The sequence below is a fragment of the Rhinichthys klamathensis genome, unplaced genomic scaffold (assembly GCF_029890125.1).
Source record: "Rhinichthys klamathensis goyatoka isolate OS25496 unplaced genomic scaffold, OSU_Roscu_1.1 h1tg000040l_1, whole genome shotgun sequence".
NCBI lineage: Eukaryota > Metazoa > Chordata > Actinopteri > Cypriniformes > Leuciscidae > Rhinichthys > Rhinichthys klamathensis.
The window spans coordinates 11,486,104-11,630,282 of NW_026606587.1; the positions used below are offsets into that span (position 1 = coordinate 11,486,104).

A 144,179-nucleotide genomic window follows, 5' to 3' on the forward strand; every position below is an offset into this window, starting at 1 on the left:
AAATCAAAATGGACATTCCTGGCCTTATTGAGCATGTTATACGAAGAGAAAACCAACACACTCGCATGGAAATTCAGAACTATTTCACGTAACTTCGTACGAGTTTGCACAATCTCATTCATACATTTTCATATGATATTCTTGCGCTCCTCTAATGGTTGTTTAGGGGTGGACCGTCATGCTTTTTTTTTTTTTTTTTTTTTTTGTACGAATTAAATTGTATGAATTCACCACCAATTCACTAAACTATAAAATAGCTGTTTTCTAATGAGATTGAGTTGGGGGAAAAAAAAGTTCCTTTCCTTCCAGTGTTATTTTACTATTATAATGTATTATAAAATAATTTGTATACTATTAGTGTCGTATAATAATGTATATATACACTATTATAGTATTTGTTAATATTTTGAATTATCTTTCAGTAATTTTGTTATGTGCAATTGGCATTTTAACTAATGCCAATTTTAATTTTGGCATTATTTTAGTTTTAGAAACTTTAGTACTTCAACATTTCTAACATTTCTTTCATTCAAGTTTTTTAAAGAAAAAGTTTTTCATCTAATATTTATATTTTATTTCAGCTTTATTTCAGTTAAGTAAAATCATTTTTAATTGTTTTAGTTTTAGTTAAAGGTGCATTGCGCAACTTTTAATGTTAAAAATACCTGTTTTTCTATCCTATACATGCTTAAAGAACTGCCTGATGGGCTGAATGAGCCCTTCTCTGCGCACTGAGATTGCCTCTATAATCCTGTACAGTGAAATATATAAGAGGGATTCGGGCTCGAATTTGAGACTGGGTGTGACGTCATGCACGTTCACGCTCACCAGGCTATGTCTCGCAGGTTTGTGTATTCGCCGGCACCGCCATTCTCCGCATCAGCGAAGACAACTCGTGCGTCAAAGGTAGAAGATGGATTCAAAGAGACCGGCTTGTAGTCCATTCCAAACCCCAACGCAAACTCCACGTAAAGTAAAGAAAAGAAACATTTTGTCTAATGCCACCAAAAGGTCCAAATTGGAGTGAGACAGGCGTCGAAGTAAGACGAGAGTCAACCTCGGGAAGGCATTCAACAAATGGAGAGATCTCCGGTCTGCTCATGGTCTCAAACGGGATCCTCAGTTGGCTTTTTTCTTGATAAAACGGTAAGATATAGCCCAGTCTCTAATGTCTGATACGGCCAATCTATGTATGACAACAAATGATGATGCGTAAAATGTGTAATGCTTTAGCGTAAGCTAGATACATGTACAATCAGAATTGGTTTTACTACCTTTGTTAGTGAACAGTTTCATAAACTAGGAATTGTGTTCGGAAGAATAGTACAACATGAAACATAAAACATATCCAATAAAAGATGCGTGTGGTCCATGAGTGTGCACAACTCTGGTTGCAGTTTCGCTTGTCGCCAGAGGGGGCGTAGTTCTGCAAAAACTCAGAGACTTGCGTTTTGCACCTTTAACAAAAACAAGTTTCTTTTCCTTTTCCTTTTCAGCCAGTTCGCTGGATCCTGGATCAACATTCCAATCAACCAATCAGATTTGAGGGACAAGTTTACAGTTTATGTCAAGTTGTTTAGGCTTACAGTTCGGGTTAGGTGCTCCTACATCATTGTTATTCACCTATCATTTTCCCTCTGTTTTTAGGGATAATTTATGTTTAGGGGTAGAGATATAGTTAGGACAAAATTTTCGAACAGAAATGTTGTTCCAGGATCAACAAAAATATGTTGACCCAGGAACGAGTCTCTGCAAACTCTCCAAAAAAACGTATGTTGCATTGCAAAAGTAAAACGGCTTGTGAATGTCATTTCTTGTTGACTTCAACCAAAATGTACAGTAGGACTTCGACATTTGGGGTTCAAATAATTAACTCTCAAGTTAAACACACCCACCCTGTTGCAACATCCCTCAAGGGCGGTGAAAAGTAGCTTGGTCTTAGACTTTCTCCTTCAGTGTTGTCCTGCTCCCGCACGTGAGAGGAATTCACAGAATTCATGTTCTTGTCCTCTGAGACTTCAGGCCTTCATCACTCTTGAACCAATGTAAGACATGTCCTCACATCCTCTAAATCTCTTCATTCCATGTTGTGAATAAAACAAAATATCGAGGAACAATCAACACTTTTGGTCATACATTAATGCAAGTCCCTGACAGATCTATTCACGATAGCAAAGACAGTGTCATTCGCCTAAATGTGTCCGACGTATTTCCCACGTCTGTCAGGGCTCACTACCTTCATGCAGACTGTTCACTATTCACGTACAGGGTTTCCTAATTTCTAACAGTGCGCCACATATGTTAAATACTTCATTTTCCCCAACTTGCTTCCCAATGAGTTCATGTTCACGTATGTTATGTCACAAACAAATCACAGATGCACACTTGAAATCCACCTGGAATGAGGTTCCTCGGCCTGAAACGGGTGCAGAAGGGATTCGCCGTGTGATTTAGATCAGTGTGTCAGGAGCAAACTGTGATCCGGTCCACCAAAGCAGACCTCCACAGACACCCATGATCAGGACCACCAGAGCGGCTTTGACCACGGCTCTGGGTGTCCGGGTGAAGTCGGCGGGTCCCATTGTCGCCAGGAGCGCGGTAGTGACCGTGAGAGTGAACGCGATGGAAATTGCCGTGTTGATGGCCACAATCTGACCAAACTTGGCGAAAGGCACGATGACGCAAAAGAAGAGTGGAATGGTTGAGATCACTGTAGTGACGGCACTAGAGACTATGGCAACACCGACGTGATTGGCTGCTTCAAGGGTCCGTAGCTGCCGTTTGATGGAGGACTCCTGTAAGCCCAAGGAGAAGAAATGACACTTGTGAAAACTCTTAACATTCACCTCACGTAAAATAACACTCTCACCTTGTCGTCTTCTTTCTGTTTCACGACTCTAACTTTGGTGTCATGTTTTCAAAATTGACTTCCTTGTCTCATAGACCTACTATCGTTTAAATCAAATGTAAATGGCACATCATGTTTAGCTGTTTCGTAACTGTGTAAGCAATTAAATTCACAATACTGGAGAGACATAGGGCTTGAGGAAAGGAATGGTAGGAGCAGCAGAATATAGGATCAGACGTGTTTATCTCATCAGTATGCTGACATTACTCCAAGTCACTGGGTTTGTTCTCAGTAACAGCAGGTTTTCTCCCCGACACTGCAGTCAGAATGGATCAGTGTTCGTGTTTACACAGTTTTTAGGTAGCACTTTGTTTTACAGTCCTGTTTCACGTGAACATACTATACTTATTGTAGTAATGACCCTAACCCTGGTACTAAGGTACTAACCCTGAACTTAACCCATGTAGTTACCTTACAGTACTCAGTAAGTGCACATATTGTGAAATAAAGTTTTTATTTTCAGCCACAGTTGTTGTCTCGAGTAAAACAGATGTGAAAGATGTGAGTAAAACATCCAGGTAGTCATATAGTAATCATGGCACGAACACACCTAAAGTCCTAAAATTATTACTGTTATAATATCAATAATCAATCAATAATCAAGAATAATCCATTATTTATACAGGGCTTCGTTAAGTTCTCTGTATGCTATTATGTATAAAATGGCACCTGATGTATACGACTGCGAACACGAACTGTATTATCCAGGGTAGCTTATCCTACACCAATATAAATGACTCCCCTGAAGCGCGCCAGGGTTCGGTGCCTTGCTCTAGGGCACAATGGTGGGAGGAAATCCCAGAGTCTTAACTGTTCAAGTGATGTCCCAAACCGGGATCCAACTAAGCTTTGGTGGTACGTGTCCAGATCACTACCTATGAAACAGTCAGGGATGTGAATATATCATGAAAACAGTTCCATTTCACCATCACAGGAGATGTATTTTGAAACATTTGTTGAGTAATGGATAATTGTAAATCATACCGAACTGTGATTGGCCAGTCCTGAAGTTTCAGGGTCCCCCGCCAGTAGATAGCCTTCCACTAGATGCAGGCAATAGTCCACCGAAGAGCCCACCAATATAGAGAGAGAGATGGCTTCAACAGCACCCATCTCCCACCCGAGCCAATACATCACCGCCACCACCAGACACACCATACCTGTAAGTGCCAAAACACACACACGCGTTATGAAGTCATTTCAAGATTTAAGACTTATTTTAAAGAGGCACTATTATAAGAGGCCTATTATAAGTCTTGATTTTGTTTTGGGGCTCTACTAGAATGGGTTTTCATGCTTGGATGTTCAAAAAACAACTTGTTTTTCAAGACCAACTATGGTCGCAAGTTACCAATATAGTTCAATGAAGCTCTATGAAGCCCCTCCTTCTGGAAAGCACAATGTGCTCTGATTGGTCAGCTGGACCAGTGAGTTGGGATTTGTCAACTGCTTTGAGCGTGTTACAGAAATGTCACGCCACTTACCATATAACCGTGAGTTTTAACACACTGGATAGCTCAAAAATAATTTTGCCTTGGGCGGGAATTAGTTAAATAACGAATATTGTGACGTGCATGTTCGTTCCCAGAAGAAAACTCAAGACTACTATGGAGGACTGGAGTTCAGAAACAGTGACTCTAATATAAAGAAGAACTCCCTTTGAAGTGATACTGTGCTTTCTTTGCAACAGAACTTTTTCATAAAAAGCATAATAGGTCTTTTTTAAGCTGCTCATAAACACCCTGGTTCTGTTTTTGTCCTTTTCACTGATTTTATCCATTCCTCTACTTGAATTCAAGCATCATTGCTCATTTTCTAAATCTATTTCCTTGTTTAGCTGGACATAAAAGTGGGATGATTTTCAGAGTCTCTTTTCATTTCACATAATTTGTATATTCGTTCAGTCTGAGTAATCACTGGTGATAATATTCCTGGTTGAAAGCCAGTTAAATTATGGTCATGTCTGGCATATTGTATTAACATATAAATGAGAGGGGAATAAAGCTGCACATTTCAAAGGCAATGATTTTCACCATACATATTACATGAGTCAATTAAATTCAACAGAATGAAAGAAAAAGGCATTTGATGACTCCATCATTTAAGTATCCTCAGTGAAAATTAGTTGGCCGTAAAAAAATGGTGGTAAACTATTTCAAGGGGGATAATGTAAATCATTTCATGTAACAATAAAATTAAATTATTTTTAGACCTCTTTAGATTTTTATTAAAATTGTGAGCACATCTGCAGTAATGCATCTTAGTTTTGTAATTCTCATTATTCTCAATGACTCTCATGTACTGTAATCGGTGTTATTTTACAAGCATGTGTACATTATTACAATGTTAGTAAAATGTAGGCTTAATTTTCTTCCTGTGATTTTTGGGTTGAAATGATATACTAACAAACTAATATTAATATTTTGTGCAGTGACTCAATATTTGCAAAGGTATGACATACCCAGAATGCTCAGCAGGATTGGCAGCAGCAGAAGTGGATGTGCAGTAAACACAGCTACTGCTGCGATGCAGATGGCAAGTGACAGCAGGAGACTGTAGAGGGCGCTCTCTACACCTACAGTTAGTGCATAAAGAGCAGTTCAGGGAGGAAGTCGATCCATGTTAAATGTCATATAAATAGAGAATCTGAATGCAGATTCATTATTGTCATTTGTTGAGAGTGAGGTTATTGAGCACTCATGTTAATGATGTCTGCGACTCAGACTAATCGCTCTTAAATTGCTAATTTGTTCAAGCAGAGCCTTTTTTATCGAAGCTGGTTTCTGTCTTTGCCACGTTCTATTTTTGCTCTCTTGCCTATAATTTCCATGAAGATCTGTTTCCAGTGTTGGCAGGTCTGGAAGCCTCGTCTCAAGGCAGACGACGCTGGAAGTGAGGCGAGCTGCTTCTGCAGGAAACTCTCCCATTGCAGGAAATCAGAGTGAGTCTGAAACGAAGACTTTCCCTTGTAGGTGGTCTGAATCATAGAGACAATGAAAATTAAGAAAGAGTTGCATTAAAATTCTTGCAAGTATTGAAAATGATGCTGTCACCAAGTGTTGCAGTGGTATTCTGAAATGAAGAGGCAAAGTCCTCACAGTTTTTTTCTTTTGTTTAGTTTTTTTTTTTAATTAAATGTAAATTCATGTCCCATTTACACTTAATGTTGTCACATTTTCCAGGTTAAATAAAAATTACATTAGGCCTAAACAATACATATACAATACACAATACATAACAATACACAATACATAAACAAATAAAATAAAAAGTACAATCGGTCTTTGTCAGGTGACGTCACACTCGTGATACACGAAGTGCATTATGGGGCGTAGCCGCCATTTGTAAGGTATCGATGCAGGGGTATTCTGTTGTTGGAGAATTGTGTTTTTCATTATTTTTTTAAAACTAAACCATCCTTAAAGAGATTTTAAGAGATTTAACATCCTTTTAAGAGATTTATAGTTTTTAAATTGTTCACTGGTATGCGCTTATACCATAAACAAGATAGTTGACAATGTCCCAGTATGAGGATGAGAAAGCAATGCGGGATCAGCACTCCAATTTCCTGCAGTCAGCTCATATATGGATCTATGTTCTGAATGGATGACAATTTCTCCAAATAACGGTACCTGCCATATTTATCGAGTTTATTGTGGTAGGGCATTTCCTCGGTTTTCTTGTGCTTCTCCAGTTTTGCGAGTTATTTACTTGTTATACTCTTGTAATCTCTTCAATGCTCACAGTCAGTAGCGATACCTCAAAAATGGCGCCTGCGGTGACGTCACACACAACAAACCCACGTGTCTGACAAAGACCGATTCTAATACAGTTCTATTTTATATGTTTACGTTAAAGTATAAATCTCATCAATTTAGTTTTTTTAAGCATTTTTACATCTATTCCAAAATAATAACGAAACAGTTTAAACAATATATTTTATTAGTGAAGGCATGATGTTCAGCTGTTCTTTTTAATAGTCAACTTATTTTCAGTCATCAAGCTCGATAAACAACTGATCACAGACACGAAGATGATTGCTTACTAAAAAAAACACAGTCGTCATGTTTTTAGGACATTTCAAGTTTGATTTTGACGTGACATAATGCGGTCATATGGCGTTCACACCGACCGAATGCGAATTAAATTATTTGCGCGAGTAGATTACATACAAAGTCAATGCAAAGACGCGAAAAGACGCATCATTCGCGCTGGGCGTCGCGAATGACACGAATTGGGCGACGCGTTTGCCGCGAACGTCTTCCGCGCAAGTTGAAAAATTTGAACTCGAGCGGAAGATTCAAGCGTCTAACTAGACGCGATAGACGCGTATTTTACGCTCTATTCGCGTTCGGTGTGAACACACCATAAGTGTGTGAGTTGTTTACTTACTTTTTAATCAGTCTTCCATTAACGCCATGATGTTGTTCATTCAGAATGATTCGTGAACGGGCATGAAAACAAGAGGCGGGATTTATCGCACAAACCAATCATATCCAATCATAGTGCGATTAAGGCATTGCCTTCTCTTACGTGACATTCCCCCATTCAATCTCAATAACCCTCTGCCAAACCCCATGCACGTTTAAGATGGTCTGTTAAAACTCAATGCTACTTAAGTGTTACTTTAGAAAAAACAGTGATTTAATACACTTTTTAATGTCACGTTTCGTAATATTTGCATTGTTTTATTTTTATAATATGGATTATCTTCTCATCTAATTTTTTGAGGAGGCACTGCCTCCCTTGCCTCCTCAGAGGAAACGCCCCTGGCACTTCTTTATTTTAAGTGCCCTCACTTTTTCTTGCGTATTAGCAGTGGTGGAGGAAGTACTGAATCTCAGTACTTAAGTAAAAGTACAAATAACCAGAGACATATTTACTTTAGTAAAAGTAGAAGTACCACAATGACAACCCTACTTAAGTAAAAAGTAAAAAGTACCTGATTTTAAATTTACTTTAAAGCTGCTGTCCGTAGCTTTTTTTGGGTTAAAAATTATCCAAAATACATATTTGATAAAATACATAACCAGCCAGTGTTCAAAACAATCTGCTTGCCTTAGCTCGATGCAAAACGGTAAGCTTGTAGGCTAATAATGTTTTTAATTTTAGTGGTACTGGTGGATTTCCGCGGGAGATTCGAGCATGTCTTTGCGTCATTACGTCACATCTGTACACATAAAGGAGTCTCGGCTATAAGCTATATTGCGTGTGAGGATGTTGGAGGTAGAGATTTATAGCCTTTTCTCACAGCACTTGATATAATTAAACTTATCAATTTGATGGCGGATCCAGAAAGGTTCAAACGACGATCATCATCAGTGACAACTAGAGACTCACCCGCTGTAACATGCAAAAGACTTCGTTCGGACTTCGGAGTGGCTACAGAAAAAAAGAGACTGCAACCGGACCCATGCGAAAACAAGGATAATATCGGAAGGACATTACATGATGTAGTCACGCAATGCTTGCTGACGTTGTTAACATTAACAATTTGAGAACATAGTATAGCTACTTTGCACGGTTTTGCGTGAAATGATAATTTATAAGCAATTGTTAGATTTAATCAGCGCGATTTACTGCAATGTCAGAACCAGAACAAAAGTGAATGTTTCTTACTAGTTCAGATGACATTTCCCGGTGAAAATTGTTATGTTGGTCATACTTCCAAAAAGAATAATCTGTGATTCTGAATGACAATATCCACATCGGCGCGGTGACTGACAGCTGCACACTCTCCTCAAACACTGTGTTCATCCGCGCTGTGCCGTGTCGAGGGTGTTGAACTACAACCCACGTAAAGTTGATAATTCCGCGAATGACTGCAATTGCAGATTTCGAACAGAGATGGCGACAAAGAGGAAAAATGCCGGACTGCAGCTTTAAGTATTAAAAGTAAAAGTACTTGCATAACAATTTATTCTCTTAATGTCTATATTCTAATGATTAATAAAACAATTAATTCTAACTCATTCAACCTAATACTCATATAATGATGTTCAATATGATGGAAAAGCAGTTATATTTTAAGTTTTTGTCACCATTTCTGAACAAGCTTGCAATTAGGCAATATACACATCAAGCTTACTATATAGCCTACCCTTACTATATACGGTATATATATATATATATATATATATATATATACACTCACCGGCCACTTTATTAGGTACCCCATGCTAGTAACGGGTTGGACCCCCTTTTGCCTTCAGAACTGCCTCAATTCTTCGTGGCATAGATTCAACAAGGTGCTGGAAGCATTCCTCAGGGAGTTTGGTCCATATTGACATGATGGCATCACACAGTTGCCGCAGATTTGTCGGCTGCACATCCATGATGCGAATCTCCCGTTCCACCACATCCCAAAGATGCTCTATTGGGTTGAGATCTGGTGACTGTGGAGGCCATTTTAGTACAGTGAACTCATTGTCATGTTCAAGAAACCAATTTGAAATGATTAGAGCTTTGTGACATGGTGGAAGTAGCCATCAGAGGATGGGTACATGGTGGCCATAAAGGGATGGACATGGTCAGAAACAATGCTCAGGTAGGCCGTGGCATTTAAACGATGCCCAATTGGCACTAAGGGGCCTAAAGTGTGCTAGGAAAACATCCCCCACACCATTACACCACCACCACCAGCCTGCACAGTGGTAACAAGGCATGATGGTTCCATGTTCTCATTCTGTTTACGCCAAATTCTGACTCTAACATCTGAATGTCTCAACAGAAATCGAGACTCATCAGACCAGGCAACATTTTTCCAGTCTTCAACTGTTCAATTTTGGTGAGCTCTTGCAAATTGTAGCCTCTTTTTCCTATTTGTAGTGGAGATGAGTGGTACCCGGTGCAGTCTTCTGCTGTTGTAGCCCATCCGCCTCAAGGTTGTGCGTGTTGTGGCTTCACAAATGCTTTGCTGCATACCTCGGTTGTAACGAGTGGTTATTTCAGTCACTGTTGCCCTTCTATCAGCTCGAACCAGTCTGGCCATTCTCCTCTGACCTCTGGCATCAACAAGGCATTTCCGCCCACAGAACTGCCGCTCACTGGATGTTTTTTCTTTTTCGGACCATTCTCTGTAAACCCTAGAGATGGTTGTGCGTGAAAATCCCAGTAGATTAGCAGTTTCTGAAATACTCAGACCAGCCCTTCTGGCACCAACAATCATGCCACGTTCAAAGTCACTCAAATCAACTTTCTTCCCCATACTGATGCTCGGTTTGAACTGCAGGAGATTGTCTTGACCATGTCTACATGCCTAGTTGCCGCCATGTGATTGGCTGCTTAGAAATTAAGTGTTAACGAGCAGTTGGACAGGTGTACCTAATAAAGTGGCCGGTGAGTGTATATATATATATATATATATAAACACATATTATGTTAAAACGCCGTATGACGGCGTTTGGCTGTAAACGCGATTCATTTATGGCGTAATTCTGAACCTCTTGGCTTGCCATACTAATCCTAACCAAACGTATAATACACACGCACCCCACATCACTACTAAACCTACCAATGCGTTTCCTATGCATGTAAAAACTAATTTTTGCGTATAAATTGCACGATAAACACACTGCGTGCTATAGAGACGCATTTAGTGTGACCGGGACCGGGACTCGGGGTTGATATATCTATGGCAACCAAACTTTACTGGTGGTGAGACAGAAACATGCGATGAACGGACAGTCAGGATGACGTTTTGGCAGGGGAAAACCGATTAGAAAATTTAACGAAAATGTAACAGAACGTTGTAGAAATGTAGTGGAGTAGAAAGTATAATAATTGCTGCAAAATGTAACGAAGTAAAAGTAAAAAGTATGCACTATTAATTCTACTTAAGTAAAGTACAGATACGTGAAAAAATTACTTAAGTAAAGTAACAAAGTATTTGTACTTCGTTACATTCCACCACTGCGTATTAGCACTTCTCACATGTTGCCAGTACTCTGACCAATTAATTGTATACAGCGTTACTTCTGAGCTTTTATAAGCCGAACTGAATGGACCAATTCTCTGCGCAATATGACTGAAGCCCAACCTTTTCATTTTGCATGAGTGGAGTACGAATCAGTGAATCGCTCCAAAATTGTAAAAGATTTGCGCGAGCCGTTTCTATAGCGGCTCTGATGACCAAATATGCGACCCATTTGAATTCTATTGAGAATGTACCACTTTGAAACGCTATAGAGAAAGTCAAGCGAGATCTAAAACGGCCAATAACTAAAAAGTGATGAAAAAACTGATGAAAAGAAGAAAACATTGTCCTGCACCAACATAAATTAGAAAGCTTTTTAGACTAGGCTACTCATGACCACCTTTCCTAGAATGTATCACGTTCTATTGTAGCCTGGGAAAACCCAGACTACTTCCGGCAAATTTAGATTTGCTCTGAAAGTTAGTCTGGCAAAGAGCTCATTCAAGGAGATGGTTCTCAATGCAGTACATGAAATCCACCTTACATATACCTAAGCCAACCCATCTCCGCCCCCTGATCCCTAAACCCACCCCTAATCCTACCCATCTCCACCCCTTGGATCTTGATCCGACTCCTCCCCGTGGATCTCATGTACTGCATCAAAAATCAATCAAATCAAATCCTTTTATTGTCACACAACCATATACACAAGTACAACAGTGTGTGAAATTCTTAGGTGCAGTTCCGAGCAACATAGCAGTCATGACACGATGTGACGTAAACAATTTACAGCAAACAGCAAACATCAGATTTACATAGAATACACATCTAATGTGTGCACAAATTACTCACAGTACCATATACACTAACAAAACAATAAATAATATACAATATACAATATACAACAATGTACAGTATACTACAATATACAAAATATAAAAATAAATATTTATACATACAATAGATACACATAAGGTGGAAATATATATATACATATACATATACATATATATATATATATATATATATGTGTATATATATATATGCACATCATGTAATATGCAGTAGGTTATGTTGTGCTGTGTTGCCAGTTAGACTGTTTATGGAATTGATCATGAGGGATCAAGAGTTTAGAAATCTAATTGCTTGGAGGAAGAAGCTGTCATGGAGTCGGCTGGTGTGTGTCCTGATGCTGCGGTACCGCCTGCCTGATGGTAGCAGTGAGAGCAGCCCATGGCTTGGGTGGCTAGAGTCTCTGATGATCCTCCGAGCTTTCTTCACACCGCCTGGCATATATTTCCTGGAGGGAGGGAAGCTCACCTCCGACGATACGGCTGGCAGTGCGCACCACCCTTTGCAGGGCTTTGCGGTTATGGCTGGTAGTATTGCCATACCAGGCAGTGATGCAGCCAGTCAGGATGCTCTCGACGGTGCTGGTGTAGAACTGTGTGAGGATGTGGCGGTTCATTCCAAACTTCCTCAGCCGTCTCAGGAAGAAGAGGCGCTGATGAGCCTTCTTCACGAGGGCATCAGTGTGGACGGACCATGTGAGTTCCTCTGTGATGTGGACACCGAGGAACTTGAAGCTGCTGAGTCTCTCCACCGGAGCTCCATTGATGGTGATGATGGGGCTGTGTTCTCTGTCGTTCTTCCTGAAGTCGACCACTAGCTCCTTGGTTTTGCTGATGTTGAGGGAGAGGTTGTTCTCCTGACACCAGTGTGTCAGAGTGAGCACCTCCTCTCTGTAGGCCGTTTCATCGTTGTCGGTGATCAGACCTACGACCGTCGTATCATCAGCAAACTTGATGATGGTATTGGAGCTGTGAGTTGCCACGCAGTCATTTGTGTACAAGGAGTACAAGAGTGGGCTAAGAACACAGCCCTGTGGGGCTCCAGTGTTGAGGGTCAGTGATGAGGAGATGTTGCTGCCCATTCTAACCATCTGACGTCTGTTTGACAGGAAGTCCAGGATCCAGCTGCACAGCAAGCTGTTTAAGCCCAGAGCCCGGAGTTTCACATCAAGCAAGGAGGGCACTATGGTGTTGAATGCTGAGCTGTAGTCTACAAACCGCATTCTCATATATGTGTTCCTCTTTTCCAGGTGGGAGAGAGCAGTGTGTATTGTAGATGCAATAGCATCATCAGTGGAGCGGTTATTGCGGTATGCAAACTGCAGTGGGTCCAGTGAGTGAGGTAGAACAGTGCAGATGTAATCTCTGACTTGTCTCTCAAAGCATTTGCTGATGATGGGGGTCAGAGCAACAGGACGCCAGTCATTTAAGCTGGTGATATTGGTTTGCTTCGGTACAGGTACAATGATGGACGTTTTGAAGCATGTGGGGACTACAGACAAGGAGAGGGACCGATTGAAAATGTCCGTAAAAACATCAGCTAGTTGGTTCGCGCACTCTCTGACGACGCGGCCCAGGATACCGTCTGGACCCGCAGCTTTACGGATGTTCACCCGTCGGAAGGATCGGGTTACATCCGCTACAGAGACGGAGAGTTTACTAGCCTCTGTAGCTTCCGCCGTGAGAACTCTCTCTGCGAGGGGGGTGTTAGTTCCCTCAAAACAAGCATAAAAAGTGTTTAGCTCATCTGGGAGAGAGGAGGTGTTGTTCATTGTGGAGTTTATGTTTCCTTTGTAGTCCGTAATGATATTAATTCCCTTCCACATACTTCTAGAGTCGGTGGTGTTGAACTGTCCTTCAATCTTGTCCCTGTATTGGCGTTTTGCTGCTCTGAAAGTTTTTTGGAGGTCTGCGCATTGAGTGCTGCACGAACATCGCTATTAATCCATGGTTTCTGGTTCGGGTAAATCCGTATTGTTTTGGTCGGAACAACGTCTTCTACGCACTTCCTGATGAAACATGTTACGCTATCAGCGTAAACCTCGATGTCGTCATCAGAGGCCGACCGGAACATCTCCTAGTCCGCGTGATCAAAACAGTCCTGTAGCATAGAGTCTGATTGGTCCGACCAGCACTGGATCGTTCTGAGGGTGGGTGTTTCCTGTTTCAGTTTCTGCATTGAGGTGCTACTGCATTCAAGCCCATTTCCAATCCATCAAAATCGCGGCACCAATCAGAAACGTTGGGGCGGGCTTTACACGATGACGACAGCGCTGGGATTTTGAAGCAGATTTTGTAGCCTACATTACAAAGATGGATGCCGCCGTCGAACATCACTCGTTCGAATCAGCTATCGCGTCTGTTTTAAGCGATTTGAACGTTTCCTTTTTGTTAAAAACCGAGCAAAGGACAACACTCGGAGATGTTTCTCCGCCGCTCTGCATACGTCATCTCCTTCATCGCTCTGATTGGGTTTAGGTCTATCCGCGACGTCCGTTGGTGACGCCCCTCTGGAAATGACTTGTCTATGACGCTTTGCCAGACCATAACTCAGTTACAACTGAGAATGGTCTGGTTTTAACCAGGCTAGTTCTATTGTATTTATTAAAAAGAACTGCACTTCGCCTGCTTCCATTCCCTCTATCTGGTCTCACAGATTAAGCACACGGAAGTCATCTTCTATACGTACACCGCAGAGCTTGCTTATCCTCTCTAAGGCCACTAGAAAAGATCAGAAATGACTCTGTGCTTAACAAGAGTCTCCAGCAGTGTGGGAATTTGCCCTACTCAACACTCGTTCATTAACTGGTTCTCCGGGACCTAATTTCTGATAATAACTGTGATATGCTGATGCTCACAGAAGAACATTAAATGACTTTGTTGAACTCAATTTGCGCTCTCCTCCCGGTATTTTGACTAAGACCCGAATTGGAGGCGGGGGAGGGGGTCTGGCGGTGGTCTATCGCCAGAGTCTTCATATTGAGCTGTCTGCTTTCCATGATGTGACAGCATTTCAAATCACGGGTCAGTCTCTCCTGCTTATAATACTGGTCTACCGTCTTCCTAAAATGATATATAATACTACACTGTAAAAAATTCACCCGTATATTTACAGTAAAGAACTGGCAGCTGTGGTTCCAGCCCTTTACCGTAATTTTACGGTTTCAACAATGCTGTAATTTTACAGTAAAGTACTGGCAGCTGTGGTTCCAGCCCTTTACCGTAATTTTACGGTTTCAACAATGCTGTAATTTTACAGTAAAGTACTGGCAGCTGTGGTTCCAGCCCTTTACCGTAATTTTACGGTTTCAACAATGCTGTAATTTTACAGTAAAGTACTGGCAGCTGTGGTTCCAGCCCTTTACCGTAATTTTACTGTTTCAACAATGCTGTAATTTCACAGTAAAGTACTGGCAGCTGTGGTTCCAGCCCTTTACCGTAATTTTACAGTTTTTAATTTTAAGGCTGTGCTGTAATTTCACAAAGTACTGGCAGCATAGAGTTAGAATATAAATACTGTTTTTTATTTACTCTATTGTCTGATATCTATTAACATCCCTATATGTAGCATAATGTATACAGACATTCCAAACAGACTTTTTACTCAATGGAAAAAATTAAGACAAAATAGATTATGTATTAGTACATTGTTTGCCATTTATTTAAAATAGGTAACAGGTTTTAACAATACAATAACAGTATTTAAGGAAAAAAAGTCACAGAAAATACATTTTAAAATTCAATGAGAGGAACCAGTAGGCAAACAGAAACATTAGGAAGGGGCAAAAAAAAAAAACTAAAACCAGCCAAAATGTCACATCAGCAACCAGGCCAGAGATTAAGTCTGGGTCTGAGAGGAAAACATTGAGAACCAATGGATGAAAAATCCTTGATAGAGGCAAAAAAAAAAAAAAAAAAAAAAAAAAAAAAAACACTGCCAAAATATCCCAAACCTGCTTTTGAAAGATCTGGCCTGAGAGGAATTCCAGATCTGAGAGGACATAATCACGAGAACCAATGGGTGAAGAAATGTAGGAAGAGGCAAAAAACAGCCAATACGTCCCACATCAGCTTTTGACAGATCTGGTCTGAGAGGAAATCCAGGTCTGAGAGTAAAGAAAATCAAGAAAATCTTAGTGCTAAAATAAAGCACATTGCAAAAAGTGATCACATACTCTGCAAACACTTTTAAAAGAAACATAAAATGATCATGTTAATGTACTTAACTAATCTTAATTCTTTTGTCACTTAAAAAACAACACCACGATCGTAACATTAATTCACAAGACCACCGTGGATGAATCAATGTCTTCTAAATCTGAAGCCAAACGATAGACGTGTGTAATAAAAATAATAATCGTTTTAACTCATTTTATTTTTGTGTAAGAAAAACAAAAATAAAAAAAATACTAAATGAACTATAAATCATTACTTACGATCTACTGTCATAAGATTGTTCACCAGGGACATAGTGACGTGACAGAGAATTGTGAAGCTCATGTGTCGGTCATCCTTGCTTCTGTGTTACTTCTGGAATATCAAATGCAAAAATGGTAACGTTACTGCATGATTGTGCACAAAAGTAAGTTTGCAAGTAAGTTATACATGGCGTGAAACTCACCAAAGATTAAGGCAAACTGTCTCAGTAAAACATTTACATCAAGTGAAGGATTCCTAGGAAAAAAGAAGAAAATAATTATTTCGAAATCTTTAACCAAGCAAAGAAAATCGACGTCAGAGTGCGGAGAACATTGAATAGTGAAATGCCTCAGCTGTTGATAACTGTCTGTCTGCAAAAACGTGTTTCGCGCCGCAAAGAATATTCGTCTTTGCCTCGTCTTTCAAACACAACCTCTTTGACTTAATACTATAACGTTAGGCCTAACTTACATGTGAATCTCACAAAAACGCATCACTAAATCGAACAAAGAAAAAATACATATCTAATTTGCTTTGGGAATTTTAATATTATTTGCATGGAAACTAAACAAATTGACCACTACATTTTAATTACAACATTGGATCTGGATATTTCGAGTTGTTTTGTAATTATTCTCCATCTTATGTGCATGATATTATGCGAATTGATGCAAGATTCGCACCGTGTAACGTTACTGAATCACAAATTCATATAAATCGAGTTAAGGGTTAGGTTACTACAAAAGAAAGCCCAACTAATTTCTAAATGGTAACAACTTTAGCCAAGCAAAGAATTCGCAGTAATAATCGCATAGATTTACGTTAGTAATCGGAGCTCAGAGAGCATTCATTAGCAGCTAGGCGAAATGTCTCAACCGTCGAGCTCTGTCTGCAAAACGCGATTCGCGCTCAGTAAGCAGTTAAAAAAAAAAAACCTCATAAAAAAAGGCGATTTTACAGGTTGGGACTCTGGAGCAACATAATAGAATAACAGCAAAGAAATAAACTTACCTTGAACAGTGGCCTTCTTTAAGACAGCAGGAGTGTTGCGAAACCATTTTGTTCTTTGACTGCTTTCTGTTCGAAAAGAGACCGCGTTGAAGATGCCCCGCCCACACGTGCTATTTTTTACAGTCCAATACTGTTTTTTCCAGGAACAAATAGGTTTACACATAAATGCTGTAAATTTACAGCAAGCAATTAATTTATGGAACATAGACTGTAAATTTACAGGATAAAACTGTTTATTGAAATAACAGTATTTTACTGTTGGAAATTGGCTGTATTTTTACAGCAATTTTTAACAGTGTATATACTTACTTTCTGCCTGTTTCAGTCTTCCCAGTGCAGAAGACATTCTTAATGTCTATGAAGAAAGTATTTCTACTACTTTGAATCAGTATGCTCCCTTAAAATCTAGATACGTTCCATCTTCTTGCACTTCTCCGCAGTTCAACACTGAGCTTAGGGAAATGAAAACCAAGGGCTGCCATCTAGAAAGGTTTTATAAGAAAACTGGCCTTATTGTTCACTCCTTGGCATATACTGAACACATTCAGCAGTATAGGGAAGCTCTTAATGCAGTTCGATCAGCAATTGGAATAACTGGCACAGCCTTTGACTGCATGGTTTTCCTCCTATTTGACAGGGAGGCAACAATTTGTTACCAGAAGCACAAATCAAGGTTAACTCAAGGTTCTGTCTTGGGCCCTCTTCTTTTCACTATTTATATGTTACCAGTTGGACAAATAATCAAACGCTATGGGTTTATCTTCCACTGCTGATGACATTCAGATTTATTTTAGCACACCTCCCACCTCAGTGTTTCCTCCGCCTACATTAACTTCAACAAGGAACTCAAGCTTTGGCTGGAGGCAAATTACCTTAAATTTAACTCAGGTAAAACTGAGGTAATACTGAATCTATCAACAGTTGAAAAACTATCTGGTCAACTGATAGATTTGGATGGTGACTTGATAATGCCCTCTACGACAGATCTTGGAGTTCTCATTGATTCCACTCTTTCATTTAATAATCACATTGGTAAAGTGGTAAAGACAGCTTTTTTCCACCTACATAATACCGTATCTCTCGTCTTCGATCCTCTCTTAGTCAGCAGGATGCTGAAACTGTTGTACATGGCTTTGTCACATCTCAACTAGATTACTGTAACTCACTTCATTATGGCCTTTCAGCTAAAAATATCAGACGATTACAATATGTTCAAAACTCTACAGCCCGCTTGATCCCTCACACAAGAAAGAATAAGCACATCACTCCAATCCTCTGCCAATCATCTCTTCTCTCCTTCAAAAACCTCTTAAAAACATTTTCTTCTCTCTGAATATTACTCATCAGCTCTCGGTCTGTTATGGATATGCTATTTGTTTGAATCCCAAACACAGCATGACATTCAATTGTTGCACAGTAGGTATTCGGTTGTTAAGTCTGACGTCACGCGTGATGTTTAGCCTCTTCCGGGCCCAAGCGCTCCGCTCGTCCACTCCAGATCCTAGACTAAATAAACCCTTTTCTTAAGGGCTTTTTTCGCTTCAGTGCCAGTGGGTGTTACTAGGGATTAAGGGATAGCACCCACTGGCGCCAAAGTTTCTTCATTCGTTTAAGATTTGTAACTTACCTTATCAACTGCAGCCATTTTCTCTTATCTTTCTCGTCACAGGGAAAGCGGTAGAATGACAGTTGAATGTCACTTGTTTTTTAACTCCGATCTATTTAAACAACACGGGAACACGTTAAAACTCGGGCGAAAGCGGTAGGTAGGTAGGTAGAGAGGACCCGGCCTTTGGACCCGGAAACAGTATTATCGGAGAGTGGTTACGTCACGACTTAACAACCGGATAGGTAATATAACCCGTAATGTTAAAGTCCCCCTGTAGTCATTTATTTTATCCCTTAAAACTCATCTGTGATCACCACAATTACATATTTGTCATATTTCCTTGAAAAAAGTTATTCATGCTTAAAATAGCTTGAATGTAACTCTACACCCTTGCTTCATTTACAGTAGTATACGTGGAAACATGAATATGCTAATCAGCCCCGCCTCCACTCACTCACGCCAGATCACAGATCCACTCGGCCAACTTACTGAAGTAAACGCTGCACAATGGTATCGCTCTTTACAATGTCGGACACATAACGGTAATTAATATGATTAGCCTTTTGCTTGACTATGTTATCATACAGCTAATAATGTGTTGCTAATGTTACACAAACGATGTTCCCGTTCGCCATCTCACTCAGTCTGCCTTCTAACAATTATCAGAAACGCTTTAAACAACTCAGACCGTCAGTGGAGAAAGGCATATAGTTCATCATAACATCGGAATATACATCATACACCCGCAATATTGCTAAATCTACCTGATTTTTTCATATCAACAAAAAAATATAACGGGATAACCTGGCATCTCTCGAGACTTAATCGCTGTTCATGATATGCTACAGCCCGCTGGCTCGTTGACCTGATTGGTTACAAGGTAGTTTGTGACGTCAGAAACACCAGCGATTTCAAACCGTGTTTTGGAGACTGTCTTTGGTTCACTGCAGTTTTAAGGAGAAAATACTCAGCAATGCTGTTGACTTTGAATTTGCACATGGTTTGTCTTAAAGCATATTAAAAACACCACATAGACACATAAACAACATTAAACATTAGATTTTCACCCCAGGGGGATTTTAAGAGATATTTTGTATGGCGAAGCTGTAGTGGTCAGGAAATATTCGAAGTGGTCAGAATATAATAATATTGTAAATGTGTTTTTAAAAGAAAGTCAAGGTGTATGAGGCTATGTTGTTGAATACAATACTGTGCTAAAATACATTACCAATGCAAAGACCTGGAAGTGTAAGGCCGTCTAATTTGATCCAATGGCGGCATTCAAATCAGTGGTGAAGGTCTCAACGTGCGTTCCGTCTCTTCCCATGAGTAAAGGGATTTTTAATTAAATTCAATACATTTTATCTTATGTATTAACTCGTTTCATCTGACTCCATAAAATGAAAAAGTTTTTCAATGATATCTATGCATCATTAAATATATGTTAATGTTTGACTATTCCTTTTAACTCCAATGGAAATGAAGTCAAAGTCTGTTAGAATAAACCAATATAAAAATTTATTATGTCAGGTAAAAGTATTATGCCAATTTCATAATCAGTTCAAAGATCATCAATACAGAACATCAAATGCTTTAGGATAAGAGAAATAGATGCAAACCCAACATTTAAGAACTACATGAGCTAATCCTCACGGGCTATCTGAGATACAGAAAGAGCCCTGAGCTCTCGTTGCATTTTCCTTATATAGCCAGACCTCATTTGATATGTAAAACTAGAGTTTAGTGGAAATTTACTGTATTCCCCCACCGTTGCTGGGGGTAGAAGTTTGACCATCTGCAAAGAACAGTGGAAATTAGCATTCATGAATTTACACCTTTGGGAGTGCCTAGAGACCACATTCCTTTGTGTGCCAATTATTCCTAAACTCTTAAAAACCTTATTTCCTTTTGTTTTACTTATTTGGAATGAGACATCTGAACCAGCCACCCTGAGACCTTTAAAATGATATTAAACACAATAATCATTCACATTAAACCATATATATATTCTTATGTGAGTTTTAGCTGTTACTGGGTGAGAGAATGAAATGTAAATCAGGTGAGACTGCGTGAGGGGGAGGTCGAATGTTAATTATCAGCAAGTTCCTTTGTTTCAATAGACCATGTGGTCAGGACAGTTTCTCCAACCAGTTTTCCAGTCTTACAGAAGCGAGCGAGCGAGTCCAAGTGATAAAAAGTAACACACACAAAAAAAAAAAAAAAAAAAAAAAAAATTAAAAGTTACTTTCAATAAAAAAGTAATGTCATTTGTTGTACCTTTAAAAATAACTCTCCCCAACACTGGCTGTCACACTCTCTAAAATGCACCATATCAAAAGGGGAAAATGCACCATAAAATGACTCCACGACATTTTTGTGTGAACTATTGAAATGCAGTAGTGAACTCACTGATTCAAAAGCCATAGAGATCCAGTGCACTCTCCCGCCCTGCATGCCCACTGCACCATGGGACAGCTGGCCAGGCAAGAGGTTGGGCTCGGGGAGAGATTGACACTCCGGGTGAAGTAAGGGCAGAATGGATGTGAGGCTGTTTCCTGAAAGAGAGAAACGGGACGTGGTAAAACTGACCGACTGAAAGGGAATATGAGAAGAACTCGTGGATGATTCTCCCTCACCTGACGGCAAACACTGAGCTCCACCAGGCTTCACCAGCTTGGCATTGGCACTGATGGCTTTGCACAGCTTGCACAAGTGCCCGATCTCATTAAAAACATCAAAGTCTGGATCATAGACCACACTACCCTTTGAGGGGGAGGAACGTCAATAATCACTCAATTAATAATTCATAAATCAGCTTCAAAGGAAGTCAATCAATGTACAATGTAGAGACTGAGATTACATTAAAAATCAGGGTTTTTTCCATTCAAACCTGAAAATAATAATAAAAAATGAACCCTGTAAATCCTGGCATATGAAATAAAAGTCCTTTTTTTAAAATATAAAACCATTTAATGAACTTTTAGACAAAATATTATCTGATACATCAGGCTTTTATGGCTCATATAGTATGATATAGTGAGAATATGAAGCTCAGACTCGAGAAAAACAAAAAACAAGCAAACTAAGTCAAATATTCAGTTTGGTGCAGTTGCTGATATGGCCAAAAATGAAGATGAAATTCTGATAGCTTGTAATGTAAATCAATAATAACAGAATAGAGACTACTTTCAATTATTGGTATTCAAAGTAATGGGAGTTGAGGGAAATGTTTCAAAGCATGCACAGATTACATGATTTGGGACAAACTAATCCTGATATCTAACTATTTAGCAAGTGTAAATTGGGACCCAGCTACTATGATTCTCCCCTAAGTTACAAGCCATTTTTGATGTTGATTATGATTATTCTCAAGCATTTTCACAAATGGAGTTTACATTATAGTAATTTTTGTAATGTCTGCACTGTAAATAGTTTTATTCTGTCTTACCAGGTCTCCAATAACATGGTTGTCTGAGCGCTGAGTGCGGTTGACCCCCAGTATGCCGAACACCACAAACACCATGGCCCCGGTGTCCACTAGAGGGCGCACTGCTGGTTTCCCGCACTCTCCTCCACTGCAGGGGTTAAAGCCTGAAGTCCTGGAGATCTTCATCTGGGTGGGAGCTGATCACATATAGAAGATGCATCTGATACTTAGCAAAGAAAGAACAACTTTCAAATTGTCATAAAAGAAATGTATCCAGCATCTCCTGTAGAAGTTTGGGACATATCAAAGGAATATTGATTCAGTCACAGCCACATATGAATCTACTTCTTTTTTCGAGAACTCAATATTTTTTCAAGAAACACAGTGCATTTTAAATTATTTATCAACTACCCCGTTGCTCACATAAAACAGATCTCAGTTGTAGATATTTTTTTAAGTTACTGTACTTACAAGGTCACTCATGTGTAGACCCTTGTGAAAAAGAAGTACACTTTAGCACACTTTTAAGAATAGTTTTTTAATGCAGAAATAATATATATATACTATAATAAAAAAAAAATTCTTTACATGCATTGCAAACTGAATGTAATGCTTTCGGACACTTATTTGCAAGGTAATTCAAATGAAATTCAAATGTATTTTAGTTTAAAAAAATTATATTAAATGTAATTAGTTGAACTTTAGTGCTTTTTTGATCCACTCAAGTTGGCCTTAAGTACATCTTTACAAGAAATTGCATAATTACTTCTATTGTCTTTGAAATATGGATGTTGAATGCACTGATAAACATTTATGGTAAACTAAAATATACTTTAATATAATTTCTATTGAAACTTGGACATCATTTATTTAAATATATTTGTAATTACACATTTGTAATGATGAAGTTGCAATTTAGTACATTTATTAACTGTATGTCATATAATGTAATATCACTTAACCAGTGTGGAGGGTAATGCATTACAAGAAACGTGGGTTACGTGATTAGTGAAATAAAAGTAGCATTACTTTTAAATTTACTTGTTAAACACAAATATACTTTATTTATTTAATCTCCCTATATTAACCATTGCATGTGCTGCTGACATTCGATGATCCAATTCAACTATAATAATAAGTGAAAAATGACTTTAAATGTGTTTAAATGCGTTCATTTGAGCTGCGCCCTCAACTTTACAGGCATGAATTTGCATTCCCTTCAGCCTGAGGTTTATTCATTTCACTTTTGGTGTGAAAGGGCATTCACATTTGCCAAAAATATAACTTTTTTTGTTATTAAGAAACAAACAAGCAAACACGCAATGCATTATTTTCCATAAAAGTAACTAAGTAACACAATTAGTTACTTTTTAGTTATTAGTTACTCAAGTTCGTTATTTCAAATGTAGGCGCGCGGTATGCGCGCTCATAATGGAAGCGTTTTTTCCAAGCGCGTCCGCGCCGCATCGAGATAAAAACATCTAAACTTTTCAGAATGCCGCAAGCGCACCATAAGCGCACAGTAGGTCACATGACAAGAACCAACCGGAGCGCAATCGCCCTATGTGAATCCGGCCTAAAGCTGCAAAAGTTCAAAGTCAAGAGCAGTGAGTGAATTTCTCTTATTGTTTTGTTGTTTGATTAAGGACACAGACAGCATCAGTATATTAGGCTGCTGTCACTTTAAGAGGTAACACATGTACACTATATATTAGTACACATCAAATTCTCCCTTCTGTTTACCTTCACTCAATACATAAATCTAGTGTGTTTACGAGAATACATTTTTGTGTGTATTTGACCGCTTAGCTGTGCCCAGAAAGCTGCCTGTCAGTGAGTGTGCGAATACTGAATACAAGTTATTTTTTGCGGCATATTGCACTTTTGATAACTCTTTGTAACATCAAGCAGGTCCCACTCTTTATTACTCATTTGTCCCCCAGACAGCAACATGGTGTCGGCCCAGATCAGGGCCACATCTGGTACATGCACTGTAAAAAAAATCCCATTGTTTATACGGAAAAAAACGGGCAGCTGTGGTTACCAGAACTTTACCGTCAAAAATACGGTATCAACGTTTTTGGTTTTACAGACTTAACTTAAAATTTACAGTAATAAACCGTAATTCATTATCTGATATAATGATAATTTACCAACCTATTGAAGTATTAATATCTTTTTTGTACCATTGTAATACACTGACAACCAACAATCATCACAATCAAAGCTCATCACAAGTAATCTTCCACAAGACAGTTAATACTATTATATTGAAGCTGCACAGTGTTATTCGCACAAACATTAAACACCATCATGGTAACACACATGACATTTTAAAAATGCAATAAACATTAATTTAACAACATTAAATGTAACATAAAACCCTAATGTACATAACTGATTAGAAAAGAACTAAGAAAACTAAGAAGAAACATTGTTATTTCAACAAAAATAAATCAAATGTGAAGTGTCATGCAGGGAATTGTGGCAATGTCAATTTACGGTTTTTCACTGTAAATTATACAATGAGTTGTTCTTTTCACTTTCAAAAACTGTAAATTTAACGGTATTTTACAGTAAAATTACATTAAATGTCCCGTTAGATCTATCACAGTTATTTACCGTATATAGTAAGGAAACTTTCTGTTAACCAATTAACAGTTTTGCACTGTTTACAGTCTTTTACCGTAATTTTTTTTACAGTGTGTGGATTCAACACTCTAATGTGTCAATAACTCCTGCCCTCTAAAAGCTGCAGGTAAGACTTTAAATTTGACATTATTGCAAAGTGCACTTTTAAAAAAGTATACATAATTATGTTAAGAAAAAGAGTCCTGAAAGTGCACATTTCAATAGTTAAGCGCACTTCTTTTTCACAAGGGAATGTTCTACCACAACCTTAAATTATGCACAACTTCAAATACATTTTAAACCATGCATGTACCAGCAGGAAGTGGGGCGTAAAAGCTGCCCTGAGTGGGTCCGTCGGGCCCAGAGCTGAACACACACCCCGGAGGCCCCTCACACACACGACTGGGGTACGGGCTGTTGGTGTGTTGGGCAAAATACAGCTTCCTGTCAAAAAATACACAAACAGGAGATCAATTACTGGATTATTATAACCCAAGATCATTTTCAGGCATTTTGATTTTTTCAAATGGGGCACACTGAGGACTATACAGGGTTAAATGTTGCACAATTGAGAAGCAATAAAACCGATTTCAATCAGCCACGGCTCGTCTGTGAACGTCACACTCGCCTGCTGTGTTGCTGCTCAACCGAAGCCACGTAGAACTCAAACTCTGATCTCCAGCGACGGCTGCCGTCACATGACCGCAGTGTGAGCATCCAGCGAGGGCGGGGGTGATAGGCGTGAGACACACACACGGTCATCCGCGTGCTGAAGTTGCTATGGGGACTGCTGTAGGCCTGTTACCGTGACAACACATCGATCAGAGTTTGTCAGCTCAGATGGAATGGGGCTATAAGGGCAATTGAAGCGTGCTGAGGTGATGCAAACACACGCCAGGACTGATGGAATTCCCAAGGCGTCGCAATAGATTGTGTACATTGAAAGCTTTGGTTTTTCTCTGAGGCATTAGCAAACAGGCGGTAATGGTTTTTGTCTGTGTAGTGAAGTAATAAGCAATGTGAAAAACACATTTGCCAACCACAATTATGTTTTCAAGAAACATAGCTTATCACAGCTGTCTCTCGACACTACTGTTTGTGCTCGGGTAAACCACTGTTTCTTTTTCTTTGCTAGTAAATATACTGGCAATCATGCAAGCCTCTGTGTGTAAATGTAAATGTAAAATAATTAGCCTTTCCCCAATTCATTCGTTTGAATATAAATTGAATTGACCTCGGCTCACAGGATGTTGAACTGGAATGACAGGAAGAGGAATTTACTTGCACAACAGATACATTTCATTAGGGTTAAGGCATGTTCACACCAAGGACGATAACGATAAAGTTATAGATCTAAAAATAAAAGAGCAGCAGTGTCCACACCAACTATAACAACACAAAGCAACGGTGTCGTTGGAATCACTTAGGTGTGGACACTAATATAGTTTTCATTATTGTTATCATTATTGTTATCGTTATTGGTGTGAACGGGCCTTTAAACACTAGCGTTATAGAAAATATTATTAATTATGCTAGAAAACATTATTAATTTCACTAATTATTTCCTAATTATAACCCACAAAACAGGTTTTGTTTTTGCTGCACAAAATGTTGCACCACATTTTTTTTTTCAGATTCAAATTTTTAATAAAAAATATTGACATCAAAATTTTAATCTGTTTTTATTACGTAAATTAGTCAAATGTCAGAGTTATAATTAAATATAAAATAAAATAAATAGGTATAAATACAAATTTAAATGGGTTTCACACACTGGTTATTAATAGCATTTAATGTTTCTGGTACATTTTTTAACAAAAGTCCTTATGTTAATTAAAACTAAAAATAATTAAAAAAAATATTTTCATTAATTGAAGTAAACCTGAAATTAAATAATAGATTAAAATCTTCAAAGAAAATCAGTAAAACTGAAATAAAAATAAATTAAAGCTAGATATAAATTTAAAACAAAAAAATATATCTTTGGCATCATGCCATCAACTTTGCTTTAGATGATAATGGTTTATTCGGGATATCAACACAAAATCCATTACTTTTTGCTGCCATTGATCTGACTCAAATTTGGTGAAAATCGGGCCAACAGTGTGGGAGGATTTCGCAAAAGTACGTTTTGAAGGAAATTCAAAATGGCAGACAGCAAATTCGACCAACTATGGCATTATGGGTATCATTGTTCTCGGTATGACTTAAGGAATCTATTTACACAAATAAGCAAAATAAATTAAGAGCAATTTCATTGTAATTTTTGACCACAAGGTGATGCTGCCCCAAAATGTTTTGAGTACCTTAAAGGTTCTCTAAGCGATCCTGGGTGACGTCACTTCTTGTTGACGTTCGAACTATTGTCAAACAAAACGGAGGCTAGCTAGACCCTCCCTCCTCCTCATCCGCACACTAACCCCCCAAACCACACCCCCAAACCCTTCTTGTCGGTCATTGGCTGGAACAGTTTGTTATGTTTTGGGGAGCGGGTCGCTGCAGTTTGTTTTTGGTGCTGTTTGTGAAGCATGGGCTGTCTACAGAGATCGCGTTTCTTTACAGTGTGTTCAGGGGACAGGCAGCCAGCGGATAGTGAGGAGATGTTTGCTGTATGTGACAAAAAATTTTTGGCCTAAAAAACACATGACATCGCTTAGAGCACCTTTAAAGGCATCATCCCGAATACACATACCATGTTTCGCAATGATACGCCACTGCGTTCGTGAAATATAGCATTTTACGACAAAATTCAAAATGGTCTATACCTAAAATGGCCGACATGGGAAAATTAGATATTGTTCGGCATGCTGCCCCAAATCTAAAGAGACTAGTCTTGATTTTTGGTCAAACTGTTCAGAAGTTCTAAGCAAAAATAGCCAATTTTCATATTTCCTGACCACTAGGTGGCACTGTGCCGAAACGGTGCAGGTAGCCTCAGGTTATGGTTGTCATCATAGATATCCATAATAAAGGCTAGAAGTCTGGTCTGCGCTGCTGGCCAATGGAGGTCGACGTCCGCACCTGGCGGCCATCTTGTCACAGGCAGCTCGCTCACTCGTAACATTGTGTTTTAATGGTGCATGTACTTTTTAAATAACCATAACTTGCTCAATTTTCTACCGATTTCCAAACGGTTTGGTTTGTTATAAACGTCAGAGATGTAGTTATGAAACTGCATACTTATGAATAATAAGTGTATAAATAAATAATCATCCAAAATTATAGCCACGTTAATAACGTTTGTAAGAAACCAAACCATTTGTAAATCCGTCAAGGTTTTCAGCGAGATAAGAGTATTTGTGTTCGTGCTGATCACTCATCTTCCATCAGGGACCACAGAGCCTTGCCTGTGACAAGATGGCCGCCGGTGATGACGATAGAGACTCTAGCCGTAAGACATCTAGCCTTTCTTATGGATATCTATGGTTATCATAACTCACATCAAGTTTGGTGTGAATATGCTAAAGCATTACAGACATATAGCCTCACATCCACTTTGATGTACTGTATTCAAAAACGGTTAGACTTGAATTCCATTACTTGTTGTTGGCATGGTCTGATCCAAATCTATTTTCGTTAAAATCATAGCAAGAGTCTAGGAGGAGTTCGAAAAGGTTTTTCATAAAATTCAAAATGGCGGAAAAAAATTCATGATGGAAAATTACGTTATAGGGTGCATTTGGTGCTTGGGCCCAAATAATAAGAACCCTAACAGATAGATAATGTGCCTACACACCTTCTGTGCTTGGCCCCTAATAACAATTACAAAAGCACTTAACAAAATTACCAAAACTTAAACTAAAATTAAAATGAAAGCCAAAAATATTCATAAAAAAGCTGATTAAAAAAAATATGAGTAAATAGTATTTCTAAATTTTAGATACTATTTTAGTAGCTATCATAGTATTTATTCATATTTTGAATTAGCTTTTAACGTAGAATTAAATTCACTCTCTATGAATTTAAACATACCGGTGTTTTTAGTAATATTTAGATTCTAAATAATCCTAAAATAACACTGGCATGTTTAAATTCTTAGTGAATTTAATTCTGCTTTCTTAAATCCAAAATACATTTGTGCATTATTTGCCTTAATTCAAATTGAACTCATATTCAGGAACAGAACGTCTCGGTTGCGTATGAAGGGGGGAGCGGAGACGTACGTCGAACGTGACCGACTGAAAGGGAACCGGAATTTAATCTCAGTTCTCTCCCGAACAGCACGCAGTCCTGGTGTTTATCTGTGTGTGTGTGTGTGTGTGGCCATACAGACCTGAAAGAATGGCACATCCCCGTGCCCGGCCGATGATGCTTGCCAGGGTGCAGGTCCACTGGCACTGAGTGAATAGCGATATAGAGGAACAGCAGAGCCCATCTCCAGTATAAACACATAGACAGTAAGGAGACCACCTGCAGAATTTTAAAAGAGACTTCTTTCAAAAACATAAAAACAATCGTGACAACCCTAAACTTTGAAAAAGTAGTGCTTGAGGTCTAAAATAATGTTTTTTTGCGAAAACTTATCAACTGACAGTTCAACCCTTGACCCTTTATTAGCCATTATGTTTTGCATATACTGCATAAAACAAAATTTTGCCAATGTTTATGAGTGCACTAGCATTTATGACCTCAAAACTAATAGACATGGACACAAAACGTTAATTTGGATTTAATAGATTATTTTATAAACCAATAAAACTTGCAACAGCATGTCGGTGGATGTAGATCAACAATGGGGAGCATTTGTTTGCATTTTATTTTGTGATTTCACAGGAGAAGAGTTAAATGTGAGAGAGCTGTGCGTGCCTCGTAAACGCGGTGATGTTTTATATGAATATGTTGCCCCTGACATGGTCCTCCCAAATTTTTTTTTACGACTGGTAAGGGGACGATTCAAAGTGAAATATCTTCAATTAGATACTGCAGCCACTGGTAAGGGAGGAAAGACTGCATAATAACAGACTTTTTGGATTTCAAAAATCCATTGCAGTTAAGAGAACATCCAAACTTTGGTTTTCACAGCACATTAAGTTAATTACTTGTGGGAATATAGACAAAAGAAGATATTTTTAAGAATATGGGTAACCAAACAGTTGATGGGCCCCATTGACTTCCATAGTATAAGGGGCCCATCAACTGTTTGGTTACCCATATTCTTACAAATATATTTTTGTGTTCAGGAGAATAAAGAAATTCACACAGATTTTACTTTTTGGTGAGTAAATGAAGACAGAATTTCTATACTATTCCTTTAAAGGGACTTTGTTAAAGGTAAGTTGCAGTATGGTAGATAGCTGATAGTTGATCTTGAGAACACCGGGGGCACTGGAAGCAATATTTAAAGTCCCCCTGTAGTTCAATTAATTTGATCCCTTAAAATTTGATCACCAAAATGACATATTTAAACGTTTTTATGCAAATGAGCCCTGCCTCCACTCACTCACTCACTCACTCAGCTCAGAGATCCACTCGTTGACAACCACACTATGACCTGATTGGTTACAAGGTAGTTTGTGACGTCAGAAACACCAGCGATTTCAAACCGTGTTTTTGAGACTTGTCTTTGGTTCACTGCAGTTTTAAGGAGAAAATACTCAGCATTGGTGTCGACTTATGAACATGGTTTGTCTTAAAGCATATTAAAAACACTTAGGACATATAAACAACATTAAAACTTGATTTTCACCACATGGAGATTTTAACTAAATATGAACTACTTGCAACTACTTGCAAAAAAATAAGGCCTGCAACATTTAAACATCTACTCTGGCATGGCACAGGACGTAAAACCACAGTGAAGAAGAAAAAGAACATATTTTATTTGATGGTTTTAGCCTGGATAATGGATAGGGGATGCTGGACACAAAAAAAATGTTGCAAACCACTGTCCATCTTGGCCAACCTGGTTAGAGCCAGTAAAACCCCTTAACTAAGCTGGTGGGGTGAGTAGATGAACCCATGTTCTGAACCCGGTTTACCAGCTTGACAACCTTTCGCTGGTACAGCATGACCTGGTTTTTACAGCAGGGAATGCTTCAAAGACTGATTAAGTTTTGATAAAACAGGTGTCAGTGTTTTTCCACCCATTCCTCCCAGAAGAGCAGAAAAACAAACCTGCGAGCGTCTGTGCGGTGCTGTTGGATGCTGGTTTGGACTGGTTTGAGGGAATTGTGGGATGGTTCCCTGAGGTAGAGCTTGTGAAATCAGCAGCACTGTGAAGATTATGAGGTCGCTCCATAAAAACACCTGAGAGACACAGAGAGGTCAGACATGTCAGTCTGCTTTTTTTTTTTTTGTTATGTCTCAAATATAGAGCTAGTCAGTGGAATTGTTTAGGCATGTACCATTGTAGTATTAGCATTAGTGTTAGTATTATTAATATTACTACTAGTATTATTAGTGTTGAATCTGGGTGTACAATATCACACAACTATGTTAATCGTAGCATTTTTCACAGCACCATGCTATTCTCATTTGATGGTATAATTGTACATGATCAGCATTAGCAGTATGCAACGTACACTACATGTACACTTCTGTTCAAAGGTTTGGGGTCGGTAAGGTTTAGGGGGGTTAATAAAGACCTTCTGAAGCAAAGCGATGGGTTTTTGTAAGAAAAATATCCATAATTATAACTTTATAAACTGTAATCACTAGCTTCTGGTAACGGCCGTATGCCAGTTCACAAGAGAAACGAGTTCTGGTCGAAGAGTGACCTCTGACCCGACCCATGACATAGGATGTAGGAGTACCGTAAGCTTAGGTGAGAGTTGACGCCTCTCGCAGTTCAACAAATAGGGCTGAGCAACAAACAAACTCAAGCTTGTCCCACATTTCTCTTTAAAAAAAATCTCCTTTTAGACTTCTACAGTGAACAAAATTATAAACGCAACACTTTTGTTTTTGCCCCCATTTTTCATGAGCTGAACTCAAAGATCTAAGACTTTTTCTATGTACACAAAAGGCCTATTTCTCTCAAATATTGTTCACAAACCTGTCTAAATCTGTGTTAGTGAGCACTTCTCCTTTGCCGAGATAATCCATCCACCTCACAGCTCACAGTGTGGCATATCAAGATGCTGATTAGACAGCATGATTATTGCACAGGTGTGCCTTAGGCTGCCCACAATAAAAGGCCACTCTAAAATGTGCAGTTTTATCTCACTTTATCAATGAATGAATGAATTTAGAACGCAGTATCATTACAGTTCCTGTTGGTGTAATGGTCAGGGGTCCAAATACTTTTGTCCATATAGTGTATACTTTTGGGCCTTTTTGCCACTTTAATTTGTCAGGATATAGAGAAACAGGATGGGAAATTATGTGGGGAACAAAAAAATCACATTTCATTTTTTACATATTTCAAAATCCATGTTCAAGATTTTGGATCTCAGATTTTCAATGTCGAAACTTACGTTTTCATATATTTATGACTGAATATAAAACAACTCCTAGTTTAAGCATTATAATGTTTTTGTTACATAGGATACTTGATTCTGGTCAATTGATGGCATTGTGCTTAAATATTTTTTGATCATTGTTATAAAAAAAACTATTTCTTCCAAAGCTAGTCTAGTTTCACGTCTCCTGTGTGATAAATAATGTACAGTCAACCAATCATAACAACAACAAAAAAATACGCCCTTGTAGGTGACACTAGACCCTGGTGCAAAGCAGATATTATTCCTTACGTAATGGCTTATTTATGAAAGCTATTTCCTGACACCCAAATATTGTCTCTACTCATGTTTCGGCTCATTGCCCGGTGCCTTCATCTACTGTACCTTGCCATGAGCAGATCTGTAGTCTAATTAAATAAGGCAGCGCAAATGAGTCAAGCGATCGTTTTCTATGTCCCACGAGAGTGCACTGCACTGTTTAGAAGGCCCACCCGAGCACATATGGCAGGCGATCCCCTGAGCGCTCAGGTTACTGCGCAGGTCCAGCAGTCTCTGCAGGTTGGTGTCTCTGTGGAACAGCACAGGCGCGTGACTGGCCGGCCGCAGGAGACAACAGCAACACACCGAGCCCAGCAGAACCAGAACATACACACCTGAAAAACCAGACAGGATTAGATGTGCTATGTGGACGGGGGAGGATGTTTATCACAACAAGCTAATGCTGGGTTTTAAATGCTTCCTGCTACATTATGCATGACTGTATTAAGTCTATAATTACACTGCCGTTGTTTCAACACTGCTCAGGCTGCTCACCTAATAAGAGGAAAGAGCAGTGGTGGACTGGGAGAAACCTGGCTCTAATTTTACAGCTGCATAAATATGCATAAAAACAATAGGCGTTTGTTGAAATTTCTTGGTACACTCCATCATGCTAATACAAGCTTAATTGCATTGTCGCATACACATACTGTACGTAAGAGATGCAGTTCATAGCTCTTTTGTTTAAACTGTGAATAGACTGACCTTGAGAATAAGAAACTAATTACAGGGAGTCTGAAGCAAAACAGCAAGGAAATCTGCACAAATTGTGTGTACATTAGCAGAAAAATCTGAATCTGAATTGCACGAGTTCACTACTGTAGCCTACTCTTTGTTCGTTTTTGGATAATCATTTATCAGACATTTATACCTGTGTAAGCATTCTTTAATCAATAATTCTTCTAGTTCCCATAAAGGTATATTCTTAAAATAAATTTAAATAGACAATCCTGATTTAGTTACAAAGTACTGTAATCATTGTTATTTTAGTATTATTTATATACTATTACAGTATTTGTTAATATTTAATAATTAAAGCTTAACTTTTAGTCATTTTGATTAATAATAAAAATAAATTTAATTTGCAATGCGCCTTGCTTATACTCAAAGCAGAAAACAAGCAAATTAATACATAATACATGAGTCAAAATAAATAATACATAATGCAGTTAGTTGCCAATATAGTTTTAGGTCTGATTTCAGTTTTAGTTAACAATAACAACACTTCTGGTAAGATATTTACAGCATACTAACATTATTTTTTGCATAGTAGGTTATGCATAGAATATCTAAATGATGTACTTAATATACACAGTATGCAACCAGAGAACACTTCATCAGCACTGCATCCCACAATGCACTTGACTTGATCATTTCATCAAACTGCCAAAAAAGACGTTTACACAAAATTGTATTAAAACTGCTATAAAAAAGAAAACTTACAATGTTTATTTCCAAGTTTATCTGTAAATGTTCTTGACTTGACTACTATTTTAAGAAAGAGTAGGCAGCATACAGTGTTATGCAGTATGCAGCAAGCAGAATGTTAATAGCCTACATTAAAACGGCACAGTATGTATTATATATTGCAAACTATTTTTTTTAAATAATAAGCAAATCAGTATAAGCATTAGTCCAAGCACTAGTATGCAAACATTGTAGTCACATGACCTCATTGCATTGCATGTGTAATTCAATAAACGGTGTCCAGTTATTACAGCCTATAAAAAATGTGTCCACATTTGGCAGTCTGGTCAAATAATGAGTCAAGAAAGAGATGTAGCTGATATTATCGGTTCATCCATCACACTGCACATTACACTGTGGTATAAGGTATCCCATGCTCTGTTGCACACTGCACATTTTGACAAGTGTAGTAAGTCATCCAATCATTTTATGCATACCCAAAATGTGCATACTATTCATACATACTATATATAGAGAGAGTATAGAGATTACATGTTGCAGGAAACAGAATAGTAAATTCCTAACAGTCTGGTTCACACTGCAGCTTATTTTGGCCAGGAACTGTCCATGTAGCCACTCGTGTGGAAAAATAAGTGCATTTAATTGCTAAAGTATTCTTCTTTTTCACAAGGGCAACGTAACAAAAGTTTGTTTTTATGTGATGTGAGTAAATCTGAAGTACTGTAGCACTCAAGGATATCTCTTTTTTACATGCTATCAAATGTCTCAAATTAAAATCGTATATGATATTTTACATGAAACTCACAAACGTAAGCAAATCAAGCAACTGGTTCTTCAGCTGAAGCCTTTATTGTACCCTAATTGTACAATACTTTGGGTTCAGACAGACTGATAAAAGCCTGTGCACCACAACTTACAGAAAGTACATATAAACCATCCAGAGTGGAAGGTTCCTGCAAGCTCTTGGCAGTTTTGTGCGTGACATACATCAGTACAGAACAGAACAGTCTGTGAAAGAACATCACGTCTTTTGAGATAACCACAAATATTCCTAATTATCACAAATGTTACTGACCTATGATAGTTTTACGTTTGTCGACGACAGGCTCTGCCACCCGGTGTCTCAGGAGCCTCTGAAGGTGTGCGCTGACAACTCCCACGCTGCCCTCAGAGGACGTGGACAAAGGAGCTTCTACAGAGAGCGACAGCAGGGCAGCATCCGATTCAGACTCATACACACCTGGACAGAAATCAAGACATCCTACAATTTGAGATCATGCACCAAGGTTTTCATCTTAAAGGGGTCATGTCATGAGAAATCAAATTTGCCTTGATCTTTACCATAAACAAAGCATCAAGCTCCAAAAACGCCTCGTTTTGATATTGCGGAATTGGTGCGATTTGCATATGACTGCCTCCGGAGCAAGACATCGACGAAGAGTTACAGATCACCGCATCATAGGCCCCGCCCACTGCCGTTTAGTGGCTTATTGGCTGACATTTCCCTACACTGGATGTGAGCGTCGCATCAAAAGCAAATAAACCCATTATAATCACTGACGCTGTCTACACTGGATACAGTATACAGATGTATACTGACATGCTCAACGCACTTGAGTCTACCGACAACAGGACAAATGGAAGAGTGAAAGAACGTTTGCTTTGACACATCCAGTTTCAACAGCGTCTCTGTACAGACTTCAGAAGGATCCCAGTGTCGGAAATAAGCGAATGGTGTATTTTAATGGCGTCCCAGATTGCATTGTAGGATTATATGTTTGTTCGGAGCATTTTGTTTTGTAAACGAGGAACAGTGTCGCAAAGAAACTTTTGTTGACAAATGAAGCAGCAACTGATCTGACAGCAGCTGCATCACAAACCATACGTAAATGATTAATGCTTTGTTTGTGAATTACGTTTTTGTTATGGATAATGTTTCTAAACACTAACTCACGTGCAATATTGAGTGGGCGTTGATGCTGTTTCCTATGCAGCGACGTTAGCCAATCCTAACAGTGGGCGTTTACTGACTTAAAGGAGCCGCCCCTTAAAAACGAACCATTTCAGACAGAGTGTCAGAATAAAGGCTGAAAATAATTGTTTTTCTGCATATATATTTGTTTTCTTTTTGTGCAAAAACGTTATCAATATTATAAGTGATAAAAAAGTGATAAAAAAATCCATGTCATGACCCCTTTAAAATGATTAGGCAATTAAAATAGACCCTATTTACCTCCTTACTTCACATTCCTGGTCTTATAGTAAATGATTCATTGGTGCACATTATTCCAAATAAGAAATTGTCTATATAATCTTTTATCAAAATAAAGTCATCCTTACCTGGTTCCAGTTCTACAGTTATTAGAGCAACATCATCATCATCTGAGAGGGGACTAGGGCTGGCGGACAGTTTAGTTAGTTTGGTCCACCTGTTAGGTTTAACAATCTCAGTGTTAAAGGGTTAATTCACTCAAAAATCCCATATATGTCATCATTTACTCACTCTCATGTCATTCCAAATCAGTATGCCTTTGTTTCGCTCTTTTCCATTCAGTTGCAATGAATGGGGACTGAAGTTTTCAGTCTTCAAAAACAATGTTAAAGGGTTAGTTCACCCAAAAATGAAAATTCTGTCAGTAATTTCTCACCCTCATGTTGTTCCAACCCCGTAAGACTTTCGTTCATCTTCGGAACACAAATTAAGATATTTTTGATTAAATCTGAGAGCTGGATCACTCCTCCATAGGCTTCTTAAGGGATCGAAACTGACCGGCCCAAAAGTTATGAAAGACATCGTTAAAATAGTCCAAGTGACTACAGTGGCTCAACCTTAAGTTTATCAAGCGACGAGAATACTTTTTGTGCGCAAAAAAACAAACAAAAATAACGACTTTATTCAACTAATAATTTCCTTCTCTGTACGGCCGGGATACCGTAATTCCTCAAATAAAGACCGGTATTCAAATAAACGCCGGGCCTCTGATAGTGGCCGGGGGCGTGGTCAACGCGGACAAATAAAGGCCGGTCTCAAATTAAGGCCGGGGAAAAAATAGTGTGAATAGGTACACTATAAATGAGTGTACACTCAAAGACGGACGCGCTCAGCGCTTGTCATATATCACAACTATTCAGTGTTTTTAACCACATGTTTATTTTAGGTTTCAGACATTTAAATAGATATGATTTATAGCAAAACAATAAATTTATAGTTTGTAAAATACACAATGGTGTCTATGGAAGCAGCAATAACAATCCATTCAAATATATTTGGCGACGTGTTTTATTCATATCAGATACACAGTGTAAGTAACTATAAAGTTTACTCTATTCTTCTCCCAGTTCACCGGCCACTCACTTTCATGTATTTCGGGAGAAACTGAAGAATTCACGCGCTGTAACTTAACAAATACAACAGGAATCTCCGAACTGCGGTGCCCATCTCACGTTACAGATCAAGATCATTTATAAAGGGTTTTAAACGACAAAACAAACTCACTTACACGGATTTGAGAGTCAGAATAGAAGATAGTTGATGACATGGTAAGCAAGTTTGTTAATATTTAGAAATAAAAGCGCTACATCTGTCATACAGCGCTATTTTGGCTGTGGTGAACACGTGCCAAGCATGACGCGTCACCATGGAAACTTGGCTGGTGGGGGGGCGGGGATCGCGAATTAGAAATAAAGGCCTGCCTCTAATAAAAGCCTGCTTCAAATAAAAGCCGGCTACCATCTGCAGTTCAGGTAAATAAAGGCCCCGGCCTTTATTTGAGGAATTACGGTATTTTACATAGTGATATTGCGTAAAGCTTCTAGGTTGCACGTCACACGCAGGCTCACTATTGGCCGACGCTGGTCATGTTTGTGATGCGTGACGTACAACCTAGAAGCGCTGCGTAGTTTCACTACGTGAAATCTCACAGCCCACAGAGAAGGAAATGATAGTTGAATAAAGTCGTTATTTTTGTATGTTTTTTTGCGCACAAAAAGTATTCTCGTCGCTTGATAAACTTAAGATTGAGCCACTGTAGTCACTCGGACTATTTTAACGATGTCTTTCATAACTTTTGGGCCGGCCAGTTTCGATCCCTTAAGAAGCCTATGGAGGAGTGATCCAGCTCTCAGATTTCATCAAAAATATCTGAATTTGTGTTCCGAAGATGAACGAAAGTCTTACGGGGTTGAACAACATGAGGGCGAGTAATTACTGACAGAATTTTCATATTTGGGTGAACTAACCCTTTAAAGAACCATAAAAGTGTCCATGAGATGATTTGTGCAAAAATGTTATTCGCCAATAATCTTTTCCTCCAGTAAGCTGTCAATGGATCACTCTGTCAGTGAATTTAACTTGAGAACTGGATCAGTCTGAATCATGAACAAATCATTCAGACCTGTTTTGTGAACTGGGTCAACTAATTATTTAAAAAGATTTAACAAAAAATAACGATTTGTTCATGAAAAAGACATTGATTCCAGTCTCACTTCTTGTTTCCTATACCTATTTAACAATGTAACAAATTTGCATAATGCCATTTGCACTTCATTGGGGGCCCGAAAACAGTCTAATTTGACCCGCCCTCAAACACTGTAATTGTAGCTGAGACGGGAAGAGTTTGGTTTGTGTTGTTCGTGTCGAGAAGATGCTGTTTTCTGCACTGCAAATCCACTTTGATACACTTCTAAAGGATGAGGTTACTGTGCGTATCACTGTGTATTAAGTGCTGAGGAAGATCCAGAGCTGAAATTCAGATATGGTTAATGAGCGATTGGTTTACGAAACACACTATAAGTGGTCGACCAATCACAACAGACTAGGACGTCTGACCAATCAGTGTAGAGCAGGCTCTCGGAAAGGAGGGGCTTAGAGAAACTGAATTCTCTTATCAAACCGTATCAGAAACTGTGACAAAAGATGTGATGCTACAATGTATATAATGAGAAAATGAATGTGTTTTTTGAACTTGGATGCATGTAAACCTAGGAGACCTCTGAAACAAAACGTTTATAATAGCCTAATGGAGGACTTAAATGTACTGAAATTGCATGGAAAAGAGTGACCAGCACATTCAAATTTTTAAAAAATGATGTTTCGCAGAAGAAAGAAAGTCATGGTTTGGAACAACATGATGTTAATAATGACAGAATTTGCATTTCTTGGTGAACTATGATTTTAAAAGCATAATTCATCCAAAAAAGGGAAATTGTATTCACCCTCATTTCATTCCAAACCTGAATGTCCTTCTATCTTCTGCGGAACATAAAATATATTTTGAAGAATTTTGGTAACCAAACTTTTTTGGTCACCATTGACTTCCATTGTATGGACATTTCTTAAAATCTCCTATTGTATTCCACAGACGAAGGAGAGTCAAGCAATTGTACCTTTAATGAATGATTAATGTGATAAAAGTCGTAAAATTAAAAGAAAAGAACGTGCACATTTCCTCAAAAGACATTTGGAAAGACATAAAAACTCTACCATTTGGGACAGGGGTTGCCATGGGCAGCTCCACACTGGGTCCAGATGCAAAGGGCAGCAGGCATGAGAATGGACACCCAAAGCCAGCAGCAGCTCACAATGAGAGACATGAACAGACCGAAGTCATGAACCGCTGGGATCTAACGACGCATGCAAAATAGATAAAGGTCACACGTCAGGTGTTGGCAGAATTTTTTTCACTTTGCATGTTTTAAAATAAATTAACCGGCGGGATTCTCATTACGTCAATACGCTACTGAATAAACATGAGATGGTGACAGAAACATAAAAGCCCCATGGGTACAAAAGCTACCGTGAATAAAATAAGACCTCTCTTTAAAGATAAAGAAAGGTTTGACTGTCTGCTCTACGTGTTCTTTCAGCTTATTACATCAGTTGTGTTTATTTTTTGATTGATGTTACGTAGATCCTAAACTTCAAAGTAGGAGGTCACGTACGAATCCGCAAGTTCACTCAGAACTTTGGCTCATTTAATCACACCACTTAAAGCTTAAACTTAATGGCAGAAAAAAGCCCTTGATACAGAATGTAAGGGCCACAGGTCATGATTAAAGCATTACTTTTTAATATATTGTGTTACTTTTCGTTGTAATTCATTGTATTACATTATTGTCTAAAATTGACGGTCCTAGTAAAAATCTTCTGGGTACTGATGTCACGGCCATGAGCACATCGACATATGCCTGTGTATTAAAGGCCCACTGAAGTGGCTTGGACCGCACAGCTTTGTATGATGCATTGACATAATTTCCACTGAAACAGGAAGCTAAGGCAGGACAAATTGAATGGCTCCTCCCCCTTTTTAAATAGCCAATAGCGTTTAGTTTACCTCACAGACTGCGAGTCATACCTGACAGCACCATGGAAGCGAATCCGAGCGCTGATGATACGTTTGATTCAATAATAGAGGTGTGAAAAAATTCTAGCCATTTCATTCTTAACCAACGCACAGTTGGAAACCGGAATAAAACTCGAGCGTTTGAGCAACCGAACACACACTCCAACCCATATTGCTCAGTGACGTATCAACGGCCGCTTTGGCCATGTGGTGTTTATAGCATAGGGGGCGGAGCTTTGGATTCTAGAGAGCATTTGATTGGACAGAAGATGTGATGAAAAGCTGATGTCATAAAAATCCATGGTCCACTTTAGCGGAAGTGAGAGACTGTAAATGTAGCGAATTTTGTCAATGAATTTGGAACACACCAGCTTATTCATAACCTTAAGGCTAACATATTCATACCAGAAGCTAAAAAACTTTTGATTTCAGGGACCTTTAAGCAACCAACTCTGATAAGCATGAATTACGTTAGTACGTTGAGGTTAGCCAATCATAACAGAGGTCATTTACATAGTAATTTTAAAGGTATAGCAGCAAAAATAGCCTGTTTAATTGCAACCACCAAAGAAGTGGAAAATGGTTTAGAAAAACTAAAATACAACTGTTTTGGCTGAAGGAAACCTTGACTAGCATTGTAAGTGAACTTAATAAAATCCTACGAAAGTGTAAATGTGGTCTTAATGGTCTAAATGTTAGCACATCTTTGTTTTGACAATTGATTTTCTGGCCGTGTTTATCCTGCTCCGCCGACTGCACCTGTGAGAAGGTGTTTGCAGCATATGCTGCTGCCGTCGTGAAGGACGTGAGGAACGTGGCTCTGCCGGCTGTCTTTACTGTGTAAATCATACGCTGCATTGAACAAGTCAGGTGGGCTGACTGTCTGAAGGTACTTATGAACACAAACACATCATCCACACCTAGAAGGAAAGACAGAGGAAGACAGTAAAGACAAAAGAATATGTTCATTTATAATGCGGAAAGCTCATGGGTTTTTATTATTCTCACCGATGCCGATGATGACGAAGGCTGCCACTCCGTTGAGAATGCCGAGGTATTTCACTCCAAACGCCACATGATACAAGAAGAGTGCCACGAGACAGCTCAGGCCAATACTGGCCAAGCCAAAGAACGTCAGAAACACTGCGGAGAAACAAAATGGATATGACGCATAATGCCAAATCAAAACACTTGAGACTTTCAGTGTTCAAGCACAGTGATCTTGTGTTAACACTACAAGCTACTACCAAAATGAGCTATTTACAAGCGCATTTTCTTTTAAAATACAGAGTATGTAATTTTGATAATTGCATGGGTAATATGAAGAGTATTTATTACAGCATTTATTACTTATAAATTTACACTATACGATTATATAAAACTAGAAAGTAGACAAATCTAAATTGATACACCCTAAATAGCCACCGCCTACACCGAAACTAAACTAAAATAAATGTAAACACTTAAGTTATATGCACTATAATTCCAAAGTTTTTTATGTTATCTCTGGATGGGTTTATTTGATCTAAAATACAGTAAAGTGGCAATATTGGAAATATTATTACAATTTAAAACAACTATTTTAATATATTTAAAAATTGTGATCAAATGTGATCAAAGCTGAATTTTCAGCGTCATTACTCCAGTCTTCAGTGTCACATGATCCTTCAGAAATCATTCTAATATGATGATTTGCTGCTCAAGAAACATTTCTGATTATGATCAATGTTGAAAACAGTTGTGCTGCAGTTTTTGTGGAAACCGAGATGCATTTTTTCAGGATTCTTTGATGAACAGATAAATGCTGTTCAATGTGGAAAGAGAAGAGCATTTATTTAAAACAGATATTTGATCAGATCAATTTAATGTTTCCTTCCTGAATGAAAGTATTTAAGGGATAGTTCGCCCAAAAATTTAAAAACTGTCAGTAATTACTCACCCTCATGTCGTTCCAAACCCGTAAGACTTTCGTTCATCTTCGGAACACAAATGAAGATAACACGAGAATGAACCTCATTGGTTCTTTCACGTCAAGCGAACATGCTTGAGGCTCCGTTTACCATAACTCATGTGTGAGTTGATGAATGTGTATATGTGAATAAAAGCCTAAATGAAATCTGTTCATCATATAAAGTGAAAATTTGGACTAAACACTCAAATCATATGGATTCGTTTTAAAATCTCTTTATTAACTTTATTAGAAGCGTCAAAGTGGTAGTTGCGTGAACTGTCAATTGAGGGACAGAAATCGCTCAGATTTCATTAAAATATTTTCATTTGTGTTTTGAAGATGAACGAAAGTCTTATTGGAACAACATGAGGGTGAAAAATTGGGTGAATATATGTAGAGGGAAAAAAAATATCTTACCCTGACACCAACCATTTCAACGGTGGAATTCAAAAACCAAAAAGTAATGAACAGCACATTTTACAAAATTGTGTTTAGCTACTGCACAATCTTGCTACAAATGCTGCACCGACTCAAAATAATCAGCTAACCTTTTCTTTTGGATCAGTTTATTTAAATCAACTATCCAAATTAGGCGTTTCACTAAAATGAAGAGCTGCATGCACAAATGTAACAGCAATGTAGCAACAGTAGCAACAATAGCTTTGTACTGTAAGAACTACGTAAACGTAGCATCACTTCAAGCTAATTTCTCCAACTCAGGCACCTCTTGATAGGTCTGTTTGAACCAAGACCTTACTGTCAAATTCAAAATATCTGACACTCTTACAAACCAAAGTTTTGAATTTACTATTAGCAATCGCAAAACTGAGATATTGAAATATCGGATATTTTTGGCCCACATTCTCTACCGCACTAGGAGATGTTTTCTGTGGTTTCAAGCTTTTATCCCTGAATTAACGGAAAGTGCTGTGGCATACAGAGAGTGTTAAAGGTTTTGTAACAAACAGTCTGAGCAAGCTGAGTGGAACGACAGCGTTCGAGAGCTCTCTATTGTTTCTCAAACAAGGTAGCGCATTGCAAGTGCAGCAGATACGTAAATACATTTGGAAGGTTTAGGGAAGGTTATATGATATACAGATAAAGCACAAAGGTCAAGTTACACAACGTGAAAAAGTGTCATTAAGGTTTTTATAAAAATCTCAAATGGAGAAGTGGTGTTCCATTTTCCATTATCCAGACGGTTGTTGGTGCAGCAGCTGTGAGAAAATAAGCCTCATTTTAGGAATGTCCTGACAAAAATAGTATAACGACCTGAATATACCAAGAAAACCAGCTATGGAGCTGTGAGACGGCCAAATCAATAAGATTTACTTGATTAACTGCCCAACAACTAAAGTCACAGATAGTACACCTTCAAGTCTGGATCCTTGTGTGCTTTTAATAGACTCATAGCTGAAATACTATGTTTACTGCTTATTAAGTCATACTGCAAAATGTGTGGGTAGTCTGTGTAGGTTCAAGGCATCAGTCAGATTTCATTTCAGAAATCATTTGCAGCTTATCTGTTGACACAAAGCATACTGAGGCCAAAGATGAGGAAATTCAATCCAGTTGCAAATCCGACAACACACAAGTCAGAAAAACAAGGCTAAATCAAGGCTTGCGTCATATCTTTAACAATATTTGAGCAAGACTGAAACACTGTCTAGATTAATTAGCACTTTACAATAAGACTCAATTTGTTACCATGATTAATACATTTGTCACCACAAACTAACAATTAACAATTTTTACAGCGTGTACTAATTTAAAGTAATGTTAAATCTGCAGTCAGCAGTTTTTCCTCTTTGTCGCCATCTCTGTTCGAAATCTGCAATTGCAGTCATTCGCAAAATTATCAACTTTACGTGAGTTGTACCTCGACACGGCACAGCGCGGATGAACACAGTGTTTGAGGAGAGTGTGCGGCTGTCAGTCGCCGCGCCGGTGTGGATACAGGCATTCAGAATCACATATTATACTTTTTGGAAGTATGACCATAAGAATTTTCACCGGAAAATGTCGTCTGAACAAGTAAGTAACATCGACTTTTGTTCTGGCCAACTAAGGGAAAAAACGCAGTAAATCGCGCTGATTAAATCTAACGATCGCTTATCATATCACGTCAACCCGTGCAAATTATACTTTGTTCTCAAATTGTTAATGTTAATAACATCAGCATTGCGTGACTACATTTACAGCCCTTTAGATATTTATCCATGTTTTCGCATGGGCCCGGTTGCAGTCTCTTTTTCCAAACTCTCGGGTGAATCTGTTGTCACTGGTGATTGTCGTTTGAACCTTTCTGGATCCGCCATCAAATTAATAAGTTTAATTATATCAAGTGCTGTGAGAAAAGGCTATAAATCTCCACCTCCAGTATCCTCACACGCAATATAGCCTATAGCCGAGACTCCTTCTTTATGTGTACAGATGTGACGTAATGACGCAAAGACATGCTCGAATCTCCCGCGGAAATCCACCAGTACCACTGGAATTAAAAACATTATTACAAGCTTACCGTTTTGAATCGAGCTAAGGCAAGCAGAGAGTTTTGAACACTGGCTGGTTATGTACTTGCTCAAACATTTATTTTGGATCATTTTTAACCCAAAAAAGTTATGGACTGGAGCTTTAAAGGAGCTGTATGTAAGAAATGTATTTCAATTAATCATAAAATGTCCCTGATATGTCACTAGACATTAAGAAATCATGTACATCTCAAATACTTATATCACTGACAACAGTAGTCCGGCCAGGATATTGTCATTTAAAAAGTGCAGTTGCAGCCCTCAACTGATGTTGATGTTGTCATGTTGTGTTTTGGTCTGATGCGTCACCCTCCACCTATCTACCAATCACAAAGTCAGTAGTGTTGCGGCATCCGGGTTGCCAGCTCTGCTCTAGTTACCACAGCTGCAGCTCGTCACGTTCCTGCTGGATCCTGCAGCCGATCTGGCAACCTCGAGTCAGGGGGGAGGGGGACGGGATACACCACTCTACAGTATTTTGAAAGTGATTGCAGTACTAGTTTTGGCCACAATCTTACATACAGCTCCTTTAATTTATAAATATGTTATTGATAATTTGTGTTTTTTTTATAAAACACAACTTAAAATGATATATATATATATATATATATATATATTGTATTTAAGAATTCAATCACATAAGCAATTCCAAGTCATGACGCAGTATTCAAACCAAACAGCACAATTGCGAGAGTGACGCTATTTATAATTTTAAACTGTTCAATATATATGTGGTTGTTTAACTTAACCCTTTAAGGTACTACTCAACCATTTGGTAGACCACACTTAAAGTCACTATATATTTTATTGAAAAATGCATCAAGCTTAACTAAACCTGAATGAGCCATCTCTACCGTTTGGTGTAGTTGTGCAATGCTAAAAAAATCCACTAGATGGCACTGTGTCTGTGAGCAGCATGCCATTTCAGTGTTCCTTCAAACAGCACATGACACAGCGAAAATTTGCTCCTCCTTTGATGACGCATATCGGCGGGACTTTTAAAGGTAAGACTATTTGGTTGACATATTATCGTTTCAGAGGAGTTGTTAAACATAATTATGTAATTTAATTAAACAAAAATAAGTCTTATAAGGGTCAAATAATTTTTTTTAAACGTGCTCTACCAAACGGTTGAGTTGTCCTTTTAAGGTAGTAAAAATTAGCTAATAAAATTAGCTAATGTTGGTAAAATTAGCTATTTACAATGAACAAAAGGGTTAGTGTTGTTAATGATTAATTTTAATATTATTCAATTACATATTTGATGAAAAATATTTGATCAATATCATTTTTTCTGCATTTCTGTACTGTATTATGGTAAATATCAAGAATACATTTGAAGAATTAATACCAATTCTGGTGTTACTATTAATTTCATAATTTAAAATTGACTATGTTTGTGTATTACTATATGACTTGTAAGAGCCATCAAGCAGCCATCAGATTTTTTTATTGGTCAAGAAAATGCACTTAATATGACTTGTTCTGAATGTTGTTCTTTTATTATGAACAGACGTCTCAACCGTTTGGTAGAGGATTGTATCTAAAATACTGTAAGGTCTAATTAAAATTTTTTTTTTGATTGTTGTTATTATCATAATTGAATAAAAAATGCAAAGAAATAAATTTTCCTTTGCTTTTTTCATGGTGCGTACCTTAAAGGGTTAAATTGATTTTAGACAGATGCTTTGTCTGTTTGCTCTGCCAAGGACAATAGTTCCACAGATGTCAAAAGCAACAGTTTCTCTCAGAGCAACACAAAGTGGTGTTTCCTTGCTGAATTAATCAGTCTGCTCGTACGAATTGTTAGGTGAATAATTCAATGACTCACTCACAAACGCATTGGGCTGCATCTGAAATCGCATACTCTCTGAGTTGCTGTGTCTATTGAAAATGTTGCTTATTTTGCGGAATGTATAAAAAAAATACTATGAATGTGTGTATGATTCATTACAGGTAAATAACTAGATTAATAACAAAGTGCAGTAAACAGTAAAACTATTTGCGCTACAAAAGAGTGTGTGTTTATGATTACAATAATAAATTAAATAAAAACAAGAAATGCCAGTTTGCAACATCAACGCAGCATTACAGACTGTTTTAGTACAGTTTATAACTGAAATCAGCTTACTGTTAACTGTTAACTAACTGTGAATTGATTAATTACTTGATAAAACTGTGTATTGAATTGTAAAATCAATTATATAATGAACATAGGCATCTCTAATCTGTGTTGCCTGAACAACAACTACCTTAACTGGGTTAAAATCACATGGTATCTTTAGGTTTATTTCATTAGAATGCATATTGAGTGTCTTACCAGAAAATGAGGTTAGAACATACACGAGGACAGTAATGCATCCTCCACTGAACAAAGCCAGCAACATGTCACTGTGGAAGGTCTTCCGCACCTCATCGTCAAATAACTCTGTACCCCCGTACAACACCTTCACTTTACTAGAGAGAGAGTAAAAAACAGAAAATTGGATGAGAGGGGAGGGTAGTCCAGATGAGAATGGGTTACAAGAGAAGGACCAGATGAGGGGGATGAGAGAGAAAATGGGGACACATTAGCAGATGGAAAAAGATTATCTTAATTACATCGAGGGGCTCTTAAAGGAGTTATTACTGTATCAGAGATACAATGAATGTCTATTTTGTGTCTGACCATTGGCTCATTTCTAGGCTTAGTTCCTACCATTGTCATCCCAGCAGTATTGATTGCCATTTGAAGAGCATCTGCATACATTCACTTGACAGCAGTGAGTATAATGGGGTTGTTTTGCAGATGTAATAAAGCTTCGGGTCATTGTCTGTGATTCATAACTGGTGTTGTTTGGTGATCATCCTTGCAAAAAAATGACTACAACCAAAATCGAAACGGCTGACTAACTGACTTCTGTCTTTGACACTAAGGAATACTTAGTGGCTTAATAGACTCCCATTTTGTGTTTAATCATTTATATATAACTCATTAGTTTTGCATTAGTAAAGCGAACAGTCTCTCCAGCTGCCACGCAGAAGAGCGGGAGGACTGAGCCATGATTCATCACCATCGTGCCACTGAGATCGTCCTTGTAAGTTGATGGCGCAGTTTTATGGACGTAAAATTTGTGAAAGCAAATTCTGCCATATTGCAATTTTCATGCACACTTACATTTTCATTTAATACAGTATATTACTTTTATAATAAAAATGCCCTCCTTATGTATGGAGTTGAGCACTGAAAGGAAGATAAAACACACATATATAATATATATTACATAACTTATTGCTTTTGTAAGACATTTCCCATGGCAGGGAGGGTGTGTTTGGAATTACAGAAATGTATTTAATAAACAACATTATGCAGAAAAATTATCAAACGAAAATGCAAAATGTATGTTTGGTTTATGCTTTAAACAAGTAAAATCCCTGTGGTGAGAGAAATTAAACTCAAGATATATTCTCTGAAAACACATCTAAATGCATATGGAAATTATATGCAGATGAGGCTATTAATAATAATTAAAAAAAAGATAAGCTCTGTATGGGAGAACACAGGGTGGGAAATAAAGCTTCTGCTAACTGGGATTTACAAAGTTAATTCTGCACGTTTACAATGACCATTTAATACCCAACAAGCCATTATGAATCTTTTGATGAATCCTCTGGTTTGCATGCTTGTTAAATTGTATTTGCCTTTAACCATACATGGTATTAGACTAGACAAATAAACAAAAAGCCTTCTTGTTTACGTAACTGTGCCAACACCAACTGCAATCTCAACACCCACCTGGTGGATTGTTGTGAAAGGATGTTCGCATACTGCACCACAAATTCTCTGAAGAGACGTCTCTGTTCTAAAGGTCTGTCTTGAAGAGAGTAGAAAGATTGAAGGGGAGCTCCAAAATGGATCTCACTGCGAAGAAGAGAGGACTGAAGCTTGTCTGGTGAGAGAGTCTCATCCACATACCAGTAAAACTGTGGATGGGTGATCGCCAAGCTCAGGGCACCTGAGAATAGAGGATACTACAATCAGGGAGTTTAATGAAAAACATTTCAGTTACTGGTTGGATTGCTAGTGAAAGAGGACTTGAACATCATACAGCCACCATTTGATACTTTTTACAATTAATGTCAGTTCTTCTCCTGGACATTTTTCCGAAAAGTTTAACTCCAACTCTAATTAAACACACCTATACTAGCTAATCAAGATCTTGAGGATCACTAGAAACTTCCAGGCAACCTCTACAAGACACTCACACTGGCAGTCCAGGAGCAGGATTGGACACCCCTGATATATGTTAACCAGGGAAAATCCAACTGGAAAACCAGGCCATTCCAGTTTAACCTGGTTAAACTGGTATATTTTGCTGGTCCAAGGTGGTCTATCAGCTCAGCCTGATCTTCACCAACTGGTCAACCATCTAAATCAGGGGTGCCCAATCCTGTTCCTGGAGATCTACCTTCCTGCAAAGTTGATAATTAGAGACAGGTGTGTTGGATCAGGGTTGGATCTGAACTCTGCAGGTAGCCTATAGGAATATACAGGAACAAGATTGGCCACCCCTGATCTAAACAAACTAGAACCAGCTAATGGCCAACATGGAGACCATGAGAACAGGCAATCAAATCAAATATACTGTTTTGGAGAGTTTAGCTGAGCTTATTAGCAACAAATGAGCTTAATTTTATTCTCTATATTGAACATTTTAAAAATTTAATTGACTGAGGATTACTGAATCATTAGTAGAGATTGGGATAGTTTGCCCCTCCAACTGACTCACCATGTATATCAGCTAGATCAGGTCCCATTCCATCATAGTAGATCTTCCCTGCACGCTCACTGGGAAAGAGGTAGGACAGGAGAGAGCTTGGAGGAGAGCAGAAGGAAGGTCCCAGGGGCAAGTCTCGCAACGCCTCCAGTGGCTTCCAGCAGAACTGTTGAAACTGAGGGTGCTGCATTAGAAGTCTCTCCACGTGGTGAATGGTGTGAAGGCGTTCAGGGGTGAAAATGTTGTTATCCTTGTCACCCTGGGCCACAAAAACTAGCTCTATCCTCCAGAGGGCCTGGGTCTGGAGGTAGGAGTAGCCTGAAAATCTTCGCTTCCTCATTAAGGGTAAGTCTGGTTTCCTGTGATCTTCAGCATCACTGGAATTGAGCGCCTCTATCTTAGGGTTTGTCGAGTCTGTCTTTTCCTCTTTCATCTTGTTGTTTTTCTCATTTCCAAACTGTCTGGTGTCATTGTGTACCCCTGTCTCAGTCTCAGCAGGTTCTGTGACATTCGTCATTGCAGAGACATCCTTCCCTTTTCTGTTTACCATGAGCAACAAAAGGTCCCTCAGAGCATTGGCTTCAAAGTCAAATCCATCTGCGTCACGCCTGTGCCTGTCCCAAGACCCCAACTGACTTTTCAGGGCAATGGCGAGAGCGTCAAAACGTTCTGCAGAGGCATGACTCCTGACCTCGAATGCGCTGTAGGAAAGGTCAATGTCTAATGGTTCACAGTGAAGGAACATATAAGCTGAGAGGGTGAAGGGTACCAGAAATCCCACAGCCAGAACCATCCCGCTGGCCCAGGGCTGCGTATACACCCAGCCCAAAGCCCACCACAACCCCTTACAGACCTGCTCGTCTCCATTTTCCCGTTCTGTTCCTTCTTCTCCCTCCTCCTCCTCCTCCTCATCTTCCTCTTGCTCTTCAAACTCGCTTAGGTTCCAGGTACCTTGGAGCAACAAGGGTTCATCTTCCGAATCCATGGCAGGCACTACAACAAAGACACAAAACACTAACATTAACGCCTTTGGGCCTTGTGTGTGCTCCCGCTTGCGCCTGGACAGGTGAATACTGCGATAAAGAGCACTTGATTTACGGAGCATCGATAAGAGAGTGGCAGGTTATTTTCAGATGGCCACTGCTAAGACAAGGACAAAGCCGTGAAATCTATCATTCTGTAAGTGTAGCAGTGGAAGGTTTTGGCCTCTGGGTAGTGAGTGGTGAAAGGAAATGAGGAAACAGTGAACCGAGTCTCACAGGCCAGCTATCAGGCTGGCAGATGGTTTGGCCTCTGGTATTTGATGCTGAACTCAGATGTGTGTGTGTGTGCGATAATATATTCTTCTCATCGAATTGTGAGGAGATTTCATAGTAGGGGAGCCTTAGCCTTGAAATCTCTGTGGGTGTATGTGCAGGAATGAATCTTTCAAAGTTGTTTTACATTGTGAGTTTATTTTCATCACAATTCGCATATTTAAACCTTCCTCCCTCAGTTGTCATTATACTGTGAAAAAAAACGAATTCCTGTAAAAATATGAAATTCATCTCCTAAGAATCACCTTGAAACAGTTATTGCAAATAGTGAAGTTAGTTTTGAGAAAAGATATAAGTACAGATGCCTTACTGAAATGTATTATCTACTGCAGTAAATTCGATAATAATCCTCCTCCACCATATTATATTATATTATATTTTTGGTATTTCTTCTGTAATTATGACAAAGCTTGTTCAAAAAATGTATTAACTGAAACTGTAGTATTGATATATAAAATTAATTAACCACAAAGTTTCAAGAACTGTATGTTCTTCAATGAATCCGCTCCTTTTTTATTTTTAGGTCAAACCGTTCTTGTCTGTCAGTCATATAATGCAGGTCTATGGTCACCACCTCAAAGAGCATGCACAGAGAAGTCCAAATTAAACATGATTTAATGACTCGTAAATGTAAGTACACATTGATGGCCTAAGACACGAAACGAGCGGTTTGTGTGAGAAAACGAACAGTATTTATATCGTTTTTACCTCTTGTAAACACAGCCACGTCCAAGTGATCTGAGGGCGCCGGCGCTTCGGTCTTTTCTGGAAAGCGCCGGAAGTGATATCTCGGGCGTGTATGTCACTCATAATTTTTTTTTTTTTTTTTTTTACGACGGTTTAAACATCCCGGATGAGCGCAAATTAGTACCATTTTAATTAGCCGTCTTACCTACAATCTCTGTTCTGTGTAAACAATGATTGATGTACTCGCGCGAGAGATCACTTCCAGCGCTTTCCGGAAAAGACCGAAGCGCCGGCGCCCTCAGATCACTTGGACGTGGCTGTGTTTACAAGAGGTAAAAACGATATAAATACTGTTCGTTTTCTCACACAAACCGCTCGTTTCGTGTCTTAGGCCATCAATGTGTACTTACATTTACGAGTCATTAAATCATGTTTAATTTGGACTTCTCTGTGCATGCTCTTTGAGGTGGTGACCATAGACCTGCATTATATGACTGACAGACAAGAACGGTTTGACCCTAAAAATATCAAAATTGAAACTACTGCGGAAACAAAGACACATACATCTTTGATGCACTTGAGGTAAGCTAAAACATACCAAAAATTAATTTCAAAGTGAACTATCCCTTTAAGCAAACACAACAACAGTAATCCAGGCAATATTACAGACATGGGCAGAAACAGAACTGAAACAAACGCACACATGGCATTCATAAAGGACAACACCAGACAAAGAACATGGGAAACACAAGGTAACAAGGGCTGGAACAAGAAACAGGTGAATGTGATTAGTAGCTACGGAGATAAATGAGAATTACTATGGAAACAAACCAGGAACTAAGAAAACACGGATAAACACAGGAAGTAAAACACAGGAACCATGAGAACAAAAAACTACATAAGATAAGAAGCCAAGACAGAGGAACATGGAACAGGAATCGTACAGTAAGTGACAACACAAACTGAATTTAGACTGTGATATGATAAGAATTTATGCTGATATCCCACTTTGCCTTACACACACACACACACAAAAAAAAGACAGAGTGAACTAGTGAGCGAGACAACAGGGACAAAGAGCCAGAGATAACATGCTATCAGCAACTGACACACAGTTGGCAGCGTCACTGAAAATTAAATCATTCAACTCGTCTGAGCCTGCCTAATTACTGACAGGGAGAGAGACAGGAGTCCAATGTAAGTCCTGCCTAATGTACAATACAGCCTGGGGCAGCGTGAAACTGAGCTTGTACCATTTCATTTTCAACACAGATTGCCCCCAGAGCCATGTGTGCAAGCGCAAGGCCAGGAAGTCATTGACTTTCACCACAGCGTAGAGCCCAGGGGCAGAGAGAGAGTGAGATAAAAAGGAGGGGAGGCCGACAGGTACGGATGCTCCATCTCTATATCTCTGCCCCACAGAGAATCTGAAGATTTTCCTCCTGGGATCAGATGGTCTGTGTTGGATCGATGCTTGATTTAGGCGCTAAATAAACCCTCCTGGAAAACTGATAAGCTGTTGAGGTAGTAATTAGCATTCTGAGATAGGAGACATTTAAAAGTCACCTTTCAATGCACAAACACCGTAGGCTGGGCTCAGGTGTGCGCTCTAGTGTAAGCTCAATGGGCTCTTATGAGATGGGTGCTTCATTTTGAAGTATTCGTTTGTCATCTTAAAAGATTTGTACAGCTTATTTTTAACAAAAAGTTAGTTCACCCCAACATGAAAATTCTGTCATTTACTACTCACTTTTGTTTTTGTTCCACAATATTATACGCATCAAAAAAAGTAATTTTTATCTATTATTTGTATTGTTAATGCTTGGTAGATGGTGGCAGTGCTAGAAAACAGGCAAAGGAATCTGTTTAAAATTATGCAAAGAGATTGAAAGAAAGGGCTACACTTTATTTTAAGTTGTCCATGTTACAGTGTAATTATGCATTTTAGTAATGTGTAATAATAATTAACTACATGTCCTTACTATAGAGGATTGGGGTTTGGTTTAGGGTTACTTGCATGTAATTATGCATAATTTATAGTTATTACTACAGTAACTACATGTAACGTGTAACAAAGACACTGAAATAAAGTGTTACTGAAGAAAGGCCTTCATTCCCGGTAACGCTTCCTTTTACAGTGCTGTTACCCATGTACTTACTATGTACTTATTATACTAATTATAATTACTGGGTAATAACTAGGTACTAACCCTGAACCTACCCCTAGCCCATGTACTTACCTTATATTAGCCAGTACTTTCTAGGTAAGTACACTGTAAGTACACGTAAGTACTGTACTGTAAAAGGAATTTTTGTAAAAAGAAGAACCTCATTCCCTTGGTCTATGATGCCTCAAATATTGAACTAAATGTAATATTCATCTGTGATTCACACTGAATCTCTGAATCGGCAAATAATCTTCTGCTGATTCAAAATTCTCACAATTTTCCATGTATGGACAAAAAAACTTCAATAAACAATAAATCCAATAACTATGATGACATGGTAAACATATTTATCAGTGATATGATTGCAATTGTGCTTTTACATTAATTAATGTATGAGTTTAAATAGATTTTTGTCTTTTGTTTTTCAGTTCAGTCATGACAGCATTTTGTGCTTCTCCACAGGAGAAGATGGTTATTTTGAGCAGGATATTTGGTTGGTGGCATCTCAAGAGGTTGGGAACCAACATCTGTCCTCACAGTAGGTTGAGAGCTCAACATCTGCCTCAGCAGAGGACAAATTCATTAGGCTGAGAATACATTTTCGGAAAGAGAGAAAGAGAAAGACAGATAACAAATAGGAGGAGCAGAGATACAGAGAATCTAAAGCTACATTCACAGTCAATGAACCTTGAAGATGTCATCATTATTAAAAAAAAAAGTTATAAAATATACCCTAACCGATAAACACACGATAGACACTTTATTTCCACTTTTCGAATATTTTCTTAATTTGTATTGAAAATAAATGCCTTTCCGATCTGCTAGGTTCGACAAAAGGCAAATTCAAAAATCTTGGGTCGATTTACGTCAAAACTGTTGCGCCCTATTACTACACTATTGCTCCTGTAAATAATCTAGGCCAGATTTTCAATTTAATCACTGTTCTATACTAATGTGCTGTAATCGCTATTTTGAAGTATCTCTGTGTCTGATTCAAAGCAGGCAGAACGCTGAATCTAACACGCCGTAACTGACAAAAATAACCGTCAATTTATTTAGCACTTCCGGTCAAATATTGTGCTTTGCGTTGGGTCGTCCTCTGCCTCCAAGTCATGCATAAAATGGTTTAATGCACAGCTAGCCATGGATTTTGCCTTTCATAAATATCATTAGGTTTTGGGAAGTCGCACCACATTTTACAACCTCAACTAACCCTGCCTTGGCGGTCTGCAGGGGCCCTCTTTATAAGGACTGTTTTGCCAGTTTTGTCAGTTAACTTAGTTATGCAGTTGTTGATCTCTTTCATAACCAAACCATGTGTATGCACAAAAAACACTACAAACTGGACTGACAATTGTATTATTTTGCTGCTGTCTGAACATATGCAAATATGTTTAGTAGCTATTTTCCTCAATTAAAAACGGCCACATGATATCAAGGCTTTTTCCAACATAAGTATAGGCTGTATAGGTGGTTTCACAAAGTAAAATCTTCCTCACAAGCTAATGATGGTCACTGTTCCTATTCTCACATTGTCAAACTACATGCTGATACAATACAGAGCACTGTGACTCTTTGCAACACAAAAATTGCAAAAACTGCAAATCTCAGAGCTTTATGTAAGTGCCACAAACCCTGTCCTGCTTTGAAAATCCCACTTCCTATTCCAGATCTGTCACAAAATGATTTGTGAATCTTTCTTTCCGTGTAAAATGTGGTTGCACCACTTTCTGAGATGTATAGCTTAAGGTTGTTGAGAAAATCCTAGAGAACGAGTAGTCATGATTAATTCAGTTGTACCATGTGACCTGCAAACCATTTGTTGTATCAGCCATGATACTAAACAGCTTATGAGACAATGTAAGATGTTGCATTCTGACACCTGGGTAATGAGGCCCATTATTTACAGCACAGCACCATTATGCATGCTTTGCACATTTGCTTTACCGCTTAAATAAACATTAGTTGTCCCCAGATCAGAGGGGAGTAATATCTCTTACGGTGTCAAATCAACCAATTTATCATTTACACCACAATACACATCCCTGGTGCTGACCATGGCAGCTTTGCGCAATCCTGGTTAATGTCCATTTTGACAGCTGAGAGCCAGGATGCTTCACTTGGGATTTATTTCGATGCTGAGCAGACACTCATTCTGCATAAAATATTCTGAAATATCAACATGTCAGTTCTAATTTGTTATAATTAGTGCTTTTATCTTTCAAAGTAATCTGCATGGTGCAATAACATAAGAGCAATTACAGCAAGTGAGGTCAAACAAGTTCTATTGCCATCCCTTAAAAATGCACTATTTCAATAACGTTTTACACCTTAAGAAATGAATAGGTACTTTTGTCAGTTATAAATGTACCAGTGGCTTAAAAAAAGCTGTTGAGATGGTGGTCCAAAAGTTTAGGGCGGCGAAGGTTAAGTTTGAGGCATTTAAGCGATATATCCCCCACTGTGGTCGAGGTCCTACATCGATGTGTGGAAAGGAGAATGGCCATTCTGTTTTGCGTCTCACTCCTTCATTTGTCACCTCTCCAGTCTATCACCTGGAGGTGATAGTGTGGACATAGTGGGGGACTATGTTAATGCATTTCCAAACAGTTCATGAGGAGTATCGGGACAGAGCATAAAAGTGGACTAGCCACCCACTCTCTGTCCTCCATTCCACAATTCACTACAACTTTGAGCAACCATTTACCGTAACCGTTTTATAACTACACTATATCAGTATAGTTTATATCAAATATACTTATATAAAATGATATACTGTTTATATCAGTATATCAGTTTATACTATAAACAGTAATATCAGTAAACAGATATTACTGTTTTAAATATTACATATTTAAAACAGTAATATCCTATAGGCCTACTAAACCTAAACTAATATTGACAAATTATATATCATTTGAAAGCTTACAATCTGTAGTTTCATATTGATATTCACACGTAGGTTCACTATTGGCCGACGCTGGTGTGATGCATGTGACGTACAACACAGAAGCGCTGCGCTGTTACACTGCGTGAACTCACTCGAGGGCCACAGAGAAGGAAAGGAATAGCTGAATAAAGTTGTTATTTTTGTTTGTTTTTGCGCACAAAAATATTCTCGTCGTTTGATACACTTAATATTGAGCCACTGTAGTCACGTGGACAATTTTAACGATGTCTTTAATAACTTTTCTGGGCCGGCAAGTTTCGATCCCTTAGAAGCCTATGGAGGTGTAAGACAGCTCTCAGATTTAATCAACAATATCTTAATTTGTGTTCCGAAGATGAACGAAAGTCTTACGTGGTTGAAACAACATGAGGGTGAGAAATTACTGACAGAATTAAAATTTTTGGGTGAACTAACCCTTTAAGTACTGGCTTGGTGACCTTTTCCAATCCCGTCCCCCTCTCTCTCCCACTTTGCTTCCTGTTAGTTCTACCAGAAAGACTCGGGGAGAATAATACTGTAACAATTAACCATTTATTAACAGCCCAGCAAGCAGTTTTATGATATAAAGTTCTTTGGCGTAGGCCCTGTCCATACAGTAGCTCCCAATCCGAGGGTCCGGACTCTGCATTTCCTGCCTGAAGACGAAGGCAGGGGCGCAGCTGACCCCCAAAAGAGGTGTGGGAAGGGACCATCCTGGTGGTGGTGGGGGAGGTTGGAGGGGAAAGAACCATCATGGTGGTGGTGGGGAGGATGGAGGGGAAGAACCATCATGGTGGTGGTGGGGAGGATGGAGGGGAAGAACCATCATGGTGGTGGTGGGGAGGATGGAGGGGAAGAACCATCATGGTGGTGGTGGGGAGGGTGGAGGGGAAGAACCATCATGGTGGTGGTGGGGAGGATGGAGGGGAAGAACCATCATGGTGGTGGAGGGGAAAGAACCATCATGGTGGTGGAGGGGAGGATGGAGGGGAAGAACCATCATGGTGGTGGTGGTGAGGAGGATGGAGGGGAAGAACCATCATGGTGGTGGTGGGGAGGATGGAGGGGAAGAACCATCGTGGTGGTGGAGGGGAAAGATGGAGGGGAAGAACCATCATGGTGGTGGTGGGGAGGATGGAGGGGAAGAACCATCATGGTGGTGGTGGGGAGGATGGAGGGGAAGAACCATCATGGTGGTGGAGGGGAAGAACCATCATGGTGGTGGTGGGGAGGATGGAGGGGAAGAACCATCATGGTGGTGGTGGGGGAGGATGGAGGGGAAGAACCATCATGGTGGTGGTGGGGGAGGATGGAGGGGAAGAACCATCATGGTGGTGGAGGGGAAGAACCATCATGGTGGTGTTGGGGAGGATGGATGGGAAGAACCATCATGGTGGTGGTGGTGGGGGAGGATGGAGGGGAAGAACCATCATGGTGGTGGTGGTGGGGGAGGATGGAGGGGAAGAACCATCATGGTGGTGTTGGGGAGGATGGAGGTGAATGGAAGCATCAGCATCTGCGATCTCAGACATGTGTAAGTACCTCTTTTATACCACAAGTATTAGGACATGATTGGATTGATGAGAAGTTAATAAGTGACGTAAAAATTGAGTCTTTTGAGTCAAAACTTATGCTAAATCTTTCATTTCTACAATCCAACTTCGGAGTGCCTCCAACCCTGATAAAAAAAACCTCACCTGCCTGCAGCCTTAGCTATCCTGAAGTAATCCTTGGTAATCCTGATTACATTGTTTATGTGTGTTTGATTAGGGTTGGAGCTAAACCCTGCAGGATAGCGGCACTTCAGGTCCGATGTTGCCCATTCCTGTACTATCACAATAAAGACAAAAAACACCAAAAATAAATCTTACAAAAAAAAATCTGGTATAGGCCACATTTGGTTAACAGGATATGAAACATTTTTGCCATTGCTACAGATACAAATATTGGCTTTGCACACCCCTAGTTAATGAATCTATTTTGATTTCATGTTGGTTTTAAAACTCCCTTGCTATGTTCTGCTGTAAGTGTGTCTGGTTAAAGGGTTAATAGCTTGATTCTACTTCCCTGAATCAGGTGGAAAACAGTCCCTAATAATCTCCCACTGAATGCCGCCTGAGACTTCATCCATTTACTGTAAGCATGCATGCTCTGAGAATTGAAACACTGGCAGATATAGCATATCACGAGCACATTAATTATGGTTGCTTCTTCTGCTGTTGCTGTGCTGTCATTGCCGGTCCCCATGCGTGAAAGACATTGGGACTGTAGTAGCAGCTGAGAAATGGGCCAGACCTGCTCATGTCTGTTTGGTTTATTTCTCTCTCCCTCCTGACTTGAGAAAATGAAAGACAGAGAAAATTTGAGAAATGACAATGTAGAAGGCTGTCTAAAGCAAGGTTTTTATAGTTTTGCTTTTCCAAATTTGTCTTTGAATGCTGTTTTAATTATATGTGCATCTTAAGACCAGTTTAATTAAAATTTCAGTTGAGTTAATCTTACTTTCAGCAAAGTTAATTTAAGTTGAATTTTTGGTTAATCCAGATCATAATCCCAGTCTGGAGTGCATTTCCCAAAAGCACAAGCTCCTTTGTTATCATCATAGTTTAGCGGTTCTTAGTTCCAATAAACATTCACAAACAGCTTTGCAAACTTGTGTGGTTGGAACTACAGCTCTCCACCTGTGGTTAGAAATGATAGCTTTAGCGTATAGGTTCTACCTGGAAGAATCATATGCCACGTCATTTATTCATAACTATTAGGTCTGGTCAATCACTGCTTGACACTTGGAGTATAATACAAGTACTGAACTTTCTCTTTTACATTTGCAGTTGACGCTGAGGTTCCCCTCCATCCTCCCCACCACCACCAGCTTGGTTGCCTTCATCCTCCCCACCACCACCAGCTTGGTTGCCTTCATCCTCCCCACCACCACCAGCTTGGTTGCCTTCATCTTCAGACAGGATCAGCCGAATCTGCTTCCCCTGGATTGGGACTAGGACGGGGCCTACGCCAAATAACCTTTCTATACAACTAGACATGAATCATTGTAGCACGCTACCATCTGTTAATCCTTCATGGAATAAATGCCATGTAAAATTTCACCTGCCATCTGAGTCTTTCTGGTAGAATCATAGTATGAAAGCTTGTTTCCGCCACTGAATAAAACATTTTAACAGATAATTGCGACTTTTTATCTCACAATTGCGAGTTTACATCTTGCAATTCGGAATATAAAGTCGAATTGTGAGATATAGGGCCCTATCTTGCACCCGGCGCAAATGACTTTGTACACTGACGCATGTATCATTCCTATTTTGCACCCGCGCAAAGCGGGCTTTTCCCTCCACAGACACACGTCGGTAAACTAGGGAATGAACTTGCGCTCCCGGGGCGGTTCAGCGCAAAAAGGAGGCGTGTTTCGGCGCAAACATTCCCTGGTGCTATTTTGCAGTTCCAGAAAACAATTGCGCCACTGACCAGAAAAAAACTAGTCTAAAGTCAGTGGCGCGTTGCGCGTACATTCAGATGCTATTTTAAGCACGCATGCTTGGCCATAATACAGAGTGTGAACAACGCGCATACACTGTAAATGATTCTCTCATCTACACAGATGCATTTTACTTTTTGCAAATTATATATTATTATAAGGAAAAATATTAAAACACGAGGGAAATCATTGTTGTGTCCATGACAATTTGAAAAATAGGCATAAAGCTTACACATTTACCCCGATTATTATATGCATGTTTAACCGAAGCTCATTTGGGTGGGTTTGTCCCGTCCCCAATGTCACTTCTCTTTCTTTTACGGCCCTGACGAGAACATCGATCTCCTTGGCTGTGAACCGATTCTGAAGCGCGCCTGGTAAATGCGCCGTTATAATAGTTTTGCGCCATGGAACAAGCGCACCTCGTTCATCATGCTCTTAAAGGGAATGTGATATGACGCTCTTATTGGTTTGTTTCCCGTTACGCCCAAACCACACCTATGAATAATGAAGCTACTTCAGACCAACCCCTTTTAGATTTGCGCCAGGCGCAAGAGGCATTTATCCCGCCGGGAAAATAGCAACAGCGCCGGGATCCGCCCAAAAAGTTACTTGCGCTTTGCGCTTTGACACTTGCGTTTCAGATTGTTAAAATAGGGCCCATAAAGTCAGAATTGCGAGATATAAACCCACAATTGCTAGAAATAAACTTGCAACTTTTTTCTCACAATTCTGACTTTATATCTCGCAATTCTGAGATATTTTCTCAGAATTGTGAGATATAAACTCGCAATTGTGAGTTATAAAGTCCAATTCTAAGGGGAAAAAAAATAAGTTTCCTCAGAATTGTAAGTTTATATCTCACAATTCTGACACGTAATTCGCCTTTGGCTAAGCCACACCCTAGAATGTAGATTGACCAATCACAGCGCAGCCAAGAACGAGCTCCCACAGAGGTCCGACGCTTTTTCACAGCGCTCCATTGACTTTAACACAGGCGTCTCATATTTTTGTTCTCGGCAGGCTATTACCGTCGTAGTTTTATCAAAAATATGGTTAAACGTTGTGCCTGGGGCATTTGTAACACAGATACGCGTTTCCCAGAGAGGTTGGAGGGGGGTGTCCGTTTTTTCCCCTTCCCAAAACCGAAGTCAAATCCTGACAAGTGTCGTCTAGCTAGCACACGCTGCTAATAATACAACGTTATACTCGCGTAGTCCGTTTGCTTTGTAATAACGATTATAGAAGTGAATAGAGACCTACCCAGCTTTGCATGAACAGTGTTGCTCCTTGATATTGTTAGTCCCAGCCTCCGTCTCGGTTAGTAGGATATGCGGTGGTTCATTTTTTGACTGTGACCTCTATTTGGATGCCTTGTTGTTCCTTGCGTTTCACCTGTATGCCGTGAATATAGCGTGAATATAGCCTTCGAACGTATATTGCAGCCCCTTTTGCCTACTTCTATCGGACACTTTATTTGCTGCTTTATAAAAGTTTGATAAAATTTTAGCAGGAAGAGCTGTCACAGCATAAGCCATGTTGATACCAGAGCCCAGATGAAGTTTGTTTGTCGGACGTAGCAACAGTAACTTAGGGGGGCGGGGCTTAGCCAAAGGCGAATTGGGACTTTATATCACACAGTCCTGACTTTATAACTCGCAATTGCGACTTTATATGAGATGTAACCTCGCAATTGTGAGAAAAATAGCCAGAATTGTGAGATAAAGTCGCAATTACCTTTTAAAACAGCCTGATAAAACATCTGATCTAACCTTTTTATATTTATATCCAGTTGGGAGAAATAATTACTTTTTTGGTATTGGTAACAAATCTTAGACATAGACCAACGCTACTTTTGCGTCATCGAAGGGTAATGCCCCCTTTCGGGGGAAAACAAACGGATTCCCCTGAGAACAGAACTCTCTCTAGATCTGCAAAGTTTCTTGATAGCAAAAATGGCACAAACTTAAAGAAGCTACTGCAGTACGGGGTTACAGAGGTGTCCCTTTGAAATGGTCGAAAACTGGATTAATGACCCCGCGCAGTGGCCAAATATGGACTATTCAGACATCTACCACTATCTCGTGGAATCACCAAGTAAGTAGCCTTTTTTTTGTCATCAACACACTCACACAGTATGACAAACTAGACGATGAGGCCATGTCACTTGGATCATATTTAACTTGATTTAAGCTATTGACATAGTTTTGTTGTCGACTAGCTACACTAGTTAGAAAGACGGAGCTGCTAGCAGCTAACATTACGTGATTAGCTCTCACTAGGCACGCTACCTTGGCTGTTTTTTACTGTTGAAATAGTGGCAGGCTAGGACTAAAGTGGACTTGGCTGGTTTCTGCTTGTGTCTAGAAAGTGCTTTAGCATAAGTGCTTTAGCCACTGCGTGGGCTCATTAATCCAGTTTTCGACCATTTCAAGGGACACCTCTGTAACCCCGTATCCAGTAGCTTCTTTAAATACCGCTCACGGTCCTCGGCCGGCAAAGAGAGTGTGTATGTTTGTTCCATTTTTGCTATCAAGAAACTTAGCAGATCTAGAGAGAGTTCTGTTCTCAGGGGAATCCGTTTGTTTTCCCCCAAAAAGGGGCGTTACTCTTCGATGACGCAAAAGTAGCGTTGGTCTATCTCTGCTTTGGCTCCCGGGGCCCAAGATTCTCATATTTGATGGCTATTTTGATTGTTTAAGATTTTTTCTTTTACAAAGTACTACAGATGCCCAATAGGAAATGTATAACTGTTCCAGACAAGCATTGTCCGGACCTCTGCTGGGAAGGAAATATAGAGAACAGACCTCTTGGAACTTTAATTGAATATTCCTCTACTTAGGTCTCAACAATCAGTCCCAGACAGCAACATAGTGTCGGCCCAGATCTGGTATGCGTGTTATCCACATGTACCAGACGTGGCCCGGATCTGGAACGACACTATGTTGCTGTCTGGGGTGCATGTGTATAAATACGTAAACACGTATGATGTAAGAGGGAACATGCAATGTATAAAACATCAAATAAAGCAAAATAATGGGGAACAGAAATAGTGAATTAGGAGATGTTCAGAACAGCAGTATCTTGGAGAGATTACATTGTGGAGAAAGCTGCTGACTGAATGAACTGAAGTGTACACCAATTATGTAAATGTGATAAAAAAATTAAATGGCTTTCTGTTGTTTGTGTAAATGAACTATAATAATATGACATTAATTGCATCCTCCAATCAGTTAATTAGCCAAGCAGAAATTATTACTCCACCATCTTCACGTGACGTCATTAACGACAGTCCTGTATTGTTGAACTGACGTGATTCAAACAACAGAGGTGTGACCATGTTACTACGGTTTCGGGAAACAGTTATTAGCTATAGTTTCTACAATGATGAATCATTCTACAGTGGTTTAGCAACGAGTTACATTTGTACGGGAAATGCAGCCCTTAATGATTTGTTCACAAATCAGACAGTGGTTCCTAATCCAACTAATTGACTCAATGATCCGGTCATAGTGGTCACAGCTCACACAATGCATTATGAATAAATAATGCTTTGAAGGTTGACATGGAGCAGTTACATTTTCAACCCCCAGAGAATCACCCGTTTAAAACAAACGCTGAACAGAGGAGAGTCTTCTGGAGAAAAAAGAACGAGACAGAGCTCGTAATAAAACAAGAATCAACATCAGCTTGGCTTTTCGGAGATGACGAGAACTGAGGGATTTGAAATGTTGTAAAAGCGACACAGAGATTTTTTTTTTTTTTACTCCACAGGTGAGTAAGGTATTATCATGTACATTCTCACATGTAATTCTCTAACAGAGTTTAGTGTAAAGCATTATCTATTGCACTGTAAAAAATAATTGCCATTTCAACTTTTTTTTTTTTGTAGACACAACTAAATTTGTAGAAATTGTCCAGACAACAAGAACATTTAAGTTTAATTGTCCTCAACTAAGCTAAAAGTTGAATTAACTAGTATAACTGTTGTTTCAACTAGAAAACGCATGTTGATACAATTGCACATACACCATATTGTCAAGTTGACAAAAAAATTTAAGGCAGCGGGGTAACAAAGTTTTTTAAGTTGACTCAACAAATTGTTTTTTACAGTGTGTGACGGCTCATTTCATTATGGTTGTTGTAGCGCTCTGCTGGAATTGAAGGCAGTATCGTGTATATTAATGGGTAAAGCTACAGTGACGTCTTCAGTCAGGCAACACTTTTACAATAACCTTCCATTAGTTAACATTTAATGAATTAACTAACATTAACACTAACCAATACATTTATTAAGTTAAGTTAATACACATACCTTTGTTTATTGTTTGTTCATATTAGCTCAGGTCCATTAAATAATATTAACAGATACAACTTTTAACTGTGTATTAGTAAATGATCAAATTAATATCAACTAAGATTAATAAATGCTATAAAAGTATTTTCTCATTATTAGTTTATGTGAACTAATATGCTGTAGTTAATTCATGTTAACAAATGATTATTTTATTTCAGTTTATTTTTCAACCACTGGAATTATAATAATTTAGTTTGTTAATGATGTCTTTGTCTATAATATAAGCTACAATATTAACCCTGGCCTGGTCTAAAGGAAACCTATTGCAAGTGGGCCATTTTCTAGCTTCAGTTCCGTGATTTGATACCAACAGCAAACCGAACTAAACATTCAAAATAACTGTTCAATTTTACGCTATTTGCCTTGATGCTGCACTCATGATCCACTTTATTCAGCTACGAAAATACTCAGTTGACCTAAATTGCCCCGAAAGCGCTGTTGCCAAACTGTTACGAGAAAGTATAGACTCTGTTATTTGCACAGTCCCTGGTTTCATCAATAACTGTTTTAATATCCTTCTCCATCAAAGAAATAATGAGAATGTAATATTTATGGTGCAGTAGCTTACAGCTGTAGTTCAATACAGTGATAAAAAGCCTTCATACTAAGTGAGGTGAGATTCTAGTTATTTCTTTTTCCCCGGCTACCGTGCAAGTGGTGATATCTAAATAGATTCTGCTGTTGATTGACAGCACAGGGATGAGCTGTTATCAGCTGGACCAGTGTTGTGTCTGGTGAGGTTGTGAGGTATAGTCTCCTGTGGCATTGTGTTTTTGCTACACTGTGCAAACCCAGCATGCTCTCTGTCTGTCACATTAGCATTCATGATTGACAGAAAAAAGGTTAGAGGCTTGGCAGATTTCGAGATGGTTTGGTAACGTAATGAAGATATTTAAGGTAACAGCTGCTTACTAAAAGTGTCTAGTGAGCAGTCTGACATTTATGTCATATTTTGTTGCATCTTTCAGTATGTTGTGTCGTATAAGGCAATGATTCTCAACGGGTGTATCATAAAATAAGTCACATGTCTGTTCTGACTGCAAAACAGTAGTAGGGAGGAAAACGCTAAATCCAATTAATAAAATGCCATAAAGCTTATCCTTTGCTGTTTTAGTCATTTTGTGAAACATGGATGCTGTTTTGTTTTAACAATGCTGCATAGCCAGACTATTCAGAGGTTCACTTTGCCTTTAAAAACGCGAGATGCCGCTGATTTGAAAAGTATTTTACCTTGACACGGCATCTTAAAAATGCAGTGCTTGAGTGCAAAATGCTGGGGGAAAAAGTACTGTATCCCGGTGAGGTATTTTTTGTCATTAGCGCAGTCTGTTGATCTCCGCACACGAATGCAGACTTGCGTGTGGACATCTGCGCATGTGCGATTGATTTGAGCACGATAAGAAAGGTCCACTAAATGTGTGCGCCAAACGTGTCCATCCGCGCTCAATCATGGTCAGATATACTTTGAAATTCTTGCACACTTAAGGCTAAGTTTGCCTTTCATATAAGCATAGCCTTTCAATTAGCCTTACTCCATTTAACTCTTTCCCCACCAGCATTTTTTTTTTTAAGTTGCCAGCAGCATTGATAATTTTTACAAAAAATCCCCATGGCCCCAAGAATATTTTTTTGGTTTGAATATCTGAACATGCAATACATCAAAAGAACAGGGCCTCTGCTATATATATATATAAAAAATAAAAAAATAAAAAAAACGTTTACTGTTATTCTAGCTTCATCCATTTGTATTTTTTTCAACACTTGAATGTGGGTAAGTTTCATATAAAAAGCAACATTTTGAGCAAAAAGCTATGAAAATCACATTTTTGTCAAAGTCTACGTCTGGATGGGATACAGAATGATGATCAAAACACAGATGGAGTAGATCAAGTCCATCAACACTCCTTACGTTTCACAGTCCTATAGCTCGTCCTGGGTCGACATTTCATTCAGTTTTGATTTATATGCTGTTTAATGTTGATGATCGCATTGTTTTATATGTGTATAGGATTACATCATATAATCCCTTTTTTCTGCATCTTCTTCACCTGTGTTTTGATCAGGAGATTTAGTACTCTTTCAGAAGATGTCTAATAGCGCCCCCTACCGTATAACAGTGAAAACACAGAAAGCCGGAAATTTCCGTTAATGGCAGGGAAAGAGTTAAAGGTCCCGTTCTTCGCGATTCCATTTTTCAAACTTTAATTAGTGTGTAATGTTGCTGTTAGAGCATAAATAATACCTGTAAAAATATAAAGCTCAAAGTTCAATGCCTAGCGAGATATTTCATTTAACAGAAGTCCCCTTTCAAAGCATTCAGCGAACGGCCGGTTTGGACTACATCCCTCTACTTCCTTTTTTAATGACGTAACTAGAACAGTTTTTTGACTAATCTCCGCCCACAGGAATACACAAAAAAGGGGGCGTGGTCTTGTTGCGCTCCCACGGAGAAGAAGCACTTCAGCTGCGCATGCTTCTCCAATTTATGGTAAGAGGCGTGACCTTTCCGGGCAACGTGCGATACGCTGCTGTCGAATCACAACACAGGAACCGCTGGCCCAATCAGAAATCGCTACGTTTTTCTGAAGGAGGGACTTCATAGAACAAGGAAGTCATCGGGCCGTTATTTGGACAGTGAAAACAGCGGTATACAGATAAGTAAATTGTGTGAAAAACACTGTGTTTTTTTACACGCGAAACACATGTTATATTGCACACTGTAAAATTCAGAAACCCTTGTTTTTAGCGACACCGGTGGCCGTTAAGTGAACTGCAGCCAGCAGCTTTGTGCTCACACTAGTGCACACGTAATGTACACTACAATAAACTTCATTCAAGGCCCTGAAATACATTAATTGCAGCAAAGATTATTTTCATTCTTTGCTTAGGGGTAAAAGTTGGAAATATCTTTGCAGTAATACACTGTTAGCCAGCATCCAAACGCCGTCTGCACTGCTGAGAGCGATGTTTAGATGAATATGTAAATATGTGCCGCATGCTTTCCTCTCAATAACAAAACAAACACACACCAGAAATGACAGCGGTGAGAAAGCAGCAGTTAAGAAAGCATGTGGATTCGCACCAGCTCTCCAATTCACTGCCATTATGTCGACAGATGAGGTAATTAAAATTACACTGTTATGATAATTTGATTATAAAGTGAGACTAGACACTAAATAGATCTGGCTCTGTGAGACTAGAGTTTGAGTGAATCCATTTTCTTTGCATGACACATTGATATTACAGTACGGAATGGCTCTTCCGGCATGTATAAGCATTCATTTCGTGTGTCATTGAACAGAAGAGTGGCTCTCGGGAGCGCACGTAAACATCACATTCTAATGATTTCCCAGCAAAAACGACGAGTCCTTCACATAAAAATCAGTCTACAGGCTTTCAGAGACAAACTAGGAAGTCGGCGAAGGTCTCGTTTTTTAAGTTTTATTACAAGCTGTTCAAACTTCGGCAATAAAAAAGCAATTAATATATGACAATTCTTACATACATGCGTGTATCTCATGAGCTGCTCATCAAAATGGATGTCTAGTTGTCTATGTCTATTCCTGATGTGTACAAAGACGAGTCAAAACAAGAATTAATTGCAGTGTGTATCCGGTATGTTCGCCGGGGAATGCTAAAGAAAAGAGCCATTGGTTTTGTGGCCACTGTAGACATGACTGCAGCTGGCATCTCAAAAAAGGTTCTGGAAGTGATTGAACCCCTACAGCTGGACCCTTGTCTTTGTGAAGGCTTCAGCTTCGATGGGGCCTCCATTATGTCTGAAAATAGAAGGAGGAGTGCATGTTCTTTTAAAGCAGACCTTTCCCCATGTAGTTTACGTGCACTGTAATTCCCATCGCCTATATCTGGTTCTGGCAGCAGCATCTAGAGTTTCCAGTCACGTCAGCACATTTTTTGATACACTGAATTCTTTACATACATTCATGAAAGGAAGCATGACTGAAATGATATTAGCCAGGTTTATGGAAATACAGAAACAACTTCATCCAAGTCGCCAGTGTCTTGAGTTTGAGCGATCCATTGACACTCGATGGAGCTGAAAAAATCAGGGTCTGTAAGCAAGGCTTATTTTATTGGATTGTATTTTAGAATTAAAGTAGTGGAAGTAGCCAGACAATAATCGAGACACAGGGTCTTCTACAACAGATCCAAACGAAGTGGTTCCTTTTTTTGTTAGTCACATTTGGGAAACTTTTTGAGTGCAGTGACTTCAGCCCGGCGCTGCGTGTTTTGGACTGTATCCACCTTGTTGATAGCTTAAAAGATGCATTTTCTCTCTGCAGAGATAATTCACAGTGTGACTTTGCGAAAGTTCTGAAACTCACCAATGAGTTAATGACAAAACTAATGACAAAACGTGAAATTACAAATGAGGTAACCATCTCCAGACAAAAAAAGTTGCCTGCCAGGCTCAGTGACTACGATGGTGACAGCGATGATGACCTACGACGCTTATGGAATGAGATACTGGACCGCCAGCAGACCGAGCTAAAGAGTCGCTTTCATGAGGATGAGAAGGGAATAATGAAAGCAGACGCAGCCTGTCAACCAGAGTCCGCGACATTTGCTGACAAAGACATGCTTGAATCACCAAGTCAACATTAAAGGGTAACTAAACCCCTGGTCAGAGCCTGACTCCACCCACTGGCAATATTTGAAAAATGCTGGAAAAGTGGGCGGAGCCCAGCGGAGATAGAGGGGATGAACGGATACTCTATCCTGATCGTTTTCAATACTCGCAATTCCAACTCCTGACTCGCTACAGTGGTTTTGACGAAACAATATGGTTTTTATACTGCCATGGACGTGGTAGCTCGTACCAAGGGCGTGGTGAGCTGAAACCTGCTTACGTCAGCTCTCACCGCTACCGTCACGAACTACCGCAAACATCCAATAGGAAAATTCAACTGCAGTAGCCACCGTTCAACCTGAAGAGGGCAGCACTCAGGCGTTTTTACACCATATATTGTAGAATTAAAACACTTTATACCCAAATGTCAAAAAAGTTACTCGAATCAATGGACAGCACTAATAAAGCCCCAGTCTTACAGATCATTAACTAAAAAAAGTTGGTTTAGTGTTTAGTTACCCTTTAAAGCATAAGGATCGAAGGATGCTGAGCTGACTGTGTTTACACATCAGATGCGTAGGAAAGCTGAGGGAGGACAGAATTATTTTTATCCCATATTGTAAATGATGTAATTTGAGAGTAGGCTTTGAGGTGCACTCTATTTCACCAAGAACTGGCCTCGCCAGTGATGTAGCGGCTTCTTAGCTTTTGTTTCTCGATGAACTGATAAACACCTGTGCATAACAACTCCCGGAAATTGCACACAGCCAGCCAATCAGATTAGAGCATTCCATTTTGAAACAACTGTTGCCACTTTTGAATATGCATCAGGCAGTATCCTGAGGCCGTGACTAACAATGCTCTCTGTTCATGATGGAGACTCTCAGAGGAGAGTATCCCACTGTATCAGATCTGAGAACTCTAGTCGTTTCTCCAAAAGGTTAAAATGAATCTTTCAGCATTAGAGAGAAACCTCTGGCCATAGCAGACTGATGGATGGTGTGGAATCAAATCTCTGTCAAGGTTGCGGCCCCGCAGAGAGCCTTACATTGACAGGCCGAGCATATTTTTTTCTTTCATATCACAGAAGTTATGCTTTTGAAGAGTGTTTTTTTTTTTCATGTGATATAAGGCTCTGAAATATCTAAGGTTATCTGGGTGTTCACTGTTCGCTACTGCTGTGTTTTAAATAATTAAAGCAAAGCAAAGATAACAGAGGCACAGCCAGAGTTGCTGAATCAAACATGGCGAGAGGGCAACATGATCGATGTTTGATGAAAGTGTAAGACTATATACTGCCTGCTATGTAAAAAAAAGTTTGCGCAACAGAATACATTATGTAACAATACACGTTTCAAAGTAAGATGCTACACATGACCTCGCTAGGTTTCTTGTTTAATTCAGTGTCCGACATAAAAACACATTTTGAATTTTTTTTTTTTTTTGTAAGAACATTTTAACTATTTGTAATCCGATCAATAATGAGGCATGAAAGAGGCCACGATTGCAGCCAAGGTCAAGTCAGCGGCATTGACTTTTGCAATAAGGACCCAATTCAATGTTTGCAAAGTGTGTACTATATATACGATTCTGCAGAAATAGTATGTTAATTTGCTATTCTGATAGAGAATATTTTGAATGAATGAATGACTCAATGAATAAATAAATGAGGCATTTATATAGCGCTTTCATATGCACTACTGTACACCCAAAGCGCTTTACAATCATATCAGGGAATCTCTCCTCAACCACCACCAGTAATGTGAAGACAGTAATGTCTATATACAGGTTTACAAATGAAGACATCCCTAAAGGGAGGTTTTTGGAGATTTTGTCACTTCTGGGTACAAATTTGTCCCCAAAATATAGTTAAGTATGTACACACACATACTTCCCCCCCCCCCCCTTTTTTTCTTGTGTTGTCTTTTTTTTTTAGACCTGTATAAGGGAAGCAGAATTCTGTCGTCTTCTGTTTTGTCTCTAATGTCCCTCAGGATGATCATCAATAACCAGCTAAACTAAACACCTGAAGCAGGATCATTTCACTTTAAATCGCTATCCGAGTTGGAGGCCAAGAACAGCTGAACCACCCATAGGAATTAAAATAACAAATATGCAGATATTTAGATTAGGTGTAACTATTATAGTCTGCAAACAAATATTAACCAGGGATTTTGTTGGCATTTTCGAAACAGAAGTGGGATTACTTAATGGAATTGCTGTTAGCTAAGAGTGTTGAAACGCTGTTGTTGTTTACTTTTAATTTAACACACTTATCCACATTAGCATAATCATTTTATTTAAACCTCTTTATATACCAGAATGTATTTCTAATTCAGTTCATGCAGAAACAGATTAATGTCTTCAGAATTCTCAAAGGGCCACACAAAGAGATTAAGATAGTCATCTTTTACTCATCATCATGTCGCTCCAAACCTGTATAACTTTTTTTCCATGGAACACACAAGGAGATATTTTGTAGAATGTTCAAGCTGCCCTTTACCATACTTTAAGAGTCAATGGTGAGATGAGCTCCAATGGCATTTAAAGTCTTCTGAAGAGGAACAGATTTCAATTTAAAGTGATAGTTCACCCCAAAATGAAAATCTGCCATCATTTACTGATCCTCATGTCATTTTTAAGAAATTCAAACATTAAATATCGAGCGGCAGCACGAAGTGCACGTGAACTGGTCAAAATAAACATGAATAAACATCAGAAGGTATGTTGAATACAGTACAGCTTACCAAAATCCGTATCATGTCTCATGTAATTGTTCAATCTGTTTCAAGACGTCAATAAAACAGCTTGTAGACAATATGTCACGTATTGTTAACCCCCTGGGGTCGGCTATCGCGCCGGCGCGATAGGCAGACTTTTTTTCTTATCAGTGCAAAAGAGACTCAAAATACTCTGTTGATTTTAATCTTACATGTAAGTGTTATACATCAGTCGATCCTGTTTAGTGTATATTATTTTTCTGTATACTCACAATAAAAACAAAGTGTTGTGCTTTTTGTCAAATGAAGAAAAATAAACATGATGCGAGTTTTGCCTTCTCTCTGTCAGTGCAGTCCATTCTGAAACGCGTCCGAAAAATTAACTCTAACTCTGCAAATACTTGTCACACAGGCACGAGAGATTTTTCTTTATGAAGCTTGAATTCTCTTCTTTTCAATGAAGTAATTTATATAAAAAACAAATATTCTCAGTTTATGTAATCTGTATGAAAAGAGAGTGCTGTCAGAATTTTTTTCCCCAGCTCATTACACTTCATTACGCGTTAATCTGACACGCCCACGGAGAACGCGCGCTATTCAAACGCAAATGTAGAGGAAAGCCATGACAACGCCCACATCAGCTGTTCCACCGCGGCGGTAAAATGTGGGGTGTATTTGCTACCTTTTACCGCTAAGAGGCGCTACAATCATAGACTCTGAAAAGTGTTCGTTTATTCTCTCTAATGCGTAATCTGCTGCTCATTCAGAGCGATTGAAAGCTGGTAGCAGATGAATTCAACAAGTGAAACGTAGTTAAAATAATTCATTACCACAATACTGAAATTAGGCTGAAATACTGAAATGAAATTGAATAAATAATGAAAACATAAAACATTGCAATAAAAACATTTAGGCTACATCAATGAAGCTTTACAAAAGCATAAGACTTTAACTCTAACAGCGTACAAACGGTGGCTCAGTGATCAACGCATCAACACGAGCTTCAGGGAGCTTCAATCGACCCGAGATCGAATCTCAATGTGGCATACATGTTGTTAACCGATGTTGGCCAACAGCGTTTATATTTTACCTTCTTGATGCTTAAATAGCTAACTGTTTATAACTGTTTACTTATTTAAAGTCAAGAGTTTTGTTTAATTATCATTACAACATAAATTTGCTACATTCCAGTAGAACCGCAGCCGCTGCACAAAGGACACAAACTGATGAAGGAAGATTGTCAGCCGATTGCATCAGAAAATGAAAATGAAGAAGCTCGTCTTTAGTCTGCTAAATTATTGTGTAATGTAAAAGAACACTAAAATTACTTAAGTTTGAAACCAAGTTCGAACATTTCAAGGTTTAAATAAAGTGTTTTTTTTTATTTAAAACAGGGTTGCATCGGGTTTAGAGTTTATTTCTTTTGCGATGCAAAATAAGAAACACTAGGCTAATATTATTCTTGCGACATTTTAAATTTGTATTGCCAAATAAATGACATTAAACAATTAAAACAGTAGGCCTACAAAACGAAAATTGTCCAAAGCAACATAATTAAATTAAAACATGCGTTTTTCTTTGCCTCTCTTGCGCTGAATCTCTTTTTAACAAGTTTATTTAGTCTCCCTCGCTCTCCATATGAAAGAGGAACATTAACACCTAGGCCTATTGTCCTGCGCGCACAGCACTGAACTGTCCCCCAACCCCCCACAGGCTATCGGAGTCTGAGGCTGATTTAACACAAAGAGAAGTCGTAATTCACACTTAAATCGCTATTCTAGACAGTGTTGATAATGAAGGAATTAAATGATTTAAGTTACATGTAGCCTAGTGAAATTTCTGTCATAAAAGTTTATTACTAAATATTTCATTATTTCAATAATTGATGAAATAAAACTGGTTTGGGCCAGCTTTTTCCAAGCAAAACTAAATATAATCTGAAAAAACGCATGTTCATTTGTTGTCATGAACAAAATGTTCAACTTAATATTAAATTCTACAGGGATCTTTGGATCCTTTCAACCAGGCATGCAATTTGTGAATTAAGTTTTTATTATTTTTTTTATTATTCAAATAAATATCGAACCACGGTGCTTCGTGGTAATGCTGCTAAATTAAATAACATGTAGGCCTATAGAATAATTATGAACTTAAATGAAACAATATCGCAACATTTCGACAAATACATTATTTGATCTGTTTTTACATTTTAATTCAGGGCGATTTAGCCTGCTACATTTCATTAGAGCGAGATTTTCACCCTTGTCATTTTCTCATTGGGAAGCGCTTACATAGGCTACATGTTTGAGTAGATCCTCTGTACCTCTCGTTTTCATATGGATTACATAATCAGATAACATTTATTAGCCTGAATATTTAGACATTTAAAGGCATTAGACATAGCCGATTTCTTATAGTGACTGAGCTGAAGTGGCTTTCGGTTCATTTTTGTGACGCGCAGTTCCCGGAGACAGAGACGACAGATAAACTTTTGTCGTTAGCAAAAGTTCGAATAAAACCCGATTTTAGAAAAATGCATAGGGCCACTCGGCGTGGTCTGCCAAAACACTTAATTATAAACTTCAATATTTCATTCAAAATAATCTCAAAACGCTTTGTGAAATTTTGAAAAGCCGTGCATGCATTAAGGCCACTTGAACTATGGACAACTGAAACGCTGGTTTTGATTTTATTGTTTATCGTTGTTTAAACGTGCTTGTTCTGTTGCATATCTCTATTTTATATTTGATATGGTCTATTGGTGAAGTAGCCTATAGCATTGATTACTGTGGAGGGAGGGGTGTGGGGATTCAAATAATTCAGCAGAAGCAGGGATGTTTAGACCAGAAGGAAATCCCCGTCCCCCTGGCAAATCACACTTTACTTAAAACCATGTTTTTAAAAACTCTAGGTTGTAGGGAATCAAAAAAAATAATAATAATAGGCCTAATAAAATATATATATATATATATTGGCTATATATATAAAATTACTTTTTTTACAGAACTGCTTTTGAAATTACGATTGGCCTCATACGATTGGTACAGATGCAAAGTCGTTCTGTTGGATACTATTGTTCCTTAGTGTAAAATGGAAATGCATGGTAATTTTATTTTATAAATATAAGCAAAAAACTGTATGGTGTACCAGAGTTTTAGAGCTACACAAATCTCTCTGCATTAATAAATATAAAATTTACAATAGACCATGTTTGTTCGGGATTTGAACCCGTGTCATCTTGATGATCGAACCGTAAGTTCTACCACTCGGCTATGAATTTTCTCACTGAGAAATGCCCAAACGTTTGTTTGTCATGAGCGAGAAAACGTTTTGTCGTTAGCCTGTGAGTGTAGGCCTACTTTAGCCTACATGAATAAAAGTAGACCTTTTACAGTTTTAAAAGATGATATCTTATCTGTATGACCAACAATTACGCAGTAAGTTCTTTTAGCTGTTATGAGAAAAATAAATTCAAATGAACGCGCCGCCGCGTTTGTCAAACTCTAATTCAACATGCCAGAATAAAGCCAGATTTTAGAATAATGCACAGCCACTCGGCGTGGTGTGCCAAAATACCCTAATTATAAACTTCAATATTTCATTCAAAACCATCTCAAAACGCTTTGTGACATTTTAAAAAGCCGTGAATGTATTAAGGCCACTGGAACCCGGATCGTAACTGCAACGCGCTGCATGTCTCAATACAGGAGCAGAAGCGCTGGTTCAGATTGTATTGTTTGTTGTTTAAACGTGCATGTTGCATATTTAAAAATATTTGTTTAAAAATAAATGTTTGTTGTAGGCTTATTTGCAAATTACCATAACTTGTAGAATTTCATCCTTACTGTTAATTGACATTAGCCCCACTTACGTTTTGATAAATGTCCCTTTGCGCCACCTGGCGGTCATTTCGCGAACGACTTTGAAATGCGACTGGTTTATTTTTATTGTATTGGTCTACTTTAAAAAATAATACTTTATAAGACATTTATGGAAAAAGACTATTTTCTTTTCAAGATTCTGTAGAATGGCCCATATAGCATTTGACTAGAATTTGTTTCCAGGTATGACTAAAAATGTGCTTTTGGCTTTCATTTATATTTTGATTGTTTGTATATATATATATATATATATATATATATATATATATATATATGTGTGTGTGTGTGTGTGTATATATATATATATATATATATATATTTAGGCTATATATATACAAGAAAGAATGCAATGACAATATATATATATATATATATATATTGTCCTTGCATTATTTCTTGTGTGACACCCCTGAATGAAAGGCTCATTATTATGTAGGGTCACTGTCTGAGAACCACTTAATATTCATGATAGGGGTTGGGCCGTTCCGCCCATCTGCATATTGCCTTGGCAAACAAAAAAATGTTTTTCACAATTTAAAACAATCTATTGGTTTATGTGAATGATTAGGAAGGATGATTTTCAGATCATTTTGAAGCCAGAACTCGAAGCGTCAACATCCATTTGTCAAAAGTCTTGTGGACACATATTTAGTATTTGTTTTGTGGTCTTATTTCAGCAGCTTTCATTTTAATTTTTTTCAATAACCACGCATAAACAATATTCTCTTAAAAATACAAACAATGTACATACAAGTTGCTCACAGATTATGGTAGCCCTGTTTGTGCTATATAGAGTGAATTTACACCTTTGCCATTAACATGTTTATAAATAACTGAAAAAAGCACAAATGTAAGGGCATCACAGAACATCCAAATGGCCCCAAAAACACCTCAGACCCCAGAGGGTTAAAGTTACCTCAGTAAAGCCATTCAATGACCAACTCATTAGTCAGCTAGAAAAATTAACTCTACACAGAACCATTTTGCTAAATATATTAACTATATTAGTCATTATATATATATATATTATTATTATAAAGTCCTTGTTGTGTTCGATATTATAGTAATGTAGTACCAACTGACTCCCTGAATCGTTTATAGCATTTGCGATTTTTTTTTATTTGTCATCTAATGTCATCCAAATGATTTGATATTGAATAGAATCAACCCCCAGCCCTAATTAGAATACTTTTATGCTGAATTTTGTAGCATGAAAACCCCTGGTTACAATCAATTATTTCATGTATGGAAAAGAGAAGTATGAACATTCTTCTAAACATTTTCTTTTGTGTTTCAGGAAACACTTGCAGCACAAACTAATTTAAATGTTCGTGTCTGATCTTCCCGGGGGAGATGAAACCATGCCACTGTGAACATTAATAACATTTCAGTCAAAATTTCAACTTTGCACATGATCAAATATACAGTCAATCCATCTGCCCATCCATAATGAATCAGAAATGACCCTCACTGCATATACATATCATATATATTCAGTGTAAAAAGAATCAGTTTGCACAACCACCTGAACATTTTCCACAGCGCTAGGCCACTAGAGTTTATGGATGCTGATGTTTTATACATTGATTTTTGCACAGTGAAGTCCCTTCATAAAGGAAATTCAATAAAGCAGCGGCAGAGATCAATATCAATATAATAAGACTCATGCAAAAACCTCATTGTTTTAAATTATTCTGAATGTTTTGTAATACTGTCCCAAGCATTTCCAAGGTGTTTATATGTGCACATAAACCTAATCTCACGTCTGTGGCAGACTGTATAACCTTCTCATCAGATGGAAGCTAAAAATAGTCGAGCCCCCCTCCCCTTCCTTGTTTCTTTCTTTCTTCACCTGCCTCTGCTCACCTTTTTCCTCACCACCTCATGTGTGAATCTCACTCTCCACACACACTGAAGTGTGAAGTGCGCAACACCACAGTTTAAACGGGCGTCTTTTATGACTTATGACTGAACAACAGTGACTCATTCGACCAGTCTCTCTCCAAAATCAGGAAAGTTCACAAGTATAAATAACCACCCGTCTGTTTCCAAAAGACAGAGACGTACTGGAGGCAAAGCTAGTCGGCGAAAAATCTGTCTCCTGTAGGTCTATTAAATGTTCTCAAATGCAGCGTGACAGTGTGAATGTGTGTGTGGCTGAGGGATGAGAGATAAACCGATTAAAGCACCGTGCCAGCGCTTGCTTACGGATGTGTCCACGTCTATTAGATCAAGCGCTCCCGGCTCGCACTGGATGAATGATTCTGCATCTCAGACAGAGAGTTGGCCGATCTGGAGGTGGAGATGTTGTGTTTTTAAAGAACTTTCTATTGACCCAATGTCTTCACAAACATGGTAAAACCAGAAATCGCCTGCATAATGAGGGACAGCCGATGGTTCCCATCAATAAGGCTTGATAAACATTCTAAATAAAGGGTTTATGAAAATATATAAATGCAAAAAGGTTTATAGGGTAAGGTTTTCGAAAATCATTAGCTTACTATAAAATAATAGAAGTCAATGAAAAGTGATACGGAAAGTGATGAGAAGCAGTTTTGGATGAGATGAAAACACACCTTGGTGATCCAGGTTTGAGAACATCTGAACAATGTCTTTACTCTGTTGACTTTTGAACTGAACAAAGCTGAAGTGACTTAAAAAGAGAAGTGTCTTACCTGAGTCACTCTGGATTGATGTGAAGGTTTGCACTTCCTCTATGTCAGCGAGTCAGCGCTGCAGTGAAGGCACTTGTCTTTTTTTCTTAATGTAAAGAACACCACAAACTACTTCATCAGATCTTAGTATAACACAAGACTCCTTATATTTCAGTCACTAAAGGTGTTTTGGATTGTCTTTGCGTTGTGTTGGCATCTGTTTGTTTGCACCTCTTCTTTTGTGTGTCTGTACTGTATGTTGTTGTCCTGGCGACAGCTTCACTGAGTTCACGCGCTCTTCCACTCTCCTCAGCACCACTCGTCCGCTCGCTCTCTCTCTCCCCGCTTTGTTCATTCCTCCATCCAAGCCGATTCATCAGCGCAACATAGAGAGGGGGAGACAGGAGACATGTTTGTGTACAATGGAGTGGTTGGGAGGGAAAACTAAATGACAAAAACATGGTTGATGTTACTAGTTTGAACATACATGAATGGTTTGGTAATTCTAAAGCAAAAGCTGTGGATAATGTGATTCTGTTGTATTAAGAAGACATGTGCACCCCTGTACAGACGAGGATGGTTTGGTCTTATCTAGAGAGAAAGAGAGAGAGAGGCAGACAGACTGGAGGAGATATATAACATACAGAAAAGTGTTATCAATGATAATGAGGTAATAATTTCACTGTAAAAAGTGATCAGTTGACTTAAAATAATTAAGTAAACTTTGTGTGTAATTGAATAGATTAAGCTATCTGAACTTGACAATTCCACATAACTTAATTTTTTCAATTACGCATGAAGTCGATTTACTTAATAATTCTGAGGGAACCGGTTTCCTCTCTTTTTTTAAGTTAAGTCAACTGATCACGTTTTACAATGAAACTAAATGTGAACACAGGATTATAGCAAAAGATTTAATATTACTCTCACGATTATGCTTAGTTTCACCCTTATGGACTCTTAGTTTGTTTTTCTTTAGTCACATGTCTCCTTTGTTCTCAGTTTTCTGCCATTTGTTTGTCTCCTAGGTTTCTCATTGCAATCTTGTTTGTTACTATGGTTACCCATTCCCTCGTTTGCAACACCTGTGTTCATTCAATCATCTTTGTTTGCCCTTAGTATTTATATCCCTGTGTTTTAGTTCTCATCTGTCGGTTCTCGATAACATTTACGCTGAGTTTGGTTATGTTTTCCTTCTGTTAATAAAGTCTGTTTACATTAATCGTCTTCATCGTGTTCACACTTTGCTTAAGCGTGACAATTACAAGGCATATTGGCAAGACTTTATATTGTAACATTATTTTCTTGACAATTAAATGTATAGTTCACCCAAAAATGTTTGAACTGCGTGACTTGCTTTCCTCTGTGGAACACAAAAGAATATATTTTGAAGAATTTAAAAGTGCAGTGTGTAAATTTTAGTGGTGAGGTTGCGAATTGCAACCAACAGAAGTTACGGTGGCCGACAGGAAAAGATCATCGTCTGAAACAGCAGAGAATGGCCAATAAGGTTTGTTTACAAAAATACATTTAGAAATTATGTTTACTTAATTATTCAGTAAAACTATATGTTATTGCGAATATTATTGTTACTTGTTCATCATTGTGTCCGTGTTTTGTTCGCTGACTTCAGCTAGCTTCTTTGCACGAAGAACAACATAGTGACGAAACGTGCTCTGTAGAGCAGTTTGTCCGGTTAGGGCCACCGTAGAAACATGTCGGCCCAGAATGGCTATTTCAATGTAAGGGGACCCGCAGTGTATGTAGATAGAAATGGCTCATTCTAAGGTTATAAAAACATAACGATTCATTATGTAAGATCTTTATACACCACTGAAAACATAGTTATGTATATGATTGGATTTCTGGATTTTTGGGGGTGAAAATTGGATTTCTGTTTACAGATCCTCCTAAATGTACACAATACACCTTTAAGCGAACAATTTTAGTGAGCATTGACAAAAATACACTGAGACATTTCTCAAAATTCCGTATCTTATTTTGATATCCGTATCACAAATGAAATAATGCCTCTAAACACGAAGAGACTCGAGCTTGGCGGGCTTGGCGGCCATGACATAAAGAGACTCAGGCGTGGAGGCCATCTTGGCTGAAGACTTAGGCGTGGTGGACATCTTGGCTGAAGGAACCCTCTGGTGTGGAGGGTACTGTGGGATTGTGGGAAAATGGATTTTTCCCCCCTGGCATCCGTGAACGAACGGGTCCATTCAAACCCATGCGAAAAATGTCCTTGAGTGCGACATAGTTAAAATCAACCTGGTAACAGAGTCTACAAAAGTCCAAAACAAAGTCCTCAATGGCCAAGTCGCCTTGACGAAGGCGAAGAAGGGCAACTGCTTGGTTCATGGTTAGCGTTCAACTTGATAGAACTTGGAAGGCAAGTTGATAGAACCCAAGAGCAGCTTTATTTCCAAAACATGAGTGATCATAAAACAAACAAAAGCTTGGCTTGACTTGGCTTGGCTTGGCTTGGCTAACATGGCTAGAGAAACATAGACTTAACAGTAATGGTTACAGGGACATCACTACTAGACCAGAGACTAATGAAACATGAGGGCTATATATATACACAAGACTAATGAGCAAACAAGGGACACCTGTGCATAATCAACTAATGAGAACATGATACATAAGACAAGGGAAGCACAAGACATGATCACATGACAAAGGGAAGCACATTAGAGGGCTGCATTGGGATTGAGTCCCGCCGGGTCCCGCGGGACCCAACGCAAATCTCGCGGGAGCGGGCGGTTTGAACTTTGCTGCGGGCGGGAATGGGCGAACAAATAAAACCCCTGCGGGATTGGGAGGTAGCCTAACGACATGATGGAGATGCCAATGATGTGGAAAATAACCTTAAACGAGGTATTTACAGCACAAAACCTGAACAAGGCAAGTCTGACATTTACTATTCATCTTCCTGATCAGTGCGTCAGAATACATGCAGGCCAGGGAAACGAAACCAACAACCCCATGAATCTCTTTAACAATAGCAATACAAATACGCGTTTTTTTCCTGCGGGACGGGAGAAGACACAAAGTCAGTGCATCTCTATTATTGTGCGGGAATAAATTATCCGAGTTTTGCGGGTGCGGGCGGGAGTGGACATACATATTGCGGGAGCGGGCGGGAGTGTAACACATACGTTGCGGGAGCGGGCGGTAATGGTCAAAAATTCGGCGGGCGCGGGCGGGAGTGGGATGAAGAAAACAGTCCCGCGCAGGACTCTAAAGCACATGACAAAACCAGGAACATGACAATAAGCATGAATACAAAATAAAAAAAACATTAACACACACAAAAAAAACCAACACAAACCATGATAAGAACGGAAGGCAAGGTAAAGAACCCACACAGGTAACTTAGCTTGGTACTCAGTCTTTATTTCTGTTTTTCGCAGGTCCCAGGACAGAAGAGTATCTCAAGGCTGCCGGACAGGGAAAGAGGACAAAGATAACTGGTAAGTCAGGTAGGCAGATAAGAAGTCAGGTGAGTCACTGTAGTTACGAGCGACAAGACCCGACAACAGTGTGAGTTTGAGAGTGGCTTATGTAGCAGTTCATAATTGATGACAGCAGGTGCATGTGGTTAATGTTCTGGGGAACGGGAACAAGTGGGGGTAGCTGAGGAGTCTAGCGTCTAGGGATCGGAAGGAATCGTGACAGTACCCCATCCCCACGGGCAGCTCTCGAGGAAAGGTGCGCACGACGATGTGGACGGCCTCTACCGATTTGGGTGTTGAGCGGGGAATTATTTTAGGAGGGCCGGGATTAGGATGTCGTGACACAGGACCCAAAATCTTTCCTCAGGTCTATAGTCTTTCCAGTCTATTAGGTATTCTAGGCAGCCGCCCCATCGTTGGGAGTCGAGGATGGTATGGACAGCATACACCGGTCCTTTATCTAACACCAATAGATGAGGAGGCTCATCTGCAACGCCAGACCTTGTGGGAATAGGGACAAGAGAAGGATGGTAAGGTTTAAAGAGGGAGACATGGAACGTAGGTGTACTGCGGTAGTAAGGTGATAAGTTTGGCTGGTAAGACACTTTGTTTATTTGGCATTGGATGGTGAATGGGCAGATGAATCAAGGACTCAGCTTGCGGCACGGCAGTCGGAGGCAGATGTCCCGGGTCGAGAGCAAGACCTTTTATCCCAGATGGTATACTGGGGTGTCAGATCTCCTGGTGTCGGCCTACCTCTTGTGCCTCAATGCAGGTGTACATGAGTTGAGTTCAAGACCCTCTCGCTCTCCTTAAACCACTCATGGAAACCTGATCATGGAAACAGGGGTGGTTGGAAGCCGAGTTCGCACTGGGAGTGAGACCAGTGGTGGGTTGTCGGAGGGAGTTATGTGCGTACTCTGGCCAGGTGATGTACCGGCTCCAGCTGTGTTGGTGACTGGCAGCATGACCCCAGGAAGCGGCCAATCTCCTGTAATATCATTTCGGTTTTCCCATTAGACTGGGAATGGTAATCAGATGATAGACACACCTAGGAGCTGGAAAAAGGCCTTCCATACCCTCAATATAAATTGAGGGCCTCGGTCAGACAAAATGTCTTCAGGTAGGCCAAAGTTTTGGAAGACAAGCTTAAACAGGGCTTCTGCGGCTTCCATGGCATTAGGGAGGCCCTCATCTGGATCAGGTGGGATGCTTTGGAGAACCGGTCGACAGCTACTATAACACAGGTGAGAGAATATGACTCGGGGAGGTTAGTAATGAAATCAACTTCTAGGTGAGACCAGGGTCGGTGTGGTATAGGCAGAGGGTTACCTTCAGGGAGGTGGTGTGGTGACTTGGAGATGGTGCAGGTGGGACGACCTTGTACGTAATGTTGCACTTCCTGGGTCATATGAGGCCACTAGTACCAGTTGCAGAGGAGCGAGAGAGTTTGCTGACTGCCTGGGTGCCCTGAGCCTGAGGAAGAATTAGTCCATGAGGGTCAGACATAGACACTCTTCAAAACATCTCTTCCCCCAGGACAGGATTTCCCCCGTACTCCATGAGATATGTGGAGAATGAATTTGAAACAACGGGCACCCCAAGATGATGTCAGCAGTCAATCCCTCCAGCACAGGCAGAAGTGATATCTCCTCATAGTGAGTGCAGCCACAAGAATTACATCAGCAACCAGAAGCTCATTCAGCAAGAACAGTAGTCCCATCTCTAAAAGGACATGCATTTTAAATTTCACAGCTAAAATAGAATTAATTAAATTAATTAAGAGTAATATAAGTGCCTTAACAAAAACACAAGCTGTACATAACTGCTTTTAAACCCTTGCATTGTCTTGTCTCAACACTTAAGTGGCATTTGCACAACATCTTTTTCAAATAAGAACAGAAAACTTTTTATGCGCTTTGGCCGTTAATTTACACGACAACAGTGTTTTGGGGGCCTGAAAATGCAAACTTTAGAAAACAGGTTTCAAATTGTTCTTTTGAAAACAATACCATTATCATCCCTGTGTAAACTACAAAAACATGGATTTTTGGAAATGGTGACGTCATGTGTGTTCAGTCAATAGGCATGCGCGAGTACTTGACTTGACTCCCAGTCCACGTTTTCCTGACATTTTGCAGTTTTATAGTCCAGGGTCACTTGTAGTAATAAACCAACCTCATCGTCCGTCCACAAAATCGCTTGAGGCTTTTGCCATCTTGATTGTTTGTATTCACCGCTCTGTAGAGGAATGTGCGCAGGTACGTAGTGTTTCTTTACTGACCTGGCATGTGTCGTGGAAAAATTATAATAGACAAAGTCAATCATGTCACTAACCATAAAGTTCTGATTTTATATTATAATCAGTAAAGTTAATCATATTACTAACGTTCTGATTTCGTATTTCTATCAGATATCATGATTTCAATATTTCTCTCATGTGATACAATCTATCATGCTTCCTACTTCTCTGTCTGAAAACGACTAAAACTTTCCATTTCTTATTCTAACAATAAAACATAATGAGACTTACTTCCTTTATTTCAGGTTGTAGCCATCAGGCGTTCTTTCCACATGATCTAACCACCTGACAAATATTTGACCCAAATGTTTGCTTGGTCAGGTTGAAGTTTGACAATGCACTAAACGTTCTGTTCCTTGAACATGCTGATGTCACTAACAAAGGAGGGGGGCTTGCTTTAACAAATGTGACAAATCATGTGGGTAGAGCGGGACAATGATTTTTTGCTTAGTGATGATGATTCTATTTTTGATGTGTCTGGCTTTTCCACTATAAAGCCTGTTGTATTCTTTGATTAATTTTGAGACTTCTCTGAGTACTGCTCGAGAGGACTCCCAGCTGAAATAAAGAGCATCTAAAGGACATTTACTGAAGTCTGTCTGTCATTTAAGCTGCGCAGCAAAGGAGTTGTTAGGGAAAGGAAAAACTCGAAGCTAAGACGTCGACTGTGGACGTAGAGAGCTTGAGTAGGGTAGTTTAGAAAACTCGAAGCTAAGACGTCGACTGTGGACGTAGAGAGCTTGAGTAGGGTAGGATTAGAAGAAAAACTCAGCGGTTGTCGATTGTAGACAAAGGGAGCTGGAGTATTACAGAGTGAGCATTTTAGGAAAAGCGGATAGTCAGATTATAGGTTAGCATTAAAAAAGAAAATTCCACAACATTTTGGCGAGCCACCAGGAGCCCAAGGATTGGTCCCTCCATCGGCGAAGGACGTTCCGGAAAAACGGACGACAAGATATAGGTTCTGAAAAAAAGGGAACTTGTATCTCTTATTATTTTGATTTCAAAATCTTGCCAACTTGCAGCAGATTCAACGCCGAAGGAGGGACCACATCTTAGACGGGCGAGAAAAGGAAAAGAACCTAAGGTAGGACACACAGACTTCAGTTTTCTGTTTCTTTTTTTTTGATGCGTAAAATAAAACATTTTTGTGCGTATGAAATTTTTTTTTTTTAAATAAGAATTTGGAACGTGTTGTTTGTTCTGTTCTGATGATTGTAATTAAAATTTCCAAATTTGAAAGATCTGAAAGAGGGATTTTGGAAGAGTGAAATTGAATTGGGAAATTATTAACCATTTAAAAAAAAAAAAAAACTGGCTGCACTGGAGGCACCTAGATTTAAACGCAGTATCCCGTTATCTTATGGGGAGGATGAAAGACAATTAAATTTGCCACAACGATATAATTTCTATTTGACAAGATATACGTATCTACGACGACGTATAGGATTGAGATTAAGTGGCCAGATAGAACAAATATTTGAGGAAGATCCTGCCGTGTTGGGGATTGGATGCACCAGGGCGTGGCAGCAACCCCAACCAGGACCTGAATTATTAATAGGGCAAACATCTCTTTATTTAATCACCAGGCCTAATTTAAGACCTTACATAGACAGAGCAACAGGTGAATTAGGATTAATTCCTATTACAAAAAAACTAGGGTATCCACAAATTTGGGCTTGGAGATACACATCTAACATATACCCAGTAAACTGAATTTATAAGATTGTTTCCTTGTGTTTGTAAATTGTTTTCTCTTTTTCTATTTTATTTATTTTGTTTTTTGCTTTCTGCAATTGAAGAGCTGCTTCTAACAAAAGATGGGGAATTGTTGTGATAAGGGAAAAACTGAAAAAACTGAAATTCAGGGTGCGTTTAAAGAGTTGATCAGGAAGTGGAAATTGGGAGATGAGCAAATCGCTCAAATCAAACTGTGGTCAAAATTAACAAAGGGGCAGTTTGCTGATTGTGGGACTTTGAGTGTGTCAGTTTTAGGAGAGACACGACGTCTCCTTGAAAATTTGCCCCCAAGGAAACGGAAGAGGATTGACTGGACACTTTTCCGAAGATGGGAACGAGAGGCTGAGGCACGCTTTGAAAGCCAAAGAGAAGGTGAGCGAGCTGCAGATTCTCTGATTGCTTTGCAGACAAAAAAGAGGAAGCAGGAATTGGATGAGATTCGGCCGCCGCCCGTGTCAAGGCCCCCTCCCTACAGAGCAGATGCTGCAAAAGCTGAAGAAGGGGAAGTTCGCCACACGTTAAGAGATGGCGACTCTGCAGAACCACTCCGGAAAGAAGAGGAAGTTGAAACGGAGGATGAGAGTTCGGATGAGGATAAGGGTGAAGCAGGGGGCATCTACAGAGAGGTGAGGAAACTTTTAGATGAAGCAATGACACCAGAACTGAAAACACCACTCAAACGAGTGTTTAAAAGTGTCAAAAGAAAAGCAGCTGGGAAACCACCTCTCCCACACCCAATAAAAACCCGGCCAATTTCTGCAACTGGGGAAGGATCCCAAGAAGCTTATAATCTGCCTATGCTCCAGTTTCCAGGTGCAGACGGTCCGGTGTGGCTGGAAAGGCCATGGGATCTGGAGGAACTACGAAATGTGACAGCTGCCCTTCCGAATCCAGAAAAGGGAGTGGAACGTTTTATTGTCGCAGTAACAAATGTTGATGTGACTTATAAACCCACAGGTCGATATTGGGCTGCCATTTTCAGTGGAAAAATGGGCCTGAAATGGACTGAGATCCGAGGAGTTCCTCCTGCCCCTGCATTCAACCCCGCCCTTCCGCGCTTGGAGGAAGGAGGAACTGAAACTCAAGAATGGAGAGAGCAGTGGACAGCATTGATCGAACGCCTGAGGCTGGCCTTTCCCATTAAACCTGATTGGGCAGCTATCACCAACACAAAGCAAATTGAAAGGTGAGACGGTCTCTGCTTATCTTGCACGACTAAAGACTGTTGTTGATGAATGTGCAGGGCTTCCAGAAGGAACGGATAATTCCAGTGTCCTGAAACATCACTTTGTCAACGGCCTCCTTCCAAGCATTCAGGGAGCTGTGCGACTGACCTGCATTGCGTGGGAGGCACAGGATCTTGAAGTGGTGACGCAACACGCGAAGCATGCTGAACAGAATGACGACAAGAAGAACACAGAGAAAGAAAATAAGTTGCAGACTGCTCAGTACATGTTTTACCAAGCTCAATCCAACAACCAGCCGCCAAGAAATAGCATGATGGGATCGAGGTGCAGGAACTGTGGACAGAGAGGACACTGGGCTAAAGATTGTCCCAACAATTTTTCCCAACGACAACAACGTCACCCCCAACAACGCTATCCTCAGCAACAGCAGCAGAGCTACCAGCAGAGAAAGCAGAACTACAGAGAGCAGAGAGCTTCCTCATACCAGCCCCCCCCACCAGCGCCTTATAGGACTGCATAGCATGAGGAGAAAGAGACTCAGACAGCCACTCAACTGAGAAAAGAGACAAACTCGAATCAAACACAACTGCTACAACTGACAAAAGACCCAAACTCAAACCCAATGATGACAATTACTATACAAGGACTTCCAGTTTCTTTTCTTGTCGATACCGGTGCGATTTTTTCAACTATCACGACTAAGACTGCATCCAGGTTTGACAAATTGCAAATTTCTGATCAAACTCGTACTATATGGTATTTCAGGCTTACCACAAATTGATAAACTCTCAGAACCATTGATAGTGATAGATGGAAACAGAACATGTACACACTCATTTTTGATTTCTGAATCATGCCCTTTGAATTTGTTAGGTAGAGATTTGATGGCTAAATTAGAAATGACAATTGATGTTTCATGTGAAGGAATAACAGTAACACCAAAGAATGGAAATTTTGCTCAGATGTCGCCAAATTGGTATTATAACTGGGCTATAACTCCTGCATTTGACCCATATTCAGAGTATGAGTTTTTACCAGCAGACTATGAGAAGCCGCCTCATTTCCATTGTACCTCGCGGTTTGTGGGCCCCGAGAGGGACAGTGAGTATGAGGAAAAATGGTTAAATGAGCAGATGGGTGAGGAATTAGCTCTTGAATACCTTCTAATATCACAACAGTTCTCTGCATTTACTGTAAAATTAACAAACTCTCAATCTGCTTTCTTTCAACAGTTGCAAGTCCAACCTCATGTCTCAGTGGGGAAAAAGGGAAGCTCTTGGGCGGAAGTAGGAGAGTGGCTCACAGAGCAGGTGGAGTCAGGAGGTTGGACTTGGAATGGTGAGGGGTACTATCAAAAAAAAGGGGTAAGAACATATCCAGCAATGCAAACGGTAATAGTTCACAGGTTGTGCAGTGAGGAGAGAAAATTTATTCCTGATAAGATTGATAATGATTTTGATTTATTATCAGGAATTCCAGAAACCCTTTGGGCTAAAGATAAATTTGACATTGGAAAAATGAAAGATGCAATGCCTCTTCTTATCACACCAAAGACACAATATAGGCCATTTAGGCCTCAATACCCTCTCAGCAAAGAAGCTATAGAAGGAATTTCGAAAGTACACGCTGCGTTGGTTGAAAAGGGTGCTATTGTGCCCTGTCAAAATTCACCCATAAATTCACCTATACTTCCTGTGCGGAAGGCATCAGGTGAATGGCGTTTCGTGCAGGATTTAAGACAGGTAAATGAGGCCATTCAACCGCGCTCCCCGATTGTGCCTAATCCATCGACAATTCTATCGGAAATACCAAACAAGGCTACCCATTTTACTGTGATAGATTTGGCAAATGCATTTTTCTCAATTCCAGTACATCCAGATAGTCAATATTGGTTGGCGTTTACGTTCAAAAATAAACGCTGGACCTGGACTGTAATGCCGCAGGGCTATACAGAGTCTCCAACTGTGTTTACAGAAGAACTTTCTAGAAATTTGGAAAGTTTCGTCCCACCAAAGGGGAGTACATTAATTCAATATGTCGATGATTTATTAATCTGTTCTCCAGATAAAGCCTCCTGTGAATGTGAGACACGTGCATTGTTGAATTTTTTGTCACAGAATGGACACAAAGTGTCTAAAAATAAGCTGCAGTTAGTCAAAGAGGAAGTGAGATATCTGGGCCACCTAATCTCAGCAAATGGCAGAGCATTAGGCCTAGATCGAATTGAGGCGATCCGAAAAATTCCGAAACCAATTACAAAATCACAAACGATGTCATTTCTAGGGATAACGGGATACTGTAGACCATGGATCCAAGATTATGCTGAAATTTCAAATCCTCTCCTCATTGCAGCACATGAGGTTCAGAAAATGACTGATCCAGTAACCTGGACAGAGGAACGTAAAATAGCATTTGAAAAACTAAAATTGTCACTTGCTACTGCACCTAGCCTAGGGTTAGCTGATTATACAAAAATTTTTGAATTATTTGTATCTGAAAAAAAAGGGTTTATGTCTGCTGTTCTAACACAACCTCATGGCGATCGTCGGCGTCCAGTAGCGTACTATTCGAAACGATTGGACACTGTCGCACAAGGAATGCCACAGTGCCTACGATCCGTAGCCTCTGCAGTCGAAGCAGTATTGGCATGTTCAGATTTGGTGGCTTTCCATCAACTAATAGTGCATGTTCCTCACGCAGTACACGCTCTGTTAGTGCAGTCAAGGACGGCTCACCTCAGTGCTGCCCGATCACTGCACTGGCAGAACGTCCTACTCACAATGTCAAATGTCACATTGAAAAGATGCACTGTGTTAAACCCATCTACATTGCTACCGACTGACGAAGACGGGGAACCCCATGATTGTACTCAGGTGGTAGAAATAATGACAAAACCGCGACTTGATTTACTAGACACACCATTGCCAAATCCTGAATTGGTTTATTATGTGGACGGATCGTGTCTCCGAAATCCACATACAGGATTGCTTTCAACTGCATATGCAGTTTGCACAAAATTTGAGATCATTGAGACCGAGTGTTTACCACAAAATCATTCAGCTCAAGCAGCAGAACTTGCAGCACTTGCACGTGCATGCGAATTGGCTAAGGGTCGTTCGGTAACTATATATACTGATGCACGTTATGCATTTGGTGTGTGTCATGACCATGGAGCAGTTTGGAAAAATCGGGGTTTCCTCACTGCTAATGGGAAACCGGTGGCACATTCAAAATTGATTGATAAATTACTCGAGAATTTATTAATGCCAAAAGAAATTGCTATTTGCAAATGCGCAGCACATATGAGGACCAACGATGAAATATCAAAAGGTAACAATTTCGCTGACTCTGTAGCAAAAAACACAGCGCTGACAGGATGTAAACTGACTGACTTTATAGGTTTTGCATCCCTTTCTACCGACAGTACCCCAGTGCCACCATCATTAACTGAAATTCAAAGGCTGGGTACTAATCAGGAATTAAAGTACTGGTCAGTAAAGGGTGTAAAAAATGACGAAGGTGTCTGGATAGATACCAAAACCGACAAACCATTTTTACCCAAACAATTGTATCCTAATTTTGCAAATTGGGCCCACGGATTAGACCATGCCTCAAAAATGGCTATGAATGATCTGATAAGTACATCCTGGGTGGCGCCAGGATTTACATCAGTTGCAGAAAAATTTTGCCGAAATTGCCATATTTGCGCAGCAAATAATGTGGGAAGACAGAGTAAAAAAGCTATTTACTCTGCCCACCCCACACCTGACCTTCCTTTTCAGCATCTACAGATGGATTTCATTGAGTTGACACCATGTCAAGGGTATAAATACTGTCTTGTGATTGTTGATATGTTTTCAAAGTGGGTTGAGTGTTTCCCAAGCAGGAAAGCTGATGCTACGGCTGTAGCGAAAGCTTTGATAAGAGAGGTAATTCCTAGATGGGGAGTACCTGAGAAATTGTCTAGTGACAATGGAACTCATTTTGTAAATAAAGTCATAACTGAATTGGCAAAAGGGCTTCAGATAAATTTGAGAAAACATTGCTCCTATAGGCCGCAATCGGCAGGAGCAGTTGAGAGGTCAAACCAGACAATAAAAAACAAATTATGTAAAGTTATGGCTGAGACTGAAATGACTTGGGTTCAGGCTCTGCCCATTGTCTTAATGGCCATGAGAGCCCGAAAAGGGACGAGGACAACCCTCAGCCCACATGAAATTCTTACAGGTCGTCCCATGCGAGTAGGAATCGAACCTCCTCCCCAGGAGGGTTTGGCGGGGGTAGACGAGCAAATGAGGAAATATATATTGTCACTAACCAAAACTATCAAAACAATTCATTCCCAGGTCAAAGCTGCTTTGCCGGTTCCAGGTACGGAGACACAGCACTCTTACGAGCCAGGACAGTGGGTCTGGATCAAGGATCACAGACGCAAGGCGTGGTACAACCCGAGGTGGCTGGGTCCGTATGAGATCATTCTAACAACGAATACAGCAATCAAAGTTTCCGAGCGTGACGCTTGGGTTCACGTGTCACACTGCAAGCCCCACCAACCGCCATCCAGAGGAAAGTAGGGGAAGAAAAACAAAAGGACGTGCTGGTAACGTGCCTCCTCTACCTGCGAGGGAAAGACCTTGTTATTGCTCGCAAAGAGCAATCAAGGTGAACATGGAACGTTTCAGACGTCTGTGGGGCCAACGCGACGACCAGCACACCTGGGAACGAATGTGGTCTGAAAAAGTGTTTAAATGCAGCATATGTGTTATTATATCTGCCAGTGTGGTGATGTTGATTATATTGCTGTTCCTGTTTGAATTTCCTCCAGGATGCGACCAGGGTAGAAAGAAAAGGGAAGTTATGCCTGTTCATCATGACTATTCATCCGACACAGAAAGAAATCACTATGAGTTAAATTTGTTCTGGAAATATGCTAATTATGCAGCTAAAAAACTAGCACCCAACAAAGATTGTTATGTCTGTGCACACTCCTCCTTCTCTGCCGCTTATCCATATCCTCTGTTACCAGAGCCAGTAGAGGGTCATAACTCTTAAAAAATGAAGTGGGGGCTCTTAGACAAATGACTCTGGAAAACAGAATGGTATTGGACGGAATTCTCGCGGAGGAAGGGGGAGTGTGTGTAAAACTTGGAAAAGAATGTTGTACTTTCATTCCAGCTTATGATGAGGATGGGAGTTCCATCCCAAAAGTGCTGGACGATATGACAAGGGTGCGGGATGATCTGTGGCAGGATGAGCAGGCAAAGAACAAACCAATGGGGTGGGACTTAGATTGGATAGCTGATGCCTTCCGCAATGCTTTTGGTAATATCTTCGGACCCATACTTAAGCTCTTGTTACCAGTAATTGCTGCCTTGCTTATGGCAGTGATTATTATTGGGTGTTTGATCAAATGTATCCGAGCTTGTCTAGGAAGGTTCATCAGAAGCATTGTCTGGGGAGGTATTGGAAGTAGGAGAGATGAGGAAGAAGAAGAAGAAGAAGACTCTCACTATGAGCGGTTGCATCCGGCTGTCCGTGGGCCATTGCCCCCGATCGGCCGGATGCGGTTGAGCCCGATTGAGCAATCAGAAATCCAATACCGTAATTTTGCTATTGCACGGGGTCTGCCAGATGTAGTTGTGGCCAATCGGTCTGATAGAGAATCAGTAATTTGATAATTTTTCAAAATCAATAATGTGATGTACTAACCAGATCAGATTTTTGGTCATAGAAATTTATGACCAGAGGGTGGAAATGTCGTGGAAAAATTATAATAGACAAAGTCAATCATGTCACTAACCATAAAGTTCTGATTTTATATTATAATCAGTAAAGTTAATCATATTGCTAACGTTCTGATTTCGTATTTCTATCAGATATCATGATTTCAATATTTCTCTCATGTGATACAATCTATCATGCTTCCTACTTCTCTGTCTGAAAACGACTAAAACTTTCCATTTCTTATTCTAACAATAAAACATAATGAGACTTACTTCCTTTATTTCAGGTTGTAGCCATCAGGCGTTCTTTCCACATGATCTAACCACCTGACAAATATTTGACCCAAATGTTTGCTTGGTCAGGTTGAAGTTTGACAATGCACTAAACGTTCTGTTCCTTGAACATGCTGATGTCACTAACAAAACATTTTTTGCTTAGTGATGATGATTCTATTTTTGATGTGTCTGGCTTTTCCACTATAAAGCCTGTTGTATTCTTTGATTAATTTTGAGACTTCTCTGAGTACTGCTCGAGAGGACTCCCAGCTGAAATAAAGAGCATCTAAAGGACATTTACTGAAGTCTGTCTGTCATTTAAGCTGCGCAGCAAAGGAGTTGTTAGGGAAAGGAAAAACTCGAAGCTAAGACGTCGACTGTGGACGTAGAGAGCTTGAGTAGGGTAGTTTAGAAAACTCGAAGCTAAGACGTCGACTGTGGACGTAGAGAGCTTGAGTAGGGTAGGATTAGAAGAAAAACTCAGCGGTTGTCGATTGTAGACAAAGGGAGCTGGAGTATTACAGAGTGAGCATTTTAGGAAAAGCGGATAGTCAGATTATAGGTTAGCATTAAAAAAGAAAATTCCACAACACATGCATAATACAGCATTTTTAGTTGTTTTCGCGGATCCGGGGATCGTTTTGACAATGTTGTCACCTGTTCACAAAACATTTAAAAAATGCAAAGTAAAATTAGTTTTTAGTACATCGTTGTTATTAAAACGTACCCTTAGTTGTAAGTGCGTAACCATAAACTCAAATCTTTGCAGACAAACGGTATCCCTCACGATACTAAACAGCATATTTGGTAGAAGGATGACATTTAGATCCCTGCTGGCTTTTTAATTAAAGAAACTGCCATTGTGAAGGCGGGAGCACCGCAGATATAAAGGCCCACAAGCATCTTCCTTTTTCCAAAGCAAGTGTAGCCCTTCATATGACCTTATGAAGAACTGACTATCCGTTAACCTTCACATTTACCAGTTAATCATTATTTTTAATTATGCCTATAGGGTTATGGATACAAATGTTGGATAAGTAAAAAAAAAAAAAAAAAAGATGACTGTTGTGTAACAATTGACTGCATACGTTTATGTATTAGGATGATGGTTCTTATTTTTACATAAAAGGGCATTAACACTAAGAAATGTTTCATACTGCACCAACACTTAAGGGTGTGATATTTGAAGACACTTGCAAGGAAAATGATAAAAAAAAGAAAGTGATGAGCTCCATTATGACACTTCATCATATGTTATTTTAGAGAAGCTGCATGTATAATCACCTCTTCTGCTTGTTCAGTGCCTCCACCATGCTGAAATGTCTCATCTCTCTGGGTTTCATCATGTTTAAGCACTGGAGTGTGTGAGACTCAGATGATGATGATGGAATTGCTATTAGGGCTGGGATATTGCATAAAGAGCAAAAACTTGTTAGTAGGACAGAAATTGTAGAACTAGAATGGATCAAAAGAGAACACTTTTTCTATTCTGTGACTGGGCGGTGTTTTAGAATAATAGCATCTTTCTATTGCTGATATTATGACAAATTGAATTGTTTTGTATAGTAATATACCAATATATCATGCAGGTGGATTAACTGACCAATTTGGCTGTTATAGAATTATACCGTGCCCCATTATCAGAGATGGTCACTCTGTGTTCTGCCACCCAACCTTGTCAATTTCTGGCCACGGTTTCTGTTTTATTTTTAAAAAATAAAAATATCTTATATAAAACATTTTAAGCACAGTTCTCCTCAACAAGTTGCACAAGTTTGAATTGAAAGTAATGTTTTCAGGCACTGAATTGGAATTTAATCGCAATTAATGAAAATGTATATAAAATGCAATTAGATGAATTTTCTTGTATGTGTTTTTCAACCTTTCAATCTTTATATGTAATTTCATAATTCTATTGCCTTTGAAATATGGTTGAAGTATAAGTTTATAAGTTTAAAATTGTATGCCATGTATTTAACTGATTAATAATTACACATTAGTTATGATGAAGTTGCAATATAGTTGCCTTTAATTTCATTAATATTATATTATTTGCAAGTACAGTTAAAAAAATATACTAATGAAGTACACTATAAGTTCATGTTCACGCTCTAAACAAATGAAACCAATTATAGTTTCATTAAGTTCATGATAAGAGTTTGAACACTGTAGTACAGTCTTTTTAAAGAATTAGCTTTCTGTAGGCCTAAATTGTTGTAAACTGGCATTTTTTTTTTTTTTGTAAAAATTGCAAAAACACATAATATATTTTAATTATAGAATTTTTTTTTTTTTTAAATAACAGCGGGGATTTCCGGTTGGGCCTCGAAGAGATGTAGACGTGTCTAAATGAGCTCTCCCACATGAACCTTAAAATTCGTCAACAAGACACTGTTGTTTTTTCATTGTTTGAAGCCATACTGTAACGATCACCAGCTGGAGTGCCCTCGAGAGCCACCAGAGGGCGCTCCACAATAGACTATGATCACTTCCTCACAAACTACATTTCCCATACTCACTGCCTGGACTCATCATCACTGATCACATTCACCTGTACCTCATTGTCACTGATTGTATTCACCTGTTTCTTGTCATCCTGCTAGTCTCAGTCTATTTATACCATGTTCATTCATTCACTCACCGCGAAGTCTTGTTGTACTGTGTGTCTGCATTTCCGAGCGTTTTCCCGTGTTTGTTTTGCTGTTTTCGACTTTGGATTGTTCTTGGACTCTGATTATTGCTGCCTGCCCTGACCTCTGCCTGTTTCTTGGATTCTCTCTCTGCATTCTCCATTGTCCTGTCTGCTGACTCTTGACCCTGCCTGTACGACTATTCTATATTAAAGCTGCATTTGGATCTTCACCTCCAAGTCTCGGAGCAGTTCGTAACAGAAGACTTCGCCACACCAAGATCCAGCAGCGATACCAAAATGAATCCAGCAGTGAGAATTATGTGTCTCCGTCAAGGAGATCGACCAATTGAGAATTATGTGATGGACTTTCTGAAGGATGCTCATCTGACTTGCATGGACGAGGTATGCTTGATGATATTTTTTTCGCGGAGGACTGTCCGAGCCACTCATCTACCTTATGCCATTGCATGACCCTAGCTGGACTCTTGAGTTTTATATTGACTTGGCCCTGTAACTGAGCGGCTCAGCTTTTACTGTGGGTTTGGTGGACAAGGCTGAGGATCTTCACGCCATACCTGCCAAGTCTGAGCTTCTTCACGTCCAGCCAGATCTGCACGTCACGCCTGCCGAGCAAGAGGCTGCTGTTCACGTCACGCCTGCCGAGCAAGAGGCTGCTGTTCACGTCACGCCTGCCAATCCAGAGACTTAGCTTCACGTCACTTCTGCTGAGCCTGAGCCTGAGCCTGAGCCTGAGCCTGAGCCTGAGCCTGAGCCTGAGCCTGAGCCTGAGCCTGAGCCTGAGCCTCTTCCTGAGCCTGAGCCTCTTCCTGAGCCTGTGTCTTCGGACAAGATGGCCGCCTTCGAGCCAGTGTCTTCGGACAAGATGGCCGCCTCCGAGCCAGTGTCTAAGGACAAGATGGCCGCCTCCGAGCCAGTGTCTACGGAAAAGATGGCCGCCTCCGAGCCAGTGTCTACGGACAAGATGGCCGCCTCCGAGCCAGTGTCTACGGACAAGATGGCCGAGCCAGTGTCTACGGACAAGATGGCCGCCTCCGAGCCAGTGTCTACGGACAAGATGGCCGCCTCCGAGCGAGTGTCTATGGACAAGATGGCCGATTCAGAGACTGTTCACGATACTTCTGCCGAGCCAGAGTCTGTTCCTGTTCCTGAGCCAGAGCCAGAGCCAGAGCCAGAGTCTGTTCCTGTTCCAGTTCCTGAACCGGTGTCTGTTCCTGAGCCGGTGCCTGTTCCTGCGCCGTGGCCGCCCGAGGGGTCTTCACCGCCGTGGCCGCCCGAGGGGTCTTCACCGCCGTGGCCGCCCGAAGGGTCTTCACCACCGTGGCCGCCCGAAGGACTGTCTGCTCCGCCCTGGCCGCCCGATGGACTGTCTGCTCCGCCCTGGCCTTCCGTCCTGTCGCAGTCTCCAGGTCCTCTTCTGCTCCACGGACCTGGCCCTCCATCCCGCCCCCGGATCCGCCTCCATGCCACTACCCACCTGGACAGTTTTGGAGCATCTGGAAGCCGCTCATTGGGGGGGGGGGGGCTATGTAACGATCACCAGCTGGAGTGCCCTCGAGAGCCACCAGAGGGCGCTCCACAATAGACTATGATCACTTCCTCACAAACTACATTTCTCATACTCACTGCCTGGACTCATCATCACTGATCACATTCACCTGTACCTCATTGTCACTGATTGTATTCACCTGTTTCTTGTCATCCTGCTAGTCTCAGTCTATTTATACCATGTTCATTCATTCACTCACCGCGAAGTCTTGTTGTACTGTGTGTCTGCATTTCCGAGCGTTTTCCCGTGTTTGTTTTGCTGTCTTTGATTGTTCTTGGACTTTGATTATTGCTGCCTGCCCTGACCTCTGCCTGTTTCTTGGATTCTCTCTCTGCATTCTCCATTGTCCTGTCTGCTGACTCTTGACCCTGCCTGTACGACTATTCTATATTAAAGCTGCATTTGGATCTTCACCTCCAAGTCTCGGAGCAGTTCGTAACACATACAGTCACTGTGTGCATTGATAAAACGGGAGAATTTTTGTTTTTATTCTGTTAATCGAGTTGAGCCGCTTATAAATATGCCGGACCTGAGGAAGGCTGCTAAAGCTAGCGAAACAGCGGAAAGCTCAAGCTCGGGGCAGTCAGCTTTATTGCAAGCAATAAATTCATTAAGAAACGAACTGCTGGCGAAAATGGATGAGAAAGCAGAGATGCAAAATGAAGAAATACGCAAGCAAATCAGTGGTTTGAGAGACGAGCTAAAGGGTGCAATCGATCAAGCTAACATCAAAACTAACGCGCTAGAGGAGCGCACCGCAGGCTTGGAAACTGCAGCTAACACTCACTCGGATGCTATTGATAATCTGGAGCAGCAGGTGGCTGAACTGAAAAAAGAGGTGGTGAGTTTGGCGGGAAAGGCTGAGGATTTGGAAGCGAGATCACGGAGATGTAATCTACGCATCTTTGGGGTTAAAGAAGGATGAGAGGCAGGCGTTTCAGCGAGCACCTTCGTTGGAAAACTTTTACAAAAAGTGATGGGCCTGGACGAACCCCCCGTTATTGATAGGGCTCACCGTACTTTGCAGCAAGCCCCGGGAGATGGACAGCCACCGAGAGCTTTTGTCGTCAAGTGTCACTACTATCAAGAGAAGGAAAGCATTCTACGGGTTGTTGTATCCTGCAAAACTGAGGATTACGACTCGGGACGGCCAGCAGAAGAGCTATACTGACCCAGAAAAGGCAGTTACCTTCGTCAGGGGACTTAAGAGTGACTAATATGGGAGTCTGTTCGGCTACATACCTCGGTATATTTGGTTGGAGTATTGGAGTGAACCAATTGTTGTTGGGGATCAATATCGCTGCAATGTAATGCCATGGGACATTGGATCAGTTCAGTGACATTGGACAGTGGGTGTACTAATGGCTAGTTGCATATGCCGACTGAGGAGGTGTTGTTTTTTTTTTGTTTTTTTTAAGAACAGTCTTCTAATATATCTAGGAGACAAGCATGGATAATTTGACTGGTTTAAAGTAGGCCTATTATTATTATTATATTTATTTATGCCATTATTTATGTTCTATTTTTCTTTATATATAATAATTCATATATGTCTGCTTGGTTTTTCATGTTTCATTTAGAACCGTTTTCTAATGCTGAAATCAAAGTACTGATAACCTTTTTTTTCCCTTTTTTTTCCCCTCTCTTCTTCCAGGTACTCTGGGATTTTGAGTAATTGCTCTAAATAGTCTTGTTAATGTTATAGATGTTCAGCTAAATGGTTACTATAAGGTTTATGTGGGGCCTCAGCTCCATTCGGTAAGTTTTATTTTTTTCTTTCTATAAAACTTCATAGTGGCTTAGGAGGTTGGGGGGGTGCAGTCTCTCATTTGGGGAGGGACCGGCAGGGGTTTGTGTTATTAATGGGTGATTTAAAAGTTTTCTTTTTACACTGCACAGTTGTTGTTTTTTCTGTCTTTGTGCTTTTGTTCCTTTTTCCTTTACTTTCTTTCTCTCTCTTAGAGTTGGGGATGAGTTTTCACAATAGCACTGAGTTGGACTTTATCAGCCATGGGTTCGGCAGATGGAATGGATAGACATGCGACTAAATTTGTGAGCTGGAATGTGAGGGGACTCAATCATCCTGTAAAGCGAAGTAAGGTGTTTTCACATTTAAACAAATTGAAAGCAGATATAATTTTCCTACAGGAAACACACCTTCGCACAACAGACATTCCTAAATTAAAGAGAGGATGCGTATCACAGGTCTACCACTCTAAATTAAATTCTAAATTTCGCGGTACAGCCATCTTGATTGGCAAAAATGTACAATTTATAAAAACCAGTGTTATTAGTGATAAATGCGGGCGTTTTGTGATTGTCCAGGGCAGACTTTATAACGTGCCGGTGGTCCAGAGTTAGTGTGTATGCTCCAAATTGGGATAACCCAGACTTTTTTAAAGAACTGTTTGGCCGTATACCAGAGCTGGGCACACATCATCTGATTCTAGGAGACTTTAATACGGTTCTTAAACCTTCTCTAGACCGTTCCAAAGTATTTACAGCCCCTCCTTCCCCCTCTAAATCTGCTACTAGTATAAATGCTCTTTGCGGTTCTAGTGGCGTAGTAGATCCATGGAGATTTAAAAATCCTACGTTAAAGGAGTTTTCCTTCTTCTCCGCTGTTCATCAAACATACTCAAGGATAGATTTCTTTCTACTGGATAAAAAAATGCTTTCATCAATTAAGTCTTGCAGTTATGAAAGCATTGTTATTTCTGACCACTCTCCGGTCACTATGGAGCGATAATTGGCGATTTAATACATCTTTGTTGTCTGATGAAACATTTGTAGACTTTATTTCAACACAGATTTATTTCTAACCAGCTGCCAGACACCGATATTTTAATACTTTGGGAAACTCTTAAAGGGGTCATATAATGCCATTTTTGTACAAGCTAATATGATTCTTTAGGGTCTAAATTAAAAGTTTGTAATATACTTTAATTAAAAATTCTCATTAGTATTGTAAGAAAACACTTATTTTACCTGGTCAAAAACAGCTCTGTTTTCAGCACGCCGTTTCAGTGCATATGACTTTAAATGATCATGAGTTTTGCTCACCCCGCCTCTCTGTTCTATGCGTACACCGTTTGTAACACAATAACACAATAACCATAACGCGTTGCTCAGTATAAACGTGGGATTATGAATTATATTGAGAACATCATACATAGAAAAGTAGCAGTGGCAGTGGGTGCACATACGGACAATCCTATTGTAAGAGGCAGCTTACGCATATGGACCCAATTTCGCAAACATTTTGGTCACATACAACCTTTGGTGTCTATGCCTCTATCCTCAAACTTTCTTTTTAAGCCATCGCTTATAGATGTGGCCTTTCTCACCTGGGCTAGAAAAGGCATAAACAGTGTGGGAGATCTTTTTGTAGATGGCACGTTCGTTTCTTTTGATTATTTGGGTAATTAATTAAGTTTACCAAAAACACATTTTTTTAGGTATCTTCAGGTCCGCGATTTTGTCCGTTCCCAGTTTCGTTCATTCCCCTTAAAACCAAATATCGGCCCTCTTGATCATTGTCTGACGGTCAAGCCCCATCTCTCGGGTGGTGTCTCCCAGCTGTGCTATCCAGGACATGAAATGCCCATCTCTTCTGTCTCTTAACCTGTTAACTGGCACCCCCCTTTTTTTTGCATAGACATAAAAATCACTATCCAAACTTAAATGGTTGTAATTCAGGAATGCTTTGGAATATAGACCTATGGCTGGTCTTGTTTTAAAGAAGACATTTTCCAGATTATTGTAGAAGTCTAGAAATTGTAAAAAATGAAACAGAAAAAAAGTTATATAAGTTTGAGTTTATGAAATTGTGTAATGTAAAAATATAATGATTAATATTTTATATAAAATATATATATTACAAAATATATTTTACTCTAAAACTGCAAGAAAATTAAAGTCAAATATCTGAACAAGTTGTATTCCAAATTTTAGGTTGATATCTGAAATGAGCTTTCAGTAAGATTTTATTCGGGCGCAGTACCCAACTTTTTCACTAGGTGAACACCAGACTCCATTACTGCCCATATAAGGGCGCCTCCATTTTCATATGTTTTGAGTGATCTGAACCATGTATTTCCATAATTTTCATACAATTTATGAAGTAGACATCCTATTCAGAAGTAGTATGGGTGGTTTGGCAGTATTTGATTTGAATTAAACCTCTAATAAATGCATAAAGACTACGTTATAGCGTTATTGCTCGCAGCCGCATTACAAATCGAGAATCCATACATTTTTCTTTATATTTAAAACATTTTCAGACCTTTTTTTCTCATAAAATGGAATTGGTGTTATCTTTTGAACTCATGGCATGAAAACAAACTGAGGTTTCTACCAATCTTTCATGATTTTTCATGTTTATTGTTATTTCAAAATAAAGGCCTAAATACTCCTAATGAATATGAAATATTCTTGTTGCAAATTGATAAATTTCTGCTCCTCTGTAATATATTTTAGATAACAGCCACCAAATATGAAAACTAGAGATTTTAAGCTTTCAAATGATATATAGTTTGGCAATATTACTTTAGGTTTTTACTAAGATATTATTGTTTTAAACATGCAATGGCAAATGGGCCCGCCGGCGGGCCCATGCAGGTTAAGTTAAGGTACAGTGGGAGGAGGATCTAAATACAGAATTGACGGACAAAATTTGGCAAAGAGCTATACTTAAAATATACACATCGTCTATCTGTGTTAGGCACAGGTTGATACAATTCAAAGTATTTAATCGCCTGCACTTCTCTAGGACCAAATTGGCCAAAATATATCCTGATGTGGATCCCAACTGTACACGTTGCCACCAAGGCCCTGCTTCTCTGGCTCACATGTTCTGGTCATGCCCGAGCATAGGCACATTCTGGTCGGAGATATTTAATACATTCACCTACATTTGTAAAAAGAATATCGATCCAGATCCTATCATTGCAATATTTGGGGTGGTACATAGTAAAGTTGGGGTTTCAAGAGGCCAATCTCAATTAATAGCATTCTCTACACTGTTAGCCCGCCGACTAATTCTTACAAATTGGAAATCTTCCTCGACCCCCAAAACACTCACGTTGGGTGTGCGAAACTATGTCCTTCCTCCAGCTTGAAAAGTTAAGAACTACAGTCCAAAACTCAGCAGAAAGGTTTCAGAATGTATGGCAACCTTTCTTGGACTATTATGAAAATACATTTGATCCTAATTCTTTAGATTAAAAATGTATGCTCTCGTCTCACCTTCTCTCCCCCTTCTCTCTGGTCTTCCTTTTTTTGTGTGTGTGTTCTGTGTGCATTCTCAGTATTTGTACGAACCTTGGATGCCAGCATGCGATGAAAGGGGATATGTGAGATAATGTATATAAAGTATGAGGTGGATGGGGATGCCTTGTATGACATAAGAGAAAGTATGTTGGTTTTTTTGTGTTATGTACATTTAAAACAATAAAAACACTTTGAAATAATAATAATAATAATAATAAAAACATTAAATAAAGAAGTTACACTGCTTTGTTGGAGCAACAAGTTCACCAAAACCATGAAAAATCTTCATTTACTCGACCCCCATATTGCTCCAAACCCATATTATTTTTCACCCGTGAAACACAAAAGGAAATGAATATGGGGTGTGAAGATGCTGATCATGTCTGTCAAGCTCCAAAAAGCACATCAAAATATCGTAAAGTATAGTGCATTTCATTCGTAATCATTATCCCAAGAAGCTAAAGCTTTGTGAGATGTACAGACTGAAATGTATTGACTTAAATTACTTTAAAACATCTTACTTGTACTTTATAAAACTACTACCTAGCAAACGTACAAGTGAAGGTGAAATCCAGGCTTTGTTTTGGCCCATACCAAGCCTCGTTTACCTTGTCTGCCAAAATACATCTAACTAGATCCTCCCTATGTGATTATGGAGAGACACTGTGTACAGATGTCACGTCCAGAACTCATCACTGTGACTTTTATTTTATTATAAACTGGCTTGCATATTAGACAAGAACTTTTTTGGCTTACTTTTATTTACTGGATCTTCCTTTAGTCTGAGATCAGTTAGTCAGGTTTGAGGTTGAAGGATGGAGCATATATGCAGAGGTCAACTAATAAGGCAGGACAGGACACAGCAGGTCTAGACTAGAACAGAGTCTATTTTAGACATCAATCAAGCACAGGACAGCGAACACGAAGAGAAGTAAGGTTGCATTTGGGTTCTCTACCAGCTTGCCTCCAGTGGATTAATTCATAACAATATTGAGTTATTTTGAACAAGCCCTACTCTTCAGTACAATGTTAACCACAAAAACTTTGACATAAACTTTTTTAAATGTCAAACTTAACTGATTATTAAACATTAACAGGTCTTTCCCATAATATTACACTTAATTTGAACATTTACTCTCCTAACTATACAAAGAACTAAAAATCCACTGCCCAGTTTCAGTTAATACAACTAAAATGAATCATGTATTCCCAACACAAATGGATTAAGTAAACTTTCGTTTTAAATATATTAGATGAGTTGAACGTAATGAAGTTAAGTTGCTTCAGCTTATTTTGATTAATTAAACTGAACAAGAGGCAAATATATATATACTTTTTTTTTTGACGCCTCAAATGTGGCAAATGTGTGTGTATGAGAGAGAAAGAGCTGACTGAAATGGGATGTGTGGGAGAATGTGTGAATGAAAGGTTCTAGATGCTGAGGAAAATAAAATGCTGAAGTTTCCAGCTTGCAGTTTTAGTGAGATTGCCTTTAAATCTCTCTTCTCAGGATCTGTCGTCTGCCCTAATCACTAATACCTGGAATCCAATGCCACTCGGAGCTGATAGATGGAGGTAATTTGAAACGGACCCATATATGACCTCACACTCATAGTGCTGTGTGCATTTACAGAACAGCGAAATTACCACCAGTCAGGATTAAAAGTTAGCCGAATCAATGCACTGCAGAAATAAATTTCTTTTATTGGTCATTGAGCCACATCAAGCAGCATATTGATGTTCCATTGATCTGTTGCCACGGGATTCAGCTTCAACACCAATAATGAAGCTGTTAATTACTTTAAAACTGTTATGATGTTTGAGAAAGTGCTGTTTTTATAATAAAGTCTTATAGCTGCTTCTGTTATTCCCACAGAGACTTAAAAACAGCCTGGATAAAAGTCGTGATGCATTACCGCTATTGATTTCAACAGTCGCAGCCTCAAGAGGCAAATGTGAGCACAAGCGTTCTTCAGTCAGATTCACAGGAGGCCTAGATCTGAGCTGTTTGTTCTGCATGATCATCACTAAAACAATTCATGTTTTGACATTGTCTGAAGTAAATGTGAGCAGCGCTTGCCTGTGCCACAATGCTAGTTTCAATTTCATTTAAATTTATCTGTAGTGCAAATAAATATTCTCCCAAAGCAGCTACCTTCAGAAAATCTGAAACAGGTTTTCTTTCCATATATTTAAAGGGTATTCATAGTTTACAAGTGACGTCACACCCTCATAGGAATGCCCACCTGGAGGGCAAAACAACTTTCCTCCATTCTCCTTAAAGGAGCTGTATGTGAGAAATTTATTTCAATTAATCATAAAATGGCCCTGAAATGTCACTAGACATTAAGAAATCATGTACATTTCAAATACTTATATCACTGACAACAGTAGTCTGGCCAGGATATTGTCATTTAAAAAGTGCAGTTGCAGCCCTCAACTGATGTTGATGTTGTCATGTTGTGTTTTGGTCTGATGCTCCACCCTCCACTTATCTACCAATCACAAAGTCAGTAGTGTTGCGGCATCCGGGTTGCCAGCTCTGCTCTAGTTACCACAGCTGCAGCTCGTCACGTTCCTGCTGGATCCTGCAGCCGATCTGGCAACCTCGAGTCAGGGAGGAGGGGGAGGGGATACACCACTCTACAGTAATTTGACAGTGATTGCAGTACTAGTTTTGGCCACAATCTTACATACAGCTCCTTTAAGTTTTTTTTTACCAAGCTTGTACTACTAATGTAGTAAGACAGTGATGTTAATTGACCAAATTGAATATAAACCTTATTGATGATACATGAACCCAAAATATAAACACAACGTACAGTTTCTCGTTTAGCGTTTTCCCATTGAAAAACATTATAAATAAAACGCTTAAAGCTGCTGTCGGCAACATTTTTTTTGATCATATTCAGTGAAATCGACACAATAATCCGACAGAACAACATAAATAAAGTGGTCTTAGAAAAAAACCCGAGCTTCTAACCTGGAGCGTGTGTATTTGTTTTGCAAAAATCCACAGCTCCCGGATCATCGGGTCCAATCAGCGCAGGGGGGTGTGAGATCTGACTCAATCACAGATCGGGCACACGCCACCCCTCGCGCACGTTACAATCACATGCACACGCCTGAAGTTCGCGGAAGTTCGCGCAGTAACGAAGAGTGATGGCGGAAAATCAAGTAAGCTCATTTAGAGTATAAATGACGTTAGCAATTGCAATCTATCGGTAGATTAGCCAGGACAGCATACCTCCAAATACTCCATGGTGTTGATGGATGCTGAGGAGACGGGCGCGTTCACTGATAACCTGGTGCACACGCACTGACGAGCATCAACTCGGTGGGAGGGTATTTGTTGATAGTGGGGGAGGGGCATGAGAGTTGTAAACATTAAAAATGTTGCCTAAGTCCACTCAATCTGCCAGACTTGCCGACTGCAGCTTTAACCAACTAGCATGTTGCGTTCATATTCTGGGCTCATCTGCTCGCCTGTATGCATCATCGATAAGGTGTCAACTGAATTTTTCATCACTGTTTTATACATAAAGGCAATTTAAGTGTTTTACATGTTAAGCTTTTTGAACGCCCCGTTGTTTTTAGTGCTGGATATGAATCACAAGTGCCCAAAACTTGCATTTTGTTCACATATTTTGGTTTTTCTTCTTTTGACAGATGATCGAAATATTTGTGGCTTGAAACAGATGGGAAATTGACAGGCCTGTGCTGCAGTTTTATGGATGTTTTGCCTTCAAGGTCTCCACACCAGTCACATGACTGAAAAGTGAAAACTGTGAATAGACAAACGAAAGGAAACAAAATGAAGCAAAAAATAAAACAAAGCGGAAAGAAAAACACAAAGCAAAACACTGAGACATTCTTCAAAACAGCTTCTTTAATGTTCCACAGAACAAAGAAAACCATACATGTTTGGAACAATAAGAGGACGAGTAAATGATGACAGAACTCTCACTTTTGGGTGAACTATCTCTTTAATAAAGGATGTGGCCTCGGATTGGTTCAGCCAATGAGAGTGAATAGCCAATAACAGCCATTAACTAATAATAATAATGCTAAAAGGATTTCCTGTTGTTCTAATTGACACAAAATGTTGAAGCCCTGAAACTCCTATCCAGAATCTCCTATTGAAAACAAGTATTTTACACGTATAAACCCCCCAGTGAGCAAAGCCAAATGCAGAACTGGCTAAGATGTTGAAATAGATGAGGAAGAAACCTTGGAAGTATTCAACACTCAGCTGGGGAAGCCATCCTCCTTGAGCTTGTACATATTTAAACATTTATACAAAGAATACATACAAAATATTCCAGTCACATATAGTATTAATGATACTATAACACTGTAAAACCTTTTTTTTATTTGAATAAAACCAGAAGCCTAATATTGTAATAAAATATGAATTAGGATTGGCATGAAAAGAATGACAAAAGATGTTTATTGGGGAAAGTTAAGTCGTTGCTATAGGTGCAGTGTTATTTTAGTACTATATATACTACTTTAATATTTATTCATATTTCGAATATTATATTTAATTTTGTATGCACAAGTCCAGGCTGGAGAGTGACAGAAGACAGGAGGTGCCAGCAGAAGGAAATACCACGGCAGAACTGACGGAGGGAGAAGCCAAGGCGGAGTCATGATGGGTCACAAGGTGGAGACCCTAGAGAATCCGCGAGGACGACGGCCCAGGGCGGCATCGCTTGCCTGGAGGGCCGAGGTGACGTCGTCAGCTCCAGTGACCGTGGTGGAGGCGGGGGGCCTGGCAGAACAGGGCGACACCGGAGGGAACGAGGTCCAACATGTAACCGGAGGGAAGGAGGATCCCGGTGAAGCTGGAGGGGTGGAGGGTTGAGGCGCAGCTAGAAGCCCTGGAGTTCGCAGTGAAACCAGGGTGACGAGAGACCAAGGTGGAGCCGGAGGGACGAGGGAGCCCAGTGGAGCCTTAGTGATGGCGGAGCACGGCGGAGCTGACGAAGCGCAGAGCCAAGGCGGATCCGACAGGTCGAGGTGGAGAAATGGGCCTGGAGGCCTGAGGTGTAGCCAGGGGATCCACTTCCCAGAGCCGTGCTGGTGGTGAATGAGCCTGAGGTGGAGCCAAAGAGCAGCGGGAATCAGCGGAGAAGTCGGAGCCGGGGAGCTACGAGACACCAGCGGGCCAGGTAAGTCTGACACAGAATATGAGATACTAACTTATTTAATGAACACAAAGAGAATACACAGGTGAATAGTTTACTATCAGTACATTCGGCAGTGCATTTTAGCCATATTTCAAAGATAATAGGAGTGATTATAAAATTAAATATGTCCTTAAATACTACTTATTGGTTAAAAAAAGCACTTTTAAGTTCAGCTAATTACATTTTATATCAATTTGAACTATAATACATTTTCATTTAATTGCAGTTAACGTAATTACGTTTGGAAAACAATACATTCAGTTTGCACTTATAGGTGTATTATTTTAAAGTATTTTATTTCCATAGAAAGTAGTCTTTTTAAAAGAATACAAAAATGAACTTTTCAACAAGGGTTTCTCAGCTGTTTTATTGTCCACCAAGCAAAAATAATTTCGAAAAGAAATAGCACCTCGTCTCAGCAAGCAATTTGAGGTATCATTCATGTGCAAGACGAGTTATTCGTCGAGGGGTTTGCTCAATTCCCTTACTATAAGTATGAGCAATAGTAATAGTGACGCTTCCCTTGAAAACACCAGTATAGTGTATAGCAAGAACAAAAGCATCAACAAAGATTGTGACATAAAATCAATGTACAAAAAACATACAGTACATGCTTATTTCTACTTTTGCAAATAAAAACAAGATCTTTGTATACAAAGATCATAAAGAGGATAAAATTCACCCGACACAGCAGCTCTATCTTGTGCCATATTCTTACTCATGTACAAACACACTGGTTTGTCATTATGAAGTCCTTTCTTGAGAAAGCTGCATTCCACTTTGTACAACAGTACCGGCTCTCTAATCTGATTTGATGAGCAGCGTTTTATGAGTAATGATATACATCAGATCTGCAGCGCTTCACTGTTCCAGAAAGACTGTCAGTCTGTGTGTTTGCTCAGAGATGCACAACAGTGACAGTAATTGGCAATATTGTCTAAAATGTAAGTTCCTCAGTATTTACTGTGTTTATTTAACATGATAATTTATAAAGGGTGATGATGATATGTATATATTTGAGTGACAGTTCATCCTTTGGGTCATTCCTTTTGCACCATATATATGTATATATAATTACACATTTGTAATGGCAAAGTTGCAATTTAATATAAATATATTACATTTAAATGTAATGTCGAACACACTAGAGTTAAAATTCTAACCAAGTACTTTACATGTGCTTTAGTATGTTAGTCAACACATCAACACATCAAAATAAGCAGGATAGAATAAGTGATTATTAAAACCATGATTTAAAATGCACTTGAAAGTAAAACTTTTAATTTGACATCATTACAAGTGCCCCTTTTAAATGTGTAGTAAGAAACATTGTTATGAATGTGTACTCTGTTTAAGTACACTTTTATTCTCACTATTCCAACTTGAAAATTAAGGTTTATTAAAGCAGTCCGTAGCTTTTTTGGGGTTAAAAATGATCCAAAATACATATTTTGAGAAAATACATAACCAGCCAGTGTTCAACACTATCTGCTTGCCTTAGCTCGATTCAAAACGGTAAGCTTTTAATAATGATTTTAATTCCAGTGGTACTGGTGGATTTCCGCGGGAGATTCGAGCATGTCTTTGCGTCATTACGTCACATCTGTACACATAAAGAAGGAGTCTCGGCTATAGGCTATATTGAGTCATTACGTCACATCTGTACACATAAAGAAGAGTCTCGGCTAGTCGGCTATATTGAGTCATTACGTCACATCTGTACACATTAAGAAGGAGTCTCGGCTGCTATATTGCGTGTGAGGATGTTGGAGGTGGAGATTTATAGCCTTTTCTCACAGCACTTGATATAATTAAACTTTTCAATTTGATTGCGGATCCAGAAAGGTTCAGACGACAATCACCAGTGACAACAGATTCACCCGCTGTAAAATGCAAAAGACTTCGTTCGGACTTCGGAGTGGATACAGAAAGAAGAGACTGCAACCGGACCCATGCGAAAACAAGAATACTTATCGGAAGGACATTACATGTAGTCACGCAATGCTGACGTTGTTAACATTAACAATTTGAGGACAAAGTATAATTTGCACGGTTTTGCGTGATATGATAACTTATAAGCGATTGTTAGATTTAATCAGCGCGATTTACTCCAATGTCAGAACCAGAACAAAGGTGGATGTTTCTTACTAGTTCAGATGACATTTTCCGGTGAAAATTATTATGTTGGTCATACTTCCAAAAAGTATGATATGTGATTCTGAATGCCAGTATCCACACCGGCGCGGCGACTGACAGCCTCACACTCTCCTCAAACACTGTGTTTAACACTGTGCCGTGTCGATGGTGTTGAAGTACAATTCACGTTAAGTTGATAATTCCGCAAAAGATTGCAATTGCAGATTTCGAACAGAGATGGCGACCAACATCTGTCCTTTGTAAAATAGTACAAATAATTAATAAACAGTACAGCCATCAGTTTCATCAATGGATTTGATGAATTCTGATGTTTTGTGGTTTTAGATGCTTTGTGTCACTCTAAAAAAAATCCATCCAGTTTAATTAAAATTTAATGAAGGATTCTAAACTGTATTGGCACCAAAACACCATCCCATAATGCCTGATACACCGATCTTATCAGTATTTAATACCGTATATAGTGCACATAAGGGAGAGGTTTCGAGATCAGTAACAAGGTTTGTTGTTGCATGATGGGTTTATCAGTCCAATTACTCTATATCTTCATTGTTTCATTCTGCAGCATCAAACACATTTCATTTCTGTGAATAAACTAGGCAATATGGGATTGACTTGACATTTACTGGCATGTTACTGATGTCAGTTGTCATAATGGGCACCTCCCAGATCCCACAGATCCCACAAGAGCCTGCAGAGCTGAAATAACTGCTAGTCCTATATTCCCAGTCAATCAGAAACCAGGTCATAAACTGTCAGGATTTACTGTGACAAACAGGAAACAAATGCTGCCTCAAATATCCTTTCTTTCTATCTATCTATCTATCTATCTATCTATCTATCTATCTATCTATCTATCTATCTATCTATCTATCTATCTATCTATCTATCTATCTATCTATCTATCTATCTTGGAGTATATTTTAGATGATCATAAATGCTTGTCAATACATTTAGCAATATTTCTAATTTTATTTCAAACCATATTTCAAATACAATAGAAGTCATTATGAATTTACATATAAATGTCATGTACTGTAGAGTGTAGTCTAAGAGAAATACTTTTAATAATCACAGAGAATACACACAGGGGAATTAACACTCTATCCACACTTATCACAGCGTGAACCGACAAAGAACTGAACAGAACCAGGTGTGTAAATACACAAGAGTATTTCTGATTCTAGTGTGTCTGGTCACTGAAAAACTCCCACCATTAATAAACAGACTTACGGTCTCTCTGGAACAAACACAGACACGCAAGCAGACTGATACAAACATTGACAAATCCCAGACCAGAAGTTCTTCCACCACAAAAATAGTCCCACCTCAAAGTACAATTTTGACTATTATCAACATTGAGTTGCATACATCCTTACATACATCAATTAAAGGAGAACTCCGGCGCAAAATGAACCTTTGGTCTAATTACACATTGTTACCTAGTCAACCGTTATCTGAGATTTGTTTTCATGATTATCGAATGTAAATAGTTTTATCTCTAAAAACAGTTTAGCCTATAAAGCTAGTATAACGCTAGTATATAGGGCATAGATCAATGACAAATAAAAATCGCTTGTTAATACCACTAACAAGGCTCAAAATAGCCCCACACTAACACGGTAGCATAATGAGGGTCCCTACCTTCAAACCGAAGCATTGAGAACTTTGTCAGTGTCCAGACAGTTTAATAAGAAGATATTTTAAACATACAGTCAACTTCCATAGACAGTAAAAGAAATGGACAGAGCGATCTCATTGGAACTCAGTTGAAGCCCATTTTTAGCGATTTCTGAGCACTTCCGTTCCTGACGCGCAGACTCAGACCGACTCAAACTAAGCTTGATGACGTGAGCAACCTGTCTGACAGACGTAAATCTTCTAGTAGCTGTGCGTGAAAATTGCCAACGTTAATCTTGCAGAGACGGGGAACTTGAGCAAAGAGTTATTTGGCGTGAGTGAGCAGGAGTAAGTATTCTGTTGCTTTTATGGACTCATTATCTATGGGCTTCTCCCTTGACGGGACGTCCCCCCGATTGCCTGCGAGCTTCTCCTCCTGTCTGTACGGTAATTTCTGTACAGCGCGACAGAGAGTCGAGTGGTTATGACGCAATCGTTAGCCTATTTTTACTAAATCTGTTTCTACGGGGCCATAATGTAACATAGAAGGTAATGGAGCCCTTTATACATTGTCGTGTTTCTTTAGAAATAAATAATGGACAAATGGAGTCTTTAAACGCCTCAGATGTAAAGTTATTCGCTGTCAAAGTGACGCAAAAATGAATGGGAGTCAATGGAAATGCTAACGCAAGTGAAGTTCTGCTACAACATGGCGGCACCCGGCCGGCTTCAACTTCCGGTCGATGGATTACCCCCTTGTCAACTTCGCGTATACAGGCAGGAGCCATCTTTGAAATACAGCCTTTACCAGTCGATCTACGAACGCCGATCCAAGCCTGCTGTTCGCGCTCACCTTATCACAACTCATAGCTCGTTCACATTCTCACCAGCGCACTTGGATCGGCGTTCGTAGATCGACTGGTAGAGACTGTTTTTGTATACGCGAAGTTGACTGTATGTATTAAATATCTTCTTATTAAACTGTCTGGACACTGACAAAGTTCTCAATGCTTCGGTTTGAAGGTAGGGACCCTCATTATGCTACCGTGTTAGTGTGGGGCTATTTTCAGCCTTGTTAGTGGTATTAACAAGCGATTTTTAATTGTCATTACACTATGCCCAATATACTAGTGTTATACTAGCTTTATAGGCTAAACTGTTTTTAGAGATAAAACTATTTACATTCGATAATCATGAAAACAAATCTCAGATAACGGTTGACTAGGTAACAATGTGTAATTAGACCAAAGGTTCATTTTGCGCCGGAGTTCTCCTTTAAGTAACATAATTTTAGGAATTCATTCAAGTTTTTTTTTTACAAAAATATTAAACATTTTTTGTTTTAACCAAGTGCAAACTCCAAATTATTTCCCGCACCATAGATGCCGCATGAACGTTATACTGCTTTAAGCACACATTCCTGTTTTTGTGTCGAGACTGCAATAAGTCACCAGTTTTCTGATGATGGGCAAAAAATAGCCTGTATGCTCACGGCCTTGACATGAGTGCTGACACCGCGATTTTTGTTATGTTTGGATGTTTGCACAATTCCTCAGGGAAAGATCTACTACCGCGCAGAACGAGGTCTGGTTTCTCCTCGATTTCTAATCTAATTTTGGCATGCTAAATACTTCCGCACACATTGAGGAGAAGACGCCCGTTTATGCTGGCATATCAGAAGGCCGTTCTCCAGCGTAACCAGCGCTGGGCTTTTCCCTTTCTTTGCCTTGCAGGAAGCTGAAGTCCGTCCGACTCTGAGAAGGAACTCGGTGTCAATGTCCTCAGGCACATCGAGATATCACTGCATTCATTAGCCGTGGACTAATAGACTACTTTCATCCTGAAAGTCATTTGTATTTTGAGGTGATTGTGTTTGTATCTGTAGTGCAATACAAGGATTATCCCATTTATTATGGTAATTACCAGACGCTTGTATGGAGAACAATTTACAGTGCGTTTCATAAGTCTGTGTGTTCCCTGGGAATTGAACGCACGACCTTGGCTGTGTTGTTGTTAAGCTACAGAAAGGCAAATGAGAGAAGCAAATAATGCACTGCAATATAAATTAAAATCACATTATGTTTACCAAGGGATAATGCAAGTATTAGGTTGTTTTTTAATGGACCTGCACTTTATTTTCCCTCCATTTTTTTTTTTGCACCAACACATTTGGAATTTAGTCTATTTTCCACTGTAGAATTAAACAATTAAACAATTAAAAGTTGGCATGAAACAAAGTTGCAACAACCTGCTTCCATATTCTGAATCCAAAAACGCTTATTGAATATTTTTATTGATTGATTGCTACAGTCTTAACATATTTATGCATATATGGCAAAAAATAAGCATTTTTATTACTCCATAACAGCCTCTGGAGTGATAGCGTGTAATAAATACAGTAAACAAAATATTCTAAGAGGGTTAAAGTACATGAAATTCTTAAATGCATGAAAAATCTAATATACGTCAACATCTTTCAATCTAGTGTAATATGAAAAGGTTCACCCAAAACATATTTTTGGCTAATATAGAAGATAGAAGTTTGGGGATAAAACCCTTTTTACAAAATAAGATTCAATTCAAAACACTTATTTACACAATATTAATCTCAAACATGCGTCTTATGCGTTTGGAGCCACATGAGGGTGCAGACGTTTTTATGTTTACGGTCAAGTTTAGTTCATGTTCATCATCAAATTTAGTCAATGTTTTTTCACATTCTGGATTTAGTTCAATAAAGCTCTACATGTGGGTTCTCACTTCAACTCGCCTCAGTGGATCTCTTACAGTGTCATATGGTTTCTGAATGAGCCAAATCTTGTTTTCCATAAAAGTGCGCTTTAAAGAATGTTTAAAATTCGTCACAGTATCCAAATAATGACACGGTACTTTTTAATGGAGCACAAAGTTAAACCGAAGACTGTAACTCAAGTTTGCCACATCAAAATAACCAAACGTTGGATTTTTCCGACATAAATAAGCAATGCTGGCAGGATAGAACATCAACGGCTGGCCCAGATCAGTGAGAAAAGACACCAGCCTCCTTCAGTCACCTTATCATAATTCATGACAGCTTTCCTACATATTTGCCTTGTGTCGCAATTACTTCATGCCTTTTTTCCCCCCTATTACTCCATATCCATATCAGCCTCTGGAAAGTGAGTGTGTAATTCAGATGTGATTAATTGCTGCTGTCTTTCCAGACGTGTCGGTGCATTACATTTACATGGATTGACACCAGTAGATGAGTTTTATATGAAAACTTCTCCAGGTTAACCTGATTTTAATACTCGAGTGGTGGATGAATATCAACTCATTTGCATTTTCAGTTTGAAGATGTCATCTCAGCTCTGTTAGTGCGAACTTTAGCGTCTTTATGCTTGGGTTTCCGGAAACCCCAGCGCTCCGTGTTTAAAAATACATTCAAAAATATGTTCGTCTGACCTAATTAAACCAAGTAGATATATATATTATTGAAGTTTTGTTCTTCTTATTAGAGATTGTAATGTTGGTCAATGTTATACTTAAAGATTGGAAATCCATTTTACTTCAGAAATGTTATTTATTTCAGAATTATGCAGATTATAAATATACGTAAAAGCTTCTCTCGCCCCAAACAGAACATGTGGGAGCATAACGATTTTGAAAAGAGAGTTACTGTTTTCCTGCTTCGCATTATCTAAAAGAACAAGTCAAGATTTGACTACACATTTTAGTGCCTGTAGGCATTCGCCTGAAAAAGAAAATCAGAGCAAGCTGATAAAATGTGTGACTTTGTAGAAGGAAATGACTTGCTACTTTTTTCATTTCAGCAGCACAGATACTGTAAGTGCAAAGAAAAAGCATTTATTCGGTGTGACTGTAACGAGAATAATGTGAGATCTGCACACTATTGAAAAATCTGTATTGCTGCTTTCAATAAGGGAAAAGAGGAGAGGCTTTCATTTGATTTTAATGTTCTTCTGAACAGTGAACAGTACATCAACATGAATCACAAAAATAAAATGGCAGGCGGGCTCTTAAAGGCATCCGTCAAGAAATGGCAAGTTATTTCAAATGATTCACGGCGAAACTCCCACACGTACAATTACTCTTTCACACAAACACACGTGTGGATGCGGACACATGCTCAACAGGACGGCTGAATGAGTAAAATACACTTTTCTTTAAGCACACTTGACAACTATGAAAGAGTGATAAACACACAGGTAGTTGAGACGCCACTTCGGACTCGAGGGAGATTGACACTGTTTCATAAAGCCTGTGCTGGTCGCATTTCACAAGTCAAGACAGGAATTAGAAATGAGATTTTGCATAACGAAAATCAAGCCTATTTTTTTATTTTTTTTTGGACTACATTATTTTCAAAACAATTAAGGACATTTCCTCTCAAATTCTCATTAATGGAATGTCAAATTATATTTAAGACATTAGGGTAGGATTTGTCGTACTGGGTTCAATTTATGTTTTTGAAGCCGTTTGTTAATGACAGTAATAAACTAATAAAATAAAAATTATAAAAAAATCCAAAATTTTTAATCATATTAACGAGACTATTGAAAATAATAATAATCTCAAAAGTAAAAAAAATCCCACATAATTGTGAATAAGATTTTTCGTGCATTACAGTAATGAGAATGATCATTTGTTCTTACATTATTGTAATGAGAATGCATTTGTTCTTTTATTACAGTATTGAGAGTAAGATTTTTTCCCTTGCATTATGATAATGAGATTTATTTTCCTGAATTATGGAAATTTGAATTTTTTTTACCTGACATTGTGGTAATGAGAATTAGGCTTTCTTTTTTTATTATTATTACAGTAATAGGAAAGAGTTTTTTTTATTGCTTTAACCTCCTAGGGCTTAGTGGCCACATACGTGGACAGCACATTTTTGCTCTTATGTCCACAATTGTGTTCACTGCTGAATTGGTGGTGTTATGGACACGTATGGGGGTACTTATACTGCCATCTGGTAGTGTCAGAAATTTATAACACACTATGGTCAAAATTCAAAATGGCGGCAAACACAAGGAAAGATTCAAGTGGTAGCTCCATACACAAACGTCGACCAGTTAAGAAGTTCTGTCATATTTCATGGCTTATTCTGATTTAGATATTTATAAAAGCCTTGTATATTTGTCATGACATGCAAATTTGAAAAAAAAGTGCAAAACTACCAACTTTGTAGGTCGCTAAACATGAAGTACACGTATGTGTACTTATGGACTGAAGCTCCTCGAAACAGCTAATATGCTAGTAAACATGCACAAACATAAAATGGGAAAAAAGCTAGCTCTGATGCAGCTAAAAAGGTGCACATGGTCCCAATGACATAAATAACAATTAAATCACTAAATGCATACGTACATACTTAAATTAGTTGGGTTGAAAATGTTAGTAAAAATGTAATATGCTAGTAAAAATGTGCACATGTAAATTAGCTTGTATATTATCCCATTGGAATAAATAACAAATAAATAATGCAAACCTACATAAATTAAATTAATTTGTATTTGATTTTATCATGTTTTTATTTCCAGAGCGTTTTTCTGTGCAAAGAGCATTGGAGCTACTTTGGGTTAATTGATGGAGATAACACAGATTTGGATGTGTCTGATAACGATGATCCCTTAGAGATGTCTTATTGATCACAAGTTCAGTATGGTGTACCACAAGGCAGAAGGCTCAGTACTAGGGCCGTTGCTGTTCACTCTATACATGCTCCCCTTGGGAGATATCATTAGGAAGCATGGCATTAGTTTTCACTGTTATGCTGATGATACTCAGCTCTATATTTCTTCACGCCCGACGAAACTTGCCAATACAAAAAAACCTAATGCATTGCTGATATAAAAACTGGATGACTAGCAATTACCAACTTTAAAACTAAAAAATCTAAATTACGTCATGTGCTTTCAATGAAAAATGTGGAACAGTTAGTTCATTACATCAAGGCTAGATCATTGTAATGCTCTACTGGGTGGTTGCCCTGCACGCTTAATAAACAAACCTCAGCTGGTTCAAAACGCAGCCACTAGAGTTCTTACCAGAACCAGGAAGTATGACCATATTGCCCGGTTATGTCAACATTGCATTGGCTCCCTATTAACCATCGTATACATTTTTAAATATTGCAATGTTTCCATGTTGTTTTTACTCTCTGATAGTCAAAACATGTTAAAAAATATGTGTGTATGTGTTATTAATACATTAAAAAACAGTCAGGAAAAAAACTGCTGTGTTCAAGGCAGAAATAAAGGGTTTTTCATTCTATTACACAAAGGTGACTTTATTGTGTTTTATGGAAATTCGGACCATGAGTCCACATATGTGGACATCATTTTTCTCTAAAAGTACATCATATCAAAAGATGATTCTTAGTTTTTATTCTAATTAGGTTCTAATAAGCCCAAATAGCAAAGAGAATTAAAAAATGCATGTAAAAAATCAGCTTGGGCCTATGGTAATTAGAAAAAGATTTTATATCTTGCTAGCCATAAAGCAAGTTATAAAATATGTTTCTCATTACCACAGTTACCATGATGTTTTCTTACATTAATGCGATGGGAATTTGGCAAAATGTGCTTAATTGTGAAGAAAATAACGTTGCAGTGCAAAACCGTAATGTTCTTAAAGATAGGCTTTGCTGATGCTTTCTTGACCTGAATATGTTATTGACAGGTTCCGTAAGATTCCTTCAAATGCTCGAGACGATTTAGGAAGAGATTCAGTGCTTCAGCAAACACACAGCATCATGTGATCAGTGCTGAGATTGCATCGGGGCTCATTCAGATCTGTTTTATACGGATCTTACCACGCTCGCAACTTGCTCAAATCTCTTGCATTTATTACATCTCTACAGCGCATACTCACACATATCCAGTGGAATACTCTACAAATATGAGGCAGGGCACAATTTAGCGGTATCAAGTTTGAGGTCAACAAGAAATGCATGCTTATTACATTATCAAGTATTTGACAATGTGTATAAATAGGTTTCTATTATTTTCAATAACTCCTATAGCTTCTCTCGCCCTTTCTGGAACGTCTATGTTTTACGGTTGATTGGTTGGTAGAGGAGCGCCATGTTTACACTGCGTCCCAACACAAGAAATCAATGCAAAATTATGCGACATTGCCCCCCAAAATAAACACATAGATTAATATTGGCAATACAACAACTAACAAATTCTCTAAAGCCCCACTGGCAACATTTGTGTTGTGTTTAAATTTTGCACCTTTTTTAATTTGACACTAAACACTCTTTTCATTCTTGGTGTTCAATGCCTCAAACAGCCATTCAGTTGGAATGTTTTCATTACTTTGTTCTTTCTCATTTGACTTTCTTTGACACAGGCGTACAATAAATATTCATACAAGCATAAATATTACATGGCAGTCAAGTCTTCGGCACATCCAAGCGTGGTTTGAAGTGTTTCAGAGCACAACTAAACACAATGGCTCTTTGTTCTATGGCTCATCACAATGCGCTGCCGTTTATTTGCACCATGTCTAGACATCACTCACGGGTTACATCATTCATTATTATAAATGTAACATGATAGATGATTGGGTTTCTTTCATCTATCTCACTCACGTGATCAAATATTATATTTGCTGTAAAATAACTAGGGCTGTGCAACTATTAATCGCATCCGAAATAAAAGTTTGTGTTTACATAATATATGTGTGTGTAATTATTTTGTATACATAAATACACACATATGCATGTTTACATTTAAGAAATATTTGCATGTATATACTGTTTATATATAACACATTTGTTTTAAATATATACATGCATGTGTGTATATTATACACAGTACACACATATATTATGCAAACACAAACTTTTATTTTGGATGCGATTAATAGTTGCACAGCCCTAAAAATGACATAACTTAGGTTCTTATGTAGAGTAGTGTACAACCGTACAAGCATGCATGAGTTCGACCGAATCTAATAAAGGGGCGGGTCTAGATTTACTGTAAAGCTGGACACCACTTAAATAACATCATATTTACAGCATATTAATCGAGTAGTTGACTCAAAAAAATATCTGTTATTAATTACTCTCACACAGTCGTGTCATTCCACATCCACATTCAGTGAATAATGGCTTAAATTTCAGTCTGTCCCTTACACAAAACTATTGAATGTCACAGATGGACTAGTTTTATGATGATTTATGGTGCCTTTATGATGCTTTTAGTCCTTTTTGGAGCTTGAATGCACAAAATGTTTTCACTGAATGTAAAAAGCAGCGTGGACATTCTTCAAAACATCTCCAAATAGCAGATACAGTAGAACGTCACACAGGTTTTGAATAACATGGTGAGTAAATTATGAAAATAATTTGAATTTCCAACTTTTTTTCATTGGTCATGTGAGTTTATGAGAGCTCGATTTGGTGTTAAGACTGGTCTTGGGACGTCCTTAGTACCATGTGAGACATTACTCAATTCGGATAATATTAAAAGAAAGAGGAATTGTCATAATCTCGAAAAACCTTTAAGAAACAATGTTGAAGAAGATGACATGGACTTGATATGTTGACTATATCTGAGCTACCGAGTACACACACACACGCACGCACACGCACACGCACACACACACAGAGTTATGTAATCAGTGCATATACAGTAGAAATAAAGAGCATTTGGAAAAACTGTACAGATTTTGTTGAATGTTCATGCTGGCAGAGGCATTGAATTTCTTCAGATATTTGAACTATGTCATTCACTCACACATACCGCACACACAAACATGTAAACACTTTCCTGGACAGAATGTTCAAGAGAACGTTTGGCTACCAAAGATGAGTCTCGCGGATCTCTGAGATGATGTTACTGGCTTTCTTGAGGGCCTAAAAGAGGAGGAGTCAGAAAGAGCAGCGTTGGTAACACAAAGGACACTGCATAAAAAAACATCTCGTCAATGTTGGGCTGAAACCTCGTATCTTCTCCATATTTTGTCTTTTTTTTTCATAAATCATTACTATTGGTCACCCTTTACGTCTGTCTATGGCTTTTGCAAAGATTTAACCATTGAAATGTTTTAAAAAGAGCTTTTGACTAAACCTCTTAATTCCACTGGATCCTCGAACTGTCGATAAAACCTCATATCTCCGCCCCGCCTTTATTGAGCATGAAGTGCCACACGCATTTTGGACCGTCTCTGCTTGTTTGCAATGCAAGCATAAATTAAAAAAAAAACTGTTTGTTTGAATAAGTCGTTTTCTTTGCTCAAGACACAACATGTCTATAAAGGCTAAAGTTTCATGTATTTGAGAAGCAGAGAAGAGTGTCTTATTCTAGTATTTGTCATCAAGTTATAGTCAGTAAACAGTCTTAAATAGCCTGTGCAACACTTCATCTTTTACAACATGAGATTTTGGCCGAAGGATAGGAAAAGGATAGAGGACTTCTAATATGTTAGCAAACTCAAAAGCACTTGTGAACTGATGGTCATATTCCCTATATTCACTGTAAAGCCAAGCTTCTAGGCTTTTACACACCAGGATTATTAGGAACACCTGTTCAATTTCTCATTAATGCAATTATCTAATCAACCAATCACATGGCAGTTGCTTCAATGCATTTAGGGGTGTGGTCCTGGTCAAGACAATCTCCTGAACTCCAAACTGAATGTCAGAATGGGAAAGAAAGGTGATTTAAGCAATTTTGAGCGTGGCATGGTTGTTGGTGCCAGACGGGCCGGTCTGAGTATTTCACAATCTGCTCAGTTACTGGGATTTTCACGCACAACCATTTCTAGGGTTTACAAAGAATGGTGTGAAAAGGGAAAAACATCCAGTATGCGGCAGTCCTGTGGGCGAAAATGCCTTGTTGATGCTAGAGGTCAGAGGAGAATGGGCCGACTGATTCAAGCTGATAGAAGACCAACTTTGACTGAAATAAATACTCGTTACAACCGAGGTATGCAGCAAAGCATTTGTGAAGCCACAACACGCACAACCTTGAGGCGGATGGGACCCCACCGGGTACCACTCATCTCCACTACAAATAGGAAAAAGAGGCTACAATTTCCAAGCGCTCACCAAAATTGGACAGTTGAAGACTGTAAAAATGTTGCCTGGTCTGATGAGTCTCGATTTCTATTGAGACATTCAGATGGTAGAGTCAGAATTTGGCATAAACAGAATGAGAACATGGATCCATCATGCCTTGTTACCACTGTGCAGGCTGGTGGTGGTGGTGTAATGGTGTGGGGGATGTTTTCTTGGCACACTTTAGGCCCCTTAGTGCCAATTGGGCATTGTTTAAATGCCACGGCCTACCTGAGCATTGTTTCTGACCATGTCCATCCCTTTATGGCCACTATGTACCCATCCTCTGATGGCTACTTCCAGCAGGATAATGCACCATGTCACAAAGCTCGAATCATTTCAAATTGGTTTCTTGAACATGACAATGAGTTCACTGTACTAAAATGGCCCCCACAGTCACCAGATCTCAACCAAATAGAGCATATTTGGGATGTGGTGGAACGGGAGCTTCGTGCCCTGGATGTGCATCCCACAAATCTCCATCAACTGCAAGATGCTATCCTATCAATATGGGCCAACATTTCTAAAGAATGCTTTCAGCACCTTGTTGAATCAATGCCACGTAGAATTAAGGCAGTTCTGAAGGCGAAAGGGGGTCAAACACAGTATTAGTATGGTGTTCCTAATAATCCTTTAGGTGAGTGTATATATATATATATACACACACATAAACAGGTGAAACTCGAAAAAATTGTATATTGTGTAAAAGTTAATTTATTTCAGTAATTCAACTTAAAAGGTGAAACTAATATATTATATAGACTCATTACATGCAAAGTGAGATAATCATCAAAATTATAACAAATAAAGGCTTGAAATATCTCACTTTGCATGTAATGAGTCTATATAATATATTATATACTATAACCATATTGCATCTGATTAATAACTCATTAAAAAGTGCAAACATTTCAATGTTTTGAATGTTACCGTGTTATTACCATGTTATTACTACATTTTTATTAATAAAAAAAAAGAAAAATTCTTTGAAATGTCAAATTATACAAAAACATATCATCTGAGAATTACCAGTATTAACTGAAAACAAAAATCCTTTGCATTTATACTTGTGACTGCTCAAAAACGAAATATCTTTTGTTCGTCTTGGCCCATTTGCAAAATGTGGTTCCTGTAATAAAACCTAGTATGTATTTTTCAGATGTTTTCATTATCTCTTCACACCTGCTTCATGAGGCGTATATGTACGCCGCACGCACACAACACGTACCTCCAGCATCTGTGCAACCTCTGTGCGCTGCTGAGCGGTTTCCTGAGACTCGATGAGCAGTTCCTGTAGAAGACGCTGTTTGTAGAGCTGACCGACCAGCTCACTCTGCAAATTCTCTTTCACGAAATTCACCAGGAAATGCATCACCGTCTTTGGCACACTGCAGAAAAAAAAGAAAAAAAAAAGAGATCAGATGCTCCTGGTCACTCAGTAGTTTGTCTCCCACACACACAGGTGCTGACCTGTCCTGGATGCTCTTGCGCACGATCAGGAAGTAGCACTTGATGAGCCGTTGGATGACCTCGCAGTCCCTCTGCTCTCGTGTGCTTAGTTTGCGGGATATTGGCACGGCCTACAGAAAAATATCCAAAAGTTGTTGTTCTTTCCTGGTTTTTCTTCAAATGTGCAGGTACAGTTGGCTTCTGTACTTTTGAGATAGCAAAGCCATACCGTGTCCAACAGGTTGACGGCTTTGGTGGGGCTTCCAAACCCAGGCAAGGGGCCTTTCTCCTCCGACGGCATCTTCTCATTCTTCCATCGCTTCCCTCCATCCCCTGCCTCCGCCTGCGAAAGAGACGATAAAACAAAGACTAATCCTGTGTGGATTTGAAGAGAGAGAGAGAGAGAGAGAGAGAGTTTTAGTACCTGCTGGCTGTTGACAGATGCAGACACTTGGGCAGCGTCTGTGAAATCAGGATGTTTGGTGTTTATATAGGCCAACTCGATTGCAACTAGATTATGAACCTGAGAGGAAGTAAACACATTCCATGAGTTAAACATGGAGCATTTTCAGAATCAGCCAAAACTTGTGCTCTGAATGTGACATGCGCTAAGGATTTTTGATTTATGATATACGGTGTTTGGGCAATGAGAATGAAACACTGGCCAATATAGTGTTGGAGGTTTCACAATCTTCACTTATTTTACATTCCTTCAGTAAGAGCAGAGTGTGAAGGATGATTAGCAGAGCAATAGCACAGCTGTACATAAAATATTGCAATCCACATGACATAATAGGAGACCTATCAAAATTCAAAAGAGGGCAAATTGTTGTTGCGCGTCTCGCTGGCTCATCTGTGACCAGGACAGCAATTCTTTGAGGTGTATTGAGAGCTGTGGTAATGTCGGTATACCACCATGTAGGATGAACCACTGTCAATGCAAGAGGAAGCTGTCTGAAAGGGATGTCCAGGTACTAACCCGGATTGTATCCAAAAATCATAAAACCACAGCTGACTAAGTCACTGCAGAATTAAACCTCGACTCTCCACCAAAACTGTTAGTCAAGAGATCCACAGAGTCAGTATTGATGGTCGGGCTGAGATAGCCAAACCTTTAGTCACTCGTGCCAATGCCAAATGTTTGTTTCATTGGGTCCAACAGAGCAAATCTTGGACTGTGGACAATGTAAAACATAAATTGTTCTCTAATGAGTCCACCTTCACTGTCTTTCTCACATCCGTGGGAGTTACAGTGTGGAGAAGACCCAAAGAGGCTTCAATAATTTTAATAAATACTTTAAATATTTTAACTAAAATAATTGTAATCATTTATTTTAATTTAGTAAAACTTAATAATTTTACTTAAAGCTGCAGTCCGTAACATTTTTGGGTTAAAAATGATCCAAAATACAGGTCCTTCTCAAAAAATTAGCATATTGTGATAAAGTTAATTATTTTCCATAATGTAATGATAAAAATTAAACTTTCATATATTTTAGATTCATTGCACACCAACTGAAATATTTCAGGTCTTTTATTGTTTTAATACTGATGATTTTGGCATACAGCTCATGAAAACCCAAAATTCTTGTCTCAAAAAATTAGCATATCATGAAAAAGGTCTCTAAACAAGCTATTAACCTAATCATCTGAATCAACTAATTAACTCTAAACACCTGCAAAAGATTCCTGAGGCTTTTAAAAACTCCCAGCGTGTTTCATTACTCAAAACCGCAATCATGGGTAAGACTGCCGACCTGACTGCTGTCCAGAAGGCCATCATTGACACCCTCAAGCAAGAGGGTAAGACAGAAAGAAATTTCTGAACAAATAGGCTGTTCCCAGAGTGCTGTATCAAGGCACCTCAGTGGGAAGTCTGTGGGAAGGAAAAAGTGTGGCAAAAAAACGCTGCACAACGAGAAGAGGTGACCGGACCCTGAGGAAGATTGTGGAGAAGGACCGATTCCAGACCTTGGGGGACCTGCGGAAGCAGTGGACTGAGTCTGGAGTAGAAACATCCAGAGCCACCGTGCACAGGCGTGTGCAGGAAATGGGCTACAGGTGCCGCATTCCCCAGGTCAAGCCACTTTTGAACCAGAAACAGCGGCAGAAGCGCCTGACCTGGGCTACAGAGAAGCAGCACTGGACTGTTGCTCAGTTTTGCATGTCATTCGGAAATCAAGGTGCCAGAGTCTGGAGGAAGACTGGGGAGAAGGAAATGCCAAAATGCCTGAAGTCCAGTGTCAAGTACCCACAGTCAGTGATGGTCTGGGGTGCCATGTCAGCTGCTGGTGTTGTATGGCGTTATATATGTGCCTCATTCCTGAGCGAGTAATTGTACGTTTTGAGCACAGAGAACTATATTTTGCAAGCACATTGCATTATATTTTGAACAGAAATTAACAATCGCAAAAAAAAAATTCGTTTGAGCAAAGAAAAAACGATTCCGTGCTCAATAAATGTATTTGCTATTATCCATATTAACGTGCAATAATAACCCCTCTCACGCAGTTTACTCAGGTGCTCTCTCACAAACTTATTCTCTGCGCTCCTGTCAAGTTCCTCTCTCTCTCTCTCAACCTCTTAATTCTGTGCGCGCTCAACTCTTGACACACGCGCGCTCAACTCTTGATACACACGCGCGCTCAACTCTTGACACACGCGCGCTCAACTCTTGACACACGCGCGCTCAACTCTTGACACACGCGCGCTCAACTCTTGATACACGCGCGCTCAACTCTTGACACACACGCGCTCAACTCTTGATACACACGCGCGCTCAACTCTTGACACACGCGCGCTCAACTCCTGACACACGCGCGCTCAACTCTTGATACACACGCGCGCTCAACTTGCAACAGCGTTACAAGTGTGCCACAAAATCAACCAATCGGAAAATTAAAGGTCAATTGTGATTGGCTGTGGGTCTCCAATCACCACTCAGCACAAAGAAGAACAAAAAAAATGTATGGACAGATGTCTTCTCTAGTATGGAATGCCAAAGCTGACTTAATTAAAAATAAATAAATACATAAATAAATAAATATTCGAAGAAATGCAAAAAAGCAAAAATACATAAATAAATATACAAAGAAATGTAAAAAATTTTTTTTTTTTAAATGAGTATTTATACTTTTATTTCCTCATTTATGTATAATTGTATTTTTTTCACACATTTTTTATTTTTTATTTATACATTTATTTATTTATACATTTATTTATTTACACATTTATTTATTTATACATTTATATATTTTATTGTATTATATAATTGATTTCCAGGGACGTTCAGCATCATATACTGCATGTCAAGTTCTTAATATTAATCGATAAACTACCCAGTTATTATAATAATAAGGCACTATGGCTGTTATCAGTAAAATAAAATTAACAAAAGTCATTAAGTCATTAAAAGTCAAAATCTTAATACAGAGGAGAATGTTTTTACACTGCAATTACAATTGCATAAAAGTCGTTATGAGATTAATGTTAAAAATAAAACATTTGAATATAGAAATATGAAATGATGGAATCAATTAAATTGTATGTTTAAATATGAAACTAAAACAGCCAGTAGGTGGCGTTAAGTCACTGTCTTAAACGAGTGAGTCATATCATTAATTCAGACCGATTCATTCAAATACTGAACTTCAGGGAAAAACACCACGTTTTATGTTCAACTGTACAGCTCAGGTATCAAAATTATGGCGGGGCGACGTGGCACCAACATTAATAAAAAATGTCAGCATTTAAAAATGCTGTAAAAAAGCCCATGTATGAGATAATTTTATTATAATTTTTTCCCCGAACTGAATGAATCAGTATTTGAATGAATCAGTCTGAATTAATGATATGACTCACTCGTTTAAGACAGTGACTTAACGCCACCTACTGGCTGTTTTAGTTTCATATTTAAACGTACAATTTAATTGATTCCATCATTTCATATTTCTATATTCAAATGTTTTATTTTTAACATTAATCTCATAACGACTTTTATGCAATTGTAATTGCAGTGTAAAAACATTCTCCTCTGTATTAAGATTTTGACTTTTAATAAGGCCTTATTATTATAATAACTGAGTAGTTTATCGATTAATATTAAGAACTGGACATGCAGTATATGATGCTGATCGCCCCTGGAAATCAATTTATATAATACAATACAATATATAAATGTATAAATAAATAAATGTGGAAATAAATAAAAGTGGAAATAAATAAATGTATAAATAAAAAATAAAAAATGTGTGAAAAAAATACAATTATACATAAATAGGGAAATAAAAGTATAAATACTCATTTATTTGTATTTTTTTTTACATTTCTTTGTATATTTATTTATGTATTTTTGCTTTTTTGCATTTCTTCGTATATTTATTTATTTATGTATTTATTTATTTTTAATTAAGTCAGCTTTGGCATTCCATACTAGAGAAGACATCTGTCCATACATTTTTTTTCTTCTTCTTTGTGCTGCGTGGTGATTGGAGACCCACAGCCAATCACAATTGACCTTTAATTTTCCGATTGGTTGATTTTGTGGCACACTTGTAACGCTGTTGCAAGTTGAGCGCGCGTGTCTATCAAGAGTTGAGCGCGCGTGTGTCAAGAGTTGAGCGCGCGTGTGTATCAAGAGTTGAGCGCGCGTGTGTCAAGAGTTGAGCGCGCGTGTGTCAAGAGTTGAGCGCGCGTGTGTCAAGAGTTGAGCGCGCGTGTGTATCAAGAGTTGAGCGCGCGTGTGTCAAGAGTTGAGCGCGCACAGAATTAAGAGGTTGAGAGAGAGAGAGAGGAACTTGACAGGAGCGCAGAGAATAAGTTTGTGAGAGAGCACCTGAGTAAACTGCGTGAGAGGGGTTATTATTGCACGTTAATATGGATAATAGCAAATACATTTATTGAGCACGGAATCGTTTTTTCTTTGCTCAAACGATTTTTTTTTTGCGATTGTTAATTTCTGTTCAAAATATAATGAAATGTGCTTGCAAAATATAGTTCTCTGTGCTCAAAACTTACAATTACTCGCTCAGGAATGAGGCACATATATAACGCCATAGTGTTGGTGCACTGTGTTTTATCAAGGGCAGGGTCAATGCAGCTAGCTATCAGGAGATTTTGGAGCACTTCATGCTTCCATCTGCTGAAAAGCTTTATGGAGATGAAGATTTCATTTTTCAGCACGACCTGGCACCTGCTCACAGTGCCAAAACCACTGGTAAATGGTTTACTGACCATGGTATTACTGTGCTCAATTGGCCTGCCAACTCTCCTGACCTGAACCCCATAGAGAATCTGTGGGATATTGTGAAGAGAAAGTTGAGAGACGCAAGACCCAACACTCTGGATGAGCTTAAGGCCGCTATCGAAGCATCCTGGGCCTCCATAACACCTCAGCAGTGCCACAGGCTGATTGCCTCCATGCCACGCCACATTGAAGCAGTCATTTCTGCAAAAGGATTCCCGACCAAGTATTGACTATTGAGTGCATAACTGTACATAATTATTTGAAGGTTGACTTTTTTTTTTGTATTAAAAACACTTCTTTTATTGGTCGGATGAAATATGCTAATTTTTTGAGACAGGAATTTTGGGTTTTCATGAGCTGTATGCCAAAATCATCAGTATTAAAACAATAAAAGACCTGAAATATTTCAGTTGGTGTGCAATGAATCTAAAATATATGAAAGTTTAATTTTTATCATTACATTATGGAAAATAATTAACTTTATCACAATATGCTAATTTTTTGAGAAGGATCTGTAATTGTTTCAGCAAATACATAACCAGTGTTCAACACTATCTGCTTGCCTTAGCTCGATTCAAACCGGTAAGCTTGTAATAATGTTTTTAATTCCAGTGGTACTGGTGGATTTCCGCGGGAGATTCGAGCATGTCTTTGCGTCATTACGTCACATCTGTACACATAAAGAAGGAGTCTCGGCTATAGGCTATATTGAGTCATTACGTCACATCTGTACACATAAAGAAGGAGTCTCGGCTAGTCGGCTATATTGAGTCATTACGTCACATCTGTACACATAAAGAAGAGTCTCGGCTAGTCGGCTATATTGAGTCATTACGTCACATCTGTACACATTAAGAAGGAGTCTCGGCTAGTAGGCTATATTGCGTGTGAGTATGTTGGAGGTGGAGATTTATAGCCTTTTCTCACAGCACTTGATATAATTAAACTTTTCAATTTAATTGCGGATCCAGAAAGGTTCAGACGACAATCACCAGTGACAACAGATTCACCCGCTGTAAAATGCAAAAGACTTCGTTCGGACTTCGGAGTGGATACAGAAAGAAGAGACTGCAACCGGACCCATGCGAAAACAAGGATACTTATCAGGGCATTAAATGTAGTCACGCAATGCTGATGTTGTTAACATTAACAATTTGAGAACAAAGTATAATTTGCACGGTTTGATAATGATAAGCGATCGTTAGATTTAATCAGCGCGATTTACTGCAATGCTTTTTCTCCCTTAGTTGGTCAGAACAATAGTGGATGTTACTTACGACATTTTCCGGTGAAAATGATTATGTTGGTCATACTTCCAAAAAGTAGAATCTGTGATTGCGAATGCCAGTATCCACACCGGTGCGGCGACTGACAGCTGCACATTCTCCTCAAAACATTGGATTCATCCGCGCTGTGCCGTGTCGAGGCACAACTCACGTAAAGTTGATAATTACGCTAATAACTGCAATTGCAGATTTCGAACAGAGATGGCGACAACGAGGAAAAACTATGGACTGCAGCTTTAACGTTTGCCTAACAACATCCTTTAGTCAAGTCTGTATTCAAAATACAGCATGGCCTTGAGTACATTATTGCTTACATATATTCAATACTAACGGATGCCAATATACTAACTGCATGAAACACATTTGGTACTGTATTGTTTCTGCTGTTTTATAAAAGCTTTTCATCATGTCCAAGTACATGCCTTAATCGTGATCAGGTTACTGTAATACAAGTCTTCGAGGATAGTATAAAGTAGTGTAGGTGCAGCCACAGGCATATGTTCCTACCATCTCATTGGTAATGGGCAGACGTTTCCTGAGTAAGCTGGTAACCACCTCCACTATTGAATCATGTAGTTTGGGAAACCGCAAAAGCTCCTTCGGACATACACAAACACACATACAGTACATACGGCAGGTTAGTTGTCAATTATTTAAAACATTTGAACACTTCCTATGTGAAAGAGTAAAGTATAATATTCTCCCAACACCTTTCCAAATATTATGAGCATCAAATCTGTTCCCTTCAGCACACGTTATGACATTAGATTTTTGTATATAATAGAGGAAAGCGAAAAGAATGTTTAATGTAAAACAAATGTACACAGTGAAGGCAGCAGGACAGAGAAGATAAGAGCAGAATGAGGAGAGAATCCTAATGCCGGCTGTCCTGAGCCTCTGTGTGTCAATCTGTGAAGACTGTGACTTTCACTCTCCTCTTCACATTTCATTTTGTAGAAATTCTGAGCTATAAAGGCTTGTCAGGGAAAACAGAAATTTCTTAATTGTTTGAAATAAGAGTTTGACGTACAGCACTATGCAGACACATTCTAACATTCAGGCCGCATCGCTTCCTCCACTGGTCACTCAGAACATTTATGGAAATTGAGCCACAGAATGAATCATCACGGTATAGATGGCACAACAACATTAGCATCTAACTAGGCTGGGGTGCATTTCCCGCACAATGACGTAACTCACTGCTTGTCCACCATAGTACGATGCATCATTGTAGAAAATTAACTAGTTAGTCACGACTGTTTCCTTTGTGGCTTTTGGGAAACGCAAAAACGATGGATGGATGGATGGATGGATGGATGGACGGATGGATGGGAGAAATACTTTTAGGGCTTGACAGTTTATGAAAATTTTGGGTGTTCATACCTGGGTTTACTCTTTATAAGAACCAACTCAAACCAAGTGAACCGTAAAGTTTTAAAAAATATCTTTCTCTGAGTTTTCATAGGCCATAATCAATTTGTTTTTGAGCAATTCAATATGACTATAAAATAATAATTATGATTTTGTGATTATGAAAATGGCTCTAGTAAACGCTAGATCACTAGCCCTATAGGACTGTTGTTAATGACGTGCTATTGTACAAACAGCAAATTGTTTAACTATGTTGGTAATGTCAAAATATGCGGTCACATTTGGCTTTTGGGAAACGCACCCCTGCACAATATTGAAGAAAAAAACATTATTCAGGTATGCGATTTGTCTGTGATTTAAGGTTTACTCTTTATAAAACCAACTCAAACCATAAAGTGAACCGTAAAGTTTTAAAAAAATCTCTCTTTCATAGGCCATAATCAATTTGTTTTTGAGCAATTCAATATGACTAAAATAATAATTATTATGATTTTGTGATTATTAAATATATTAAACAAAATAGGAAATATATTGTCATAAATAATGCTATTGTACTGTTAAATAGACTAATACAATTAATTTATTTCACTGTAAAATTACAATACTAACATGTACGTCTTAATATCTTCATTTTCAACCGTTATATCATCAAGCATTTATTTTGACGGGTTGCCGACAATAAATAAATGAGTTAGCAGTGTGCATGTGCAGCTCACAGCGTCTCAGAACGGCTTGATTCACAGTAAACCAGCTGTTCTGAGACTCTGAAACACTGTATCATGAACGACACAAGTGTAAATAACACGATTCACTCTGAAAGCACTAGCACATACGTTTACTGAAACCCCAGCCTCCTGCGCAATTTGACAATCGGACTAAGCCATGTTGCGTTTTTCTCCCGATATTTCGCAAAGTCCTACTAACTACCCAATTAATGTATACGTATAAAGCACTGATAGGAGAGTAAAGTTTTAAGATTTTAAGACTGGCTACACTACCTAATATTCCATTTTTCTGCATCAAATATTCAAAAGCAGTGAAGCACCTGTGTGCTGTAGGCCGAGCAGTGCTGGATGATCCTCTGAAGCTCCTCGTGTACGAGCTCCACACAGCGCATGCTGGGCTCCTCCAGTCTCTTGATCTGTTTCTTCACCAGCAGCTCAAAGCTGATCTCAGGAACAAACAGAGCTGGCCGAGGACCCTACATCCATCACAACAACCAAATACATTCAAACCACATTTAGTCTACATCCGTGAAGTGTTTCCACAACGTCTGACCAATGCTTTTCCAGCTATTCTACTAGATAAGGTTTAATTTAATAGTGATTGCACTCACAAAGAACAATTTATATTAGAAGTAATATTTTAGATTTAAGCAAAACAAATATATACACTACCGGTCATAATTTTGAAAGTTTGATTTTTGGAAATGTTTTCTGAAAGAAGTCTCAACAAGGCTGCATTTATTTGATTAAAATTACCATATTTTACTATCTACTATATTTTTTTGTGGAAATCATGATACATTATTTTCATGATTCTTAGGAACCGCATGAATAGAAAATTCAAAACATTACAAGAAATGTCTTTAATGTCACATTTGATCAATTTTATGCATCCTTATCAACAAGTATAATGAATGAATGTATTAATTCATTATTAATTCAATCAATATAAATTGTTTTACTCTTACTTACCCCAAACTTCTAAATGCTAGTGTATCACACTTTTTTTGAAAAAAATATTAAGCAGCAAAAACTGTTTTGAACATTGATAACACGGCCTAAAATAACACTTGCCAAGCGCCAAATGCGTGTAAAAATCCGCGTTGGCGAGTATATTAAACAGTTTCTATCACCAATTGGCCGGTAACATTTTTATGAATTCTAACAATGCAATGTTGTGAGAATAATATTAATGTGAACAAACGAGAATGACACTCGGGACAGTTGACGCGCCAATTCGTCAATTCAAATATTCAAGCGCAAGAAGAAGCAAAAGGGAACTCAATTCGTTACTCGTTACCGAAGCGTGAGCCCAGAAATTCGTCTCAGACAGCACGTGCATACTGAATTGAGCCCTCTTTCACGTACTAAGCTTGAACAGACACATTCAAACAAAGTTATGTCAAAAGCCCGTCTAGGGAAGTATTCATTTATATCTTAAGTGAACTTAAACAGTTGAGAAAGAAAACACATGTGCATCAGTATATTGGATCCGTGCATTAGCTCTTAAAGTGACAGCAGCCTAATATTCCTGCTGCTGTGTTTTTAATGTTAATCAAACAACAAAAAGATTTTTCATGGCTGGTAAAAAATATTTACTGATAATCAGAAATGTAATGATGCTGAAAATTCAGCTTTGCATCACAGAAATAAATTCCATTTTAAAATAAATTTCAAATAGAAAACATTTAATTTAAATTGCAATAATATTTTACAATAATACGGTTTTACTGTATTCTTGATTAAATAAATGCAGTCGAGCATAAGAGACTTCTTTCAAAAAACCCAAACTTTTAAATAGTAGTGAATAACACTATAGATTTTTCAAAGACTTTTCAATTAATTTTAAATATATTATTTATTAAGAAATTATTTTATTCATTTTTAAGATTTATTTAACGTTTGGAGGCTTGGAATTCACACTTTTACAATTCTAGGTTTTCCGTGACTGTGGGAACCTTGAAAAAGCTATCCGAACCAGCATTTATTTGCGGTTCCTAAAACTCTTCATGTCAATGACATGAATATGACGCTTTAAACCATAACATTGTGTCTGTTTGAAAAATAACTGTCCTCATTTGGGCAATTCGGTTTGGTGACGCTCATAGTGTAGAAATTACACACTTTATTTTTAAGAAAGTGAGCAAAGTACTGTATATGCTTATCTATTTACACACACATGCATGCATAAACATGTAAATATTATACCGTGGCGTTTCGAATAGCTGTGAGAATATCTAGCTCAGTGAGTCCTCCCAGTGGGTCAATTGACTGCAGGGTTCTTCCAAATGTCTCGTGGAATATATAACAGATCCGAGCTCCTCCACACCTACAATGAACAAATGCTCACACAGTCAGTCAAGTCAATCCATGAAAATGTAAAATCATGCAGCACTTTTGGACATCACAGCCTTGTTGGCACATTCACACAGGCCTGGAGTCATACAGAAAACATCAATACGAGGCACTTAATTAATCGATAGCTGGTGTGGACTTAGCCAGATATGAGAGATGAACAGCATTTCATCCAACAGTGAACAGGGTGTAAATAAGGAGTTGGGCAGACTTGAGGATTATCTGCCTGTCAAATTCAGCCAAGCAGACAAAGTAAACATGGTGTGCTTGATATCTGTCATGAGTTTCAGTGCGAAAATGACAGACTGAGACGTTGCTGAAGTCACCGAAAGAAGGATTCAGCAGGAATGTAGCCCTGGTAATGACAATATGTCAAACTTGATAACTTGGTGCAAGATGGCAGCCTGTAGTAAGTGGCTCCACAGATCACAGTTAGGATTTTTGTGCTAAAAAAAAAGGCAAGAGCTTTCTCAGATCACAAGCTCAAACCTAATTGGCTGGCTTTGTGCAATTTCTTTGTGTCTACCGTTGTATTGAAGTTACAAATAAATGGCCAATGCTTACTTTTAATTGGGGCTTTAAAAAACAGGCCTTTTCAAATTCAGACCAAAAACGACACGATTGTAAACAAAGCACAGAAAGAAGGAAACATTAACATATATCCTGCTGGATCTGTCTGCTGCCTTTGACACAGTTAACCACCAGATCCTCCTGTCAATCCTAGAGATGAAGGGCATCTCGGGAACCGAACTCCAATGGTTCAAGTCTAACCTCTCAGGTATGTCCTTTAGGGTGTCGTGGAGGGGTGTGGTGTCTAAGACCCAACATCTAGCTACTGGGGTGCCTCAGGGCTCAGTGCTTGGACCACTTCTCTTCTCCATCTACATGACATCACTAGGATCTGTGATTCAGAAACATGGCTTTTCCTATCACTGCTACACTGATGACACACAACTCTACCTCTCATTCCAGCCTGACGATCCCACGAACCTGCTCGTATCTCAGCCTGCCTGACAGACATTTCTGGCTGGATGAAGGACCACCACCTTCAACTAAACCTTGCGAAGACAGAGCTACTTGTGGTCCCAGCCAACCCAACACTTCGTCCCAACTTCTCCATTCAGCTAGGCTCATCATCCATAACTCCATCAAGGTCAGCCAGGAATCTTGGGGTTGTAATTGATGATTAATTGAACTTCACAGACCACATTGCTAGAACTGCCCGGTCGTGTAGATTTGCCTTGCACAACATTAAGAGGATAAGGCCCTTCCTAACAGAGCATGCTAAACAACTCCTTGTTCAAGCGCTTGTTCTATCCAGACTAGACTGTTGTAATGCTCTCCTGGCTGGTCTTCCAGCTTGCTCTGTCGAACCTCTGCAACTGATCCAGAATGCTGCAGCCAGAGTGGTCTTTAATGAGCCAAAGAGAGCACACGTCACTCCGCTCCTCACAAAAGTCCACTGGTTGCCAGTTGCCGCTCGCATTAAATTCAAGTCACTGACGTTTGCCTACAGAACAACCACTGGCACTGCTCCCTTTTACCTAAACTCATTACTTCAGACTTATGTGCCATCCAGAAACTTGCGCTCTGCAAGCGAATGTCGTCTTGTGGTACCATCTCAAAGAGGCACAAAATCTCTTTCTCGGACATTTACCATGACTGTTCCCTGCTGGTGGAATGATCTGCCTAACTCAACTAAGAAACCACCAAAGCCACTTTCAAGAAACAGCTGAAGACGCATCTTTTTCGGCAGCACTTGATCCAGTAACACTAACACTTTCTCTTCTATTCTATTTTTTTTATTTATAAAAAAATATATATATTATTTACATGGACTGCGTTAGATGAAACAGAGGGGTCATAGCACTTGCATATTGTTGTCCTGCTGTTAATTTCACTGCTTCTATTTTTCTCATTTGGATGTCGCTTTGGATAAAAGCGTCTGTTAAATGAATAAATGTAAATGTAAATATATGGTGGTTGAGGAGATCCCCCCCCCCCCCCCCCCTCCCCTCTATGTAAAGCGCTTTGAGTGCCGAGAAAAGCGCTAGATAAATGTAATGAATTATTATACATGGATGAATCTTTTGCAATAAGGTCTATAACAAGATTTTAGAAAATATATTTTTATTTCATGCTGACTTTAAAACTTGGTTCCCGGTATAGATATACAATGATTCTTTTTTGAAGAACCTATTTCCTACGTTGTTTGGTTTTAGTTTTCTAGGAAATAAATTGAGAGAAGCACTTTGAGAAGAATTTTCACCTTTTTTCCATCCTGGCTGCAAACAATCAATCAATCAATCAATTGAGGGCATATGAATTAAAAAACATTTTTTTTTTGAATTGTCCATTTTGATTACATGGTGACTTTAAATGAACTTGTATGTTCTGGCTCATGTACTCACAATTCAGAGGTCTGGATGTGCCTGGCAGTGCCTTCGATGGTGCTGCAGTAGTCGGTGGCGAACTTGGTGACGATCTGCAGCAAGGTGGCGCTGTGGTCTTCCACAGGCTGCCCGTAGCTGTTGAGTCGGGACTGGTACTGGGAGGCGAGCACGGTGACTCGTGTCTTGAGCTCGGGGAGGCAGTCTCTGATGTGATGCATTAGCAGTCGGCTCAGGGTGCGAGCCAGGTAGCGAGAGCCGCAGCGGGAGGCTAATGACGGGTAATGGCGCTGAAGAAACGCCTGCTCGTCTTTGCTGGAGTCAGTGAGACACTTTTGGGTGTTCAAGTCATGCTGGCTCCTGGTGAAGTAAAAAAAAAAATTATAGGATTGAATAGTGGATCAAAGGCTGCAAAATTTTTAAACAGGAGTAGGAAGGCACCAAGGCGGATCTGAACTCACTCTCAACAACATGCTTTCATCTAGAAGGTTTTAGGCAGAATATACACTATCTGTCAAAAGTTTGGAAACATTGCAATTTTTGGTTACACTTTATTTTAAGGTGACGTAGTTACATTGTACTTACTCAAATAAGTAATATTAATTAACGACATGTACTTACTATAGAGTTATGGTTAGGGTTAGTTATTCATAATTTACTGTTATTACTATAGTAAGTACATTTAGTAGTGAAGTGTAGCGTAACTACGTCACATTAAAATAAAGTGTCTTATGCTCACTAAGGCTGCATTTATTTACTCAAAAATACACAGTAAAAACAGTGATATTGTGAAATATTACAATTAAAAATACATTTCCATTTTTATAAATTGTAAAATGTAATTTATTCATGTGATCAAAGCCGAATTTTCAGCATCATTACTCCAGTCTTCAGTGTCACATGATCCTTCAGAAATCATTCTAATATGATGATCTGCTGCTCAAGAAACATTTCTGATTATTATTAGTGTTGAAAATAGTTTTAGAGGCTTAACATTTTTTTTGTGGAAACAATGATACCATTCAAACATTTGTGCTCAGATTAAAAAAAAAAGAGGGAGAGAGAAAACCTTTTTTTTAAATCAAGGATGCATTAAATTGACAGTTGACATTTATGTTATAAAAGATTTCTAATTCATAAATGCAAATAAATGCTGTTCATTAAACTTTCTATTTGTCAAAGAATCCTGAAAAAAAGTATCACAATTTCCACAAAAATATTAAGCAGCACAACTGTTTTCATCATTGATAATAATAAATGATTTCTGAAGGATCATGTGACACTGAAGACTGGAGTAATGATGCTGAACATTCAGCTTTGATCACAGGGATAAATTACATTTTAAAATATATTCAAATAGAAAACAGTTATTTTAAATTGTAATAATAGTTTGCAATATTACTGTTTTTACTGTATTTTTGATTAAATAAATGCAGCCTTGGGTGAGGATAAGACACATAAGAAACTTTTGACAGGTACTGTATGTTTCAACTGCTGTTTATGACTTCCACAATCCTCTATGTGAGATTCAGCTGTAGGGTGAAAACATAAAAACAACTTCTATTTACTTGGTTGTCTCTACAACTTTTTTGGATTTGTTCTATATCATTAAACATGATGTTTTTTAGGAGGAAAAAAGGAGGAGGAACCTTCTGTTAAAATAAATGACTGTGAAATGATTGACTGGGTAGCACAGCAGCTGCCTTTGGTTTTGTCACAAGTTTCTTATGCTCACCGAGGCTGCATTTATTTTAGAGCTATGGAACATAAATATTTTTTTTTTCATAAATATCATTTTATGCTAATGAGAAAGATTCTGCATTGATGCATAAAACAAAATAATCTTTTTTTATGCAATTAAATAGACCTATTTACATATCAATGTACTGTTTTATTGTAAATAAAGTAGGCTAATCTTATTATACTACTACTTATTATATTATATCTTATTATGTGTAACATTATGTTGGATCCGTGCATTAGGTCTTTATATAACAAACCTGCTTCTGTCAGTGTCATTAGTGTTTTAATCATTCAACAAAAGAAAACAGGGAATTCTTTTGACTGCTCTTGACTGAAGAACTTGCGTAGCTTTAATAATAATCTATTTATTTGCAATTAATACACTTAAGACATTTTTACATTTGATAATAATCATAATTTAATTTTTGTAATATGTATTACTTGAATGCTGTTAAAGGGGTCCTATTATGCCCTTTTACGAAGTCTTGATTTTGTTTTTGGGGTGTACAGTACTAGAATATGTTTCCATGCTTGATTGTTCAAAAACGCATTATTTTTCCCCATATTTTACATTATTACAGCTCCTCTCTCCCCAGTCTGGCCGAACATGCCGATTTAGATGAAGCCCCTCCTTCCGAAATACAAAATGTGCTGTGATTGGTTAGCTGGCCCAGTGTGTTGTGATTGGCAGCGCTTTGTTTCCGGAAAATGTCCAGAGTAAATATTGCGGATGGCATCAATTTCAAACCAATTCAAGCCTGATTCAGACCCTGACAATGTTAACGAACAAGAGGACTTTGAAAGCACGGATTTCACCGGACGTTTCAGAGTGGTATGTTTTTTGTAATTTCCTTATACATTATAGATACAATGTTATCCACCAATTAATCGTGATATTTGTCGGAAAACTAAGGTAATTACAAGCAGTAATCGATCACAAAACCATGTTTAACATTGGTGAACAGACTTACAAAAGCGAGAGCTAACAAAAGCAACAGAAAACAAGCTGTTCCCCATAAAATGTGCAGCGGAGAGATAAACGTTGGGGTTTTAATGTTCAGGAATTAAGTTTTAACCCCTTTAAGGTCAAACAAATGGAATGTTGTGGAAAAAACAGCATCTCTTTGACAGCGATAACACAGCTCTAACAGGCCTCGGCCGCTTTTTTGCCTTTTCCGTGGGCGGGGATTATTTAAATGAGAAACATTGTGATTTCATAAGATCACTAAAAATCGCATTGCAGTCCAAACAAGTCTTTCATTGTAGTTCTTGAAAAGTGGATTCTGATCAATAAAATATCTCTCTTTGGAGTGGACTTTGAGCTTTGTAACCTTGCAGATCTTTTTTATGCTCAAACAGCAACATTACACACTAACTAAAGTTGAAAAAGCATAACAAGGGGTCCTGTTAAATGTTAAATGGATGTAAACTGAAAAAAAAAGCACTGTTCTTTTCATCTGTTTCTTATACTGTATGTGTTCTACTGGTTGTTATTTGCATCTTTGTTCTTCTTTTTAATAACTGTATTGTGATTAGTAATATAGTAATTATTATTAATAAAAGAATTGGAGAAAAAGATGCATCGTGGTGTATCAAGAAACGTTTTATAATCCAAATGTTACCCTCTGAATCTTAATCAAATCAAATTGTAAGGCAAGTGAAAATTCACACCTTTATTTGATTTGATTGAAAATTAGGTCAAAATGAAATTTTATTACATTTTAGTGTATTTTAAAATATGATGTATTCCTCATATTCATTCTAATATGATGATTTGGTGCTCAAGAAATATTATTATCAATGTTATGAAATATTTTTGTGAAAACCGTGACACACTTTTTTCAGGATACTTTGATGAAAGTTCAGAACAGCATTTCTTTGAAATAGAAATGTTTTGTAACATTATACACGTCTTTACTTTCATTGTTGATCAATTTAACTAAATAAATGTATTAATTTCTTTAAAAAAAAAAAAAATTACTGACCCCAAAGGTTTGAATGGCAGTGTATATGAAAAGGGTGGTTGGAGAGGTCAAAAAAGAGGTCAATTTAGAGAAAGAGCAAGTCAAATCACATTTTGAAGGCTCATTTGGACAGTAAATCTACTATTTACAGAGTTACTTTGGATTTCATGTTGACTTTAAATATAGAGATTGTTGGCATCATTAGGCATGTATTGTTCTTTGACAAATGAAAGTGTACAGCTCTTTCCTTTTGGTCATAGTGAATTTCTAAAACAATCTGCAGTGCATTTTTACAGGACAGAGGTGAGCTGAAAATTGTTAGTATACTGCCCACTACTACTGGAAAAGAAGAAGCTGTAACTTTGGTTGTACTGTGCACGAGATAACTTGGAATGAAAGCAACATTTTTGCATTTTCTAAAGTAAATGTAAATAGTGCTTTCATGGGCAAAACCTAATTTGCCACACTTCTGTGGCACTGAAGATGGTTGCTAGCGAATTTTGATGTGATTACTAGGGCAGGTTTGGAGTATTTGGTTACTGGTTCAAGTCTTTATGCTATTTTGTTATGGCTCGGGTTCTTCCTTCAAGTCTAAGTTCTGCCTGTTTTATCATCCAGCAGTTGGAAGTCAGAATTCTCTTCCATAACACATGATTTGAAGAATCATTCAAGTCTGTAGGCCAAATGGCATTGGACTAGATGCATACTTACATGCAATATTAAAGATTAAGGATTGGTTTAAATCTCTGACTTTAAGTATTGAGGTCTACTGATAAAAAGTAAATGACTGATCAATATATTGCACTGAACACGTCTTTGTTATTTGTTGCCAGTGCTCGCTCTCCATAAATGCTCTCCCAGGAAATCTTCAAGTGCTTTCCTGTTTGACTGCTCGTTGTTTGAATCCTCAAAGCGAGTGTCGGTTAATATTGAAGAGACGTTGGCCTGCAGCTGTTTCCGATTAAGTTAACGAGAGTCGAGAAATGAAAAGTGTCACTGCAGTTCTTCTCCCCCAACTAAATTGTCTCCCTGTATTCGTAAAGGACATGCTACAGCCAAAGCTGAATGAACCAATGATTTATCTCCGGCGCGGCTCTGTTAGCTGATAGCGGGTAGACGTGGTACCCTTGGGTGCTTGTGCTTAAAAAGGCAGGGCAGGAGAGGATAACAGCGTAGGGAATATTACAGTCACTGCTCCTTAGGGGTAATGATAGAGGAACTCGAAATGTAAGAAAATGACACTGTTAAAATGTCGCAATGCTTTTTCACACGGTTGATTAAGTTTCTACCGCAGTAAAAGAAGTCGAAAGGGCCGTGTGCTACACTTTATTCTTTCCCTGAAGCCCTCTTAGTGTCATTCAGGATTTCCTGTGCATGTTGTGAAGTTCTTTTACATGGTCATTCTTTCACCCTCTCTCTAACCCTCACGCTTAAACAGGCTGTGTTTGCTGCTGTGCCTTTAGGACTTCATATGTAAATGAGCTGTAATGATCTCCTTGGTCTCATGAGAAAAAACAGAGTGCATTTTTGCTAAATGTGTGAAATACATCGCTGCAGGTCCAAATTGGTGCAGTTTCAAGGTGAAATGACCACTTGTGCTGCTAAAAGAGCTACAGGGCTCTATGATTTTTGTTTGGAAGCCACTGAGGTGAAATTTGTAGGGGCACAGTCAAAAATTTAGATTTTACAATTATTCTCAAGTTTGGGGTCAGTAAGTTTTTGATGAATACTTCTATTCAGCAAGGACACATTCAATTGACCAGAAGTCACAGTAAAGTAACATTTTAATTACTGTCAAAGTTACATTTGAATAATTACTGTGCCTTTGAATTTTCTATTCATCAAAGAATCCTGAAAAAAAAAAAATGTATCACGGTTTTCATAATGTACTTATTATAGTAATTATAATAACTGGGTAATAACTAGGTACTAACCTTGAACCCATCTCTAAACATAACCTTAACCTACTTAACCCATGTAGGTACCTTATATTACCAGTTCTTTGAAAATAAAGTGCAACCGAAACCAACTTTATGTTGCACCGAAATCAGCATATTAGAATGATTTCTGAAGGATCATGTGACACTGAAGACTGGAGTAATATTTCACAATATTGCTGTTTTTACCGGATTTTTGATCAAATAAATGCAGCCTTGGTGAGCAGAAGAGATTTCTTTCAAAAACTTTAAGAAATCTTACAGACCCCAAACTTTTGAATGGTAGTGTAAGTGTATCTGCATTTTATATACACATTATTATTAACAGTAATAATTTAATAGCAAATGAAATTCATATTAAATAGCTTTAATAAAAAAAAAAAACAATGCTCGTATTTCTTAAACATATTTCAATTTTTAAATGAAGGCAACAAGTACATGATATTTGGAATTCTCCACATTCATTTTGCAACATAAACATTACAGATTAATCGACTGTTAATTTGAATGACAATTGACTATGAATATGAAAATCTGCTCAAAATGTACATCCCTTGTCATGTCGCCTAGTCATTTTTACTGCATTTTGTTCACAATTTAAATGAAGTGTTTGCACTGTAGAGCCCTAAACAATTACTTTTTTTAGTTTCCACTGAGAAAAATCAAAGGTTATATGGGAAGATTATGAAGATTATGAGTGACTTAAAGGGATAGTTCACTCTAAAATGAAAATTAAGTCATCATTTACTCACCCTGGTGTTCAAATGCCGTATGCCCTTTTTTCTTTTATGGACCACAAACAGAGAAATTATAAAAAATGTCCTGAATGTGACGCGTGTTGCATATTCCAAGAGTTCTGGAGGTGTACGATAGGGTTTGGTGAAAAACAAACTGAAAATTTAGTCTCGCCCAGAAAAAGAAATCCCAAAAAAGAATCTGTGTACTTTCTACACTGAGTCGAACATCTCCGGACCCGAAGTCAGTTTGTCCGATGACAGTCAGAATGACAGTTGACAGATGTGAACGCGATAGCTTCTTGTTACGACGAACACAACGGATATATTCAGGATTGCATTTCATGTCGCGTTTTTATTCATCTTGATTTCTCACAACTTGTGTGCTTTTTCTGGGCGCTAACAGAGTCTCATGAATGCTCAGCCGTGAACAGAAGACCGACGGCCAAGATCAGGTTATTCGTTAAATAACCCATTCAATTTCAAACTCTATCATTTACCCCTAGAATACTTGGAACATACGGCACGTCACATCGGACCGTTCTGTGATACTTTTGCATCTTTTTGATGCCGGTCGCTATTCACTGCAATTATATGGCCAAACGTGAAGTTAAAAAAGAAAGGACGTGTGGTAAATCATGACTTAGTTTTCATTTTTAGGTGAACTAAACCTTTAAATATAAGTCTGCTGCTTTGGATTTTAAAATTTTAGTTTAAAATCAGGATAGGATACGTTTATGTTTCTAATCTCATTAAAATCTGCCTTATGGAAAATAAAAATGATTGTTTGCATTTTCAACAAATGTTTAAAGCCACTGACCTGTTAACCACACCAATAATGCCCAGTCTGACTGGTATGACGCGGCCCAGCAGCACCTCCAGAGCATCTGTCCCCGCGTCCATCAAATCCAGCTTACTCACGACCAGCAGCGTCCTGTGACCTGAGCGCAACAGACGATGAGTACATTCCCTTCCCACAATGCCATTCAATGGTGCAATAATGACATCTGGACTTCTCTGCATGTCGCTCACCATCTGGGTCCACCTCTCGTGCCAGTTTAAGGGCATCAGATGTGGCGAGGTCAGAGTTGGCAGGAGATACACACAGGATGAGGGAGTTGGGGTTGGAGATGTAGGACACAATCATCTCTTGGACTTGAGTCTCAATATCTTCAGGCTGGTCACCAACCGGGACCTACACAAAAAAGAGCATATCATGATGTGACAAAGATTGAATGAACGAATGGATTTCAGTTATTTTATCTTTAAAAGCGGAGACATATTTACAATTTTACAGGGCGTAATCCAGATATTTCAATAGGAATCCATGAGATTGGGAATTCTGAGTGAGGGCGAATGATTTCCCCAAACAAGATTTTGCAATGGGTTCAAGGTTTTCATGCAAATTTGCAGCTTTGACCAAAACAAAGCTGCGTGGTTTGAAAGTGACTTCTGACTTGTGCTTCATACATCACAATGTATTTTTT

The 144,179-nt window shown here is 38.9% G+C and overlaps 2 protein-coding genes across 4 annotated transcripts in view; both read right to left on the reverse strand.

Annotated features, from left to right (window-relative positions):
- Positions 1-1,660: 1,660 nt before the first annotated feature.
- Positions 1,661-78,608, reverse strand: disp3 (dispatched RND transporter family member 3). The gene is made up of 21 exons (XM_056246862.1): positions 78,312-78,608; positions 49,510-50,490; positions 48,516-48,735; positions 47,061-47,197; positions 41,267-41,401; positions 41,018-41,178; positions 39,400-39,539; positions 36,258-36,346; positions 34,993-35,157; positions 32,663-32,824; positions 30,886-31,017; positions 29,045-29,181; positions 25,400-25,569; positions 25,085-25,215; positions 22,162-22,337; positions 21,350-21,476; positions 21,123-21,268; positions 5,726-5,885; positions 5,370-5,483; positions 3,893-4,068; positions 1,661-2,795 (listed from the first exon to the last, which is right to left on the reverse strand). The coding sequence occupies exons 2-21, from the start codon at positions 50,480-50,482 to the stop codon at positions 2,451-2,453; spliced, it is 3,996 nt and encodes a 1,331-aa protein (XP_056102837.1). The 5' UTR covers positions 50,483-50,490; positions 78,312-78,608; the 3' UTR covers positions 1,661-2,450.
- Positions 78,609-119,850: 41,242 nt separating this feature from the next.
- si:dkey-32e23.4 (dynamin-1-like protein) overlaps positions 119,851-144,179 on the reverse strand; it is a 32,896-nt gene continuing 8,567 nt past the window's right edge. For 2 of the 3 annotated variants that reach the window (XM_056246865.1, XM_056246864.1), the window contains 10 exons: positions 143,725-143,887; positions 143,513-143,633; positions 136,336-136,674; positions 133,778-133,898; positions 131,890-132,045; positions 129,981-130,070; positions 123,172-123,465; positions 122,964-123,073; positions 122,722-122,881; positions 119,851-120,290 (listed from right to left, as the gene is read on the reverse strand). In XM_056246865.1, coding sequence (XP_056102840.1) covers positions 120,234-120,290; positions 122,722-122,881; positions 122,964-123,073; positions 123,172-123,465; positions 129,981-130,070; positions 131,890-132,045; positions 133,778-133,898; positions 136,336-136,674; positions 143,513-143,633; positions 143,725-143,887 — 1,611 coding nt within the window. In that variant the 3' untranslated portion in view covers positions 119,851-120,233. The remainder of the gene's footprint in view (positions 120,291-122,721; positions 122,882-122,963; positions 123,074-123,171; positions 123,466-129,980; positions 130,071-131,889; positions 132,046-133,777; positions 133,899-136,335; positions 136,675-143,512; positions 143,634-143,724; positions 143,888-144,179) is intronic. The other variant, XM_056246866.1, reaches the window with a different exon arrangement.

Coding starts and splice junctions, on each gene's coding strand:
- disp3 (XM_056246862.1), bottom strand. CDS start 50,482: ATGGATTCGGAAGATGAACCCTTGTTGCTCCAAGGTACCTGGAACCTA. Junction 29,182..30,885: donor CACCGCACAGACGCTCGCAG/GTTTGTTTTTCT, acceptor AAAATTCTGCAG/GTGGTCTCCTTACTGTCTAT. Junction 25,570..29,044: donor GGGATGTGCCATTCTTTCAG/GTCTGTATGGCC, acceptor TCACGGTAACAG/GCCTACAGCAGTCCCCATAG.